General features: G+C 38.8%; 13 protein-coding genes, 2 long non-coding RNA genes and 1 pseudogene across 20 annotated transcripts in view; 11 read left to right on the top strand and 5 right to left on the bottom strand.

Moving 5' to 3' along the window:
- LOC122649850 (transcription initiation factor TFIID subunit 10-like) overlaps positions 1–9300 on the top strand; it is a 9504-nt gene extending 204 nt beyond the window's left edge. Inside the window, exons 2-6 of the mRNA XM_043843100.1 lie at positions 118–182; positions 8006–8068; positions 8382–8439; positions 8531–8581; positions 9027–9300. Of these exons, the coding sequence (XP_043699035.1) occupies positions 118–182; positions 8006–8068; positions 8382–8439; positions 8531–8581; positions 9027–9107 (318 nt within the window). The 3' untranslated portion in view covers positions 9108–9300. The remainder of the gene's footprint in view (positions 1–117; positions 183–8005; positions 8069–8381; positions 8440–8530; positions 8582–9026) is intronic.
- A 12497-nt stretch (positions 9301–21797) lies between these two features.
- Positions 21798–31897, top strand: LOC122652291 (protein FLX-like 2). Of its 2 annotated transcripts, none has more exons than XM_043845994.1 (5): positions 21798–21950; positions 23619–24198; positions 24288–24433; positions 24514–24614; positions 31224–31897. In XM_043845994.1, exons 2-5 carry the CDS (start codon positions 23639–23641, stop codon positions 31644–31646), a joined length of 1230 nt encoding a protein of 409 aa, XP_043701929.1. In that variant the 5' UTR covers positions 21798–21950; positions 23619–23638; the 3' UTR covers positions 31647–31897. The 2 variants fall into 2 exon arrangements, with proteins under 2 accessions (XP_043701929.1, XP_043701930.1); XM_043845995.1 differs by having other exon boundaries at positions 21807–21950; positions 23624–24198.
- A 3005-nt stretch (positions 31898–34902) lies between these two features.
- Positions 34903–42483, top strand: LOC122650166. The gene is made up of 8 exons (XM_043843488.1): positions 34903–34993; positions 35302–35426; positions 35519–35652; positions 36208–36397; positions 36927–37073; positions 39188–39862; positions 41373–41552; positions 42131–42483. The coding sequence occupies exons 1-8, from the start codon at positions 34939–34941 to the stop codon at positions 42302–42304; spliced, it is 1680 nt and encodes a 559-aa protein (XP_043699423.1). The 5' UTR covers positions 34903–34938; the 3' UTR covers positions 42305–42483.
- A 1055-nt stretch (positions 42484–43538) lies between these two features.
- LOC122650176 (small nuclear ribonucleoprotein E-like) lies at positions 43539–60588 on the top strand. 2 transcript variants are annotated; one of them, XM_043843500.1, is made up of 7 exons: positions 43539–43544; positions 55144–55223; positions 55355–55381; positions 55496–55558; positions 59976–60054; positions 60150–60195; positions 60281–60588. In XM_043843500.1, exons 2-7 carry the CDS (start codon positions 55182–55184, stop codon positions 60288–60290), a joined length of 267 nt encoding a protein of 88 aa, XP_043699435.1. In that variant the 5' UTR covers positions 43539–43544; positions 55144–55181; the 3' UTR covers positions 60291–60588. The 2 variants fall into 2 exon arrangements, with proteins under 2 accessions (XP_043699435.1, XP_043699434.1); XM_043843499.1 differs by lacking the exon at positions 43539–43544 and having other exon boundaries at positions 55064–55223.
- Positions 49363–49940, top strand: LOC122650173 (E3 ubiquitin-protein ligase RHA2B-like). The gene has a single exon (XM_043843498.1). The coding sequence runs from the start codon at positions 49396–49398 to the stop codon at positions 49936–49938; it is 543 nt and encodes a 180-aa protein (XP_043699433.1). The 5' UTR covers positions 49363–49395; the 3' UTR covers positions 49939–49940.
- A 2918-nt stretch (positions 60589–63506) lies between the features above and the next one.
- Positions 63507–63857, top strand: LOC122650177. The gene is made up of 2 exons (XR_006331392.1): positions 63507–63684; positions 63770–63857. It is a non-coding gene; the product is annotated as an uncharacterized LOC122650177 (long non-coding RNA).
- Positions 63858–65813: 1956 nt separating this feature from the next.
- LOC122650174 lies at positions 65814–66812 on the bottom strand (annotated as a pseudogene).
- LOC122650178 lies at positions 66210–79496 on the top strand. The gene is made up of 3 exons (XR_006331393.1): positions 66210–66351; positions 69637–69640; positions 79486–79496. It is a non-coding gene; the product is annotated as an uncharacterized LOC122650178 (long non-coding RNA).
- LOC122650171 (tetraspanin-8) lies at positions 70933–73096 on the top strand. The gene is made up of 2 exons (XM_043843494.1): positions 70933–71476; positions 72751–73096. Exons 1-2 carry the CDS (start codon positions 70970–70972, stop codon positions 73060–73062), a joined length of 819 nt encoding a protein of 272 aa, XP_043699429.1. The 5' UTR covers positions 70933–70969; the 3' UTR covers positions 73063–73096.
- Positions 75762–80530, bottom strand: LOC122650172 (protein CHAPERONE-LIKE PROTEIN OF POR1, chloroplastic). Of its 3 annotated transcripts, none has more exons than XM_043843495.1 (5): positions 80344–80530; positions 79509–79599; positions 77082–77468; positions 76258–76334; positions 75762–75960 (listed from the first exon to the last, which is right to left on the bottom strand). In XM_043843495.1, the coding sequence occupies exons 1-5, from the start codon at positions 80400–80402 to the stop codon at positions 75810–75812; spliced, it is 765 nt and encodes a 254-aa protein (XP_043699430.1). In that variant the 5' UTR covers positions 80403–80530; the 3' UTR covers positions 75762–75809. The 3 variants fall into 3 exon arrangements, with proteins under 3 accessions (XP_043699430.1, XP_043699431.1, XP_043699432.1); XM_043843496.1 differs by having other exon boundaries at positions 79509–79596; XM_043843497.1 differs by having other exon boundaries at positions 79509–79587.
- Positions 80531–93974: 13444 nt separating this feature from the next.
- On the top strand, positions 93975–97423 carry LOC122650167 (protein trichome birefringence-like 19). The gene is made up of 2 exons (XM_043843489.1): positions 93975–94514; positions 96615–97423. Exons 1-2 carry the CDS (start codon positions 94002–94004, stop codon positions 97389–97391), a joined length of 1290 nt encoding a protein of 429 aa, XP_043699424.1. The 5' UTR covers positions 93975–94001; the 3' UTR covers positions 97392–97423.
- A 5792-nt stretch (positions 97424–103215) lies between these two features.
- Positions 103216–114482, top strand: LOC122650169 (protein trichome birefringence-like 19). The gene is made up of 3 exons (XM_043843491.1): positions 103216–103545; positions 113493–114308; positions 114342–114482. The coding sequence occupies exons 1-2, from the start codon at positions 103258–103260 to the stop codon at positions 114273–114275; spliced, it is 1071 nt and encodes a 356-aa protein (XP_043699426.1). The 5' UTR covers positions 103216–103257; the 3' UTR covers positions 114276–114308; positions 114342–114482.
- A 2241-nt stretch (positions 114483–116723) lies between these two features.
- Positions 116724–117183, bottom strand: LOC122651054 (protein TAPETUM DETERMINANT 1-like). Its single transcript, XM_043844391.1, has 2 exons — positions 117161–117183; positions 116724–117042 (listed from the first exon to the last, which is right to left on the bottom strand). Exons 1-2 carry the CDS (start codon positions 117181–117183, stop codon positions 116724–116726), a joined length of 342 nt encoding a protein of 113 aa, XP_043700326.1.
- Positions 117184–117898: 715 nt separating this feature from the next.
- LOC122650168 (calcium sensing receptor, chloroplastic) lies at positions 117899–120858 on the bottom strand. Its single transcript, XM_043843490.1, has 6 exons — positions 120532–120858; positions 120189–120434; positions 119204–119396; positions 118914–119055; positions 118441–118572; positions 117899–118286 (listed from the first exon to the last, which is right to left on the bottom strand). The coding sequence occupies exons 1-6, from the start codon at positions 120772–120774 to the stop codon at positions 118031–118033; spliced, it is 1212 nt and encodes a 403-aa protein (XP_043699425.1). The 5' UTR covers positions 120775–120858; the 3' UTR covers positions 117899–118030.
- Positions 120859–123590: 2732 nt separating this feature from the next.
- Positions 123591–132215, bottom strand: LOC122650170 (centrosomal protein of 290 kDa). Of its 2 annotated transcripts, XM_043843492.1 has the most exons (6): positions 131826–132215; positions 129220–129342; positions 126687–126860; positions 126486–126567; positions 124088–124152; positions 123591–123984 (listed from the first exon to the last, which is right to left on the bottom strand). In XM_043843492.1, exons 1-6 carry the CDS (start codon positions 132114–132116, stop codon positions 123688–123690), a joined length of 1032 nt encoding a protein of 343 aa, XP_043699427.1. In that variant the 5' UTR covers positions 132117–132215; the 3' UTR covers positions 123591–123687. The 2 variants fall into 2 exon arrangements, with proteins under 2 accessions (XP_043699427.1, XP_043699428.1); XM_043843493.1 differs by lacking the exon at positions 126687–126860.
- A 3345-nt stretch (positions 132216–135560) lies between these two features.
- LOC122649515 (probable endo-1,3(4)-beta-glucanase ARB_01444) lies at positions 135561–137879 on the top strand. The gene has a single exon (XM_043842700.1). The coding sequence runs from the start codon at positions 135591–135593 to the stop codon at positions 137823–137825; it is 2235 nt and encodes a 744-aa protein (XP_043698635.1). The 5' UTR covers positions 135561–135590; the 3' UTR covers positions 137826–137879.
- Positions 137880–141370: the final 3491 nt, after the last annotated feature.

Below are 141370 nucleotides of genomic sequence, written 5' to 3'. Positions count from 1 at the left end.
TATTTACTGTTTCTGTTCTTGAAATTGTATTCTGGTTCACCAATTTCTTCAATTTGAATTCATTTGTTCATCCATCAGTCTGAGATGTTATCTTATTCTTATTCGCTATCTTTGCAGATCCCAGATGAACTAGTGGAGCATTACGTCGCCAAGAGTGGTTTCCAGTGCCCCGACGTACGACTGTAGGTACTTTGGCCCTTTTCAGCATGTTCTTTTTCGTTAACTATTTCCTTTTCCTTTTAAGGGATTATCCTTGTCATACATCGTGATTTTATCGTTTTTACTTTCCCTCGGTTTTTTTTTTTTTTTTTTTGGGATATAAGATTTTCGACGAGACAAGAAGGAGTCATTAGTCTTGAATTCCGGATTCCTGGCTTAGCTCGCAGATGTTATGTAGTTGCCAAGCCTAAAACCTCTTTTATTAAATGAACCAGCATACCCATGAGCCGTTCACCTCAAGAATACGGAGCTGTATGAATTTGGTTCCCAGCGTTCCCCTAATTGTTGCCGCTGCTATGACAAAAGGGGGGAATTGCCGAACAAATTTCCAATTTGGTTGGAATTTAATGAGAAGGAAATTTAGTTGATTACTTTATTCTATACCCTTTCCCAAATTTAACAAACAGAAGTGGCTTAAGAAAAATTCTAGTAGTATTGTAGTTCAATCAGGTGTATGCACTTGCGTGTTTCATGGAGTGACATGTCAATTCTAGGTTTTACAAGATGACTAGGGCACTGCACATCTGGTAGTTTTCACGGATATTGAAAGCAGAGACATGCTCCTGGAGTGCTATACTGCTGATGCATACCAATTGAGTCAACTGCAAATTTAACTAGATGAAAACAAGAACATTTGGCCTTCCTGTGGTGCTCTATTCACACATGCAAATGTGAAAACAATCTTGTGCCTGCTTCTGTATTGAAGACAAAGTCTCCTCAGTTTACTTGGTTGATCATGTGCAGAAAGTTCAGTGATGGTTTTGATTTGAAGGGAACCATTGGTGCAACATTAAGGTTGCTCCATTCTGACCAAGTGGTCGCAGGTTCGAGTCAGGAAACAGCCTCTCCGTGAAGTGAGGGTAAGGCTGCATACAATATGGCCCTCCCTAGACCCCATAGTGGCGGGAGCCTCGTGCATTGGGTAGTGGGTACGCCCTTTTTCTTTGTGGAAGATTATGGGAAGAGGAGGCAAAACCAAATTGGTTTTGGGTTTCAGGTTGATTTGGAGGCACATGCATTTGTATAAAATATAAACCAGTTAGAATTGGAGTTCAGGACATTTAGAACTGTTGACAACCCCAAATAATTAGGATGCAATTGATGATGAAGGTTAAATTACTTGAACCACACACCGATCTCTTGGTATGGGTTGTTCTTGTTTTAATTTACGGTACAGTGTTAAGGGAACTAGAGTTATTGTATAAACATGGCCACAGTTGTTTATGCCTCAGGAAGTTATTGAAACGAAGAACCAATAGTTTTATTGACTTTAAATTGGAAGTTGGAACATTTGAAAACTCCACACTCAAAAGTGTTGGGAAGCAAGATAAGTTTATTTTAAAACATATCTACCAAGAGTCTTGTTTCAGTAGTGTTGGTATAACAATCACATGTGAAATGTTTCATATAGACAGTTTTCCACTTGACGTAGGTTGTACAGGTATACATGTGCTGGGCCTGGGCCTTGCATTGGTTGACAAACACACGACTTGTAGGTTATACTAACCGCAACTAGCAATAAGTAACACAATTGCATAAATGCCATTCTAACAAAGAAAAATCAACATTGCACCATTTCAATATAATAATGGTCAAATCTACCCTGAAAAAAAAAAAAGAAGAGCATCCCAGTGAACGACGCTCCCGCAACCGCAGGATCTGGGAGAGGCAAATTTACCCAGTCTTACCCTCTGCATCGCAGGAGAGGTTGTTTCCAAGAATGGTCAAATCTACCCTCGTACCTTGAAATAAATAATACAATAAAGGGCCTATGTACAAGATCAGGATGAGGCTGTACACCTGATTCTAAGTGCCTTCTGTTAATGTTTATCTGGAACTGGCTGAATCAAAGAAATTGACTGCCATGTCAATCTCTTTAAGTTGAGAGCACTGTCTACCTTTAAAACCCTGTTTTTAAAAGCAGTAGGTGTTTTCATTGTTGTCAAGACAGTCAGGATCAACACACTCACACAGGTCCTGATGCTTGACACAGTCAGTGTGACAGATGGACTTACACTGTGGTAGACAGTAGTTCAGTGCCAGTATACTTGTGACAGTGCATATAGAGCAATGACAGTGGCAGCATAGATATGTACAGAGTTATGGCAGTGATGTACACTGAAGGTTTGGTGATGTACAGTCATAGTTAGTGTCTTGGCAGTACAGTCAGGTTGGCAGAGTTACTAAAACTTTTGCACATGTGTTGGGGCAGCTCAGACAAGGACAGACATGTGAGATTCAGTTTATACAGTGTTGGGCAGGTTGCAGAAGTTCTGGGCACATATTGGCACATATGACAATATATATTGATGACTTGGCAGAGCTGGAATGGTCAGAATGTGACATAGACAGTGATGTAGGATCATATGGCAGTTTGACAGACATTCTAAGGTATCCGGGCATGTGGGGCAGATTTTTCAGGCTTATTATAGACTTGCACTGAAGCAGCAGGTGAAGGCCCCGTGCACCAGAAGTTGTGAAATCATAGGTTCACACAGTGGATGCATGTTTGGAGCCAATTTTGGAAGGTCTAATGGCAGAACTGGGCATAATGATCTGCATGAAAAATGTAATTCATCGAGTCATGGTTCCAACGCAATTGGAAGTGTGTTGTTTTGATGTCGGACGAGAAAGTTATGGAGTTATTAGTATCGTCGTGCAAAAACGAAGAGAATTGAGAGAGGTTTGAATGAGTTTGGACGAATTTGGGGAGCATTCTGCCAATTTTTCCTGCATATATGAAAGGCTACAGTAGCTTACCTTGTTGACCATCCCTTATTCTTTCTCTTGGCATTGGAATTTGTGCAAAAATCAATAAAATAAAGTTTTTTATAGCCTAGATTCCATTTCTTGCATTCTAGTAGGCCAGGAGGTTCAGATTTCTGTGCTTTGACATACACCGAATCGAGGTTTCGGTGGCTAAGATGTAGCCACAGCACGGGATCTCAATTTGAAGGATCAGATTAGCGTGCGCTTAAGGCGTAGTTGTGGCAACGCAGAAAATGCTCTCACAAGCATCCTGGTTGGCTGGGCGCATCAGGCGTAGTACACTGCCACCCCACTGGATAATCCCCTGATTTGGTGGTTGCGCACGTGCAGACGGACGCAGAGAAGATTTTGATCGAACAATGGTTATTCAAGTCGCAAGTCAGACTGCTACAATGTATTGCGAGTGTACCAATCCACATGAAAGATTCCAAAATATTGGTTCTGGTCACTTCTGCAGAAATCTGACGTAACCATTACGATTGGACGATCCTAGTTACTGTCGCTGGTGCACCCGCCATAGTCCCTGATTCTGTGTGGCTCAGGAGTATCAAAATATGTTTTCACATTCCATATAATTGGATGACATTGATCCCGCTTTCTGTGTGATGGAAATTTCAGATCCAATGGTGCTGGTTCGACCCGCGTGTTTAAGGTTAAATCTAACATTCTATATCTCAGCCGCTGACCTCGTTACGTTCTGCAGTGCACGCTGCTGACCCTGTGAAATACTGAATGTCACGAGAATCATTGAAATTTACAAATTTGCTTCTTGTAGTTGCCTATTTGGACTGTCTATCTTCGGAAGACCATATCTTGGCCAATTTAACTTCGATTTGGACGCGGTTTTTTCATACGTGCTCAAAATTCAGAGAGCTTCGTCTCTGTGCAGAGAAAAACGTGAAAATCATCTTAGAGAGCTCAGTATTCAGAGAGAAAGCTTCATTGAAGACTTTCTCGATTTTTTCGTACGTGCTCAAAATTCAGAGGGCTTTGTCTTTGTGCAGAGAAAAACGTGAAAATCATCATAGAGAGCTTGGCATTCAGAGGGAAAGCTTCATTGAAGACTTTCTCGATCTGCATGCAATTGGAAGAGCGTCAATGTAATGATTGGTCTCCAATGACACACTAGAGTGTGGGAATATCGGGAGGAGGTATTCTACTGATCCAAAACCCTATTTCGCTGCTTTGATGGGTTTTGGTTGTTGAGACGGCATTGTTTAGTGTTTGAGCGTATTCAAGCCTACACATGCTCATAAACAGGAATACACCGGTAGAGGTATTCCGTATTGCAAATCCCTATTTTATTGTCTAGAGTTGTTTATTGGTGAAAAATACCTAGACCATGTATTGTAATGAGGGGATTTGATATATTTGATCTTTCATTGTTTACCTAGCAAGTGGGGACTTGTCTAGGGTTTGGGATTATAGTCTTTGCCTTTTTGTCTTCAGGGTTGAAGCAGGACGGCATTCATGAGTCATTGTTGTGATTGAAACACCACTTGGGGTTGTAACCCTTGCACTTGTGTAGGCAAGTGTTAAAGCAGAATAGGGTGTTTTTGAGCCGTTGTTGCGGTAAAAAATCAGTAGTGATTGAGTAAACGCTAAGGTCAGTTTGAGTATTACTCCGTGGATGTAGCTACACTGCCGAACTACATAAACCCTGTGTTGTTTTGGTTTATTTATCTTTATTTGGATATTGGAGTGCTATGGTGATGACAAGATGAGTGTGCACCTCCCAGGTGGCCTGACCAATTGTGGTTGCGAGGTAGGACACACGAAATTGTAGACTGGTAAAATTGGGGTGCCACAACCAGTTAGTGTTTGTGCCAATACATATCAGCATTTGTGTTTGTGAGACAACGACGTCAGTGTTTGTGCATTTACGTGTGTGTGTGTGTGCCGGAAGTGAGTTACCGTTATCAGTGTGATTGCATACAAGATTGTGTTATGTGTGTTGTGCCCTAATAGTTGATTGATCTAGTGCCATTGGTGTTGGGAATACCAAGGGTGTTTTGCAACGTGTGTTGGGCATATTTTTGGAGAAAATTTGTGAACTTGATTCACCCCCCCCTTCAGTGTCAACATGGGAATATTAGTTTCTCTAAAAAAAAAAATATTGAAAAGTCAAGTCTCTGATATTGTTCTTCCTTAATACAGTATCCTAATTATCCTACTGAACAATCTTGCATTCAGCATTGCTAGTATACCTCCCACTTTTCATTGACAATAGAGGACCTTCATGAACAAACCATCGTCCACTGTTTTAACTTTATTTGCTTCAAACTCTTCAATGTAAGCTGCTACAATAGGAACATCAAGCGCTGTCTTATCCATTTCATCACCAGCTGTTGGGATCTCTTCAACATTAATCTCGACTTAGTTTCGTTAGCTTTTAATGGAATTCTCTTCTCTTCATATGGAGGTGCTATAGATGATTTTGGGACGCCCAAACATTGGTGCATTCGAGCCATTCGCTTATCCAGTTGCATCAACTCCTTGAAAAGATAATTAAGAACCTTTTGGGTGTCGGCTATATCAAAAGGACTTTATTCAATGCTAGTCATGATTGGCTCTGATACCAAACTGATGTGAGGCTAGGTCACTGGTGTCCTAGTTTGCAGTCGAATCACAGGTTCCATTAACAGTAGGCTTAGACTGTAAGTCCAGCTATAAAGGAATAAGGAATACCCTAACAGTAGATCAGCCTATTCTCAGGTCTGAACAGAGGTTACTAGGGAGACACAATCACAGAAAACAGTAGCAGATTGAAACCCACTGTCGGTTGAACAGAAAGGTCTCTAAGACTCAGAACAGCACCATGTCACCAAAATAGTAAGTAACTGACTTGGATGGCTAGATCCTTCCAGTCGAAGGTAGGCAACCTTGGGTTGATGATTCCAAGCCAAAGTTAATGGCTAGATCAGGAAATAAATTAGAGACTCAAAATTAGAAAGTAAAAGTTCAGATTTAGTAACCGTGTACCTTAAGATAATTCAGTCCTTGAACAAGAAACCAAGATTGAATGGGGTCTAAAGCTAGGGGAGGATTATATCAAAACCTGGACTCGATCTGATGGTTGGATAAGAAGGTAATCTCCTTGGAAGCTTGCTGTCCAAAACCCAGAGTTAGAAGGTGCAGCAGGGTAATCTCCTTGGAAGCTTGCTGTCCAAAACCCAGAGTTAGAAGGTGCCACAGGGTGACTTGTAAAGCTTCAGTAAAAACCTTTGTCAATGGATCACAGATCTCTTACTCAAAGATCAACAACAGCAATAGGGGAAGACAAAGAAGCCACGAAATCTGCTGTGTATACTGGTTGCAGATGTTTTTTTTTTTGATAAAATACTGGTTGCAGATGTTGAGAATAGTAACTAACAGAGAGAAGTATGAAAGAGAAGAAAGGGAAGAAGAAGATGGAACATAGAAAGGAAAAGATATAGTTGAGCTTACCGCTCGAACCTAGGTTAGAATCCCACTAACCCATCCCACAAACCTGCATCTCATAGTGTAACAGCATAAAGCCATCCAAGCAATTGTTAAAATCCAAATCGTGGGGAGCTGTAACCATGGTTCAAGATCTCGGCGAGATCTCGCTTATATCTCGGTTTCGTAGCATCTCGAGACGAGATGACTTGCGATACACAAATAATACCAGATCTCGACCGAGATCTCGACCTTTTTCTCATTTCGGTTCGACTCGGTCTAACCAGACCCTTATTAAAGCCTCACAACTTGACGAGATCTCGATGCTCTCTCGCCTCTGTGAAGGGGAAAAACACTATTTGGTGATTTTTTTTCATTTCTTTTGGCAAATCACACCACCAACACATCATCAAAGCTTGATTCATTGAAGATTGAAGCTGCTAATCTCCTCCAAGCTGCATCTCAAGAACCTAATGTTACTATTCATCTCAAAAACTATATTTTTCATTCAAACATGATCTAAACTTGTTTGTTGACTATGATTGTTTTATATGTTATACATTGTCTACCAATCTATGGAATGATGGAGGCAAAAAAAAATTTCTGTTTTTAAATTATTTATTTATTTTTCTGTAAAATTAATGAGTCTAAATATTGTGTGGAACATAGTTGTCAAGGCGTCGCCTAGGCTTCCAGGCGCCTTGGATGCTTTGTTCGCCTAATTGGTGTCGCTTTGATTTTGGACCCTCTTCAACGCCTAGGGTAGACCTCACGCACGCCGTAGGCTACCAACTTATGGTCCGTAATCCAAGTACCATTTTGGGTTTGTATTTGTAAAAACTAATGGTTCCACTGTGTTTAGAAGGCCTAAAATAGGGGGAATATCAAGTTTCAGCCCCATATGGCCACCGAAACCTACCATCAAGTTCAGAAAATAAAATACATGATCTCGCCGAGATCTCGGTTTCGTGGCCTGGCAAAACCACTGGTGAAACCGAGACCTAAAACCTTGGCTGTAACAGCCCCTCTCTTTTATTAATAAAACTGCCTTGATTAGAAAATTAGAAACTACCCCTTGGCTATTGGAGAGAAATTACAAAGTAGCAACTAATTACTATCCAAAATTATAATTAAATATAGCTAACAATGCTAATGACTAAGCACACAAAATTAGACACTGAATAAACACGGCAATAGATGACAGATTCATATCTTCTAGAAGATCCTCCAATATCTTCAGCTTCATATCTTCTAGAAGACCCTTCTATATCTTCCACGCAAGTCACTAACCCCACAGAATAGTATTTCTATGAAACTGCAAAGAGATTTTTGGTTTTAATCTCAAATGATTATAAATGTACCAAGATTAGGGTTTCCATAAAATATTTTAGCCTGAGAGATTGAATTGTATTCTATTGGTATATGAGCCTTGAAACCAAATTTTGTTATTGGTATCTCTTGTTTCTTGTTACAGGGAAGCTAATGCATTTTTCTTTTTAATATTTCTTGAAGTAATTCTTTCTGCATGTAATGTTTACTTATCTATGAGCTTTCCAAATCATTGCTTATCCTGGTATACACATTTTTCTTTTGACAGAATAAGGCTGGTAGCTGTTGCTACACAAAAGTTTGTTTCAGAGGTTGCAACTGATGCTCTTCAGTATGTTTCTGTCTTTTTCTGCTTCTAACTTTTGTTTGCCTCAACAAAGATCTGTTTATGTTCTCACTTGCATGTATTTTGTACCGCTACTAAAAAAATTGTTACAGGGGTTAACAGACAGGCCATGTATTAGTTTGAATCTTTGCATACATTACTTGCACCTGAATTGTCTTCTTAAGTAATAAAAAAAAAGATTGTGCTCCTTGTTCCCAAATATTAACTAGAACTCTTTTATCTTTAATTTTTTTTCTTATCTTAGTAAATGTCCTTGGTTTTGCATCAGTTAATTTAGTCTCCATGTCTTCTGAGCTAGGCAGTGCAAAGCAAGACAGGCAGCAGCAGTCAAAGATAAGAGAGATAAGCAGCAGAAGGTGCACCGACTTACTTTTAAAAAGAAAAAAGTTCCTTTCTTTAAGTTTTTTTTTAGTATTCATTTAAACAGCTGACATTCTCTGGGAACAGGATAAACGCCTGATCTTGACAATGGAGGATTTATCCAAAGCACTTCGTGAGGTAAGCTAGTTGAGTTCCTTAAAGAGTCCCATGTAGTAAATTCAACTCTTTATATGATAAACTACTTCTGCACTTCCATTGTAGTTCATCATCTGAATGCTAGTGGCTACAATATCAATACTGAGAATGCATTTCTTTGTTTTTATGACCCCCTGGGTCTTCATTTTCCATTGTAAATTTATGATTATAGTTGTAATAGAACTGTTTTCCATCTCTTCGACCACAGACAATTTGATCCTAGACTTAACCCTACTTCGGAATAGAGGCTTGTGCCTTCACCAACCTCCTCTTTCCTTTTTCAAAGAAAAATTTCTTCTATTTTGTTTGTCTATTTGCTTGTTCTTTTTTATTTTTTGGTGAATCTATCAACGTAATTTAGTTTACTTCTCCTTTACCATCTCATTTTCACCTTATATTGTTGATTTTCTGCCCGACGTACAAACAGTATGGCGTGAATATGAAACATCAAGAATACTTTGCGGACAGCCCTTCAACTGGAATGGATCCTGCTTCAAGAGAAGAGTGAAGTGTATTTGTTTCTGAACTTACTACTTCAGGTCAAGTTCGGTTTCTGACTTTCTGTTTCTTTCGTATTTGTCCTTAAACTTTAACCGAGGTGGTTCTTCCATAGAGTAATGTGTTTGACATATACAGGGAAAGTTGTCTTTATTAGCAATTTGTACATTTTCTGTCATCTTGTCATGGAAGACAATTTGTTTAGTTTTTCTTCTATTTTTATGAGAGTATAATGTTGTTGATTCTGATAAATTTGATTGATGGTCGCTGATAAGCATGAAACATACTGATGCCATTTAATTTATAATTGTTGAAATTATAGCAGTGGTGGTGATGTATAGTAGCTGTGGTGACAGTTAATGACACTTGGTGATGTTTATAATATGTGGTGCTGTTTAATCTGTTAAGTAGTAAGTAGTGACTGTAGGGTTGTAATCCTGAGATTATAAATAAACTAGCCTTGTCTCATGATTGGGAACTAACACAAATCGTGAGCTAGGCTTCTTCTTGTCTCACACTTCTCTTCTTTCTTCCTTGTGTAGGGCTGGTTTTCTCCTGGTTCTAGTTCTGTCACATGGTATCAGATCAGGAGTGATCAGTCATTGCTCACCTGCCCGGACAGGGCCTCGGCCCGGTTTTTCAGCCCACAGTGCAGGCTTGGGTTTAATCCTTTTCTGGCTCTGGCAGAGCTGGGCCGGGGCTGGGTTGAGGCTAACATGCCCGGCCCAGCCCAGCCCAGCCTGTTGACACCCCTAGATCCATCCTTTCCACACTCTCTTCTGGAGCTGAAGCAATTAATTGAGATCTTGAGATTGAATGTGAAGCAAAAATGGAGCGCATTCATCATGATCAAGCCCAATGAGTTCCAAACTCCAAAGAGGCCTGGTTGGTGAGATTATCAGCAGTTTTGAGAAGAAGGGTTTCTCGTTGAAAGCATCCGCGCAAAAGTAAATGTCGACAAAGCACAAAGGAAATCACACGAGGCCTAACAAACGGGGAGCTGCTGGAACAGATTCTTTGCCATCAGAACTCGACTTTGAGGATCAACAACAACAACAAACTCAGCCTTATCCCAACTTAATGGGGTCGGCTACATGGATCCAAACAAAACAAATTAGGGAAAACTGCGGTCTAAGGGAATGAAGAGATGGGAAAAAAGGGATAGGGAATGAGATGAGAAATGAAAAATGGAAAATGACACATGAAAGGTAGAAAATAAATAGAAACATGAAAGATGAAAGTAAGAGGAAAGAGGCACAGCCCAACAAGTCAGGAGAATCTCAGCTAAATGAGGTCTGCTACATGGATCCTTGCCCTCCAATAGGCTCTATCCGAGGTCATCCTTGATGCAAGACCTAGACTATGCTTGTCTTTCCTCACAACTTCTCCTATGGTCATTTTAGGCCTACCCCTAGCTCTTTTAGCTCCTTCAATTGGAATCATATCCCTCTTCCTTTCTAGGGCATCCCTAGGCCTCTGTTGCATATGATCACACCACCTCAAACAACTCTCTCAGAGCTTATCATTGATCCGGGCAATTCCCAAGTCAGCTCTAATACATTCATTCCATACTTTATCCTTCCTAGTTTTTCCGCACATCCATCTTAACATTCTTATCTCTGCTACACATAGCTTAATGCAAAATCGACCTCAAACCAAGGAGAAACCAGTGAGAGATCGATTGCAGCCAGGATCAACACATAGGGAACAAATTAAATAACTAATTTTTTTTTAATTGCTGTTATTTATTACATATGAATGGAGAACATAAAGGATAAAGAAAGAAGAATAAAGGGATATAGAAGGGGGGATAGGATCAGCTCTCTCAGCCAGGCTCCCACGAGCCCATCATCCTCTCACCCAGCGTCTCTCACCCATGGTCTCTCACCAGACCATCACTGCATTGTCACAGCTTCAACCATAACACTTTTATCTTCTCTTCGTCCTCTTCGGCTCAGCCACTTACATGTATTTATAATAAAGCAACCAAATCCTAATCAGTAAGAAATTAAAGAGTCCTAAAAATAGAAATTCTCTATGTGTATTGGCCCTGGGAGCTACCCGAATCTGGAGAATATTTTCTATCCTTTGGCAGAATTTGATTCTGAAGATATCTCTTTATGCAAAGTGGCCATGGGGCCCACACAATCTTGATCATTATATCCTCCAGTGCTGATCGATAGCTGTCCTCCTAGGTTCTCCCGAAATCTGTTAATTCTCCTATAAACCAGAGCTGTCCGATGTCCACCAATTTTGGAAAATATCCTCCACTGAAAGGGCTGGCTGATAGCTAGAATTTCTCCTAAAAAAAGACTGATCGACTGGGTTAGAAGTTGAAACAAACTAGAATGGTTCGATGGATTTAATTAAACCCAGAAAATGGGCTGAAAACAATAACCGATTGGAGCTCCATCTCAAGTCGTGCCTGCATCATAGCTTCTCAATATGGCACTTCTTAACTGCCCAACATTCTGCCCCATACAGCCCGGACGTACAACAGTCCTATAGAACTTTCCTTTAAGTTTTAAAGGAATACGTCGGTCACACAGCACTTTGGACGCACCTCTCCACTTCATCCATCCCACTTTAATTCTTTGTGAAACTTCATCCTCTATGTCACCTTCTTTATTTATGATTGACCCCAGATATCTAAAATAGTTGCTTTGCAGCATGGAACTAAATCTCGCGAGATCTCTGTTTTTCCCAGGGTCGAGACAAGATGCCATTCGAGATTAAAAAAAAAAGAGTGCAATATCTCGTCGAGATCTCGGGTCAACCCAGCTCTCGACCCAACTCACCTTATAAAACTTCCAGATCTCGAGCTATCTCGACTTGTCTCGAGATATCTCGACCAAGAGGCTGTTCCACTTCTACTGAGACTACCATTTTGGTAAACAGACACCTATCTATGCAAACCTTGGTATACAGACACAGGACATACACTTATTTATGCCTAATATCATTTAAGTAAATGTTTTTTGTATTTGTATAACATTTACTTAAGATATTATTCATAAATAAGCAGGTACCCCTTATTTGAATCCAATAAAAATAGTTAAAAAATAAATTCCGAAAGGAAAAAAAGTCAACCCTCCAGTTCAAGAACAAAAACTGGATCTCAAAGCTTTCCAACAAGTCCAAGATTGCTTAAATCCGATTTATATTGAAGGAGTAATGTACCGGTCAAACTTAATTTAGTGTGCGTGAATGTTTTCAAAATCACTCTGAATGATAATATTTTTTTGGACATCAAAACAAATGAATATTTTACCGCACTTTTGGTTTTTAGCAATGTTTTACCATATTAAGATTTATGGAATTTTTCGATTTGAGAAAAACCTCAGCATTAGAAAGTTGAAAATTGCACGTACCGTCGAAAATCCAGTTTTTGTTCTTGAACTGGGGGGTTGACTTTTTTTCCTTTTGGAGTTTGATTTTTTAACTATTTTTATTGGATTCAAATAGGGGGTATTTGCTTATTTATGAATAATATCTTAAGTAAATGAAATACAAATACAAAAACATTTACTTCGAGTTGAAAAAATAATGCACCAACTCAACCGAGATTTCGAGTCAACTTGGTTTTCCCCAGGGTCGAAACCTGGTTGAGTTCCAAGTTTTAGTTTTGTGCTTTGCAGTATCTCTCTTTCCTCAATTCGCACCGTGTCAATATCCATCATAGTGCGACTAAAATTACACATCATATACTCTGTCTCCGTTCTACTAATCTAAAAGCCTCTTACTTCCAAGGTTGATCTCCACAGCTCTAACTTAGCGTTAATCCCTTCTTTTGTCTCATCCACCAAAACGATATCATTGACAAAGAGCATACACCACGGGACCTCATCTTGAATGCTTCTTGGTTAGGTCATCCACGATAAGTGCAAAACAATAAGGGCTTAAGGCGGGTCCCTGATGTAACCCAATCATAATTGGGAATTCCTTGCCCTTACCTCTCACGGATCTCACACTAGTCTCCATGCCCTTATACATATCTTTAATTACATCCACATATTTATTCGACATCCCTCTCTTCACTAGAACATGCCGGATTAGATCTTTAGGGACTCAGTCATAGGCTTTTTTAAGGTTAATAAAGACCATATGGAGGTCCTTCTTGCTATATCTATATCTTTCCATTAGCCTCCTCAATAAGTAGATAGCTTTTGTCATGATCTACCTGACATAAAGCCAAATTGGTTCACCGAGATATGAGTCTCTCTTCTCAAACGGGCTTCAATAACCTTCTTCCAAAGTTTCGTAGTGTGACTCATTAGCTTTATGCTTCTATAGTTATTAGAGCTTTGAATATCACCTTTATTTTCATAGATCGAGACTACAATGCTTCTCCTCCATTCATCTGAAATCTTCCTTGTGTCCAAAATCCTGTTAACATATTGGTTAACCAATACACCCCACTACTTTTTAGAATTTTCCACACTTCTACAGTGATCTCATCTGGGCCTAGTGTCTTGCCTGCTTTCATCTTTCACAAGGCTTCTTTAACTTCCGCCACACTAACCTTTATTACATATCTATGACGTGTGGTGTCTTGTTGAATAATGTAATCGGCCGGATCATTATTACCATGGTTCAAAATTTTGCGATATATCGCAGAAATTTCGGTATATTTTGGTAATTTCGACACTACCGAGACTAGATGGGCTTCCGAAATGAAAAATGTTCAGTTTTTCGAATATTTCGGTATATTTCGTTAAACAATGTGTATTTAATTATTTATACATCAGGGTCCGACCGTATACTGTCAATCAAGGGTGCAAACCCAAAACACCATTTTGAGTTCAGTTTTTTGCAATATGAAGGTTTAAATGTGTTTATTTAGTTTAAATAAGGGTGTACATGAAGTATCAGACCTTAATATAGCAAAAAAGCCATCGAGATGGAGTGCCGAAATATTGGAGAAAATACCATATTTTGGCGAAATTTCGGTATATTTCGGATATTTCGGAAATGTCAACCAGCCCAAAATGGCGAGACGATACGAGATTTTAAACCTTGATTATTACTCACCCGTTCTCCATTTAGTAGGTCACAAATATACTCATCCCATCTCTTCACAATGTCATCATCCCTTACCAACTTTTCCATCATCACCCTTAATACACCTCACTTAATCGAAGTCTCTACTCTTCTTTTTTCTCATCTTAGCTGTCTTATAAATGGCTATTTCCCCTTCTCTTGTGTTTAGGTTGATATATAGATCCTCATATTTCTTTGCCCTAGCCATCCCCATAATCTTCCAAGTTTCATTTTTGGCATCAATATACCTCTTTTTATCCTCTGTTTCATTAGTCCTTTGCCATGTCTTAAAACAATCTTTCTTGGTCTTAATGGTTTTTTGGACCTCCTCGTTCCACCACCAAGTCTCCTTAGGGGCCTGATGACTACCCTTCGCTTCCCCTATCACATCTTTGGCAACCCTCTTAGTACAAGTCATCATCTCATTCCACGTCGCATTGGTGTCTCCCTTAGAGTCCCACTTTCCTTGTTTGACCATATTATTAATAAATGTCCTTTGGGACTCCCCCTTTTAATCTCCACAACCTTATCTTAGGGTACATAAATTTCCCCCTCCTACGCTTTTGTGCCCTTAGGCACAAATTCAGGACCACTAGAGCTCGACTTTGAGGATCATGCCCCCACTAAATTACCACCACAAAAGCTGACGCATGTAGGACTTCCATCTACCAAAATCTCAGGCCAGCAATAACTCATAAGCTACCCTATTATACTTTTTTTTTGTTTTAATCTTTTAGCAACTTGGGGGAGTAAGGGTCGTCTTCAAACTTGGAAACAAGCATCCAAGGTTAATCGAAACCTTGGGAGCAAGCATATCGTCAACAATTGAGGACACCAAATATGCATCCATGAAAGAATGCGTAAGTTTTTTTCCTTTTATTTCAAAAAAGAGGAAAACAATCTTCCATGAACAGGAAGTTCTCCTTCGGTTGCAGCAGTGGTGTGGCTCTCGGGCTGTACTGCGCTTCTGCTACGGTTAATCGAACAGCAACAGAGGTGTGTTGAAACAGCAACATATGTGCTGATGTGCCGTGTGCAGTGGGAGCAGAGATGAGCTAAAACAGAGCTGTGATTGCAGTTAAGAAACCCTAGTTTAAAAGTATTTTTTCTTTATCAACTAGGGTTTCAGCAGGAACGTATGAAGTTTGTTCTGTTCCTCTCTGCGTCTCTGTGATGGGTAAATCCCCATGCAAAAGGGGCAACTTTCGTGTATTTTGTGATTAGATGCAACTTATAACGATAAAAGAATGCAGCAATGAAGAAGAAAAGGCATTAGCCTCTCTCAGAGGAAGTTTGTGTTCTTTATTCTGTTTGAGACTGGGATGTTAGCATCTAACCAGTTGATACGCCTATGGATCCACATCTGAAGTTTGGTGCTAAATTAGTAGGAGATAGGAGTTATAAGTCAGTTTAAATGGGCTAAGATTGTCGAATTTTCCGGCATCTTAAAGGTGATCCATGCAAGGATCTCATATGCAGATTTACTAGAAATGTTGATCTAGTTGGATATTCTGATGTTGATTGGGCTGGTATTGTAGATGATAAGAGATTTACCACTTGGCTAGTGTACTTTTGTTGTTGGAAATCTTGTTATTTGGAGAAGTAAGAAACAGACCACAGTAGTGAGATCTAATGCTGAAACTGAGTATAGAGCTATGATTTACACTATAGCTGAGTTGATGTGGTTCAAGTCTCTTCTTCAGGAGCTTGGATTTCTTATTATCAAGCCTATTAATATGTTTTGTGATAATCAGGCAGCTATTTAAATTGTTGGCAACCCTGTCTTCCATGAACCAACCAAACACATTGAGGTTGATTGTCACTTCGTGAAAAATGTTGTGATAAAACTGATCGCTACTCTATTTGTTAATTCTAGGAGTCAACTGGGTGATATGTTCACCAAGTCCTTGTTTCGACCTGCTTTTCTTTAAGGGTGTACCAAATTGGACATCGGTGATACTTATGCTCCAACTTGAGGGGGAGTGTTGAAATTATAGTAGTGGTGATGTTTAGTAGCTGTTGTGACAGTTAACTCACATGGTGATGTTTGTACTATGTAGTGCTGCTTAATCTGTTAATTAGCACTACCATAGGGTTGTAATCCTGAGATTATAAATAAACTGCCTCTTCTTGTGATTGGGAGCTAACACAAATCGTGAGCTAGGCTTCTTCTTGTCTCTTTCTTCTCTTTTTTTTTTTCTTCCTTGCATGGTGCTGGTTTTCTCCTGGTTCTAGTTCTGTCACAATAATGATGCGGCAAGCAGGCAAAATGTTTATTATCATTAATTTATTAAACCTATGTGCTTTTTCATGCCTTCCAAGGGCGTATGCAAAACATGAGCGGGCAAAGTGTTTATTATCCTTCTCCTTGTTCACACTTCATGTTTTGCTTTATTTCTGGTATACTTCATGGCTTGCTTGTAGAGTACGAAGTTGTATGACTTGTATCACTGTTTCAAGTATTACTAAATATTATAATCAGGAAATCATACAAATAGAAAAAGAGAAGTACTATATATTATTATTCAATTATTTTCTTTTTATTGAAGAAATAAAGCTTACAAATACTGTATTTTTTGCCTGCAAATGTTGTATTATAGTGAAAGACAAGTGTTCAGAGCCGGAGGTGCTATTGCACCCTCAGCTTCCGGACAGAAAACATTGTCTCTATAGTGAAATAGGGAGGTGATTTGTACAAAAATGTTTGTGATAAACTGAGCACTCTCCTCCATGTTACTGTTTGCTTGACATACTCTCAACTAAAAAAGCCAATGCTTTTAGAAAAAGAACGGCCTCAAAAATGGTTGGGGTTGCCATTCGAGGTCCTGGTGTCCTGCACACTGTCCTGAACTTTTCAGGGGTATTCGATTAAAAAATAGAGAGAGGGTTCGTTGAGCAAGCATGGTATACTACACCCTCTCACATTATTTTATTAACTTCTTGTTTCTCTCTCCTGAAAATAATTAATACAATATTTAATGTGAGGAGGCACTGAGATAATCATGACTGCTTATGATGGGAGGAGGGGATTTAACCCATAGAGTGATAGTGAGAGTGGTAATCTCTAACTAATAACTATTTAAAAATTTAAAGGCAGGAAAAGAAATGAGAATTCCTTCATTTTTTAAGGAAAGTAAAGTCTAAATACGTGATAATATCTTGTCATTTTCCCTGTTCTGTCTTAGAATTGTAGCAAAAATTGGGAAAATCAAGAACGGGGAAGGTTTTAGTTTCAGGTTAGGGCAAGAGATTATAGAGTTTCAGGTTCAGGTAAGTAGAGGAAGAAATGTTTCAGAATGAGGGAAAGTCAGGAACACCAACTCTAGTTTCAGGTTGGGTTGGCGGGGGGTTGGTGTTGTTTGATAACTTAAGAAGCTGGTGATTTGGTGGCTTTCTCCAGCAAGCACACCCTCGAACCTTTTTTGTTTCTCTCCCCATCATACAAGTGGGTTTGAGAAATCAGTAACGATAATTATGAAAAGCATCTTAACTTGTTATTGCCATATCAACCATCCTTTCGTGAAGTAGACTTCAAGTTACAATTGGCAATCCCATCATCTATTTGGTTTCGATTACATTTGTTCTCATGTGAAACGGTGGAAGCAGAGAGGAAACTTTAAGGTAGGTAAGAAAATTGAAAAGTAAGTCTTTTAATTCGCCTTTGCGGATTTTCTCTGGAAAAAATGGACCTTTCAATCTCTCTGTCATATTTTCATTCTTTTTCCTTGTTGGTGAGCCGTGGTGCGCTTCATGCCCATGCTGATTTGGTACCCCTGTAGATAAGTGTGTATATATATAAGCTCCCAATACCGAAAAAAACACTCACACATATTCTCTATCAAGAGTGAAGGTTCTTGAGCGTTTGGGCTCTTCTTTTGGTTCCCTACAAAACATGGTTTTAGTGCATGGTATCGGACCGGTTATCGGTAACATAGAAAATCGATACGATACTGATATGGTATCGACCTGGATCAGCTGTATCGGACAAAATTACCCCTTGATTTCTTTAAAAAATGAGTTTTTGAACAATTTTACCCCTTGTCCGTACTATGCTATCGATATGGTATCGGCACGATATCAGTATCAGTGACTAGCAAAACTGGTATGTATCGCCCGTATTGGGTGATACGATACCGATACTTAGAACCATGCTACAACATGGGATGTAGGAACCCTACAGCTAGTGAATCCCACGTTGCAAGACATTTTGGTTTGATAATAACTCTGTTAAGTGGTTCTAACCATTTTTATGATTGGGTTTCATCTAGGCTCCTTTTAATTCTAAGTTAAAACCATGTTAAAAGGAAAATTTCAACTAAAAACAGTATAAAAATAAGATTTACTTGAAATTTTCCTTGTGATAACCTAAAAACAAACTGAGTTATTAACTAAAAATACTTTTTAAATAAACTAGGACATGGATTTCCTAATAGGGTGTTTAGGAAACAATCTCTTTAATGAGTTACCTAGTTCTACCATGCGGTAGCCAAGATGGGGTTGATTTCTTGTGGATATGTAAACTCCTTGATCCCTTTATTATATGTGAAGTTTCAGCCTAGATGAAGTTGACCACATGGCAAAATAAACTATTGCAAAATCTAGATCTTTCAAGAGGGTGCTAAAGACCAAGTGCATGGACATATATGGAGAAATATGCCATTATGTGAGGATATATGATTAAATTTGAGTTTAAGATTTTTAATTTATGGTCAAGATAAAACACAAATATTTAACGCTTTAGTGTAAAATATATGGGGGAGCATTCTCTGTGGGAAGCGTGGCCAATGAGAGTCCAAGCAAAAGCATCACGGGAGTGGGATTTCTGTCTTTCATAGAGGGTGGGTCGGTCATTCCCCACCCTTCAATATGTGGGTGTGGGTGTGAGTGGTATGCTCTCATACAGAACTTTTCTCAAAAATATATACTTCCCTTGTCGTCTAGGTGTTGTAGCCATAAACCTAATGTTGACTACCCCCTTTTGTCTCGGTTAAAGTTTCGGGAGAATCTTTTTTGTATGGGATGTAGGGGCTACACCCACACACAACAGGGGCTGGAATGGTCACCATGCAACCCATGTATGGTGGCAATTCCACCCCCTTTTGTGCCACTGTGGCATTTAATCTATGGTTATACTAAAACCTTAATTTCGTACAAAAGTAAAACCCAGCCCCTAGCTCTACCACTGATGTAAACTTGTACAGAAATAGACTATTATCTCCAAGATTCAGATCCATATTGTGTTTAAAGAAACTGGAGTTGTTAAAAATATAAAACAATAAAGGACTGAGTTTCCCACTACCCACGGTGAATGAGACCTAGCTCTTGTCCAGCAGTGGCCGGAGCTGGACCGTCCAGCTCCTGCCACGGCTGGATAGAATCCTTTTCACGGTGAATGTTAATCCATTCGTCATGGGTGTGGTATAAGCAAGAGAATGCATCGGGAACATATTATGGAACATACTAAAATCCTAGGATGATTGGTGAACAGTCCTCTACGGGTGGAGGAAAACTTTGTCCATAAATAAATGCAGGGTCGGCATTCTCTGTTGAGGAGTGTGGGTCCTGTGCACGCATTGGCATCATGAGGGGTGGGATTTATGCCTTTCATGGGGATGGGGTGGTCATTCCCCCCCCCCCCTCTTTATGTCTTCACCTGGGCGGTGTAGTTCCTGATGGATAACTTTTCTCCATAAATATACATAAAAAAAAAGAGAGACTGGTTCAACCACTATCAATTTGTAAACCCATGTAATATTTTTCTTATCTAGTAGATGTAGAAAATCTTTACAAGTATATGATGAAATAATGGATGTGGAATTGCAATCCCGATACCGTTATTTGTTGTCTGCTTGTTTGCCTTCCTTTTTTTATCATTCATGAATTAGATAGTCGATGAATCTGAGCATAGCGATAAGTCGCTCCTTAACAAAGATTTAGGGAATTAAGGAAAACAAGAGCTATCTACAAGCAACAGCTGCCTAGTGCAGTTGGTGAGCCATGATGCGTTTCATGCCCATGCTCACCATGAGGCCTTGAGTTCGAGTCTCCTGGCTGGTACCTTACCCCCTCCCTATTCCCCCCTAAAAATATATATATATATATATATACATGAATTAAGGGAATAGAACTCAAGTTGATTATCACTGGGCTAACCGATTGGAATGGGATCAAGCCCAGCCCGCTTTGAGCCGGATAGGGTCAGGCCTGGGCTGAGATATCCCAGCCCAACCTTGGGCTGGGCCTGGGTGGAGCCTTGGAGACATTGGGTTGGGCTTGGTTTTTTAAAAATCGGTCCCAACCTACATTGTTGCATCTCTACCATGGATCAAGGTATCATATAGTATTTGTCCTATTCCGATACACATCGGTATCGGGTGCTAGCTATGCCGATATGTATTGGGACTATCAGCTAAAAAGGGATTGATTTTTTTTTTAAATCATCTGATTTAGGTCTGATACAATCAATACGATATTGATACGGTATACAACTACCGATATCGATACCAATAACCTTGATCTAGGGGTGCAAGTTTGGCCTTGTCAACCCAAATCCGCCCTTAGCCCGAATAGAGCCTGGGTTGATATATCTTGGCCTTGAATGTGGGTCAGTGTTGGAAATTCTAACCCTAAGTCAGAGTCAGGTTGGGCTAGGGTTGAGGCATCGGGCTGAGCCTGTCCCAGCTGGGGGCGACCCTGTTTTAAGTTATACTATAAAAATATATATATTGATATAATATATATTATAAACTTTAAATTTCACCCACATTTTGTTATATAATATATTATATATGAAGATAATTAGTAATATAAACATTTAATTGGGGCCTTTTTCTCGTATCGCAGTGCGCCGCCAGACATGGGGGTGGGCGCAATGACCACCCGCCTTCGAGTGGCGGACCCATGTGCCTGGGTGCGACTGCTGCTGCGCCACAGAGAACATTCTCCCCATTTTATTATCTGTTATTTTACCTAAAATTGATAATTTTCTCCCTGGCCTAGCCCAGCACATGCATCTCCCTTACCCCTCCCCATGATTAGGCCAATCAAGGTCAGCTCGGCCAGGCCCTGAGGACAAGTCAGGGTGATTTTTCAGGCTTTAAGTCAGGGTCGGGTGGGCTTGGGCCCAGCTAAGAGGACTTAGGGTTGGGCTAGGGTTTTATAAAGCCCGGCCCAACATGACCCTCTGCATTTCGATCGAAAGAAAAAAATCCTTGACCTCTATGGCTCCGTTTGGTTACAAGGGGAATTAAAAGGGAAGGGAATGGAAAATTTTCAAACTTAAAAAAAAAACTTTTGTAATTATTACCCCGTGTGATTGTATAAGCTACTTAAATTTCTTATCATATTTAGTAAATATACATTTTACATGTAATATTTATTTTACATTTTAAACCAAAGGGAAATGGATGCAAAGTTCATTAAAATTTAATAACCAAATATGAAATGATTTGGAGTTAGATATATTGTCACATGGTGTCACATGGAGTAATGATTAAAAAAATTCATTTTTTAAGTACGAAAATTTCACTTTCCTTCCCTTTAATTCCCTTTGCAACCAAACGGAGCCTACATGGATTGTTCTCGGGAAATGGAAAATAAAATGCAAGAAGGCCGCACAAGTGAAGACAACTCATTGGCGTGGTCGGGCCTTCCGGTTCAACCCGGTTGGGCCTCGCATTTTACGAGAGCGTAACATCGTATTCGTAGCATCGAATCCCTTCTTCTAAACATTTCTCATCTTCCTTTCGAATTTCAAAAGAGAGCGTTTTTCTGGTCGATGCTTGAAGTGTTGCCTGTGTTTTGAATCCCACAGGTTTTCTCTAAAGTCCAAACTACTCTCGTACGTCGCTAAGTCCTCCCATATTGCTTCTTTGCTTTCTTTCTTAACATCTCTTTGTTCGCCTCTGTGTAGCTTCAGACGCTTTTTCATCTTTTATTCTTTTAACAATTTTCGTTTTAGGGTTTTTTCTGGGGCTTTATATCCGTTCGCTTCTTTTCTTGTTTGATTCTGTTGTGCGTACAGAGATGTTCTGTTTTGATACGATTGGGCTTGAAATCATTTGACCTTTCTTTCGCATTTTCTTGTAGCTTTGTATGCAGATCAAATGACTCGAATATCATCTGTATTCTATTATTAGCCTCTTGGATTCAAGGAAAATTTCTCCTTGGGGTTCATTGACCCGCTTGTGTGTTTGATTGGCTTCGTTTCACATGACTGAGTTGTTTATTTATTTATTTTTTGATGAGTACACAAAGTAAGTGGAGTCGTTTATTTGTTAATCCATTATGTAAAAGTATATTTTTTGGGGTTTATAATTTGTCGGGTTCTCCTAGAAATTGATCCAATTTGGGTTTGCACTACGAATCCGGAACAGGTATAAGCGGAGTTGGTATGTTGAGGGAAAGACTTTCTCTTGGAGCCTAATCTTGTGTTGGATGAAGGGATGAAGAACTTGAAAGAGAACTTGGAAATATAACTCAGACTTAATCAACATACGCCTGAAATTCTCTGCACACAGACTCTGCAAATGAGAAAACTACTATGCGAACTGGAGTGAACACACAGTGTTTGTGTTTATTTTTCAGCTTGCTTCTATGTTTTAAGAGAAGACATAATCCTTGACAGAATGGAATAGCATCAAGAATTGGTGCAGACAGCCCCAATTAGTGACAAGAATGATTTTCTGTTGACTCACGTACACATTAACACACCGATGTTCTATGATTGTCTTGAGGGCTCTCATGGTCAGACTATGGATTAACTGCATGATTGGTCCCCTATTGTCATTTTATTTTTATCCCTCCATCAGCTGTGTAGTGATAAAACCTATTGTTGTGATAACTTTATTAATTTTTCAACTAGGGCTAATTTTGTGATATTAACAATGGGCTCGGATGTTGTAGCTTTTACAGTTTAGTTCCATAATGTGATTTTCTTATTCGTATAAATAAAACTCTGGAGTTCAAAAACTGAATTTATTATAAAATGCAAGACATCCAATATGAGAGACAAGGCACATTCACATGCATTTATATGCATACCCTGTTTCTCTTTAAGCTTCTATATAGCCTTGTCTTACATCTCATGTTCATCTGTATCATAACTGTTTTTTGGTTCTCAAAATGATGCTCATATAACATGGTTTGAAAGGATCAGCTGATACTGATATGGATGGTGTCTGTGGAAGAAGTCCAATTATTACCCACATTGAATTGCTTGATCTGGCTATATTGGACTTTTTCTCATTGGGTTGGCTGATCCTTTTTGTGGATCTGCAATTTTGAACTGAATCAGTCTGGTATCACCTGGGAACCATGTGGGTCCAATACTGCTTTTGAATTGTGCCATATAATTTTAGTGACTTTTGATAATTATGACATTGCATGATCAGTTCTTCATTTGATGCTTTGCAGGCCTAATGGTTGTGCCAGTGCTGCTTTAGTATCTTATATATATATTTTCTTATTTCTTAATATCCAGGCCAGACATTGTGATCTGAAATGGGAAGTAAAGGTCGTGCTCCACCTCCTCATCTAAGACGGCCCCTTCCTGGCCCTGGGATAATGCATCCAGACCCATTTGGCATGGGTATCCGCCCTCCACCAGGTGCATTTTCACCTTTTGATATGTTGCCTCCTCCAGAAATCATGGAACAGAAACTCGCAGCACAACATGTTGAGATGCAAACAATTGCAACAGAGAACCAAAGGCTTGCTGCTACCCATACAGCTCTAAGGCAAGAACTTGCTGCCGCGCAGCAGGAGTTGCAAAGATTGCAGGCTCAAATAGGTGCTATGAAGACAGAGAAAGAACAACAAATGAGGGGCATTATGGATAAGATTGCCAAGATGGAAGTCAACCTGCAAGGCACAGAGCCTGTTAAATTGGAACTGCAGCAGGCACGAGCTGATGCCCAGAGTTTGATTGCGCTGAGACAAGAGCTGATTTCTAAAGTGCAACAACTGACTCAGGATCTCCAGATGTCCCATGGAGACGGCCAGCAGATTCCTGCCCTGATGTCAGAACTTGAGGGTCTCAAACAGGAATATCAGCATTGCAGGTTTTGGTTGTTCTGTCATACACTTATTTCTTGTTTCTATACCTATGGTTTGTTGTGATGAAGTTGCAGTGGGATTGTTAATCTTGCAGGGCTACGTATGACTATGAAAAGAAACTATATCATGACCACCTTGAGTCACTTCAGGTGATGGAGAAGAACTATGTTTCTATGGCAAGAGAGGTGGAAAAGCTTCGGGCAGAATTGGCTAATACCACTAACCTTGAGAGAAGAACTGGTACTTGCTACCCTTGCAACCTTTGCTTTGTTACGTTTTTAATTTTTTCAGACGGCTCATATTTGACATTCATAACACAGGCGTGCCATATGGGGCCACTACTGGGTACAAGGAGAATGAAGCTGCTGAGCATCATCCTGTTGGACAAAATGCTTATGAGGATGGTTATGGTGTTCCTCAGGTGCAGTATCTCACCTATTCTGGGTTTAGATGAATTTAGTTGGTCCGCTTACACTAGTTGAAAGAACCAATTCCAACCTTTGTGACAAGTGCACTTTATTTTTCGAAAATTTGCCATGTCAGATACTCAAGTATAAGTCCCTGTTGGGCCTCAATACTTCTTTATACAATTCTAAAATGATTTTCACAGCAGTTGTTTTTTTTTTTTTTTTTGGGGGGGGGGGGGGGAGGGGTGGTTAAACCAGCAGGTGCCATGTTAGGCACCTACATTGCGAGTCCCTGTTGGGCCTCAACACTTTTCTATACATGTGACCTGGTAGTTGCAATCTTGTGTTTTACTAAAAAAAAAGTTACCGGGGGGGGGGGGGGGGAATGGGAAGACAAGTAAAAAACAAGAAAATGATGTTTTCCTAGCCTAATATGGAAGAACATGAGGTATGTTTGTAACTCTATTGTAAATTGCTTATTGTAAAAGATGCTAAAATGACCTAAAATGAAAGATATTTGTGATTTGTGTGAGGAGGAAATTTTATCTTCACATGTATGAAATGATGAATGTTTTGAAAGCTAGGTTAAGACGAGTCACGAGTTACGGGGAAAAGAACTGTAAAATTGTCAGTTTTTCAGTATACTGTCTCTCATGTGTTGCTTTTAGGTGCAGAAGGATAAATTCAAAATTTTCATCCTTCCTAGGTCGTATATCTAGTGCTTCTCATCTCCTTGGAATATTTGTTTCTCTTTTTAAATCCTGTACCCTTTCTTTTTTAACGAATACTTGGAATTTAGGGAAAGCAGGACAAGAAAGATACACGAGTATATAATACATCAACAACTAGAAAAAGGCTTGATGCAGTTACGCAAAGGGTTAAGTAGGGATTATTTTGTAATTCTTTTTTCATGCTAATAGAGTCATAGGAAGGTAAAGTCCAATTAGATTTGAATTTGTTTCCTGTTTAGATTACGATAGAGTTAGAGTTAGCTTGTGCTTTCAGTTTCAAGATAGGATTAGGATTCTTTGTTGATTCTATAAAACGGCTTGTAAACCAACGATTTGAATTGGATTTTGGAAATTGAATGAAAGTGTGGGTGAGCTGCCAAGAGCTGCGAGTGCGCAAGTTCTACAAATTCCTCCTCTGTTCTTCCTCCTTACTCTCTTTTCCATTTTTTAATCGTAGTGTCTAGTCTCTGATTTCTCTGATTACTTTGATTTGTTTATTGCTGTTGGGTTAGCCGACCTCATTAAGTTGGGATAAGGCTGAGTTTGTTGTTGTTGTTGTTGTTTTGCCATTACTATTGGGCCTGCAATGATACGATTGCAGAACCTTCAAATGAATTCCTTTGAGTCTAACCTTTTGGGTATAGATAGATTGTCTTTTCTTGCTGAGAGATTTTGACTTGACTGTAAATATGAATTTGAAGTTAACGCCTTCCCTGGTTTCAGAATTCTTTTATTGATTATTAGCTTGCTGAATCGAATGTTTGCTAGTTGGATCTTTAGAGGTCAGTGACTTGACTTCATAAGTCTGAAATTTCACAATATTTGATTTGGTATTCTGGTTGCTGGAATAATTTGAATAGAACCTGTTCGCCGGCTTCCTCTTCCTATTGAGAGAAAGAAGAAAGCTTCTTTTTTTAATTACTCCTAAGGGCCTTACCTCAGTAATTACATTGAAGCTCCTGTTTTTTAAGTTTGTTTCCATTTTATTGTACTGTCTTAAAATTCTAGATTTGCCCCTCTTCTTTAAAACCATATTACTCACATGTCCTAAACCCTCTTTCCTTTCCAAAAGAGCCTTGAATTGAATAGTGAATTTACAGAATTGCCACAGCTTCCTTATACTTTAATTTTAATTGTTTGAGTGGGCCCATAAGTGATCTGAGTCGGGTTTTGGAACCCCAGATCCGCATCAACTTGTAATTCTTATGCACTCAATGTAAGGTGATTTTCTGTTGCACCAAGGCCCACCCTCTTGTTGTGTGATCGGCGTATTTCTTTAAAGCCTAAAGGAAAATTTTATTGGACTGTCATACGACTGGATATGATGTATGTTGTGGAATGTTGGGCAGTTAAGAAGCATTAAATAGATAAACTAAGTTGAGAATCACCTTACATTGAGTGCATAAGAATTACAAGTATATAAATTACGAAAAACAAAATCCCAACCACATGCAGATTCATCTACACATTAATGAAGTTCTTTGAGGAGTGATTCCTTTGATTGCTCTTAACACGCTTTTGACCCAATGTTATAAGTTCTTGATCCAATTGTGTATAGATGAATTCGTCGGCTGCTTGGTCGAGGAGCTCTTGACTTAGATCAATTGTAATTGACACCAACAGGCTAGGATGGACTTACTGAAGTGTATAAACACTTAAAGCCAAAATGGAGTTACTGAAGTGTATAAACACTTCGAGCCACAAGGGTGGGTTTACACTTTACACAAGGGCTTACGGTAATAAAAAAGAATGCCACATGGTGGAAGGCCAAGCTCAACATAAAGACTTGACCAACCAAGGAATCAAAGCACACAAACTATCCTGCACACAATGAAACTCAAGAGAGAGGTTAGATAAAACATTAAGAATAATCTTTTTCACTTTCAAACACAAGTGAGGAACCACCAAAAACAATCATAGATATGCCTTGTCATAACAGTACCAAGGACACCATGTTTTTGGAAATTCGTTGTTTGCATTCACATCTTGGAGATATGTTGACAATTTTGTTTTGGGAACTTGATTTGTCAGCTCTGTCTTGAACTTGATTTTTGTCTTGTTTTCAACTATTTCTTATATACTATTTATACGATCTTTAATGGAAACCAGATTTTACATCTTTAAGAACTTTTCATAAAGTATTTGATTTTGAAAGTGATTTAGCAAGGAATTTAAACCAGAAGTGAAGCTTGAAAGCATTCCATATGTTTTTTAGATTGTCCATTCTTTATGTGGCAACATTAGGCTAGGTTCGTCCATGCTAGAAGACGAATGTAGAATCTTTTCTTTCATTTTAAAATGAGTATTTGAAATTTAATTACATGGAAATAGTCCAATTCCAATACATGGTTATGTGTGGAACTAGCATGGAAAGGGACAGGAACATGTGATCGACCTAGAACTTATGTTGTTGCCTTGGCATGGAATAGACAACTCGGAGCTCCGTGGGGCTAGGCAACACAGGCAGTTTGGTTTGGTGATGGGTGGCTATCTAGACTCATCTACTTTTTGCTACACAACTGTCCAGCCAATGAAATGTATGTATGTGCCCTTTTTTTTGGGGGGGGGGGGTGTTGGTGTATGAGTATCATGTTTGAAATTCAGTTTGAATTCTTTTTATCTGTGATGTGAGGGAATAAACAGTCAGGTGCTCTTTCATGAGTTTTTTATTTGTTTGGCAAACACATGTTGTTTACTTGTATTTCTCCAGATCATTTATAAATTTTTTTCAAAATCTAAAACAAATCTAAAGTCAAGAGTTTATGGGCTAAGATAGCGTAGTTGTCAACATAGTCCAGATGGGCAGGTGTGTGGGCACCTGCATGAATGTGCATGTGCATATGTGCACTTGTTAGGAAGGGGCCAAGAGCATGAGGCCCTGGCCTAGTTTACATGTTTGAGTTTTTTTTTTTTTTGGGGGGGGGGGGGTCGGGTGGAAGAGCAAGAAGACGAGCCACCGACAATGGAAGAACAAATGGCTCTAGTTATCATTGTAGAACCACCCATGGAGGAGCATATGATCAATGTGAGGAGCATCATAATTCTTCGCCCGTGCTTTCCCCACGATCGTCTTAGCTTCGTTTCTAGCAAGCTTGTATCTTGTTAGATCCTCTACCTCTTTAGACCTTTGCGCTTGGACTTCATCATCCCACCACTATGTCTCTCTAGGAGCATGCCATATACCTTTTGTTTCCTCTAGAACCTCTTTAGCAACCTTCTTTATGCAGGTTGTCATCTCGTCCCACATCGAATTGGGGTTTCCCTCAAGGTTCCACTTTCCTTGTTTGACTAGGTTATCCGTAAATGGGATCAAGGACTCTCTTTTAATCTCCACCATTTCATATTGGGGCAAATAAGCTCACCTATCCTATGTTTCTGAGAAGTAAGGCGCATGTCCAGGACCACCATTCTATATCGAGTGGTTAAGCTCTCCCCAGGTATAACCTTACAGTCGTTATAGAGCAGTCTGTTGAACTTTCTTGTTAGAATAAATTTTTTTTTGCTGGTATGGGGCCTTGCAAGTAGTTAGATGTTCCTCTCTCGTTTTGAAGAAAGTGTTCATAATGGAAAGATCATAGGCAACTGCGAAGTCTAAGACTGAAATTCCCTCTTCATTCCTTTCTCAAAACCCATAGCCTCCATGGACATCTTCATATCCTCTACGTTCTCTACCAACATGCTCAATCAGATCACTCCTTATAATAATCTTTTCTCCCTGCCCATAACCTTGCAATATTTTCTCCGTGTCTTCCCAGAATTGTAACTTACTACTTTCATCCAATCCTACTTGAGGTGCTTAGGCGCTAATTATATTGACATCCTCTTTCTTTAACACAATTTTGATGGATATAATCCTATCCCCAATTCTTTTAACATCCACCACATCATCCTTTAGAATACAGTTATCCTACAATTCAATTCAACAAGCTAAAACCATGGTTCGAGAACTCGCGAGATCTCGCCGAGTTTCTCGGTTTCGTGAGATCCCGAGACGAGATGCCATACGCATTCTAAAATTATACTTTCTCGGCGAGATCTCGAGATCTCGGTACACATTTTTTCCAGTTTTTTTTTTAGTTTTATAAGTTCAATATCTCGCCGATGCTGAGATCTCGGTATCGGGTTAGAACATGGTTTTTTACCCATTTTAATTGCCCATTTGACCCATGTGCCCATTTTTATTAAAAGAGGGCAATGGAAAGAACTCGGAAATGTCAATAGTTCTGTCCATAGCTCTCTAAACAAAGGGGAAAACACTCAAACAACTCTCTCCCTCAAATTTCTTCCTCTTTCTTTCAAATCTTGGGTGGATTGCATTGTTTGAAGTGAGATTCAAGTGCTAAAGTGAAGATTCAACTCCAATAGTCCAAGAATCATCACCTATTTGTAGCCTTGTAGGATTCCAAAGTGAAACTCATATTTGGACTTGTTTTTTGGCAAATTTGGGCATGCCATTGTGTTTAAATGGCCTGAAATAGGCTGGATACCAAGTTTCAGACCCAAAATATGTGTAAATCCCACCGAGTTGGGGGTCCGAGTCAAAAAAATAAAAATGCAGCAACTCGCCGAGATCTTGACTCGACTCGGTTTCTGGCTTGGCTGAGATGCCACCGAGACCCGAGTCTTAGAACCATGGCTAAAACTTTAAAGACTGACCTCCTGCTTGATGGCCTCGCCTATATGAACAGCTGCTTGAACAACCCAAACACAGCCTTCTTCCGGTGTCACCATCATCAGAGCCATGCTTTTATGCATAACAATAACAGCCATCTTTTCAGCCAGCAATAGAGTAATGTGAGGAGCATAAGCAGCCTTCTGCCTTTTCATCCCCTGCAACCCCTGTTCTTTAGCAATTGCCTTCTCACACATCACCCTCTCCAACTCCTTGTACTCTGCCGCAGCCCTCTACCACGCTTCACTCTCCTCAATCAGCTTTCTCCTAAGAGCATTATATCTTCTATTCTCCTTCCCATAAGAACATGAACATTGTATCTCACCCCCTTTAACTCTCCTCAAGACCCTTGAAATGGGTAGCCAGCAAAATGGAAGAAATCTATGGTAGTTCTTTGTAAAACATCCTCCCAACGGATTCTTCTGGCAGAAGTTGGTGAACTCCATTGGTGAATCTCTCCAAATTAATGGCATCTTCAAGGTTTCCTATGGAATTTTTGCCTATTGAATGATTGAATCTAACAAGTTGGGGAACTGGATAGAATGCAAGTGAGAAGACTTGGCAAAGAAGACCGGATGGAATATGGGCAATTCAAACCCAATTGGAAAAAGGGAAGAAGAGAAGGGTTCACCAAGTTTCAACCTGCAAAATGGAATGTCTGAGCTTGAATTGAGGAAAAACAATTTTGTCTGAGAATCTTCTCCATGTATTGGGGACTCGAACTCGGGTGCTAGGAGCGAAGAAGGTTGAGAGAGAGAGAGAAGCTCGGACTCGGTCTCCAGACCTGCTGTATTTTGTCCCAGCTTCCTTCACCAAAACCATGCCCCGGAGAGAGAGACCGCTCTGCACCTTCTTCCTTGACTGTGCTTTGTTCGAATGGGAAGTGTTTTCCCTTCTTTATCAACGTGTTAGGGTTACAATGGTACCCATGTTTTGAGCTATTGTCCATAATGTGCGCATTAAAGTGTATCGCGAAATAGAGGTGAAAGAATTTCAATTTCAAAATTGTAATAGCATCCTCAGCTATTTCAGAATTTCTGTTAAAATTGATTTCAATTTTACAGAAATAAGGTGTAAAAACCATACCAAACAACTTCTGAAATTGAAATCAACCCCTGAAATTATTTCAAGTCTCGAGTATTTAAACGGCTTCCTAGTAGAGCATTATTTAGGCTTTTAATATGTGAGGTCTGACAGGACTCTTGAATTTTGTAAAACAGGGACGCGGACCTGCTGCTGCTGCTGCTGCTCCTGCTCCTTATGGTGGAGGCCCACCCGGGCCTACTGCACGAGCTGGTTATGATGCATCCAGAGGACCTGGTTATGATGCACAAAGAGGAACTGGTTATGAAGCACAAAGAGGAACAAGTTATGATGCTCCCAGAGGTCCTGGTTATGATGCACAAAGAGGACCTAGTTATGATGCTCCCAGAGGTCCTGGTTATGATGCACAAAGAGGACCCAGTTATGATGCTCCCAGAGGTTCTGGGTATGATGCACCACCCAGAGGTGCTGGTGGTCCTCAAGGACAGAGCACACAGGGAAATACTGTACCTTATGGGTCTGCAACACCACCTGCACGAGCTGGAGGCGGTGGGGGTTATGAGGCCTCTCAACGAGGTGGAAACCCCAACCGACGTTGACCTTGATATGGTCATTTGAGATCTGTTCTCTTCGATTGTGCCTAGTGATGGGAGGAAAAATTATCAGCATCGTTATACTCTTTTGCAGACTTTCTGATGACAGGATGCCTTTCTATCTTTTCCATTTTGTAGTTTGCCTGTTGATTTACTCAAGCTCTGATATTAGTGATTGTAGTGCTCCTAAAAATATACTCATTCACAGAAAATTGTTAACAGATATGCATCCATGTTTTGAGCATGTGAGCTGGAAATGGTTGGGGGATAGCTTGAAAGGGTAGTCATGATGGTTAGTTGTCAATTTGCTTATCGTTGCTATTTTAAGTTCTTATATCATGCCCGCTTACATTGATGTGGTTTTTTGTCTGTGGACAAAATAACCTCTACAATATAGAAAATTACATAGCATATCCTTTACAATTCCATTGGTTGTCTTTTGACCTGAATTTGGTTGGAAATACCATAGTCGAAACTTTTTATTTTTGGGTCCCTTCTTCGTTGGATCTTTATCCCATCCAGTTCCCTGCCCGGCCTAGATCCTCAGTGCCCCTAACAAGGGGGTGTAATGATCACCCTACCCCTACCTAAACACTCTGTCCGGGTGGGTCCCCTTTATTAGAGGCACTGGGGAACTTGGTCAGGCAGGGAACTGGAGGAGATAATTTTCCCCGTTGTGACAACAATTATTCATAGAAACTATAATAAATTAAGAGTAACTTAGGAGCACCGAAGCCCATTCAACTGTACCCATGGAAGGCTCATAGCTACTGTCACAAATAAGAAGATGGTCATCCCCTTGTGATAATTGATGATATTCTTCACCAGACAACACAAAACTTGTTGTCGAACAGTCAGTAGCTCGATAGGGGAAAAAAGATTCATCTTGGGAGACCATTTGTAAAGTAATTGCACAAGATAGTTAGGGTTGTGTTTATCTATTTTTCTAATAAAAAGGGCGTACTCAGTGCATGAGGCTCTTGTTACTGCGGGGTCTAGAGAGGGTCATAATGTACACAACCTTAATCCTGTTTTCGCAGAGAGACTGTTTCTAGATTTGAACCCGTGATCGGTCACAATGGAGTGACCTTTGCCATTGCACCAAGGCCCGCCGTCAATAAAATCTCATTCCTAAGCAGCCAAATAAAGTAAGAACTAATCACGAAAACATAAAGGATGTATTGTTTTCTAGATTTTGAAAGAGAAGAAGGCAATTCAAGAAATCAACCAGGGCATAAATACAAGGAGTAGAGAGAGTTCCGTTCTTAAACCTAATGGCCCAATAGCAAAAAATTCTCTTCGTAAAATTGTATGAGGAACAAATGCCAATGGGTTTCTACATCCTTGAAACAAAGACAAAAAGTGTCTGTAGATAAAAATGACTGAACCTTATCTTTAGAACTAACACCATTAATAGGTTAATCACAATAGACTGGAATCCTAAACCCATGCAATGAGGGCTACCAAGGTTCGCTTTGGGTTCCTTTGTAGCGCAACAGGGAGTGTAGCACACATCCAACGGCCCATAGATATTGGGCATGCAACCCAACACCCTGTCTGTATTGGGTTGTGTGTCCAAGCACTGTGGGGCGTCGGATGATGCGCTACACTCCCTGTTGCGCTAGAAAGGACCCAAATCCACCAAGGTTCAGTCCATATATTAATATTCTTCCAGACCCCACTCGCCAACATACCATTTTCTTTAATAACGGTAAAACCTTATTTATATTGTTCCAAGTGAATGAACCACACTAGAAAGGGTGGAAGCATTGAAGAGATATTGCAAATGGAAATATTTCCCTCTAAACATTTGAACCCAAAGAATATTTGGATTAGTCAGTTCAAAAGGAGAGCTTTATTTATGATGCTCCAACTATGGGTAGAGAAGGGAGATAAAAATACCTCTTTTGACCAAAGATGCCTCGTGGACTGAGTTCTGCATATTTATGATTCTCCAACTATGGATTTCGGTGGTTTCTGGCTCTCAGTGGTATTTTGGATATTTTCCTACTTTTGGGTCTCTCTGGTTTTCAGAATTGTCTTTGGATTTTAGAGTTTCTTCAAAGTTATGGGATTTTGATATGAGGTTTTGAATTGTAAGTCCAAAATGTAAATTGTAAAATTTCAAAATGAACCCATAGGGGAAAGAGGGAGTGACAGTTTTAGTGATTTCCCAAAAGGTGGCACTACCATGGTCCATGGAGGCCTGGTTGGGAGGTAAAGGAAGAAGGCAAGAGTGACATCGACATCGAAGGCACGATTGCTGAATTTGTTCACAATGGCTGCAATAGAAGAATATATTTAGTAATAACTCTACATTTCTCATTTTATAATATATTGTGTTTAATTGTAACAAAATACTAATTATTTTATGGCCCATAAATTATGGGGGAGCATTCTCTGTGGGGGAGTGCAGGGGCCACGGACATTCACTGGCTTCTTGGGGGGGGGGTCATTTCGCGTCCCCACTGTCTTGGCGTGGCCTCCCCCCCCCCCCCCCCCCCCCAACAGATTGAGCTCCTCTCTAGGGAGCCCAGCATGCCCAGGGGGTATCCAACCGTTGGGTTGTGCCGCACACATCCCTTGGCATGCACCGAGATGTGTGCAACACAACCTAACCCTTGGATGCCCCCTGGGCACTGCCTAGAGAGGAGTTGGATCCCTCTCCCCCCAACAGATAACATTTCTCATAAATTATAAACACAAATAGAAATCATATCAAAGAGAGCCTTAATATTTTTCCTTTCAGAATAAATAATCATCAATCAACCTCCAAGCATAAGATTCTAATCAAATCCAGGGATTTATACTTTGGAGAAAAGTTCTCTATAGGAGTGTGTATTGCCCATGCCTAGATACAGAGAGATTCAACATCCTCGAGTGTCCACGGGGCATCAAGGGCTGGGCAAGTTATGCCGCACACATCCTAGCATGCACCTAGTCGCACCATCGGAATGTGTGCGGCACAACCCAATGGCTGGATGCCCCTTGGCACTCTCTGGGCACTCGACTCCTGGAGAGGAGCTCAATCCGACACAAAGGGGACGAAAATACTGCCCTGACCCCATAAAAGGTGGAAATCCTACCCCATGATGCTAACGAGTGCGCTCTTATTGGCCCCATGCGAACAGGGGCCACGCTCTCCCACATAGAACGCCGACCCATATTTTATATATGGGGCCTACTACACTATTATGTGCAATGGCGGTGCGTTTACCTAATCACTTCCCTTTTGAATATCAAAGCTCCCCCACAGGAAAATTTTCAAATTGCATTCTTCCCGGCAAAACCTGTCCAGATGGAAGAAGAATCGATTGTAGACGGATTTAGCTTTCGAAGCAGCGAGTCTGATGGTATACTCTTCAAATCTCTCAAATTTCTTTTCAATATCTCTGATTAATGAATATAAACCTGCAAATCCTCGCATTTTATACCTTCATAGGGAATGAGTGGATTTATAGGGTTTCCCCTTTATTGTTTCTAGAGTGAAGATTTCACTTTTCCGTTTTGATTATAGCTTATTTCTGGTTTAGTTTGGTCACAGTTTTTTATTTTAATAGATTTGAAGCGATTCATGGTGTTCATTCAGTCGCTAAGCGTTATTTCTAATGGAAATGTAACGTACTGATCTTTTACTCATGTGGAGATTCTGCTGTTGTAGGCATGGAATCTGTTGTTGCTTCAGTTAGTGGTTACCACGGCATGGAGCGGTTTAAACTCATCAAGCTTATTACCCAAACAGGTGCGAACTATGTGGGAACAATGACGAGATCAACAACGCATTTGGTGAGTTATGGTTGGATCTCATTTCTCATTTTATTTTCTAGGATGACAGGTTACTAACTGCCTTTGGATTGTTTGTCTTTCTGAGTGTTAAGGTATGTCGGAAATTTGAAGGAAGGAAATATGAACTGGCTAAGAATCTTGGAACCACAGTAGTTAGCCATCGTTGGTTTGAGGATTGTGCTAAGGAAGGGAAACGCCTTCCAGAGCATCATTATATCATGCAGAGGTACTAATTCTATATTGGGTGCTTAGATAAATAAATGGGCTTGCGTTCTTTTATTTTATTTTTCCCCTCGAACCAACTTATTTGGCATCTATATTGTTCTTTATATAGTTCTCAATAATTCTAGAAAGGATTTAGTGCACATTGATATGTAAAGTTATGTTGTAATTAAATAGAAGTTTCTGGGCAGAAGAAAAGTATGGCGTAGCCCAAAGATGAATCATGTAAACACAAACTGAGGCTCAGTTTCAGAAAGCCTGCCATGTGACTGACATTGAGTACTGACTTAGATATTTAGTAAGAAAAATACATGTTATTTGCAAAGTCTGCTTTACACATTACATTTCATATCTGTTTTGAGTTAATCAACAAAAATTCATTGCTGTTATCCATTGTGTATGCCTTGACTGTACTTGATTCAATGCAATATTTAATATGCAGTAAATAGCAGAGGTTCACTTATGAACATTTCATCTACATTCTACTCTTTCATACTTGTTAAGTTATTATGGCTGCTAAATCTGTGCTGCTCATATTTATAGTGTTTTCACTTTGCAGCGGGGAAGAAGTGGGGCCCCTATTATGGGATGTGCCTCTTGGAAAGAAAAACAGTTTCTCAAAGGGAAAGAATGGTAAAGCTCTGTATGATCAGTCCAATATACACAAAGATACTGTGCAACGAGTGACTGATGTGGGTTGTACAGATGATGTGGAAGTTGCCTGGACTGGTTCTCATTTGTCAAAGGAGGTAATGGTAAATCTGGTTCGATACCTAATTAATATACCAAATGGTTGTACAAAAGGAACTTCAGGTGCTTGTGTGGCCATTGGTGTGATAAGGACAGAGTTGGTGGCATTTTTATTGGGTGTCTGGATTTGATGCTTAGGTTCCAGCTTAGCTTGAGGTGCCAGCATTCTTAACAGGCAGCTGACTGTGCTGAAGTGCTCCTTCTATTTATTAATGTTCTATTTACTTATTTCTAGATTAATAATGAACAGTTGAATTTTATAATTGATAATATGCACATAATCAGGGTTGTCTGAAACTTCTAAACATAATTTAAAGCCTACAATTATGTTGTTTCTTATTATCTGATCTTAAAGGTGATGCTCACTAACTGGGCTAATGGTTGACGAAGTGTAATAATGGACTATGATGGTCTGACCTAATAGGATATCTAAATAGTTCAGCTTGACTAATTTGGTGATGTTACATTTTGGGGAATTGTGTAATTTAGTCATCCAATGTATTGATGATATTTCTCTTCTTATTGCAGAATTTATTTCCACATTGTGGGATGGGAAATAAGGGTTCCCATAAAATCAAGAGAAGGACAACACATAAAACTTTGAAGCAGGAATGCAGGTTGAGAGCCACCAAGTGTTCTCTCGATCTACTTGTTTCTGGAGCAGTGAGAATTCAGGTTCTGTACTCAATTTGCACCCTTTTTTTCTTCTCTTATGATACCATATGATTCGATGTTGAAGCTATCGATAATTTTTCCCCTTTCCATTTAAATGCAAATTCTGTAAGCCTGTGGCTCGTGAAATATCATGTTCCTAATAATACATGTACAATTTGATTCCGAAGGTTCATCCATGAGAAAGTAAAGTATTAGACAATGAATCATTGCTCAAGTTCTGAGTTTCCTAGCGTTAAATTAATATTGATATTACCATATAAATTTTTTAAGTTTGGTTTGTATTGACACTGAACATGAATACTTGATGTTAATGATAGTGCTAATTGTTAAATACATCAGTATGTTAATGATAATGTACGTGGGCCATGGTTCATTTTCTGATGTGTTGATTTGTAAGCAAGGAAATGACAAGTAGTAGCTCCATGCCTCAGAGTTGATCGCAGTATTGACAACAGAAAAAGGGCGTATTCAGTGCATGAGGCTTCCTCCACTGCAGGGTCCGGGGAGGGTCATAATGTACGCAGCCTTGCAAAGAGGCTGTTTCCAGAGGCTCGAACCGATGACCACTTGGTCACTGTGGAGCAACCTAACCGTTGCACCAAGGTCCACCCTCTAGTATTGACAACAGAAGAAACACCAATATTTTCCGGATCTAAGTGATGAAATGCCAGAATGAAAAGTTTGTGTAAGTGATATAGAGATATATTGAATACTATTGAAAAAGAAAATGACAATCGATTTCCTGTTGGCAAGCAGTACAGCATATGGACAATTTCCCTTATTGATAGTATGTTCCACAATGTCCATAGTTTTTGTTTTCTTCGTCTTATTAGTACTAGAATAATGTTTATTGTGTCTCATATACTAGAATAATTTCTTAAGTTGCAATGAGGATGTGTCTTCTATTTTCTGCTATATCTGATCAAGGTTCGAGGTTTCGGAGAAATGTTTCAACCAAAACCAAAATTTCGGTTGAAACATGTACTCTTTTTTTCCCCCTCAACTTTCAATGGTTGGTCTTGGGTGGTCAAATGGCCAAATTGGGTCCTGAAACTTCTAGGACACCCTATTTTAGATCTTCTAAACCTAGTGGAACTCTTAGAGTTTAAAAAATCACACCTAAAATGGTAGTTTTGTGTACGCTGTATACATTCTCTAATATAGCCAATTCCACACATTGTTTAGTTACTTTAGTACTAGAACACATATAATCCAAGTACAACAACTTAAATATGTATTAGGAATGATTCAACAACAAATTATAAACCATTTCATAAATCATGGATCATACATGGTTTTTTTACAAAAAGTCAAATGTATCAGAGTCAACAATAGTATAATACAAGTAGTGAGTTATAATGTTGCTACTAGTGTTGAATCAAGTTATCATTTGACTGTATCCCAAATGCTGACCATCATAGTATGGCGGAAGAAACACTCAAATTCCTCCAACCCATTTCGTGCGAAATTTGGTTTTTATATAAAGGGTTTGGAACAGTTTTGACCGAAATATCGGCGAAACTGTTCATAGGATCGAAATTTCGGTCAAAACTTTGATTCTCCAGAGTGTTACATTACTGTTGTTCGGACCCTTTGCGGAACTGAAATGTTTCTGAAATTTTGCGAAACCTTGTACCATGTATCTGATGTTTACCGTGGCCAATTTCTTGAAAGGTTTCAGTAACTACACTCTTTAGTGATGCACTGGATTGATCTAGTTCCAAATGAATTAAACTTCTAAAACCGGCAGTAAAGCATCAAAGATTTGTTTTAATACCTGATTTAGTCAACATTTTACCATTGTAATTTGTAATGGGGTCCATATCTTTTGTATTCATAGAGACTCAAATCTCTTATTTCTTAACTTTCGTCTCATTTCACTCTCTTTTTCATGGTTCCTTTTCCCATCCAAAATTTTACAAGGCTTAGTACTTTTCTCTTTTTTATTCCTTTTCCTTTTTGTTAATCAGGTTGATGTTTTTCGCCCTCTTTAGCTTAATACTCTTTTTCCTGTTTTTCACCTTTTTTTGTTTGCTATTCACTGTTTCTTCTTTCTCATTTTACTTGATGCAAAGTTTGGAGATTTCCACTGAAGAATCTTATTTTATAAACAGAATGAAGAATCTGCTTCCCCTTCCACTATGCCTTATGGGAATCAGAAAAGAAATATTCACAGTGCTGTTGGAAGCACTAGTACTGCTGATCCCACTAGGAAGGGTAGACGGCTTGTGAAAAAGGATGCCTTGGGAGGCATATTGGACTCTTCTGTATTTAAGTGTGAGCAAGAGTTTTCTCCTACTGAAGCCGGTAATCAACTGATCAATACTAATGCAGCATCTGATGATATAAATACTATGAGGAATGAGATTGACCAAGTGGCAATTAATGTTGCATCTGATGATTCGAGTGATTTGAGGAATGAGAATGACCAAGCGGCAATTCAAGAAAGTGGTTTTGCTGACTCTAGAGAAAATAGTGATGAAGGGTTGGAAGAAATTGGAGACATGTTACTGTTGAATTGCCGGGGTCCTTCTGATAATTTAGATAGATTGGATGAAGGTGCACTTCCTACCCATGAAAGGACTTTGGAGAATGATTTTTTTGAGATTAAGGAGCATGTGGATGGAGCATTGGGGCACCCTGGTGAGTTGAGAGAATTAGCTGACTTGCCTACTTCAACAGAACTATCGTGTGTTATATGTTGGACAGATTTTAGTTCAACAAGAGGTGTTTTACCATGTGGACATCGGTTCTGTTATTCATGCATTCAGGGCTGGGCTGATCATATGGTATGTGTTCTTGGCGTTTCATTTCTTTTTCCTCTGTTAAACTTGCTATCATCCTTCAATTTCATATAGAGAAAAAATAATGCAATGACTTTTAATCATTCTTTGTTCTTTATCGTTAGACTCAAAATCAGCAGAAGACACTTGTACCTGGAGATGGTTACTTACCTCAGCATCTAATGTTTAACTTCCCTATAGCATCACTATTCCAGAAAATATGAACACGTGTTGGCTTTTTTAACACAACCATCACCAAGCAGTGGAGAAATTTGCAACTTGAACTTGATTCTTCGTGAATGACTATCATGATTTTCTTCTTGCAAAATATCCAGATTTAAGAAAGAGTAGCAAAACTGAACACTTGATTTGAACACTATGTTAGGAATATCAAAATTTATTAGTTTCTTAATTTTACTATCTATCAAGTTTTTGCAGGAAAAGTACACGTAGTCAATGTTTATGAAGATGTTACTGGTGGTAAAGTCTTTGTTTTGTACAACTTTCTTGCATGCCTGCCTTCATTTCCCCTTAGGTCGTTGCTCAATCGACAAGCTTAGCTCAATGAAAGGGATAAGTTCAAAAAATATATTTTCAATAGCAGTAATCAATATTAATGGATAATTTTCTGCACATACGAACATACATATGGGAAAATTTTATATACGTGAGAATGTTTATTCAATTGAACAACCTTTCATATTCTTGGCCTTTTTGTGCAAAACAAGGAACTTTTACCCAAATGAATGAGTCATAGTCTAAGCAACTTCCTCTAACTTAAAATTAATTGTGTAAAATTTAATTTTAAGAGATTGTATTAACATCTTTTATATTTCTCTATTCGTAAGTGTTAGAGGTTATTTGTTACGCACTAGCCAGCCGACCTCATTTAATTGGGATAAGGCTATGTTGTTTTTTGTTACGCACTAGCCGAACTGGTTCCTCAAAATTTTTTAAATATTAGATACTTTAACTTTATTGTGTATTCGTTATTAGAGAGGTGACTAGTGCAATAGCACTAGCCTCCACTGTCTTGTTTCTAGAGCTTCTGCACTAGGTTCTTTGATGGTTTACATTGTTCATCAATTGCCAATTAACAAAACAGGGATGTGTGGAATAGTGTTCCAATCCTTTTTGAGACACTGTTTCTTGTTTGTCTTGGTCATGTTTTTGAAAGCACAATTTGATTACAGTTTTTGTCTTTTTGCAACAAGCACATCTTAATTTTCTTTAGAAATACAAAAAGTTAGCTTTAGACCATGGTTAAAATTCTCTTGGACCCTTAAGGTTGATACTGTTGCCCTACACTATAGTAACTGGTGAAGCACACTTTGTTACATTTCTCCTTGTGTGCTACTTGGGTTGTCATCAACTTCTGAAACACTGTTGGTAGAGATAGTAAAGTTGATCGCTGGTGATTTTCTTCTGTGGATCTTTGCTAGTTTAATTATGGAATTTTTTTTCATTTTCGACTAAGTTTGGAGAGGCTCTCATAAATTATGGCTGATCCATGCAGGCTTCAAGTAGAAAGGTTGCAACTTGTCCTTTGTGCAAGGGTAGATTTATGAGCATTATGAAGGTGGACTGTGCTGCTTCTTCTGACCAAAAAATATATTCACAGAGCATTCCATTTTCTTCACTGTCAACTGATATTTTCATGCTTCCTGATCGAGAAAATTCCAGTTTCGGAGGCCAGGTAATGCCTTTTTCAACTGTTATACAAGCAAATTATAAATTTGTATGACATCTTATTGTCAAAATGTCAGGTCTTTGTATTAAATGCCTGCCTTTTGAGAATCCCCTTATATTATCTGTAAGCTTCAGATCTCTGAGAAGTTCCTTTTGGTTATCAGTCATCACTTAGAAAGCTGGTCCTGTAAATATTGCTGCGGTGTTCCAGTGATCATATTACTGGCCATTTAATGCATGCAATAGCAAATAGGTTAAGTCAATCCCAGCCAATTGTTGATGGCTTTTTGGTACCTCTGAAATTTGTGTGCCACAAAATTCGCATTTTCAGATATTTCTATGTGACTTGTATGGATACTATTGCCCCATAGTTCTCTGACTTCTACCCCACACCCCATTTTACTGTGGTCTTTTCATGGTGTGTACCTTAGGATCCTGAACTGTGTTACTGTGTGGGCAGATTCTCTGACATTCTTATTATAGTGTATAACATTAATGTCTTTGTAGTGCACTCTATATATTTGTAATTTTCTTGAGTATATTATTAGTCATTGCTAAATTTTCTTTGGTTGCTATGGTTTTCAGTCTTCGGGAATGGTTTGTTCAGAGTGTCGTTGTCGAGAGCCTGAGGATCTTCTCATTAGCTGTCATCTATGCCAGAGTAAATGGGTCCATTCCTACTGCCTGGACCCTCCTTTGGATCCATGGGCATGCCTTCACTGCAGGGATCTCCGAACACTGTATTATCACATGCGCTAGTTCATCAAACCTTTATGTTGATCTATTAAATCTCAATTGTATGAACTTGGTTAATGTTGCATTAGTTCTCACTAATTAGATTTAGTTTAATCTCTCGCCTCATCATGTTGGCAATCAATATTTCTCATTGATTTTATATGTCCATGGACTTTAAATGCTGGCCATGATATTTCTATTTAGAAGTGTCTCTGCAATAATCAGATGTGAGATTGTTTAGTCTGTCCTTGATTCAAAATGTTGGATAATGACTTTGAGGTGGTGATAGCCATACCTATTGCTAGAGCTAGTGAAGTGACGAGTGCGTGCAAGGTGCCAAGGCCTCCTAATACTTTGAGGTGCAAGGCACAAGGAAGGACACATAAGAAGATTAAGAAACAATGTATTACCCATAAATCATCTGTTTAATAATTTTGAAATAGTATAGTGTACAATAATGTCACAACTTGAACTCACAACTGATGTAAAGAGCATGCAAGACAGCAAAGCCTAAGTTCTTTAGCATATAATTAATCTGCAAATTGCAATATTATGAATGTTGAGATATTTAAGCTGACCAAAATGGGAAAACCATAGAGCAAGCTTTATTTGCTCAACCAGAGGAAGCCACTAGGGCTGAAATTGTTGAACTAATATAGCTGATGCTTTAGTTGTTTCAATATCATTGCCCAACCACAGGCCCAGTAAAAGGCATCAAAAGCTTCTGCCTAAGCTCAGTTTGGATCCTGAAAGTCCAAGCAACCAGGAATTAGCATTCTTCATGTAAGTTATTGTAAGCTGGAGGCTGTGATTGGTACGGTTGACATATTTGATTACTATCATGGAAGATGGAACCAACTTTCACCACTCAGTGGAAATCAAACTCCACAATAGAAGGTAGAGGTCTAAATTCCTAATGGTCTTAGCTTCATTGGACTGTGAATTCAAGCATGAGATCAGAGGTGGCACTCCCTTCATACTCAAGTTTCTCCACCAGATTCAATGCAAAGTGGAGCAATTCCTTTCTGTTTGGACTTCTGCAATTCAAACTGAATCTTGATGTGGTGCCAAGTACATATTGGTGAGACATGATCATGGTATCTCACTTAAGCTGTCCTATATAGTATTGCACAGTATTGTTTCATTATGTACCAAATAATTACTTTGTGATATGATATTGTGGAATCATAAAATTCCTTTGTACTGGTTGGTATATTGATTGTATCCTTCTGTCATACTTATTATCCACTCTAAACTTATTTTTGTTTATTAATTATTTACCTTTTAAGGTCTTGGTTCATTGAAGGGAATTTGTGGATGATGGGTGAGTTTCAGTGGTAATTGATTCTAAATGCAGTTTCACAAGACTGGTGTATGATTTTTTTTTGTTTGGGGGGGGGGGGGGTGGTTGGGAGTTATAAAGTACATTCATTAAATAAGGAAAAACATAAACTGAGAGCAAATGTCAATAAACCAAAGAGGGGGGGGGGGGGGTTGGTATGCATCCAAAAAAGGAAGCCCCCAGACCAGAAGCATGCAAAGCTATATGGTGTCTAGGACACTGAAAAATAGAAACAAAAGAGGCCAGATTTGGTATGCTTTCCATTTCAATTGTAGATTGATTTTATGAAATAGTTAACAAATAGATTTTTAGTCAAGAAATTGAAATTGTTTTGGTTGCATCAATCTGATATATTTCAAAAATAAAAAATCCATTTGGTAGTAAGAAAAACAGAATTCTAAGGAAAAGAGAGAGAGGGGAGGAAGAGATGAGAGATGAAAATCGAAAAAGACAAATGAATGATGGAAAATAAATAGAAAAATGAACAATGAAACATGAAGGATAGTAAGAGAAAAGAGGCATATCCCACCCTGTCAAGAGAATCTCAGATAAATGGGGTAAATAGGTCTTTTCCATACCAATTTGGTTTTTATTCTACTACTTAAAATCTATTGACTAGTTCTTGTAACTTGTCATCCTGACTATTCCATGCCTAACAATATTATAGGTCAATTTATTGGTTGGACCCTTAGACACCATTACTAATGCTAGTATAGTGTTTGTTAATTTGCTTCAATGATATTTCCTCCTCTTGAGAAGAAACAGCCAAATTCATTAACGTGCTACATGCAAGTCGTACTGGTATTGTTGTGTTTCACGTCAGACAATAGATAAAATGTGTATTTGTGACCACATATATAATATCCATGTTTAGGTCCATTGAATACTCACGAGAATCACAGGTTTCAGGTTTGGGTACTTTTTTTTTGTGATGCACAGATTTGGGTACTTTGATTTGAAAGGATTGTGACTTGGGAATTGGAATAACAAAACCCCTAAAAACTGTCGAAGAAGGGGTGGACGTATCTGCCGCCCAATGGTCACATTTGCTGGTTGTCCTTGTAGTCTCGATTGGACAATTTTTACATGGATTGGTCCATACATTTCTGAAAACGATCGACCTGGGGCCTTGGATTGATGATTTTGGGACTGTACGAAGATGGTTAACGGTCCAAAAATGTTATTAGAAAATGGTTGTGGACATGGTGTCCTACATATAACCGTGTGGGTCTAGATGAAGTGTAACATCTAAAGAATTTTTTTACGGTCCATGAAATTTCCAGTAGGTGAGTCTTTTCAAAATATAATTTTTTTTAATTCTTAAAAGTGTGCAGTGCTAGGTGGAGATGTCGACACTTGACAATTTGGACATCCAACGGTCTGAACTCATTGATATCCACCGTTGGATGTTCGACCTGTGGGTCTAGATGAAGTGTTACATATAAAGATTTTTTTATGGTCAATAAAATTTCTGGTAGGTGAGGTCTTTTCGATTCCTAAAAACGTGCAATGCAACAGTGCTAGGTGGAGATGTTGATACGTAGCAACTCAGATATCCAACGATCTGAACTCATTGACATCCATTGTTGGATGTCTAACCTGTCAGGTGTCGACATTTCCATCTAGCACTGCCGCACTGCACGCTTTTAGGAAGAGGATTAAAATCTGGACTTTTCCCCTTTTGAACTTGAAGTCATACTAAGAAGGGCTCTAGAATTTCATTTCAAAGACTCAAAATTTTTTGATAGAAATAATAAAGGTCTGTGCTGAAAATTCTTGTCAAATATTGGGGGTGTTTAGTATTTTAGTTTAGAGTCTAGACAACACTAGCTGCACGATCACCCTTTAAACGGATATGATACCGGCACGGAGTAGCACAGATCAGACAAGTTTGCCCCTGTTTTTCTTAAAAAATTGGGTTTTTTTATACTATTTTACCCCTCATACATATCATTTCACTGATGCGGTATTGACACGATATTGGCATCAATGACTAACAATGCCGATACGAATCGCTTGTATTGACCGATCTGATACCAATACATCACAAACAGCTAGGTTAGCTGTTTGTGATGCATACCATTGACCTAGCTGTTTGTGATGCATACCATTGATCAAAAGTACTTGTAATCTTAAATTCCATTTTACTTTGCATCCAATTCCCTTTGGTTTAAAATGTAAAATAATAATTAGGTGTAAAGTGTATCATTACTAAATATGGTAAGAAATTGAAGTAGTTTATACAATCACATTGGATAATTATTACAAAATTTATTTTTTTAGATTTGAAAATTTTCTCTTCCTTCCTTTCCCTTTAATTTCCCTTGCAATCAAACTTAGCCTAAGTTCCTGCCTTATAAACGGCCAAAAAAGAACGTATGCCAATATACACGAGGATATTTTATTTTCCACGATAGCATGACAGTCATTTCTCTCACTCCTATGTTTGGGCGTAGAGGCAGTGCACTTTACACGCTTAGTTAGTGTTCTCTTTCCCTTTATTGAATTAAGTCCTAAAATTTAACGGCTAAGACAAAATTAGACATATCTATCCAACGATCAGAATTTGGATACATCAACCTGTCACATAACTCAAATAGTGGACTGTTCAAATAAGTTTATGTGGCTGTGCATGAGAGTTTGATTAGTTTGTGATCTATAAATGGATGTGATCTGCTTGATCGGTGATTCCAATGTCTAATTCTTAGATCCTGGGGCAGATGTGATCTATATTTTCTTAATAGAAAACATCTTTTTTGTTTTCGATTAAAAAAAATATACATGATAATGACACATTTTTATAATGTCTATGCTTCCCTCCACCAATAGAGGACGGTTCACCCATCATTCTAGGGTTCATAAACTATCCAGAGTGTTTTTGTATATTTCAAAATACCCTTCTGATAACCTTCTCTCGCATGCTACATCATCGGCAAGATTAATTACACTTGATATTTTAAAAATTGGATTGGAATCGATAGAACAGATTGATTCTGATTAATCCCAATTCGTTGCTTACTGAGTCCCATCAAGTTTAATCGAACAAATTCTGAAACGATTTGAAACAGAATTGATGGAGACCAATCCTATACCCAATTTTAGTTCTTAAACCTTCACCACATATTTTTTATAGAAAATAAATTGAAAAGAAAAAAGTGGATGAAAGAAGTTTCCAATCTTGCGAGAGGTACTGATTTAGACTTTGAAATATAGGAAGAACAAAGCAAGTAGTTTCAAAAGTCTTGGACACATTTTTCTCACTTCTCCACTTAATTGAAATTTCTTTGTCATCAATTGTTATGGTGACAAGTCCCATACTTGACTCTTTAAGTTTTTAAACCTTGACAACACATCTATCATGGAAAAACAAACAGAAGAGGTTGAAACGAAGATAGAAAAAAAAGATGAAACAAGCCTATAAGTCTATAACCGTGCAATCTTGGAAGATATCATGGGAAAAAAAATCCTCTCAGTCCCTTAATCTGGCGGTGCACTGTAGTGCGGGCTTGTGAACTCGACATGTGGAAGTTGTGACATCCAACGATGCCGAACTCAAGAAGAAAGAAACAAAAAAGAAAACAAAAAAAACAAAAAATTGCCTTGCATCGAGCTTGCACCGTTGGATGAAACTTCTTCCACATGTCGAGCTCTTAGGCCCGCACTGCAGTGCACCACCAGATGCCCGCGATATAGAGGATTTTAATCCAAAGGTCATCATGTAGAATTTGAAGTCTAAGGAAGAACTTAGCAAGTAGTTTCAAAAGTCGGAAACACTATTCAAGTTTTTTTCCACTAGACTAAAGTAGCAGGGAGTATCCAAAAAGAAAAGGCAAGAGCATGGTTTGAGGTATCAATCTTGTATCGGCTGATTTAGATCGATATTGGTACAGGCCAATTTGGATACCTAGCTGATCCTGTATCGATGGAATGGTATGGATCGAGGGTAAAAAACACTAATTTTTAAGGATAATCAAGGACAAAACCATCCAATCCATTCAGATTTGGCCGATTCGTATCAATTTCTAGGGTGACTGATCCTTGATCTGATACCATGCACTTAAACGATGGGTAGGAGAGAACTAATGAAGAAGGTTGTAGTTGTGTTGTACCGTTACTATATGGCATCAAAAGAGACCCGGTGTGGAGTCTCTCACACTATCAATTATTTCGATCACTAATAATTAATAGGGCAGAGGATCGTCACCAAGTCGAGTGGCCCCTGCATCTAGACATAGGAGGGTGAAATGACCATCCCACCCCATGAGCCCACCCCTCTTGGATGCCTGTGCATGCACTCTCATTGGCTCCGCACTATCCAAGGGCCATGCAACCTAACAACCTTCTTTTCCCTAATTAATAAATAGACATCTATAATCGTATGGTAGTAGTACATGGGAAAAAGAACGCTACTAGTCGCGTGCAGCATGCACCCAAACACTGTCCCTCCTGAAAATGACCACCCTAACCCCCTATAAAATAGAAAATCCCCCTTCCAATGCCCTACACGTTACCACTAAGGATTCGGCTACTCTTTAGCGCAACCCCGAGCTGGAGATCGTCCGACAGAATTTAGCTCATCTCCAGGGAGCCTAGCAAGCCCAGGGTGTTGCTAGCCGTTGGGCTGTGCCGCACACATCCCTAGGCGTGTATTGAGATGTGTGTGGCACAGCTCAATCGCTAGATGCCACTTGGCAGCACCCTGGCCGTTGGGCTCCCTGGAGAAGATCCTGATCCCGTCCGACATGGTAAGTAGATGTTAACACGCAGACTTTTTCTTCTTTTTTTTTGGTAATAAACACGCAGAATTAGGTGTAATTGAATGACACCCCCAAGCTGGAAATGAGGCATCGCATGTGCACCATGCTCAGATGTGCTTCAACCGTCCTCACTGGTTGAACGGCACCCTGACCATGTGTCGACATCTGCTGCCGTGCCAAACAATGTTCAACTCGGAGGTGTGTTGGAGAGGAGCCGGATCCTCTCACTGACGCACACGGATCTTCCATGGCGCACTGCCCTATCTTGCCTGTGTTGCGCAGACACAGGGCCATGTGCAATGACCGCCTTACTCCGGCTCGGACAAGGCGCTCAGACAAGGATAAGACAGTCAATGCACGCCGCCTTGTGTCTGCGCAGCACTGCAGGACGGGCAGCCCGCACCCTAGACGATCTGGACAAGGGCCAGGTGATCAGTCAACATTATTGTTCGCTAATAGTATACAACTATACATGGGTGTTTCAGTGTAATTTAAGAACCCTTTACGTAACAATGATTTGTCTTTCTCTGCTTCTCTTTCATGTCTGTTTCAGAGAATTTTGCGAGAAACAACCACCACCACAAGTCCACAGCACATACTTTAGATCTTTTCTAAGGTTTTTTTCACTCTTTTCATCTGTGACGAAAGTTACAGTGTGCACTGCCCCCACCCCTTCACTGTATCTCCATTGAAGATTCGAAGTGACTTCTGACCTTTTTTGGGGATTTTTGCTTCGTGGAAAATGAAAAAGATGCAATTGATGGTGATGGATATGTGTTTGTAAAACATGTGTTCCGTCACTTTCTTGTGTAAGTCGTCATCTTTCAGAGAAGAGAATGGCCCAAAGCCCCATAAACACTTCCCCATTTCCGGAAGACTTCGAGGTTCACTTGACCAGTGAAAACATCAATGAAGGAGCCCTTTGTTCCCCATCTCTGTCTCTTCTCTGCGACTTCATGTATATAAACAAGATACAAGCATTACCCACTTCACCGAATTACATAATTCAGAGACTTATGGGTATCTTTAATCCTTCCTTTCTAATCTTTATATCACCTCTTCTTTTCAGTATTTTTCTCTGTTTTTCCACTCTTATCTTTCCCATGTTCATCCATCAATCAATTGTTTTGATTATGCGTCTTCTGCAGAAAACCTATTCCAAATTGGGTTTTGGTCTGGATTTGTTAGTCAATGGAAGCAACCTTGATTCTGTTGTTCCTGATAATCTGAAATACTTGGAAGATCTTGGAATTACCCACTTCAAGTGCTCTCAGTCAGATTCCAAGGACAAGGAAGACGTCGAATGTGCAGTGTGTTTATGCAAGATTGAAGAAGGGGAAGAGATAAGGGAGTTGAGATGTGAGCATCTGTTCCATAGGGTTTGCTTAGATAGATGGGTTGGATTTCAACGCAGTACATGTCCACTTTGTAGGGGTTCTCTTGCACCCAGGAGAGTTGTTGCTGGTATTGGAGAGGAACAAGGTTTTGCAGAAGAGGTGATCTTGAAATTCACATTTTTCTCTGGTTATGTTGGTCGATGTAGATGGTGGTTGAGGTGAATTATGGATTTTTGTGGTTCTCATGTAGATTGTAGATCATACCAAACAAAAATTGTAGAGTGTAGATGGTCCTTTTTAACAATCCTTAAAACTGTTATAGGAACATCACACATGTTTGCTTTTTTTCCTCAGTGAGAAATATTATCCCATGTTTGTGCTTGGGTTGCTGAGTTCTGGGATCTTCTTTCCCCTTCTTGTGCTTAATGATAATAATAATTAGACTAAAACGGAAGAACTGTAGTCTAAATGGGAAGAAACAAACAAAATTGGAAATAATATTAACAATATTCGAGGTATTCTAACACCAAGGGGGAGCGCAGTTGGCAAGGGAGGAGGCCTAAGGAAGCTGAAGATCCTGAGTTCGACTTTGCCTCCTTCCTTGGGGCCATCCGCCTGAGAAGAAATTCCCTGGTGAAAATGAGGGCCCTAATATCTCCTGGTTCGTGTGTGTTGCGGGGTTGTGCACGAGCCGTGGGGGAACTAGTTGGCCACCTCCAATTCCAAAAATAATAATAATAATAATATTTGAGGTATACGGGAAGGATGTTGTTTTCTGTGTTTTTTTTTGGGCATGAGAGGGTCTTTATAAGTCAAGGGAGCTCATAATGCAAAAATCCTTTTGGAATATTAGAAGAGAATAAAGAGGCTAATATGGGGCAATGCTTCAAGAAAAATAAAGAGATTTGAAGAGAATCTTTGAGACCATTCCCAATGTATCATTGCTAAATTGGGTGTATTAGAATATACACCCAATCATGACTCATGACTCGAATCTGATAAAAAAATATGAAAAAGGGAACGTCATCTCTGAGCCAAACACAAGGGCATGCAAAATGACTAGTGCACCCTCTTGAAAAGGCAAAAATCACCAAGGGTGTGCCTTTCATTTCACATGCTTCTGTTTTTTTGGTGCAGGACACGCCACAATGGGCGATAGGGTGGCGTTCTTTTTTCCAAAAAAGTAAAATAAAAGACTTGAGACTAGACATAAAATAAAAGACTCAAGACTAGACTATAGACTCTATGGTCAATGTTGTTTTGGACGACTATTGCAGAGCCTCAGGGCAAAAACTTAATCTCAATAAATCTACAGTGCAGTTAAGCCCAAATGTTAGTTTAAACATGAAAAGACAGCTCAGAGAATTTTTTCAAATTATTCCCACCTCTGCACTGGATAAGTATTTGGGTATTCCATTTATCAGTGGAAAGATCTCCAAGCATCATTGCTCTAGCCTTGTTGATCGCGTCTCTCTCAAATTGCAGCATTGGAAATCTCTATATCTCAGCCCGCCCAGGAAGATGGTGTTGATTCAATCCTCTCTCTCAGTGATGCCTCTCTACACCATGCCGTGCTTTAAGCTTCCCGCTTCAATTCACAAGTCTCTTGATACTGTTAGCCGCAATTTCTTCTGGTCCAATGGCAGTAGGTCTTCTGTTCCCATAGTCTCATGGACCACAATTTGCCAACCCAAACGACAGGGGGGTCTTAATATCAAGCTTTCCGCTCCGATGAATGTGGCTCTGTTGGCCAAGAAAGGGTGGGAACTCCTATTTCCCCCTTCCTCACTGTGGGCTAGGCTTATGAAGGAGAGATATTTTCCGAACACTACCTTTCTACATGCAAGATGTCCAGAGAATGCATCTTGGGGTTGGAAATCGGTGTGCTCTTCTCGAGAGATTCTCCGACTAGGCATCTTCCATCAGGTCGGTAATGGGCGAAACATCAACCCCTGGCTTGACTTTTGGATCCCGTTCTTTCCACCCTCTTCCGCCCCTTTTCCGCTACTTCCGCAAGCGCCCTCCTCTGTTGATTGGTTTATTGATTCAATTTCTTGTTCCTGGAATCAGGAAAGGGTATTTCATTGGTGGCCCCCCAATGTGGCGTGTCGGATCCTCTCTATTCCGCTTCCTCTACAACTCGGACCTGATCGTTTAGTGTGGCTGGGCACATCTACTGGCAAGTTCTCCGTTTCTTCAGCATACAATTTGGCCATCAGAGGAGATTTACAGATAGGTGACAGATCTTGGCTGCGTATTTGGCATCTTCCTACTGCTCCGAAGGTTCCGTACCTTATATGGAAGACCCTCCATAAAAAACTGCCATTGCTTGATCTCTTGAATTTGAGAGGTTTTAACCAAAACCCAATCTGCCATATCTGTAAGCAACATCAGTAAACTTCCTCCCATCTATTTATTAATTATGAGCACGTTACGAGCATTTGGAACCAAGTGGGATTGGCAAATTATTTTATGACACCAGACATCAAAAGTGGCATTCTTCAAGTCCTAAAAATGTCACCCAAGCTTCATCGGGAGTCCTGGCTCAAAATTTCACTGTTCTGTAGTATTACTTGGCACATATGGACAGCATATTGGGATCTCATCTTCAGAGGAATCCCTTTTAATTCTTCTGTAATTATTCTCAGAGCCATTGCGTCTACTCAAGATCAAGAACAGAAATTTTCAGAGTTGCCAGTGAGGAAGACCAGATTGGTAAAGTGGATCCCTCCTATCGCCCCATTTTTTAAGTTTAATATTGATGACGCTAGTCTTGGGAACCCAGGTTTTGCTGGAGTAGGGGGTGCTTGCAGATCCCCGAACGCGTCCTTCGTTTGCGGATTCTCACAAGGTATAGGATGGAACTTTGAGTTGGTGGCGGAAGCACTTGCAGTTCGGATTGCTCTTCAAATGGCCATTAATCTAGGCATTTCACATCTTATTGTTGAAAGTGATAATCTTCTAGTGGTCAATAGTCTATTAGAGCGCACATAGGAAATCCCATTGAGAGTATCCTCTATCCTGCAGGATTGCAGAACATTAGCTTTAAATTTCAGCCACATATCCTTTGTTCATACTCTTCGTGAAGCAAATTCGGTGGCAGATCGATTGGCATCATTAGGAGCATCCTCTCAACCAAATTTATTTTGGCACACCCCACCCCCGCCGGATTGTATTCGCCTTTAGTTGTACTCTGACCTTTCTGGAACATTGTTCCAGCTTTAATAAAGCTTCTTTATAAAAAAAAACTCTATAGCCAATTTCACAATATTTTTTTTGTTTGTTTTTTATTATTTGGTTTGTGGTTGCATATGAAGATTTTTTTTTTAATATTGTAGGACGGGGTAGTTGATAATCTACTGTAAATTCAAAAATAGCTAATGAGAAAGTTAGCTAAAATTAGTTGAATCATGCTTTTTAAAACTCCAAGCCTAATTTTACCAAAAAAAATTTTGAGTCCCCTAATCCTAGGGCTGCAATAGGGTTAGGTAGGTTGAGTCGGGCTTTTTAAAACCCTAAGCCTAATTTTAAGTCCCCTAACCTTGGTTGGCCTTAATTCAAGTCCTAAAAAATTCAACCTTGACCCATCCTCAGGGTGGGGGCTAGACTGATCTTGATAGACCTTGGCCATGGGAAGGGGGAAAGGAGATGCAGGGCTTGGCCAAGCCAAAGAAAAGAAGAAAAAGAAGATAGGGATGGGCTAGGCTAGGCTGGGCTCAGCCCAAAAATCCAACCCTAACTTCGCTCGGCCCTGATTTAGGGTCAGAAATTCCTAACCTAAGCCTAACCCACCCTTAGGGCCAATGTATCCTAGGCTCTCAGCCCAAGCCTTGTTCAAGCTTAGGATCGGGAATTTCTGATTCAAATAGATTGGAATTGATGAGGGTTGGCCAAAAATAAAGTAAAATCGGAGAACCGACCAGATTCGAAGTAGAATCGATTGAAATCGATCAAAATCGACTGGTACCAACTCAATTTGTTGTCATTAGATCATTTTTTTTTGATAGAATTGTGTAGACCTACATTGTGCCTATATAAAGAGTGGGGAAGGGTGTTTGCTTTTGAATCATGATAGTCCACCATGGCCTATGGGGCATGCTACACTTTTTTCACGTCATTAAAACATCACTCTCTCCCTCCCATTGGAAAGAAAAAAGGGAATTTAAAAGGGCATCATATCAAGTAATTCACTGTGATACGCGAAGATTATAATCTACTTATCAAATTTATTTAAGGAAAAATGTTGTCTGGACTGGGGGCGTAGGATGCGCCCAGACATAATGTGACTAAAGTAGCATATCATATACTCCATCTTTGATTTGCTAATCTTAAAGTCTATTGTTTCCAAAGTTGATCTCCGCATCTCTAACTTAGCGTTAATTCCTATATTTGTCTCATCTGCCAAAATGATATCATCAACGAAGAGCATACACCACAGTACCTCGTTTTAGATGTCCTTGGTTAATTCATATATGATAAAGGTAAACAAATAAGGGCATATCTAACCGTAATTGGGAATTCCTTGCACTGACCCCCCACAAATCTTACACTAATCACCACACCTTCATACATATCTTTAATTACATCTATATATCTACTCGACACCCATTTCTTCACAAGAATATGCTAGATTAAAGCTCTGTCATATATTTTTTCCAGGTCAATAAAGACCATATGTAGAACCTTCTTACTATCTCTACATCTTTCCATGAACATGCTCAGTAGATAGATATATAACTTCTGTCATGGATTTACTTGACGTAAAACTAAATTGATTCTTTAAAATGTGAGTCTCTCTTCTCAAGTAGGCTTCAATACCTTTCTTTCAAAGTTCGACTCATTAGTTTTTATGCTTCTATAGTTGTTATGGCTCTAGACATCACTCTTATTTTTTATATATCGGAACTACAATACGTCTCCTTCATTCATCTGACATTTTTATTGTGTATATATGCTCGTATTTTATTTTATTTTTTTTGAACAGGAGGTATCTGGTGTTTGGCTGACTAAATCCCCCAGGGTTCATGTATGACATCGCAACACACACGAACCGGGACATACTAGTCCCCCATGTTCACCAGGGAGTTTCCTCTCAAGCGGGTGACCCCAAGGAGGGGAGGCGGAGTCGAACTCAGGACCTTCAGCTTCCTTAGGCTTCGTCTCTTGCCAATTGCGCTGCCCCTTGGAGTTATATATGCTCGTATTTTTGTTTTTGGATTTTTGCATACCAATCGTATTAAGATACGGCTTAAACACATACTATATCATTAGTGTACGTTTAATTGCCGTACGTATCCGTACTGTATTATTACCGTTTCCGAATTTATTAACTATGCTCACACCTGCTTCCTTGTTCGTAACCCTAAACCCTACCATTCACAGAAGAGATCAAACGCGCGCTCAAACTAGGTTTTCACAAATCGTCAGCGTTTCGTTGGGAGGGAAAGACTCCGAAGCTCACAGCCATGGCGACCACCAGAGTTCAGAGGATCATGACCCAGCCTATCGTAAGTTCTACGATGCCCTCTGTGTGTGTGCTTTTCTTCTGTTTAAGCTTTTATCCATTCTCCTCTATGTAACTTACTTTCTTTATTTTCCTTTACTGTGTGGGTTGATGGGGGCGCGAACTTGTCGCTAGAATCTCATCTTCAGATTTCTTCAGAGCGTAAGTCCTACTTATGTCCCTTTCCTTTGATGGATTCATAATGTCAGTCCTCGAAATTGGACCAACTCTTTATTTCTAGATTTTATTGTCTGCTGTTGTGTTGATTTCATGCAGAAAGCTCGCATTCAGATTTGGCTTTTTGAGCAGAAGGATTTGCGGATTGAAGGGCGTATCATTGTAAGTTACTATTTTCCCCCCTCACTTTCCTCTTCAATTTTCTGGTTATGATTGCAGTTCGGCAAGTCCAAATCACTTAAGTTTTGGATAATTTTATTGGGTTTACATACGGCTTAAACCTCATGGGTTTCTCTTGCTGCTAATGATAGTTTCAGAAATGCTTCCATGATTTTCTTAGGAGTAAGGTCCTAGGATTTGACACCGAGAACTGGCTTTGCAAACCTATGAATGGATTTGCCCTGCTTGGCTGCCATTTTGATACGCACTGCAGTTTTCATTTGTATAACTACACTGAATAAACTGTAACCTTCATTTAAAAAAAAAAGGAGCGTGATGTGCATTTGTATTTTAGCTGCAAACTACACAAAGGATTAGGATTTGGATTAATCAACTAATAAGTTTCCTGGTATTAATGCATTGTAGTTTACCCTACATGAGAATTACTGTTAATGTTCTGATTACAAATAATAATCAAACAAGCACTCAAGTGGAGGCTTGGAGCTACTTAGAGTAGACAGTTAAAACTTGTTTTTCAAGGAGAGCAAATGGATCAATAACTAATGTCCTTTTGTATTTTTAAATTATTCCTGTAATTTCACATCTATAGTTATGTGTTTTTCTATAAATAATTGACCACACCTCTCGCTCTCAATGAAGTGAGAAGGTTTTCTTGAACTGCTGTCTTTGAGTGGGCTCATGGACAATTAACTTCAGGAATAAAATAGCAGTATAGAATGTCTAATTCTGCATAGCTGACCTAAAAACTTGCCTTAGTTATTTGACTTGAGTTGCGGATTTGATTCTGGATTCGGTGCCACGTCTTCTACTCTTTTTTTCTTCTAAAGAAGATGCTACTGTTGGTAATTCTTCCTTGTAGGTAGCTGTGTGCGTGCATGCGGTTGCAATAGCTTACCGTAAATTTACAATTGGATTGCATCAAAGATCAGCTTTATGCCTATATTTGTTTCGCTAATCATAGATGAGCTTACTAGAGACTATTGTTATACCCAATGTGTCACTGAGAGTGGGGAGGGGTAAATCAGTGACGTCTAAAATCGATCCTCACAAGTTGCCTCACATGTACACTCATCAGTCAGTACCTGAAAGCAATTCAAACTACAACACAAGACAATACGTGCTTCAGCAATGTGCCTACATCCACGGTGCAAATGACTGTTTGAGCTACGACTCAAATCCGGCCTTAGTATAATGCACAATACAGTAATTCGACTGCACCCACAGTCAGGAGCACCAACCCCCAATTTATATCACACCCACGACATTGGAACACCCACCCCTAGATTTGTGTAGCACCCACTACACGTGAGCACCGACCCCCTTACAAAATTCAACACAGCACCCACTGTATTTGGAGCTACAGCCCCAAGTACAGTTGTCACACACCCACGCAATAATGTTTACAATCAATAGTAGGTTTACAATGGAAACCTAATTACATCAAGTCTACTCTTACCCCCTAGAGTAAACTTACAACAACAACAAACTCAGCCTTATCCCAACTTAATGGGATCAGCTACGTGGATCCAAACAGAACAAAGTAGGAAAACTGAGTTCTAACAAAGAAAAAGGGAAAAGAGGAATGGGGAAAGAGATGAGAAGTGAAAAATGAAAAAAGACAAATGAAAGATGGGGAATAAAAAAAAAGGGAAATATGAAAGATGAAAGATAGTAAAAGGGAGGAGGCACAGCCCAGCACGTCAGGAGAATCTCAGCGAAATCAGAAATAAAAATAAACAGTGTAGTACCCTTTCTGATTTTAATGTCTTCAGACATTGAACACCACAAACACCTTATCAGACAAGGTGTAGCAATTTTAAATAGTATGGCAGCAACAATAACTTAATGACAAGATATAGATGATGATAGACTCAATTAACAGCAACTCGTATGATCAAAGTATATGGCAGTACCTCCAATCGCAGCACCTCAGTCAACCAAATCAGCACCTTTGAAACTCTCCTTCCTCTTCAAATCTGGGCAGCAATGTAGTAGTTTCATGCGGCAGCAACATGCTAGACATATCAGCATCATAGTCTCTTCTTTCTTCCATGGTTCTGTTGTTGATTCTCTATAGTCAATCTTTCTTTCTCTGCTGTCTTCTAGATTTTCAATAGCAGCCCTTCACAGATAACCATTATAGCAACGGCACTGGATCTTTTCAAGCCATAACGACCGCATCATGCACTCGACCTGAACTCTTGTTTATAAACTTGAGTTGTCAATTTTCTCTTACTCAACATGAATCTCAGATCTGCAACTCAAATCACCCTTCTCTCTCTTTCTCTATTTCATTTCTCTGCTGCAATATTACCGAGAGAGAGCCCTCTCTTCAATTCTGCAAATATATCAGAGAGCGTTACCTCAATCTGTTCATCACAACCCCTTTTATATATTGAATGCATAAGAAGGTTGGCAACAAGTTAGTTGTCCAAAGGAAAATCCCGCCTAATAGCTTACTTCTTTGATGCGATCTCTATTTTCCATTTTGGTTCAAACTTGGGCCTCAAGGTTGTGATCTAATTTAGGAAACCTTGATATAATAGGAATCAACTCTGCATCCCCTTTAAGAGTTCTTAATGAACTCAATCATCTTGCTGTACTTGGTTTCCAGGAAAAACAAAACTCTTGAATTTTCTATCCTCAAACCATATTGCTTGTTAAGATAGATTACCATGATTTCAGACTTGGAAAATATCTTGTTCTCACGCACAAGGATCTCCTTCACTCTTGCTGTCCACACACTAAAGAGATAAGAAACTTTATCTTGCATATATAACTCCCCATTCAGATCAACCACTTCATTCTTGGACTTTCTTGCTTTCTATCTCCAACTCTGTCTTGGGCTGTACCTCTTGATTATAAAATCCTTGCTGTCAAAGTAATCCACGCATGAATGAAAGAAGCTGTCCATTTAGACATAGGAATCCATACACCCTTGTTGAACCATGACTAGCTTAATTGGTCTCTTTCTTAAATTCCTTCTTTATCCACAGCTTGTTGTCCTGATACAAATGAGAGTGACAGTGAGAGAGATACTTATTCACAACTGTCCAGCTACCTTTCTCTTGCTATTTTAAATGCAAACTCCTTGCCGCAATAGAGAGTGCCCAGCTGTCTTTCATGCATCCATCTGGAGGTTTAATTCTGAAATTTGGTAGCAAGATGTCTTTCTGTTACTTGTATCCTACACTCAACCAGAAGTTCAGGGAGATTTGATTCTCCGATTGAGAGTCACTAGGTTTCAACCACGTATGTCCCATTTTATGTCTTGCTATCCTACCTGTTGGGAAGAATCTGAAACGTATTTCTAGGTCAAACCAGATTCTATTACTTGGTGTGTGCTGTCTGCTGATGATATTGTTTTGGTGGATGAAACAAAAGCAGGGACACATGCGAAGTTGGAATTTTGGAGATCAACCTTGGAATCAACAAAAACAGAGTATATGGTCATTATGGTGTGTAACTTGGCTACAATAAGATTGGAAGTGAGGTGGTACAAATTGATAATAGAGGGGATTTTAGATACTTAGGTTCAATCATAAATAAAGGAGAAGTAGAGGATGATGTTACACAATGAATTAGAATAGGGGGGAAGAAATGGAGGGGTGTGTCTGAAGTGTTCTGTGATTGACGTAATTCCTTTAAAACTCTTAAGGTATTTTATAGGGCAAGGTATTTTATAGGGCAGATATATGACAGGCAGTGATGTATGAAACTGAATGTTGGGTAGTAAAGAAACAATATATAAACAAACTTAGTGTAGCTGAAATGAGGATGTTGAGATGGATGAGTGGTAAACTAGAAAAGATTAAGGAATGAACCAATTAGAGCTAATTTAAGAGTAGCTCTGATACATGATAAGTTGTGAGAAAGTCGCTTGAGGTGGCATGGACATGTGCTGGAGGCCTTTGAATGCTCCAGTGCGGAGGTGTGATTTGATTCAGGTTGAAGGAGCTAAAAGAGTCAGGTTTGGCCTAAAAGGACTCTAGGAGAAGTGATGAGGAAGGACATGCATAACTTAGGACTAGTAACAAGTATGGCTTTGAATAGAGATGCTTGGAGAGAGAGGATCGATGTAGCTGACCCTATTTAGTTGGGATACGGCTGAGTTGAGTTTAGCAATTACGTGTTGGTTTCTCTCATGTTATCCTGATTGTTTCTTGACTGGGGAAAAAGCCAAGGTTGAACGGTGAATGATCAGTCAATAATCACATTCAATTGATTGGTATCATTGAGAGATGAATGGTGGTGGATCAGTCGCATGGAGACCTATAAAAGCTCGCAAACAAATTACCTTTCAGTGATTTTAAACTAGTTTTCATTCACTCTTGGATAATAAGCATTTTGAACTTATCTATTTTAATAAGAATTTTTTATATTCTTCGGGATTTTGTAGGGGTTTGATGAGTACATGAATTTGGTTTTGGATGATGCTGAAGAAGTCCACATCAAGAAAAACATCAGAAAGCCATTGGGTACTTAACATTCTTATGAAGATAATAATTTTTTTATGTTTTTTTTTCCTTCTACGCCACATTTGTATACTAAATAATTGCTTACCTTTGTACAGGAAGGATTCTTCTTAAAGGAGACAACATCACTCTGATGATGAACACGTAAGTGGAACCAAAGTTATTTCTGCATTTTTTTATCTCCTCTCTATGTCCATCTTCTTACCCCAGCTGTTTTTTCAATATCCAGGGGAAAATGATGTTCTGGAGAAATTGCCTGAACAAATATAGTTTCTGTGCACCTCATCCCGTTCTGTTTCTGCTCATTCGATTGCTTTCTTTTCGTTCAACTTGAATAAATTTCTCATGTAATATTGAAGTCCTCTAGTGGCAGAGTTCATGTACCACCTGTTATAATCAAGCATATGGAGTACTTGGTTCTGCCCTTTTTGTTGAAGGGGGGAGGGGGTAACTTGCTCTTCACGACATAGTAGCTATATATTGGTTGTGTAAAATTCTCTCTCGTCTGAGGTTGCTAATTAAGTAGTCCAGAGTTGTAACTTGTAAACAACTCAATTGATTGAACTAATTATTTAGGGATCACATTACAATGTTCTGTTGTTTTTACATTGCTGGTATGATCAAAGATAGGAATAGAAAAGTAGTAAATGGATTAAACCACCCCCCCCCCCTCCCCCTCCCCCCTCAAAAAAAAAAAACCCTACCTGTTGCTCTCGTCTTTCCCTTATAAAATTCCTTGTGGTAAGTTTCATCAAGGAGCCAACAAAGAAAAGAATGAAGTTGGAGCTATCAAGTTTCAGATGAGATAGACGCCATAGGTTGAGAGTGGAGAAAGATCAGGGGTGATTGCTGAGCACAGACAGCGATGAAATGAAGGCTTTTGATGAGAGTCTTTGGATGAGAGTCATCATTTGTGATTTGCAGATCAGAAGAAAAAGATCAGGGATCGAGAAGATCAGTTAGAATTATTAAGGTCAATTATCTGTTTGGTCTTGAGGTGCAGAGTCCATTCAAGTCTTACGGGTTATACCTGGTGAGCATCCAGGATGGTGTTGTCCAAAGGCAAGTGTGTTTATTATTCAGATGAGTGGCGTTGATTCCCTGAATCTTCCAGTGCATGTTTCACTTGATTTTTCTCCAAGTAGTTTGTTTTCTTTCAAGTGCGTACATAACTTATCTCTAGTAAATTCAATAAAAAGAAAAATGGTATGTTACATGTTTCACAAGCCCCACTTTCTGCAAAACTTAGGCCCTGTTTGGTTGCAAGGGAATTAAAGGGAAGGGAAGGGAAATTTTCATACTTAAAAAAGGAATTTTTGTAATCATTATTCCATGTGACATCATGTAACAAAATCAATAACTCCAAATCATTCCATATTTGGTTATTAAATTTCACTTTACTTTGCATCCAATTCCCTTTGGGCGTGTTTGGTTGCAAGGGAAATAGGAAAGGGAAGTGAAATGAGGGGAAGGGAAGGGAATTTTTTTCCCCTTTTAAGTCGTTTGGTTGCAAAGGAAGTAAAGTGAAATTAATTTTACTAAGTTGTTTGGTTGTTTGTAAAATTGATGTAAAATCAATGTAAAATTTTTTAAAATTTATAATCCAACCCATTGTACTAACTTTCACTTATCAAGGTTCTTTCTTAATAATTTACGAAAAAAAGGAATGCTAACCGATGCTGTAGTGCGGTGTACATGCGCTCAGACACAATCGCGCAAAATGACTGGCACACCCCCTGGAAAGGCGAAAAGGACCAAGGAGTGTACCAGTCATTTGAAACTTTTGTTATATATAATTGAATTTTGATGAATTTGAAATAATGTTTGAAAACACATCATAGCTACCCCGTTGAGACCCACACACACTGACACACAAATGTGCATAGTCAATTATAGAGCGTGTTTGAATTCTAACAATTTGGATGGTTGGGAGAGGGTATCGCACATCAATGGGGGGATATTAATAGGTGGGTAGACATTTTATAGTCATTAATGACCGTTGAAGCAAAATCAAGCTGTAAATTCGGGCCTAATGATTCAAAATGCAAATATTCAACATACCTCTTCTGCATTTCTCCAACCTTGTATGGAATAGAAAAATAAATCGATTTCCAATGCCAAGCTGGACAAAGGAAATTCTATCTACAACCGGTTGGATTTTTCTGGGCTCTAAAATGGTGTTTGGTAAACTTGTTCCAGAAACGTTTAAAGAACAGAAAATCAACACAAATCCGTTTGGTAAAATCTATTCTGAAACACCTTTTACCAAATTAATGAATTATTACAAAAATACCATTACTTAACTAAACTTACTTAAAATTAAAATGAAAACATCCACTATAATCATGCATGACTATCCAAAAAGAATCTTGGTGGATTCGAACCACCATCTTCTTAGAACATGCTTGAGACATGCTCGTGTTCCAAGTGCTCTACCAATTTGAGCTAAAGATCCAACAAGTAGAGTTTGAAGTTTACAAGTAACCCAATTCTTGTTATTCATTGCATTCAATTTACTTCTACAATTACATCATAAGTAAAGTTTGAAGTTTATAAGTAACCCAAATCTTGTTATTCATTGTTATTCATTGCATTCAATTTACTTCTACAACTACAACCCCCACTCCCTTGCTGCCCCTACACACACTCACACTCACCCCCACCCCTTGCTGCCTCTACACACACTCACCCACTCACAGTCACCCACCCCTTGCTGAATCAAACATTTCACATACTCTGCAAATTAGAGAGCTACGCCATTTTTTTCATGCTCACTTCCTTCCTCCCTTTCTCTTTCCATTTCCAACCTCTACTACAACTTTATATATACCTATACATGGTCGAGGATCTATCAAAGTTAAGAAAAAGAAGCTAAAGCCCATTCCACTCATCAGAGCTCTAGTTAATAGTAGAGAAATGGGCAGTGACAATAACTCATCTTCAGGTTCTGGGAAGAACAAACTGAAAGCAGTAGTAACAGATATGGCATTCAAAGGGGTGGGAAACCTTATCCAGCTTCACCCAACTGACAAAATTAATATAGGTTCAGATAAGTATACAGAGACATGTATTTTGGCTTTATTAGGTGTAACACTATTGGGTTCAAAGTATGAATTTATGGTCAACTGGATCAGCTGATGACACAACATCCTTCCAATACCCCACATTATTGATTCTAAAAAAAAAAGCAAAAAAGCATCTATGGATGTTGTTGGGTGCAATTCCACAGTTCATATCCGACAAACATGAAAATGCTCACTCTTTAAAACCAATTAAGCAATTAGCATCCCCTTTGAGGTTGGTTCTCTCTCCCCCCCCCACTCCAACCTCAAAAGTCTTTTTTTTCTTTATAATAAGGGTGGGTGAAGCCTTCTTCCTCTGCAAGACCACCTCTCTCTCTCTCATGGCTTTGATGGTGGATAATCTAAAGCAGGTAATGGAGGGTGGGGAACTTTTCTTCACCCTACTGGGCTTAGCAATTGGTGCTTTGGAGTACTTCTATGCCCCCTACTGGCGTGTGAGAAAGGTACCTGGTCCTCCCACCACTCCACTCGTAGGTCACCTACCCTTGCTTGCAAAGCATGGTCCTGATGTCTTCAGTCTCCTTGCCAAACGCTATGGGCCCATCTTTAGGTACATCTTCTTCTTCTAGAGTTGGGGGAAGAGCTAGCTAGCTAGCTAACTATGCATCTTATAATATGATGTGATGATGGAGCAGATTTCAAATGGGTAGGCAGCCGTTGGTGATAATAGCAGACCCAGAACTGTGTAGAGAGGCTGGGATAAAGAAATTCAAGGATTTGAGCTACCGAAGCATGCCTTCTCCCATCTCAGGCTCCCCTCTTCATCAAAAGGGACTTTTCTTCTCCAGGCTTTTATTTCTGGTAACCTCCACCTTCTTTTATTTGCTTTAATTTCTTTCTCATAATTACAGGCCTGTTTTACTCGATCTCAGACTGCTGCACAAATTGTCCAGCAAAGACCTCAAGCAAACAAAGCCAATGTGAAGAAATTTTGCAAACTCACTATTGAGACAGGAAGTTGCGAGAATGTAGTCTCTCAAGAGGCTGTCCAGAAACTGAATTTAAAGGTGGAACCACACTCAAAGTCCTACAAGCTAGCATGGTTGAATCAGATCCAGTGAACTAAATCGCAAGTCCTACACACATCCATCAATAAAATCGAACTTTCTAACAGATCCAGTCACATCACCTAAGCATTAAACTTGACTTATAATCACAAATAAAAATCCATCAATAAAATCGAACTTTCTAACAGATCCAAGTCCTACTAATTCAAATCACAAAAAAAAATCAGTTCGATTAAAAATCAGATAAGCTTCTCATCTCATCCGTACCTGAAAAACAACTCGTCTACAGAGTACCGAAGCGGCTGTTTTTCTTCTCCGTAATCAAGAGGACTCCAGTGAACTAAATCGCAAGAAAAAACAGCTGAAAAAATAGGAAGAAGAAGATCAGCTCTCTCTTTCTCTTAGACCTAAATCGCAAGAAAAAAATAGGATTTAAAGAAGAAGATGAGCAGACGAAGAAGAAGAACAGAAGAACAGAAGAGCAGAGGAAGAAAAAGAAGAAGATGAGTAGAGGAAGAAGAAGAAGAGAAGAGCACTTTTAACCTGTTGGAGAAGAACCTCGCAAGGGCAGCTCGTCGTTGGAGAAGAGGTTGTCTTCAAAAATATCGGGCACAAGTTTAGGGATTTCAAAAGTGAAAAAACAAGGGTTTCCTTGTTTCGACATTACTGAACTTATCTTGCTCAGAGCAGCTTTCGAGCTTCGTAGAGGGAGAAAAACAGCGCCTGCTCTTCCTTGGAGAGCTTTAAGCTTGAGAGTGAGAGAGAATCAGCGCCTCAAAGCTTCTCAAAGAAAGAATAAAGCTGCGTGGAGTCGAGAGACACGATTCGAGCTCGGGTTTTAATTTTACTTCCAATTTTGATCGTTAAATAAAAAATGCAATTTCTATTTGCAAGGGGAATTTATTCTCCATGTAAAATAGATTTCACTGACAACCAAACACTAAAAAAAATCCCCTTGTAAAATAAATTTCACTTTACCTCAAAAATTTGCATTCTCCTGACAACCAAACAAACCCTTTGGTTTAAAATGTAAAGTAAATATTATATGTAAAATGTATTTTTATTATATATGGTAGGACATGTAAGTAGTTTATACAATCACATGGGATAATGATTACAAAAGTTTCATTTTTAGGTTTGAAAATTTTTCCTTCTTTTCCCTTTAATTCCCTTACAATTAAACGGAGCCTTAGTTCAGAGAATAACAAAAGGAAAAAAAAAAAGTAAAATTTACACATACCACCCCTGAGGTTTGACGAAATGATATTTTCACCTCAGTTTTGAAAAATTCTGCGTACCCCCCTGAGGTTTGTAAACGGTAACAAATAAGTCAATTCCGTCAATTCATGACTAACACTGTTAAAAATTAGAGTTGAAACCAAAAAAAAAAAAAAAAACAAAAGCTGCAACTCATCTTCTCCAAAATCGATTGAGGAAGATGAGTTGCAACCATCTTAGCGCCCCATCGATTCGTTAAAATGTTTGCCACTAATCATCACCATCTTCACCATCACTCTCTGCTGCACCCTAACCCTAAACTCCATTCAGGAATGTTACCGAATAGAAAGTTCCCCAATAAGATCAGCGTCTCAAGCTGATTTTCAGAACAGAGATCCGGAGGGAGTATCCCGGCCAGCTTGTTCGACGACAAATCGAGGAGCTGAAGCTTGCATCTTAACACAGTATTCAAATAAGCTACCATCGAAGCAGCGCCTCACAGCTTCTTTGGATAAGAAACCATCTTTATCTCTTGCAAGCACATACAAAACTGCTCATTCCAGCTTATTTGCAATCCTGCCAAAACCCAGCAAAATTAATTAGAGATTTTATTCAATCTGATATGAATTTAGGGGAAGGTAACATATATCGAAATTGGGAACGAACCAGCCAAAGAAATCAAAGACAACCCTGTTGCCCTCAGTCATGTTCCATATCTCCCAAAATGTTAATTTACCAGGAACTGTTCGCGCATACTTGCTGAAAATGTTTTCCAGATTCACTAGAACAAACCTTCCTTCAGTATCATAAGTTCCTGAATCACTTCCATGCTTAGATTTGTGTATGTTTCGAATGTAAATGGGAAAGAAAAGAGATGGAATCCACCCTGGCAAAGTTGGGTAACTCAAGCAACATTGATTACGATTGCCATCACCAATGATGCGATCATATTGAACCCAATTGCACGCAGTCCTGAAATTAATTTCAGATCAGTGAGCCATTTCTTGCATAATTTTTATCACTCAATTGATTTTTAATGGAGGAAATTACTTAATTCTGTACCTGAATAGGTTTCCCCAGGGTAGATGATGCCGTTCTCGTCTGTATCAAAGAAAGCTACATGTTGTTGAAGGACGCTCATGTCGTTATGGTTGTGACCCCAATGTTCCATTCTCATGCTCTGTATCAGGCGCAGCCAAAACCTTCGCCATGTCTATGTTTACAATTACAAAAAAAAAAAACCATTTGTTTGGGAAGCAAAGAAGAAGAGAAAAACTATTACATGAACAAGAAAGGGAAAGGGGAAAAAAGAAAAAAGCCAACTTACAGGGCTTGGGGAGACTCTGATCCAAATCGCTTCGGACCCTTCGTTCAGCCGTTACAGGCGCTCGCCGTGCCACTGTCTCCATTGAGTCGATCGATGATGGTTCTGTTGCCATTTTCCAATCTCTCTGTGTGTCTTTGTTGTTTGATCTCAGAAGCACTAAAACAACAGATCGACCTCCATGGCTATTTAAAGGAACTCCAGTCCATGTGCAATGGCTTGTGGAGACATTCCAGTTCTGGAGTGAAGCTCCTGGGTCGTCTGTAATGGCGGATTTCAGGGAGAGCAGAACTCGGTATTCCGGGATATGAGATTGTTTCCCGGCAACAAATGGGTTGTTGAGCAGGTAGAGCAGAAGTAGAATTAGAAATCGCATTTTTTCTTCTTGATTTATACAAATCAGAGTTGCAGCTTTTGTTTTTTGTTTTTTGTTTTTTTGGTTTCTTCTTAGAAAGGCAATTCCCTCAGTTCAAGTCTAATTTTTAATAGTGTTAGTCATGAACTGACCGAATGGGCAAATCTCAGGGGGTACACAGAATTTTTCAAAATTGGGGGTGAAAATATCCTTTCGTCAACCTCGGGTAGTATGTGTAAATTTCCCAAAAAAGAATTGCCATCTTTTTCTATTTCAACTGTAGTTTGGATCTGATAGAGATTCAGTCATTGCTTGCTAAATCCTTCCTGAATTTTGGTGGGTTGCAAGAATGAAGAAGCCCTAATAAGATCCTAACATCTACTTCCAAGTATACATCCAAGTCTGGTTTTATGATTTGAGCCTTTCAAAAAACGATGATGTGATATCAGATTGGAAGGATAGTTCTAAAGAATGAGCAAACAATGGAAAAAAAAAGAAGAGAGCGAAGGATGGGAGATCCAAAGCTTCTAAGTTCCAAAGTGAATTATCTATTTATCTGCATAATTGTTTGGGATATTGTAGGATATTGAAAAGAAATGCTGGGCTTCAAAAGAAACCTGAAAACTAAAAGGTGAAACATGCTAAAAAAAACTCTGAAACCCAAATGATTTTGGATTAGGTACACACCTGGCGTTGGAGGGAGGGGCGGGAAGGGGGATGAGGGTGACTAGGGTTTCTGGAGGTTGTGATCCAGTTGTGGATGGTGATTGTGATGCTAATTTTGTGGATTCCTATGGAGGCAGTGAGTCCTCCCATGGATGTAGAGGGATCTTTTATCCATTCTTGGAGGCTGATGAAGTCCTTCAAGCCGCGGGGAGTGGAGGATTCTTGTTTCTGATCTTTGATCCATTCTTGTTTTTGATCTGTGATTCATGCTAATTGTTTTAGAGCCAGGAGGAGAGAGTTGTGGATGGAGTTAGCTTCCTTGCTGGTACTATCTACTCTCTAGATTGTCCTAGGGGATTTTAATGCTACATTGTCGTCTCATGAGAAGAGAGGTTCTGGTAGATTCAGTTTGGGTTTAGCCACGGAGTTTGGTGCTATGGTGGATGCTTGTTTATTGCTAGCAGTTCCTTTTCATGGGAGGAAATTCACTTGGTCAAATAATTGGCGAAAGAGGAATGTCAATGTTGTCATTAACAAAAGTTTTTGTAATAATGTTTGGATGGATTTCTTTTCATGATTTCTCCCAAAAATAGTTCTTCAATGAGTTTCTTCGAATCATTGCCCCATTTTGGTAGTCACAGAGTACATCCCAAAGCCTTAAAATTGTCTATTCCAATTTCATAAAATTTGGATGGATCATGATGAGTTCTTGAATGTAGTGAAAGATTCACGGAAAGGTGTTATTGTGGGGTGCCCTATTTTTATTTTGTCTCATAAATTGAAGAGGCTAAAATCTATTCTGAAGACATGGTCTTGAAGTGCCTTTCCCAATATTGATATTGCCCTCTAAGACAGGGAATGAATGAGTATCTCTTTCAATATGGTTTAAACCCGAAAATAAATCGATCTAAATCGATATTAACACGATACTAAAAAGTCAAAATAAACTGGATCCTATTGAAAACCAAAGTTTCTTAACAACTTGATTTTAGTCTTACTCATTCCCAAATCGAAACTGATTCAATCTAATCGAAACTTGACTAAACCATAGGGATGTAAACGGATCGGATTCGGCTCGGATAGTGCTATATCCGCATCTGCATCCGATTAGCTTTCGGACATATTCAGATAGTGTTAAACTGATACAGACATAGATTCGGATCGGATATTTTATCCGTTTACATGTAAATATAACTTTTCAGATAGCTATAGCATATCTGTATCCGCATCCGTTTAGCTTTCAGACTGATTTGGATAGTGCTAAACGGATACGAACACAGATATAAAAACAGATTTTGACTATTCATTTACACCCCTACTAAACCATCCGTTTGATATTCCTAACCTTTATAATGCCTAAGACAAGATTGAATTATCTTTCTTAGAATTGATTCTCCAAAAATTTGATTTTAACAACACTTGGGTGAACTGAATCATGCAATGTGCAACTAGTGCTGAGTACCACTTTATAGTCAATGGCTCTGGATATTCAAATAATTATCGCCTCTAATTCGCAGGCACCTCCAATTCCTCTAATAGGAGGGAGTGGACCCCACCTTGGGCAGTGTTTTTGAATAGGGGATAAGGTGGTTATTTCCACCCCATGAGGAATTGGAAGGGGCAACGAATTAGAGGGGATAAGGATTCAGATATTGTTGTATTATTATTTTAGAGGGGATAAGGATTCAGATATTGTTGTATTATTATTTTATAGAAGCATCTTTTGGGTCAAAGCACTTGTTTCAAAAAACACTTTTTCAAGTGTGTGTCAAAGTTTCAAAATTGTGTTTTGTTTCATTCCCTCCTTTTTTGTTTCCCTCCTCTATTTTGTTTGAAATTGGTTGTACTCTCTTGTGTGCAAGAGGCTAGAATTGAGCTCAAGAATAGTCCCACATTGGTTGTGGGAGAGTTACTTGAGGGGTATATATATAGGATTGTTTCCTTAAGGTGTGGGCCCTTTGGAGAGAAAGTCACCCTACTCTCTAGTGTGTGGGGGGGTCCTTGGGGTACTTTTGAATCGCGCGCGCCGAGCCGAGCTGGGCCGTGGCCGAGGTCGGGGTCGGGGTGTGGGTGTGGGTGTGGGTGTGGGCAAAACCTTATAGGAGTTTCTATCTATTCGTACATATATATATGAATAGTTACACCCCCTCCCTGTACGTGGAGATATACATACGGTCACACCTCCCTTGTAAGAGATACACCCTTGTACGTATATCACCTATATTCATACGGATGTATCCCTTCATGAAAGGGTACTCCAGCATTATATATACACCATGTCATGCCTACATTTCATATACACAACAGAAACGTAATATCTCTGCAACAGTCCGTTCCAGAGACAGATACTTACTGTATTTTTGTTTAAGTAATAAGAGGGTTGTATAGCCCTCCTATACGTTTAGGAGTTGTATTTATCTTGGAGGGTAAGGTGCAAGGTCAACCCCGTTGCAGAAGAGGAGGCATCTAAATCCTTAAGGAAAGTATCTTTTAGATACGACTCAACTCGGTCGTCCGTGCTTCTTCTTTTCTGGTTCATTTCACTCTACAATTGTTGTGCGATAACAGGCATCTAAATCCTTAAGGAAAGTATCTTTTAGATACGACTCAACTCGGTCGTCCGTGCTTCTTCTTTTCTGGTTCGTTTCACTCTACAATTGTTGTGCGATAACAGGTATCTCTCTATTTCTGTATATCTGATTTGTCTTACAGTATATGCCTAATATAACAGATATTCATAGTGTAACTACCTTTGGACCATCTCTGCAATGTTTGATGGCTTATCTGTAATTTGTTTCATTCATGAGGGGCAAACATAATAGTTTAAAATTGGGGAGTAACGTAAACAAGAGCAGTTGGATTTGCAGTGGGAGACGTTCTTGCGATGAAACGACCACCGCATTTTACTCCATTTGTTGGATTCTGTTTCTGCCTCTTCTTCTGGATTTCAAATCTCTATCCAAGAAATCCGAGTGAACCACCCATCGTAACTCGTAACAGAAAAAGAAACTCGTATCAATCAATCGAATTTTTCGAATTAATAATAAGAAAATTCGTCATTCGATTGGAATCCCTTTACAAGAAACCGCCTCGGTGGTTACGCCATTACAGAGATATCGAGATTATAAGAACAACGAATCCCTAACTTCTTGCAGAGAAAGGGCTTTCAAGGAATCTCATTGACCAGAAAAAAAAAATACAGGGTAGCAAGGAGAAAGAGAGAGTGAGAGAAACAGTCTTGTTGTCTCATAATTCTTTGCTTACAATGTTTCGGGTGAGCAACAATTTGATCGGACTCCTGAATTTGTTGAGTCTAATCTTATCAATTCCAATACTTGGCGTATCGTTGTGGCTCCGAGAGCATGGGAGTTCCGAATGCGAGAGATTCCTCGAATTCCCATTATTGGTTTTGGGAGTATTTCTGTTTTTGGTGTCATTGTTGGGATTGATTGGTTCATGTTGTCGAGTTTCATTGCTTTTATGGATTTACTTATTTGTTACGTTCGTGCTTATATTGGGGCTGTTCGTTTTCACGGTTTTCTCCATTGCTGTGACCAACAAGGGCGTCGGGAAAGTGATATCAGGGAGAGGGTATAAAGATTATCGGCTTGGGGATTACTCGAATTGGTTGCAGAAACATGTCGTTAATGGCAGTAAGTGGGTTAAGATCAAGAGTTGCTTGGTTGAAAGTCAGGTTTGCACGAGTCTCGGCAATGATGTTGAGAATCTGCAGGCTGATCACTTCTACCAGATGAACTTGTCTCCTCTCCAGGTTTCTCCATTCAGACCCTCCTCTCTCTTTCTCTCTCTCTCTCTCTAGGGTTTTGCAACTTTTCAAGCTTTGATTTTGAATGTCTACTAATAGTCACTAAAGTTATGGAGATTATAAAATTCTGATTAAGATTTTTCTATGAATCCTTATTTTTTATGGTCAGCAGCAACTTGAAGCAAAATACTATTATAGTATTCTTAGTTTAAATTTTGGAAATTTGTGAAGTTTGTCCCTATACGTAAGATGACTTCAACAAACAGTTAGAGAATGAATCCTATTGAGAAGTGGTTTTGGAGATTCCTTTGAGAGTCCCTAAATCTTTTTATACATAATATGAAAGATCCTTCATCATGTCTCATTATCATGAACTTGGGAGAGTGGAGGATCCTGTGCACTACTAGCTCCCTTCAGTTTATCAAATTATAAGTTTTTGTGATTTGGTGGATTGGAAATTGGCTGCAAGAAACTTTGCTGGTCATGATTTCCACCATTACTCAACAAATACTTTGTTCAAATGAGTGACTATTTATCTAACTTTTCAGATAAGTAGATTGTGTTGTTCATATTAATGTAATGACACCTCTGTTTTGGATTGACAAAATCTCTTTGTTCATACAAAACCAGATAAAGAAGAGACATAAATATAATAGGCAAAGAGTTGTAAAATCATTATTCATGATCTTTCCCTACAATCTCAAGTTATAAGATCTTCTAATCATTATCAGTTGCTACTCAAAAATCCAGATGACTAATCAGCAGGACAGATAAGATTTTTGGAGATCTGAATATTATTTTGCTGTTGTGATTGGCTTTTGTTGAATGGTCCTCATGAGATAAGCCAAGCAATATGTTTCAGCATTCAAAACAGTGAGACCAGGATCCCAGTTTACTTGGTTCACTTGCATCTTATTATTTGGTCTGCACATAACACCAAAACAGATAAGATCATTGTTTCTGTTGTATAGGGATATCTCTGTTAAACATCAGAAATATTTGTTGAATTTTGAACCACTTGCTGCTGTTAGATGTGTTAGAGACTTGGGTAGAACTCATCCTTAAAAGCTAGGCATTAACGAGAGGGTGCCCAAGTGCTTATAAGTCTTCACATCGTACTACTCACATCTGATGTGGGATTATTACTTCTGCCTTCCCTATGGAACCCAACAAGAATGATTAAATCCCTTTTTTCCTTAGTTCCTCTTCCATTTAAACAACCCAGAGAGAATTTATTTTTTATTTGATTATGAACTTACTGGTCTACGTCTATATTTCAGTCTGGTTGCTGCAAGCCCCCTACTGACTGTGGTTTCATATACAAGAATGCAACCTTCTGGGTGGCACCGAAATCAGGCCCAGCTGTAACAGATACTGACTGCACAACATGGAGCAACAACCAGGAAACACTGTGCTATGAGTGTAAGTCATGCAAAGCAGGGGTTTTGGCTAATTTGAAGAAAGACTGGAGAAAGTTAGCCATCCTCAACGTCTCTGTCACTATATTTCTTCTGATTATATACTCTGTTGGCTGCTGCGCTCTCAGGAACAATCGAGCGGATAACTGCAAGAGATACAGACCATACCGCTAAACTAGCAACAATGGTCATCCTGAGATGGATGATCTGTAGAAAGAACCCAAAACTGATTCTTTGTTGGTAGCAACTCTTTTGATTAACTTGTTTAATTTATGCTGTCAAGGCAACTGACCCTTCTAGTTTCTTTCTTATTTTTGGTGGGTTTCTTATTAGAAAGTTAACAAGCTGATGATCATCTTAGTTCCTGAATCTGGATTGTATTGCCAATGAACTAACTTGTATTGAGTACTCCAATTAAGTTCCTCTCCTCCCACAGAGAGGAGAAGTAAGAAGATGCGAAGTGCTCAGCTGGTGGTCAGTGGTCACAATCAGGACCAGATTGCAAGGTTGATTCCTACTTTATGTTAAGGTGTAAGTAACTCTTGTCTCGTGCTTTGGAGGATCAGGCCCCACCTAGATTGGTTATACCAAAAATAAATAAATAAACTTAAACTTTACCAATATAAATCTGTGGATAAAATATGGGAGAGGGATAGACACATTGCTCGCATGCGGAACCAATGGGGTGTAGGACAGGGCACATAGAAGAGAACAAGGGGTCATTTCAAAGGGGGAAGGCGGGTGGTGGGGAATCGTTATCCCCTTCAATTTGCTGCCCCTTTCAATTCCTCACATAGGAGCAGAAATGACCATCCTACCCTCTCCTTGAAAAAACATTGCCCAAGGTGGGATCTATTTAGAGTTGTAAATGAATAGCCGAAATCCGTTTCCATATCCGTTTAGCACTATCCGAATCCGTCCGAAAGCTAAGCGGATGCGGATACGGATAGGCTATAGCTATCTGAAAAGCTATATTTACATATAAACGGATAAAATATCCGATCCGTATCCGTGTCCATATCCGTTTAGCACTATCCGAATCCGTCCGATAACTAATCGGATGCGGACGCGGATATAGCACTATCCGAACCGAATCCGATCCATTTACAGCCCTAGATCTACTCCCCCTATTAGAGGAATTGGAGGAATTGGAGGTGCCCTCAAATTGGGGGTGATAATTATTTAGGTGGTGAGATATAACGATTAAGTTTTACTTTACTTTTCAATCCTATCTTTGAAAATTTTGAAAAATACTGTTAATATACAAATGAAAAGAAATAATTACCAAATTACACACATTAATTTTTTGTCAAAACGTTAACTAAGTGGCAAAGCTCTAGAGCTTTGAAGTTTGAACATAGGCATGTATGGGCATACATGGGAACACATACTAATACAAGCAATATATAATTAAATTGGTTTTTAAAATTTGACATGTGACTAATTTAGATCATATCCAATAATCAAAATGTTCCATCATCAAAATCAAATTGTTCCGTCATCAATGGCCATGTGATTGAAGTAATTTTCTTATAAGTGGATCAGAATGGAATCTCTTTAGGTTGGAGTAGGGGTGTTAATCATTCGGTTCGGGCCGATTTCGGTTTAGGTTGAGTTGGTTTCTATGGGTATGATGAATTTGAAACCAAATCAATATGCAATGTTCCGTTTCGGATTGTATCGATTTGTTATCGGAGTTGACTTTGGTTCGACCTCATTTGGGTTTGGTTTAACATACATATTTATACAAAAGTATGGAAAAATCTAATTTTTTTAATGAATTTTAAGTTGTTATCGACTTCTTATCGGGGTAGATCGGTTTAATTTTGGTTTCGATTCAGGTTTTGTGCCAATATCGGGTTCTTTCAGTTCCAGGTCGTAATACCCAAAGCCAAAACCTATCCAATAAAACATTGATTCAGTTTGGGTCAATTTACCCGGTTCGGTCCCATTTTTGACACCCCTAATCCATTATAATCCACCGACTAAACTGTACTCTTATTGTTTGAAGTTTCCAAAATGCCCTCAAGTCATATCCAATTGTCATTATTACTTTAATTTTTTTAATAAGAATTATTACCTTAATTTTACAATCTCTCGACTGGAGAACCTCTTCCTTTGTCTTCCCTTCTTTTCATATTACTTCAGCTCAGAACTAAAAAATTTATGTGCAAAACATTCCTCCACAATGGTGGAGACAGTCTTCTCTCCATGATCACTCGTCTAGTTGTTTTGCATGTAACATAATCAAATGTGTCTCAAAGATTGTGGGCAGATAGATAGGAAAATTATCTCCTCCAATTCCCTGTCCAACCCAGTTCCCAATTCTTTTAATAAGGGGTGGTGGACCCCATCCGGATAGAATGTTTGGACAGGGGTAAGGTGATCATTTCAGCCCCCATATTGGGGGAACTGAGGAACTCAGCCGGACAGGTAACTGGAGGAGATAAAGATCCCTTTTCATATGCCAAATTTCAACCCAAACAAAATTTGTCAAGGAGCATAATAAAGCTCTCAAAAATCCAAGAAATGTGAGCAAACAGTACTAGTTAGTCTAGTTAGAGTAAAGTACACATGCACGAACCTAAAGAAAAGGGATATATCCGTAAAATTGAAATTTAAAATTTGAAATGTGACCTATCCAGTTTGACCCTTGTCCATCCAAAGATTGAGAATTACAACATCAGAATTGGGGCCCCTCGGAAAGAATCCTCTACACTGTACTATGTAAAGGCAAAATGGCCAAATTTTTATTTAACCTTAGTCACTTCCAACCAAAGGGAGCCTAAATGTCCATTCAACCATGCCGATTTAGGGCATAGGCAATCAAAACAGAGACATCTTCCTCAAGGATGGTCAATTTGACCTACTAATTAATTCTTGATGTCATTCATTAAGTTCATAACACTGGCAACAGTTGTTCACTTGAGAAAAGTACATGCAAGAAACAGGAAGATATAGGCAACAAGAGACGTGAGCAGTTCAAGCGTCCAAGTTGGCCGTAGAAGAACAGAGGGCACCATAGGAACTACGAAAGAACCGCATATCCAACCAACAACAAGAGCTCCAAACCTGTAATCAAGTTCATATATAAGCAGCAAGTAAACAAATAGGTTGAGGATCTGCTCGCATGTAATGGCATCTCCCAGGGCAAACCAATGGGAGAACAGGAGGAGGTGCCACACGGAGTGTATTTTGGGCGAAAAAATTGTTAGGTAGTAGAGAGAGGGAGAACAAAACACTTTTCACTAAACAAATTGTTGATAAAATAAGTGAAGATTTTCACTAAACAAATTGTTGATCAAATAAGTGAAGAGCTGCAATTTTCAACAACAGTTTTATTACATAATCCTGTTGTTAAGAACTCACCCGAGAATGAAAGCCCTGGCTAAGCTCTTTGTCTTTTCATTGAGGAAGTAAATGCAAGCTGCCAATGAGAGAGCCACCTACATAAAGACCACCGAATTAAGAGCAAAATTCTTACAAAAATTAAATTAATTGAGAAAAGAAATATGGGGTCAAATATTGAAAATGTTTTTTTTTTTTTCAATTGAAACTATGTCTAGTTGCAAGGAAAAGGATATAAAAGGGAGTACAATTGATTTAAAACGGAAATGGAAAATTTTCTTATCTTACTAAATATGGTAATTAACTTTTCAAATAGATTTCTTAGCCCTATTGTACTGTTTTATTCAAATTCAAAAGGATTAAGTTGAAAAAATGAAGTAAAGTTAATTATAATATTTAGTACACAATCATTGTTGGTACGACTTATAAGTTTCCATTTCCCTTCCTGTCACTTACTTCCAACCAGGTGGAGGTATAAATGGAACAAAATAAAAGGCATCCCTTTCCTCTTACATCCCACCAGACTACAGAAAATGAAGAGAGAAATATTAGAACCAAATTCCACACTTAAAATAACATCACCAGTGCCAGTTGTCTTCAATCGAATTCCTGGGAAGAGTAGGCAAAGCCATGTTGACAAGGATAATAATCCTTGCATCAGGGTCACAGGAATTTCCTCGAGGCACTATGGATTAGATGCTTCAGATTGACAAATAATACATGAAAATGAGAACAGAACTTTTAGTTTAAAGTACTAGTGGAAAGCTTCCTTCAATCCCTTGTGTAGCAAGTTTTTGAATATACCTAAAATGCAAATGGATGCATAAGAAGAGAGATGAATAAACCTGAAATGCTGGACCGCCCTCAGCAGAATTCATTATACTCCAGCCTCCCATGAAAGCAAAGAGGAACAGTCTTCTAAGAATCACTTCTTTAGGAGGGGCTTCTACAATACTGAGCAAATTCTTTATCCAAGATGGGGACTCCTCCACTCTCTTTTTTAACCTGGTTTTCAGGTTAAATTTTGTTTTCTTCCTTTGATCAAAGCTAGTCATCAGTATTTTCTCGAATGCTGCTTCTATAGATTCTTCACTTCTCTCATGTCCAGCATATTGTTGCAAAAGAAAATTGCGTGAACTCCATATTTCTTCTTCTGAAGCATCAGTGGTAATACCAAGGCGCTTATAAGGGTTCCAAACATTCACTCGAGGAAATTTTGAAACATTTCCTACAAAAAACAAAAAGACTCCTTTGAGTTCTCTTAAAATAGATGTTTATGAACACAGGAACTGGGGCAGTTAGAAACCAAAACAACTTGCAAATTTTCAAATTAAACTAGAGTAGGAATTAAGATGGCCCCAACCAAAAAAGGCACCTATCAGAATTATCCTCGGAAAAAAAGACCATATGAATGCTAGATATGCGCCTTCTGTTTAGATAAACTAGGGAATAACGTGGTCCTGAAACTCTAACAAGGGTGCATGTCTCTGCGAACTTTGTTGGGCAGGGCCTTGATCAGTTCAAGCTCAGACCAGTTTACATGGGGCCAAGACTGGAGAAATATTGAAATAGGACACATGAATATTCATTAGGTAACTTTGTGGTATCACCACCCTCCCCCAGAAAAAAATAATAAATAAATAAAATAAAATAAGAAAAGGACGAGTACTAGCATTGTAAATGGTGGTAAAAGGAAAACTCCATACACTCGCACCATCAAATTTACATCCATAGAGATGAAGTTAAATGAATGAGGTAGCTCAAAGGTGCATGTGTAATTAAGTTATGGGAAAAAGGCAGGCACACGACCGTGGTGTACATGCCCCCTCACAGATTCTCTCTCCTCATTTAATGATGTAGGCTCCCTTGTATATGAATCGATACCCATCAAAACTCATCTCCCCCTCTAAGCGTGTATGATGCCAATATAAAAGGGGCAGCATATCGATCCCTCTCCTCTAAGTTATATCGTTAAAGGCCAGCTCAGACAATGCAAAAGATCTGAGCACATTTCACTGTCCCCAATCCAATATCTTCTTACTCATTCCATATTTTACTTGTTTCACCAGTGACATTAGCCTGCCACCCATCCACCCACCCCCACCCAAAAGAAATGAGGTTATTGTCAAATCCTACCACAAGCTTCTGAGACCTAACCTAAAAAACTATCACCTCTTATCCTTCATGTCTCTGACTCTACCATTGCAGGGGCAGCTGCTCCAGAATTCCACCAATTTGCACCACTCCTCCCAAAAAAAAAAGAGAAAAAAAAATCCATCCCTTCCCATACACTGTTCCAAGCAGTCTGATTTTACTTTCAATTGCATTTTAAAAGCTTTTGGAACTTTTTATGGTCTTACCTTCAACCAACCATCGATTCCATCCAAGTGTTAAAATTGGATCAGAAGTACTGAATTTATTACTCGTATAAAGTATAAACTCTACATGAACTATGCTAATCAAATAGAATTCGACTCCATTGCAGTTTTCAATCTGTAGAAGATCTCTGTCATAAGTATCCAGTGGTTGAAAACAAGGTCCCAAATTATGCTAAAGAAAAGTAAACACAGCTAAATCTTATGGTCCTCAAAATACAAGAGCATGTGGTTTGAAACAGGGCCCCAAATTATGCAAAAGAATAGTAAACACGGCTAAATCTTATGGTCCTCAAAATACAAGAGCAACAAAACAGGGCCTGAAGTACAAGTGAACAACATAAACTACCATTGGGATGCAATTGTGATCTGATTTTCTTTTGCGTCAGGTACCAGGGAAAAAAAAAGACACCCAACTATTTACAACATGAACTGAAATCACAAATGAATCAAATCAGCATTTAAGAGTTGAAGTGGCAAAAAATTCTCTTTATAGCCACTTAAAATACTTCCATTTCCATTGGTAGTCACAGCCCTTCATCACGGTTATTTGATCATTGCCTCTAACAACACAGTCCTATGGATTTTGGCATAGCTGTTAGGTTATTAACAACTGGGAAAAATCCACCCTACCACTTGGGTCATCCCACTGAACTTGTGATGCATTGTGGCTCTGCTACCAAATTTTAAGAACCTAAAGTGCGTGCCAGTAAGTTCCTGACTAATGGGAATATGTCAAGTTCCGAACTTAAACACTAGGGGTTGTAAACAAACTCAGAAACTAATAACATAGCTCAGGTGGAAATTACACAGAACAAAACAAGCAAAATATCAAAATTTGTACAATTTTATGTTCCACCTTTAAATTAAAAAGTAATCAATTCAGATTTTATCTACGTTACCCCCAAAAGTCGCATCCATTGTACACGTAGGGCTTCTAAAAACTGCACCATTTCTCTGACTCTTTGAATTTGTGCTGCATGAAATGGTAAAAGCAAAAATTACAAGATGATAATCCAAAACTCCACTATTTAAAAAAAAAAAAAAAGAAGAGGAATTATGTGAATTAATGCATGAACATGGAGATTAGATTACAATTAGTTGAATGAGTAAAAAACTAAGCTCAATTCAGACGTCAGCTATTTAAGAAGCACGAACATGGCAGCAATATTGTGGTTTTTACAGTCATGGAGGCACCTTTATGTTGACACATTAAGGGAATCAGGTCGTACTACAGCGTGACTAACCATTGCCTGATAAATACTATCATATCTGGATTTAAGTCTGAGTTAAGCTTCCTTACTCTATGAATGCTATTGGGGCTCTCTCAGCTCTCTCTCCCCATCCCTGATTTCCCCGGCGCAACTAGGGCTCGACTAGAGCTCTCCCCATTGCAACTAGGGCCTGCCAGCGTTGCGGCGAAGATCGACGTTGCAGGTAATCCAAACCTTGGTCTTTCTCTTTCCATCTCCCCATCTCCATCCCACCCCCGAATCTCTGTCTTCCTATATCCTCTCCCCCACGATTTTCCTTCAACCCACTCCCAATTTCCCCTCTAATCGTTTCTTTTTTATTCAATATTAAAAAGAAAATCAAATTCAGCTTAGACAAATTCGCCGCAAGAAACTATACATATTTGGAAAGAGCTAATATAAGGTTGAATCAATTCCAACAGAACTCACTGCAAATCTTATCTATAGATGAGGGAGATGCAGAGATATAGATAACTTACCGCAGTTTCCCAAAGTTAGGTAAAGTGAAATTAGGGGTTCCCAGAAGAAGGGCTTTCATCGTTTCAGGAGATGTTCACCGGAAAACCTAATTCTCCTCTTTCTTCGACGCCATTACTATAGAAAACGAAGCTGCGAATCAGCTCCCGAGTCCCGGGTAACAACGTTAAAGAAGATTAGGGGATGGAAATGGAATAATGGAAGAAGGAAAATCGCGGCGGTGTTTCTTAAGACCGGGGGACGCGCATTACGCCCGCTCGTGTTATAATATGTTTTGTTTGTATTATGTGTCCAATACCATTGGATTAGAATCTATTACTATAAAAACAAATGGATAAATTACACATCACCCCCTGGCTTTCAAATGAAACTTAGATCACCTCCTGGTTTCTGAAAAAACTCAAATCACTCTTCTACGGTAACGGTGTTAGTCTGCTGTTAGTTATTGGTGTGAAAGGATTATTTTACCTTTGTACTAAACATTAAAATTAAATTTACAATACTACCCTTCCTTCATCTTCAATATTGATGAAGGGTAGTTTAAGAATTTAAATTTATTTAACTGGCTGATATCATCACTTAACAGCATAAAACTAATGGTAGGGACTAATTTGTCATATTAGGGTATTAGGGTCTAAATCAAAGGGTGATTTGAGTTTTTTTTTTTTTAAACCAGAGGGTGATCTGAGATTCGTTTGAAAACCAGGAGATGAAGTATAATTTACCCAAAACAAATTTATTGGATAACTTGTTTAGTGCTTACTATTAGTACTAGTTCATTCTGGTTAAATGAAAAAGTATTACCATCATAATGAAAAATAGATGCATTATAAACTCTTAATTAACCGCGTACTAAGAAAATGCGGAGGTGTGTTAATTGTGGTGTGCACTATGGATTGACATAAGTGGTTGTAGAAGGTGAAGTCACCTACTGATGAAAGTTTCAAGGGAGAAATTTCTGAACATTTATGAATCTGAGACAGGGACAAGGCCAATTAAAAAATGGTCATTTGTAAAATAGATGACGTAAGGGTCAACTGGTAGGATATGGTTGGTAGACTAGTCTGCTACATCCATGATGAAAGGTTCAAGAAATCTAAATTCATCTATACTCTATTGCATAGTTTGTCAAACTTGGTATAGTGTAGATTCAAGTTCAAAAGACACTTGCAACGAAGTGTCGTACTAGGTCTTATATGCTCAACTTTTTTGTTTGTGTTTAATTGGTATTTTGAAACTTAAGGGGGAAATTATTGTATTTGTATTTTACAATTAAGTTTCAAAATATGTATGTAAATTTTCCCTTCTTTTTTGTTGCTTTGGTTTGTTGTTGTCTTATCTTGTCCTTGACCACCCATTACTTACTTTACTAAACAAATGGTAGGAACGACTTTTAGTCCTACATTGCTCATGGATGAGTGAAAAGTTCAACTCATATATATTTATGGGAACTATCAGGGATAAGGGTTCTAAAAGGGTATCCCTTCTTGGGATGTTCGGGGTTCTTTTCACACACATGAGCCGAGCCGGGACGGGTCGTGCATTATGGTGTGATGTGTATAAGTGGGTTTGATGGGTCTTGGTCCATTAAACTATATTTTTGGATATTAGACTTAAGGTGCATTTGGGCCTATTTATGACTTATACTTTTAAGTTATGGGCTTGATGTTCTGGGCCTGGTTTGAGCCTAATACAAAATTCATTGTCTTTAGGACATATACCCCTTCATACGTAGGAGAGACCCAGATGCCTGGATTCGAAATCTCCAAGAGAGATTGAATCGTGATTTTTCCCCCTCTTGTAGAGACACTTTAAAGGGGCACTTTCATATTTCTAAAGAGAGGGAGGATGGATTACCATTTCAATTCATTCAAAACACTTTCTCCTTCGCTGTAAAGGGACACCCCTTTCGTAGAGACCCCTTTAAGGGGTACTTTCACATCTATAAAGAAAGGGAGGATGGGCTACCATTTCAGTTCATTCAAAACACTTTCTCCTTCTTTGTAAAAGGACACCCCCCTTGTAGAGGCCCCTTGGGGCTCTTTCACATCTATAAAGAAAGGGAGGATGGGCTACCATTTCAATTCATTCAAAACACTTTCTCCTTCTCTCTTCCCTCTTTGTTTTGGGATTGTTGAGCTTAGTTTTCCTCATTTTTGAGGAAACCAGAGAGTGATTGCAACATTTCTCTTTTTGGGTTAAAATGCAAGGTATCCGAAATTCACACCAGGGGGTGTTTACTACCTTAAAGAGAGTGTCATCTAAGACATGACTCATCCCTATCTATAGCAGAATCATTAATTCCAAGTACTTGAATTGAAGATTGGTTCATTCACTTTCATTAAGTGGATACAAAAATTAGTCTTAATTATATTCTCATTTTACTGTTCAAGCATACTATTTACAAACACTTTGTAAACAGAAACATTTCAACTCAATTCATGGAGTACCCATTTCATGTAAAAGCTTTAAATTCATAAATCTAATATGGATAGCCAGTTAACGTAAACCAGTAAGATCTAGATATGGCCATAACATGTTCAGATTTTAAGAGATTTTGGGGAGAGAGTATGTAAGAACAAAAACAGAAAGATCTTTATATCAAATTCCTTAAAAAGGAAGAAAAAGAAGAAAAAAAAAAACAATGGGGATTCAAACATTAGAAAAACAGAAAAAGAAGTCTCAGAAGGTATAGGTTTTTCTACTTGGTGAGTCTGCAATCTTTAGAGTCTCTGCTATGAGCTTCTGGGCTTTCCTGCTTTTCAGTTCTACTCTCATGCTTTCACTCTTATCTATCTTATCATATGGCTTCTTTGCCTTCAGTGATCTCAGTTTGGACTTGAGAGTCACCACCAGCCTCTCCAGACCCATCATCACCATGGTTGAACCTTGAAGAATTTGCAAGAAACTTTAAATCAGTAACTTATAAATAACTAAAAAAAGAGAGAGGAAGAAATTTGGAATAAGTAATCAAAGCATTTGGAAGAAATTATAGAACTCTGTATATGAGAGAGAGAGAGATGAAGAACAAGTGAAGAAGCAAACCAGAATGAGTGATGTTAGGACGAAGTCACAGTAAATGCATTTAAGACATAGAATGGAGGCAGGCAGACCACGCAAAATGTTGTAGCTGGGCCTTCTAAGAGAAAATTTTTATAGAAAAACAAAAGTCAGATTCCAAAATTGCCCTTGTTATGCCTAATTTACTTACCTAAACTAACCCCAGATCTTATTTTCTTCTAGGGAGAGGATTCTCTACTTCTCTGATAAGTGGCATACGGAGGGCACCAATGAGGAGTGAAGAAGCGGTTTCATATATAGAGGGTAGAGAGGTCATTTCATATGAAGGAGAGAGAGAGAGAAGGTGCTAGTGTAGCATCCTGCTCCCTCTCAGACACTCTTTCTTCTCTGCACTTTGCCTTCCATACGAACAGTATGCATTTGATCCAACATCTCCCGTGCTCCCATTGACTGGGTGTGGGGATTCCATCTCATCCTGCTAACATGACAATCTCCTACTCTATAGGAAACATGTTGAAAACCAATCCTAAAACGATGCATAAAAGAATGGAAATCACAAACAACAATCCCACAAACGAACACAAGATTTACGTGGTTTGAAAAGATTGCCTATGTTCACAGTGATATGAGATCTGCTTCACTATCAATGGAGAATAGAATTACAGCCACTCGTCCTCACACCTCTCTCAGATTGTCAGATTACATTATAAGGAAAGAACCCTCACTAAATATTTATTGCAAAACCTCTTACATAAATTTTACCAAAATACCCATATAATCATCAAAATACAAGGTATCATACCCCAACAAAACATTGGTGGTTAGACACTTTTCTCAATTAATAATTAACATGGTCTAAAAGCAGAATAGTGGAACATGCAAAAATTATTATTTTAATTTTTTCTAAATTATTAGAGACAAAAAATGAGAAAAAAGAAAAAAGAAGGATAAGGAGTCTATTTTGGGAAATGTAGACGAGTAGAAAGGTAAAAGGCAATAGTAGTGGTGGTCCAAGCGGCTCAATTGGTCCAATAATAGAAAGCTGGTCGGCTCTTCTTAAAAAAACAAGATATCTAATGATCATGGACAGACTTTACTTTGAAAAGGATATGGTAATAGGGATGCAACAAATATTGCTTTGGCATTTCACCTTTGGAAACGGCCAGCCATCATATTCTCTTTTGAAGGGACCTTTATCGCCCCCAGTACTAGTGGGGTGCTGTGCGTATCGTGTGGTGCAGCATCGTCCATGTGTGCACGGTGGGACCCACTATGCATACATGGGCGGTGCTACACCGCACGATGCACACAGCACCCCCAGTAGTATTGGGGGCGATAATTTTCCCTCTCGAAGGGATCAAGAGATGTTATTGAGAGATCTTGTCATTCCTGAGAGTATGGATTTTTCATCTTCCTATGTATTAAATGGTCAGAAAAGCCTGGACATGCCTGCATGACCATCATTGTCCAACGTAAAATATCTTCTCTCTCTATAAATATATATTTATGTGGTGACTGATGTTTATAAATGTGAGCTGGAAAACACAACACGTCTCCAAGGATCCCTCATCATCATCTCCATTTCTTATTCTCCACAATTAAATAAAAGAGAAAAAAAGGCTAACCGGTGTTGTGTGTTAGCATGTAAGATCGATGCACCGCTGGTCCTATTCGTCTTTTTAAGGGGTGCATTAATCTTTTCACGTTGGGATGTGTTTGGGCATAGAAACACGTTGCACCCAACGACTGATTAGCATTTCTTTTCTATAAATAAAGTCAATAAAGTTTAAGACAGAGAAACGTAAACTCTTTTTTTACCTCCTTGAAAATGAGAATGAAAATGAGAATTGAATTAAAATTAAATGCACAATGGACCATATGTTTCTTGAGTGTGACTAAAGAAGAATGATATCTCCTTGCTTTCCTAATGAGAAATTGACTGAAGTAATGAACCATGATGGTCCATGAGGTTTGTTAAACGTAAACTCTTTTTCCCTTCTTGAAAATTGAAATTGCATTAATCCACAATGGACCATATGTTTCTTGTCTCGACCTCTTTCTAATTTCTTAGAAGATGCAGTTGTCTCTCACATTAATGGTACTATCAACTCTCCCTCAGTTTTCTTTTTCTTTTTGGCAAAAGCTTTTATGCACGATCGTGCAAGTGCACAAACATGTTGATGGGCATTGGCTGGAGACAAATAGGGGGTCGAAATAACTAAAAAGCTCCCTTATTTGATCCATCGTCGTTTGTTCCCATCCCAAAAAACTCTCTGTGCCTGAAAGTTGTACCCTTTTTTTTATTTGGGGGAGTAGGGGTGTCAACGGTCCAGGTTAGACCGGGCTTGCTCTAAACCCTAGCCCAACCCTAGCGGTAATAAATTCGGCCCTGCTAGGGTTTATCCTGGCCCAACCAGGTTGGCCTTGATTGACCCTAGATTTTAATTTTAAATCATTGCTTTGCTTGTCTTGCTCGAAGTTATATTGCGAAAGTTTTTTAGAAAGAAGTCGACCTGTGAGTTTCGTGAGTCTAGAGAGAGAGAGAGAGAGATTTTAACCCAAAAAGAACAAAATCTCTTAGAAGTTCAAGAATTCAACATAATCTAATCTTAAATCTCAAATATCAAAGAAAGCTCTCAATTTCATAAATATATACTTATATTTTAGAATAGTGGAAAATATTGTATAAGATTAAATCAATAAAATGAGCCAACGGTACATGAATGAGATAATTAGGGGGTTCAATTAAGCATATGAAAATTCTACCCAAAAAAAAAACATATGAAAGGAATATATTGAAATTTAAGAAATTGGGGATTTATATGCGCATGAAAGAGAAGGTATACATTGAAACAAACTAGGGTGCCATCTAGAATAAGTTTGGAAACCAGAACAATCATTTTGAGCAAGTCAAGGTTAGAGAAAGATACCTCGTAATCTGAATCTAGTTTTCTAACGAAATCGCCACCACTCTTAGATAAAAATGATTCTTGCCTGAACGAGAGAGATGCTTTGTAGCTGGCTCACTGCTGGCCACCGGTGTCTGCAAAGTGCAAGGAGTGAATAGCAATTTTGCAAAAGAAAATAGAGAGAAAGAGAAATCAAGCACACAAGACAACGATTTACGTGGTTCACCCCAAGAAGGAAGGCTAAATTCACGACCGAGCGATAGTCCGAATCTACTATTTCTGTGAAGAAAATACAAACCCTCTCTCACACCCTTCCATCTCTCAAAGTGATAACCACTATATATAAATACAATATAGAGAAAACCCTAACCCACGAAAGTACAAAACTATCCCCAAACGCCCACCCGGTTTGGTTCGGGTTCCAAACCAAAATAGGGCGAATTATATATCAAATCGAAGGTCTCGACAAGCTCTTCAGGAATTAGCACCTATTATCCACTTATTGGCCATTTATTCGCGTTTCGAAGGAGAAACAACTCGTCAAAGAAACATGACAATACTTACTGGATTAAAAACTTAGATCAGGCTTCACCAAAAATCGTTGTTGCCTGGCGGTGTCTATAAAGTGTAGAGAGTGAAAATGGGGTTTCGCAATCGAGGGTTGGGGAAGAAGTGTAGATATCAATGCGGTTTAGCGTATTTGAGATGTGGAGTATAGAAACATATACATTATAGGATCGGGCTGGGCAAGGTCGTGCTTAACCCTAGGCATCAACCTAGGCCTGCCCTTGCCAGAGCTAGGAAACTATTAAGCCCAAACCCGCGTTGCGGGCTGAAAGAACCAGGCTCAGGCCTTGCTTGGGCTCAAGGCAGGTTAGGATGGGCTCGGGTTGGCCAGGCTTTTTTGACACCCCTAGGAGGGAGTGGGGGAGTAAGCGAGTGGGGCAGGGGTTTCTTATGCTAAAAATGGTGAGTTTATTCATGGGATGGGAGGGGAGGGGAGGGGAGGGCAAGGGGTGTCTTGAGGCATAAGGTGAAGATAGGAAAATAGAACCTGTAACCTCTTATAGCATGCACTCTACTGTCAAGGCATCAACCAACTAAGCAAACAGTTTGTCTTTGGAAGTACAAGAAAATTATAAAAATAGCAAGAAAGACAAAGGAAATAAGATGTAAAATACATGGGAAGAAATAAACAAAATGATCTCAACTAATTCTCCACAAATCTCTACCATATGTAATCTCTATTATTGAGAAATAATTATAATGCTCTAGCCACTTTAGTCTATCCATTTTGGATTTTTTGTGGATCCAACTCCTAGATCTCCCCTATCTCTATACAGGTAACTCGGGAAAAAGAATGCCGTCTGGTCGCATAGATCCTACACCCAAACACAGGAGCGTGTAAAATAACTATTCCATCCATGTTGATGTTCCTGCATGTGCTCTCATTGACCAGCTCAAGGGCCACGCTCCAGGCAGCGACCTCTTGCCCTTAATGTTATTAGGTAAATTAAAAGATCTCTGGCATGCTGGGTGGTACCTGCGCCCAGAGACAAAGAGGGCAAAATGACGGCCTCACCTTCGGTGAAATGCGAAAATCTCACCCAGTTTATGCCCCCATGCATGTTTTGAATGGCCCCAGCGCTGGTGAGGGGCTACACAATCTGGTAGTGAACCCTAACCCTTATTAATGTTGTTATTATTGTTTTTGTGTTATCGAATACTAAACTGTCAATTGGAACATTGCGTGTGTCATTTGGATCCATGCACGGGAGACATTTCTTCATTTCTATGATTCCTTGCCTCCTATTTTATACTCTTGATCTCCATATCCAAGGTGGGGGTATACTCTTCTCCTCCATATCCAATGTAAGGTATGAGACGGGTTGAGCAGACTGGGTGATATAGCCCAAGACCAACAAAAGGTCAAAAAATGCAAGCCCAAACTCAAGGCCCAAGGCCCAACATGAGCAATACATTTCAAGTATGAGGTTTCTATGGATTAGGTTGTAGGATGGGCTTGGATGAGTTGTTGCTCCGTTATCATGGTCTCATTGGAGGATTTTTCTCTTCTCCATTTCTCGATCTGTAAGTTCTTGTCAGTTCTTCCTGTCTACGTGACACCTGTCCATCTATAATTCAATGATAAAAAATAAAGATAAAAAGTCTTTATTTTTTGTCACGCAGGAAGGAGGAACTTACAATAACTTAAAAATCGAGAAATGGAGAGGAGAAAAATCCCTCATTGGAACCTTGGGGGATTAAAAAGTCTTCTCCACGACCTGTACAGGTAGCTTAATTCTCTCCACAGACCTCAATTTCGGCGACATTGGAGAGGGATTGCACTCTATTTTAGATCCTAATGAACACTTGGCTTAGATGATTTACAAATGACTCATTTCATTATTTAATAACGGGAGAGCGTTCTCTATGGGGGAGTGCAGGGCCACACACTCATGGCAGCCAATGAAATCACAAGTTGACATCTCGGGGGCAGAAGTTCCACCTTTCATTGGGAGGCAAGGTGGTTATTTCACCCGTCCAGTATGACTCCCCCATCCCCACCCCCCACATCAGGCTCCTCTGCAGTGCAAGATTGCGTTGGAAGATATTCAACGCAACCCCATGACTTGATACGTGATCGAGATGCTGCTCAGAGGATGAGGATGAATGCACACTACCGAGCTGGATGCATATGCGGTGCAGAGAAAACCCTTGCTTTCGTTGGAACCCTGGACTAGTCAAATAAATTTTGGAAGGTAACTCGCCTTCTCTCTCTCCTCCACTCTGGGCCTGACAGAGCAAGGAAACGCCAAAAGAGGAATGGGAGAACTGAATCCATATCACGTGACAAAGAAGGAAACTCCATAAAAGAGAGACAGCAAGATAAGAAAAAATAAATACCCTTTACACAAAGTGAATGGTAGCCCTATTGTAAAATTCTGTTATGGGACCCTCTCCAATCGCCAGAATTAGTATTCTCTGGTGAAAGAGAAAACTACTGGAACAAGCAAATGTGAAGATCAAGAGCAAAGATTTTACTTTAATGTGCAATCTAGATCACAAATTGCTCATTCGGGATAAAATCAGAGACCAGACGCTTCTCATCAATTTAATTTAAGTTGCAGGAATCGGATTATTCTGATCTGGTTTGAATCGGGATGGATCTGTACATTAAATGAACCTGTTAGAATTGGGATTAAACTTGTCAATAGAAAATCAGAGAATGTTACCTGGTCGCGTGACTTTTGTGCTTAGACAGAAGAGTGCACGAAAGTTCTGCCCTACTTCCTATAAAATCACATCTATGTTGATCAAGGTTTTAAAATGCAGAATTGGAGACGGAATCGAACAGTGACAATTTCGATCTTCAAGAATTCTAGAATTGGTCAATAAATCCAAAAAACAGGGAAATTTTTAGGGTTTTGAGTGTGAATCGACCGTGTTGGATCAGTCACGGTTGATTCTGACTCCTATTCTCATGATTTTAGTGCACGGTATCGGAATGGGTATCGATCAACCCGGAAATCGATATGATATTGGATCGATATCGACAATATCAGACAAATTTATCACTGATTCTCCTTGAAAAATTGATTTTTGACAAGTTTACCTCTTATCCATACTGTGTCATCAATACAATATCCGCATGATATTGGGATCGACAAGGTGCAAAACCGATATTGGGCGATCCGATACCAATACTTAGTACCATGCCCATTCCCGATTTTAAAAATCCTGATGTTGAAGCTACTGGGTGGGCTCTTAATTTATTGGACTGACTACTATTAGAGAGATTTTCAAGTGATGCTTTTTAACTCATCAACTTGTAAGCTCAATGTCTCATTGGACAATTGATAGAATCATTTTCAGAGCTCAAGGAGGAGGTTCACATTTTTTTTTCAAACTCCTTTACCTAAATTATCATAGGTATTTGACATTTCCTCACAGAAATGGCTATCACCTACCCATGGTTCTAAGTATCGATACCGTATCGCCCATATCGGGTGATACGTACCGGTTTTGTTAGTCATCAATATCAATACCGTGCCGATATTATATCGGTAGCATGATACGGACAATGGGTAAAATGGTTCGAAAACTCATTTTTTTAAGGAAATCATGGGATAATTTTGTCCGATACAACCGATCCAGACCGATACCATATTGATATCATATCGGTTTTCCGTATTACCGATAACCATTTCGATACCGTGCACTAAAACCTTGCACCTACCTCATCCTCTTCATCACTAGAACCATTAAGAAATAGCAAGCAAAGATTACTATCTTCATTAGGTGAGTCTTCTTCTTTGGATTTCACTCTCATGATCATATTCATTTCAAGAGGCCTTAAATTAGTCCTTAGTGGGACTTCTTGGTGGGGCATTCATTAGCCATAAGTCTATATTTATTACATTTAAAGTATGTGACATCTTTGGTCTTGGGTGACATTCCTCCAAGCTTCCTTTTATTGAAATTTTTTTAAATCTTCTAGCAACAAAGACAACATCTTCATTATTGTCAAAAGATTCCCCTTCATGTGATGAGGCCTTAAGAATAATGCCCTTTTTTCTTTTGGGCTTCATCTTCCCCAAAGATCATCTCATGGATTATAAGAGATCCCATAAGCTCCTCAAGAGAGGGAGCTTCCTTGGGTCTTTTACCTTTTGAATGGCTGCCGCTTTGGATAGCCAACTCTTGGTGAGGGGTGGGGTGGGGGGGGGGGGGATTAATTAAATTTATCGTGGGGTTTATATTCCTAAGAGAATTTAAACCACTGATTCTATCGATAAACCTAATACATATATATTTCAGAAATAAACTCACAATCTTTCATTTTAAGAGAGAGAGAGAGAGAGAGGATAGGCAATTCTTGGTAGGGGACCTGAGAATTTTGTTAACTAACCATTGACTCTATGCATAAACTCATAATCTTTCATTTTGAGAGAGAGAGAGAGAGAGAGAGAAGTGGTTGGTTAATGCAATGGGAATGAGTGAAATCAATTTGTTACTTTGAGGGTGTAAGTGAAGCGGACTTTCATTTCATTGACTTGAAGATTCATCGGTCATTGGATTCCCCAAAGTTTTAGTATTACCCTGATAACTACTTGTTACTTATGTTGAGAAATGATAAAAAATAAATTAAGATAAGAGTTGGTTCTACATTAAGCGAACCGCCTCACAACTCTTAAGGAACTTCAAGATCATATCAATTTACACTAAATCACTTGTATAATCAATATAAGACCATCCCTCATTTGACTGATATACCATCGTAACATACCTCCATCTTTGTCCCACGTCTCTCTTTAACTAATCGTTATCCCCTCCAATTCGTTGTCCTCTTCAATTCTTTCAATTCCTCACATGGAGGCAAAAATGACCACCCTAACCCTTATCTGAAAACACTGCCCAAGGTGACGTCCACCCTCTCTATTAAAGAAAGTGGAAGATTTGAAAATTCCCACGAATTGAAGGTGATAATTAATCCTTGTAATGCAAGTGCTCGTACATGAGGCAGGCAATGAGACTTATGGACCCAAGGGTGTTTTTTACTTTATAGTTGTTGTCGTGTAGCTTTGGTGAAAGGATTAGGTAAATTAGTGAGAGAGCATCTATACCTAAACCCATGAAGTCATCTATCCATGCATATACATTGAAAGAGTCATTTTCACTCCCCCACCGTACGTTAGGTCCCCCACCTCCCTCACTACAATGAATTGGATTCTTAAATATTGTGGGTCACCCCCACACCTTCTTAGGTTTTTTCTTCTCATCCAAATTTTGATCTCTACTTAGCCTTTATTTAAAAATCCATACAAAATAGGTCAAATATTCTCTATGCTAAGGATGTATCTAGACACATGGAGATGGGCGAAATAACCACCTCACCTCCTAAATGATCGTTTCATGTGTCTGAGCATAGCCTATGCGTTGCCGGGCAACAATCGCCCTTAATAAATCGAACCAAACATAGTGGGAGGATTCTCATAGCATTTCACTTATACATTCTTTCACAGTGACAAGCATCTCTCTCTCTCTGAGAGTGTGGTCCCCTCCCATTGTCGGAAATGCTGAAAGGTTAAACCGAAAAAAGGTTAAAACAGATCTAAACCTGACAATCCCATAGGCTTTTCAGATTGCATTAATCAGTAACTTTTAATAAATTAGTATGAAAATATTTATGGTGGAAGTGGAACTACTATTCAGTATTCATTCACTCACTCAACGGGGCATTTGCATGTCGTAGTTATTCACACATGCATTGCTGCTGCTGCTGCCCATCTTCATCCTCTATTAACTAACCTAACCCCAAACAATAGTGGGACCCATCATTAGTCTTTAATACAATCAAAAGCAGTTGTTGAGTCCACTAAAAGACTGAGAAGGACTTAAATAAGGAAACAACATGAAAATAAATAAATATAAAAAAAAAAAAACGAATAAGTTGGTTGCCAACTCACCTGTCCTAGAAGACAAAAAAAAATTTGTTAGTAGCCGACTCACTGAGTGACTCATTATATTAAAAAAGAGAGGGATAGGTATGCCGCCTACAATAAACTAGCGAGCAACATCAATGGGGGAACAAAATATTAACATGACTTTATTTAGAGAAACAAGGACTCATTGGGGATCAGTTTATGATATACCGATAGTGTGCTTAGTTTTTTTCCATACAAAAATAGAAAAAAGACTCTCTCAGCTTAAGTTGTTTTTTATGCCAAGATACATAAGAATTGTTTAATAATATTTGTTTTTCTTAAAATAAATTATGAGAGAAGGATAAGCACACCACCCATCTGCGATAAACTAGCTGATGGCATCAATGGGGGTGCAAATAGTATATCATACAAGAGGGGCAAGATGATTATTTCAAAGGGGAATAGAAAAATAGACACAATGGACGCTAACTTACGATAGGTACACCATCGGTATGCCTAGCCTTATCTCATAAATTAAATGTGACAATGTGACTTCATATAGGGTTCTTGGTAGGCTAAGATAACTCTTGTCCATAAAAAAGAAAAACAGGAAAAAAAATTGCTACATTCCACTATAGATTCTTTTTTATACTTTTTTCAATTCATATAATAAATATAAGAATCCACATTAACATCTGCCATGTGGGTCCCATTAAATCTATATGGATGATACCATTTTTCAACTCTCTCATTGGTTATAATATACAAATTCATTCTTCCAATGCCATATAGGAAACCCTCTTCCCCCAAAAAAATCAAAACCAGACCCAATTGACCATTTGGCACCTACTTAAATCTTAATCTAATAACATCTCCCACCTGTCCAATGTACTGGATTTTCTCTTAGCCTAGGTTGATACCCCGAGATGATAAGTCTTGTGAAGTTAGGAGATGATATATTGAAACTATAAGAATGCCTCGCTATTCTAAAACAATGACTCCCAAGTCCCAAAGCTGCCTCTGAGCCTCTGCACCCCCCTTGGACCCCATTTTCAGACAATGGATCGGATCCAAAACCTAATGTGAGGCTTCTTTCAGTTGTTTCAGGTGAGTCTGAAAAAATTAGTCTTTAAGGCATAGCCCCCCTCCCCCACCCCACCCGTCCCTCTCCCCTTGCCATTGAACCTTCTTTCTTTCTAGGTTTTTACAGAAACTTTATACTCTGCAACCACTACCTTGACCTTCTCATCCCTTAAATGCCTCTGCCCTTCTTTTCTTTAAAAACCCAGATCCCATTCTTCAATGAAGTTTCATGGTATTGAGCTTCCAATGTGGAAGACAAAATCTATTAAAAATGGCCCAAAATTTGCAGCCTTAGCAACCATAACCCTGATCATCCTAACCCTCATCCCAATCTATTACCCATTACGAGGGTATGCTTCAATTCCATGGAACAGTAGTTCTTCACAGAAGTCATCATCTGCAACTCCTCTTTCTACGGCTGATAATGGCGTTTCAGAGGAAATCACATCAAGCAAAGAATGTGATATTTTTAGTGGGGAATGGGTTCCGAATCCTGAGGCGCCGTATTACACGAATTTGACTTGTTGGGCGATTCATGAGCACCAGAATTGCATGAAATATGGGAGACCAGATTCAGATTTCATGAAATGGAGGTGGAAACCAGATGAGTGTGATCTACCCATCTTCAACCCGTATCAGTTCTTGGAGATTGTAAGAGGGAAATCCATGGCTTTTGTTGGAGATTCTGTGGCTAGAAACCAAATGCAGTCATTGATTTGCCTCTTATCCCGGGTACATTCTTTATAATCTTCTTGTCTTTCCTTTCTTCTTCTAATTTTGGATGCATTTCATGAAATTTGATACTTAAACAAGTATGATAGAACAAATTGAACTGAAAGTAGTACATTTTATTTTCTTGCTTCTGCTTAGTGCTGAGAGTTGGGTTTTTTTTCTTCCCCTGAACTGAAATATTGTTTTGCCCTTCATATCACTTCCATTAAACTTGTTTAACCCAACTATGGACTTGTGATTTTCTTGCAATGAATCATTTAATCCTTGGTATTAGTAATTAAAGTATTTGTAACTGTTTGTTAAAGGGGAAAAAACAGAGGAAAGAAAGACAAAAAAAAAAGAAGAACAATGCACTAGTTTGATGATGGGAGTGTCTGAATGACACATCCATAGGTGTAGTTAGAACTTAGAAACCTTTTTATTGCACATTGTCATATTCTCAAAAGTATTTCATGACAAAAGAAAATAAATAAAAAAAAATAAAAATAATATGAAAGTGACATATTAATATATCATTATGTGAAATGACATTATTATCCTCGCAAGAAAAAATTCTATTTCAATCTAACAAGTCCAAAAATTAAAATTATAAATTATTTGACACATGAACAGTATGTATAAGAAAACCCCTTTGATGATTCATAGCAATATTAGATACAAAAATCTAAACCTGCTATGTGTTGAGTATGGAATGAGTGCATGACAATACCCTCCTTACAGAATTCCATGGCTTGACCCATGTAAAAATTTTCCATGTGAAATGGCACAACCCTGGAGGTGCTACATGGCATGACCACTCCTAAATGATGTGAGGTTAGTGCTTGATGTTGTGGTGTCACCTCTCAACTTTTAACTAGTGACAGTATAATAGTGCCTTAGGCAACATGATTTTTGACCTTTTAACAACATTGATCATATAGCTTACAACCAAAGAAATGTGAGAGATATTTTCTTTCTTTGATGACAATCATAATGGGGCCAGTTCATATTTGCCATTTTCCATTTGGTGGCAAAATTAGCCACTTGACATAAAACAACTTGGTCCCTCCACTCACAAGGAGTTGATGAATTCTTGAAAAGGCCTTTTGTCCAAGGTCTGACCCAATATATATTTAAGGGTTTTCTTCCCATCAATAATATGCCTAGTTAAGTATAATGTTTCACTATTTGTCACATGACAATACATGGGCTAGTCCATGTGATAGAGGAGGTCGCGAGGCAAGCATCTCGATCTCATGGGTACAATTTCAGCCCAAAATTAATGAATAGAGAAAGTAGCTAAAATTACAAAATGTCATTTTGTATTTTATATTCATCTATATTTGATGACATTTTGGTAGCTTATTAAAACTTTGAATTGGAGTTTGAACAACTTTCCTTGCTTACTTTTGACTAAAATTTGCTCATTGAGATGTATGTGGGGTCCTCTTATCACATGGACTAACTCATGTACTGTCAAGTGGCAAATAGTGAAGCTTTATACTTCACTATGCATAGTGGCACCTACCCTATTAAATAATAAAACATTTTTTGTTTTTGGTATGAATTTAAATAGTAAAAGATCGATATGCTATTTGTGTGGGATGGAATTTTCACACCAAGTCAATGGAAGCATAATAGGAGGACCAAGTCAATGGAAGCACAGGAGGAAGGATTGCATGGTTCATATACAAGAAGGCCACATGTCAAGAAGGAGAGAGAATGATATTGGCAGCATGGCCATCATTTTCTCATATTGAATTTTGAGAGGGGGAGAGATACCGGCAGCATGGCCATCATTTTCCCATATTTAATTTTGAGAGCCTTATTTTCTCATGGGTCTCCATATCTAATTTTGAGAGAGAGAGATGCTTGATACCAGCAGCATGGCCATCATCCCATGTTTGGGTCATTTCACAGGCGGGCCCATCTTATGAAATGACTATAACCCCCCTGTTTTTGTTGAACCAGGTCCTAATTTTGAGAGCCATATTTTCTCATGGGGCAGATCTTGCTTTTCAAATTTTAGTCTTACTTTTTTATGTAATTGTCAAGTCATCAAAGCTTGCTTTGAACCTTTCATCTCTTAACAAACTCTTTGGTCTATTCTGCAATTTTCAGGTGATGTACCCTGTGGACGCATCATATACAAAGGATGAAGGTTTCAAACGCTGGCACTACACCACCTACAACTACACCCTCGCCACATTCTTGACTCCTTACCTTGTTAAGGCAAAGCAAACAGACGAAAACGGCCCAACCGGCACTGGCCTCTTCAATCTCTACCTCGACGAATTCAATGAGGATTGGAGAACCCAGATCGAACAATTCGATTATGTGATCATATCCGCCGGCCATTGGTTCCAACGCCCAATGATGTTCTACGAAAAGGGCGAGCTTGTGGGCTGCCATTTCTGTCTCAAAGAGAATGTCACAGATCTCAACATGTTTTATGGTTACAGGAAGGCTTTCAAGACAGCTTTCAAAGCCATACGAAGCTTACCAAACTATAAGGGCATAACATTTCTCAGAACTATTGCTCCTTCACACTTTGAAAAGGGTATATGGAATCAGGGAGGGAATTGTGTGAGGACAAAACCCTTTAAGAGCAATGAAAGCAGTTTGGAAGGAAGGGAGTTAGAGTACTATAGAATTCAATTGGAGGAGTTCAGGATTGCAGAGAAGGAAGGGAGGAAGATAGGGCAGAGGTATAGGTTACTTGATACCACTCAAGCCACCTTCTTGAGACCAGATGGGCACCCTAGCCGTTATGGGCATTGGCCTAATGAGAATGTGACCTTGTATAATGACTGTGTTCACTGGTGTCTGCCTGGGCCCATTGATACCTGGAATGATTTCTTTCTTGATATGCTGAAGACGGAGTGGAGGAGATCATAGGCTTCACAGAAGTGATAGGAGCAGGAAGAGGATCAGATGTCTGTTTCCCTCTTCTTCTGTTTTTAATGTATATTTAATAATATACGATTATCCCTATTCGTATTTATTTTTAATTGTTTGAACCGGTTGCATACCCTGTGTCTACATACAGTGGATGCGAAATGATCACCCTACCCTCATGAAAAAAATGGAAATTTGCCCCGTCTAAGGCTTTTTTCCCCTCTTATGCCAGCCGAACACATGGGTTCATCCACTGTCTCCGACGTGGCAAATTGTGATAGAAGAAGTGCCTTTTTAATGTAAGGACAATTTCTTAGATCTACAAGATAAGAAAAATAATTTAATGTTGCCTTTATATCGTAATTATGGGAAGGGGAGAATTAAAGATCTTCTTCAAGGGCCATGGTTATGGCTTTCGTCTATGATGGGCCATCTTTATCAAAAAAAAGAGAGTCTATGAGTCTATGATGGGCCACTTGGAGCTATTGATTTTGCCATTCTGAAAATTAGTACTTAGATTCTGACCTAGATTGATCACTTGTTAATTCTCTAAATTAATTTCTACCAATAAAAAGGAAAAAAGCAATTCTCTAAGTTAATCATTGGGTAATAATTGGAAGAGCTGATTAACAATTCTCTCCACCCTTGTAATTCTAATGAAAATTGTTCTAAAAACTGCCATTAGAGAAGGTGAGGGTTTCCCTCATTGCTAGCGTGGGAAGGAATCTACACGCTACCACCATTTAGTGGTCTGAAAATGGTATCAATCTATGTAGAACCTATATTTTCAAAGGGGAAGAGTCCTATGTGGGGGGAACGTGGCCCTACGTGTACGCGGGAGCTAAAGGGAGCATGTGCAGAAGAATCATCAAGAGGGTGATCATTACTGCCATTCATGGGGGCAGAATGATCATTTCGCCCCATTTGTGTCTAAGCACAAGGCATATAGACAAAAACATGTATGAGGATTTGTTGCAATGGAAGAACCTTGACCACTGGACCAAGGCTCACTTTCAAAATAATATTTATTATATATAAAATATATAATACAGGATCAGGTTGGCCCTGTCAAGGTCGAGGCCTCAACCCAGGCCTGGCCTGGCTCTTCCAAGGCTAGGGAAACACTAAACCCAGCCCGACCCTATACTACACACAAGCCTGGCCTGTCTAGATTTAGGTGGGTTAGGGCGGGTTCGGGCAGGCCGGGTTTTTTTGACACCCCTACTTTGAATGTGTAGGAAAGAATCCACACACGTGATCTTTTCCCCTTAAAAAAACTGCTTTCCTAATTATGGACTTTTTTGGGTTTTTTTTTCCCAAAGCATTATTTTTTTAATGCGGCAATAATGTGTGTCTGGATGTAAAACTTGTCACATGGTCGGAGGCTTACAACTTTGCAAGGACAATAGGTCCACCAAGTTCTGATGCCCAGTTGAGCTTCCCTGAGGCAAACATGCAAGGCCTACTCAAAAAGACTACATATGGAGAAATCATTCATTGGGGTCTATTACACAATTCTTTGTGCCACAAGGCAACCTCCCCTCCCCCTAGTGGTTAGAAATCTCTTGTAGTCCTTTACCAAAAGAAAAAAAAAAATCTCTTGTAGTTGGTAGTTAATTAAAGTTTCTTTGGGCACTTAGATAGAATAGACAAAAAAAAAGTAAAAATTATGCCACATGAAAGGGAGATATGGCACTTATAATTGTTAAATGATTTGGATTAGTCAATTAATTATTATTCAATCATAAAACCTCCTATGTATAGGCATGCATCCATCTAGTATCTATATATAATTTTTGTAGTTTTAGAATTTTTAGTACTTTGTTTTGCTACTTGACTAATGTCCTTTTGCATTGAAACATGATCGTAATTACATTGTTACTGGCATCCAATGGTTAGTGCGAACTTTTCTTTCAAATCAACGTGTAATCTTATTCGATTCAAAGACTTTGAGGTGGATTGAAGTTGTATTATATATATGGTCTTCTTCTACCATTCCAAGACATTCTTTTTCACTTATGGAGAGTATGTACCAAGTCTCTCCCTACTCATTCATTCGGATCTGGCTCCTCTCCAGGGAGCTCAGTGCCCAGGGGGCATCCAAGGGTTGGGTTGGGTTGTGTTGTACAAATCTCGATGCATGTCTAGGAATGTGTGCGGTACAGCCTAACGGCTGGATGCTCCCTGAGTGTGCTGGACTCCCTAGAGAGGAGCTCAATCCCATTCATTCTTGATAGATACAATCATAGAGGCATCATTTTCTCATCATCTTAATTGCATGATCTGTTGGGCTTCTGCTAAAATTTTTGGACCATCTTCATTTTGAATGTCCATTTTTCAAGAGAATCTAAGATATTTGTCTTAACCCATATTTGTCCTTTTGTTAAAAGAATTAGGTGATGACCTGGGGAGCTTGATTGGGTTAAAAATAATTCAAAGAGCAATACATTACTATTCAAGTGGGTAGGAACAATTCAGCTCTCCTCCAGTCGTGGCGAAAGTTAGAGGATCTAGTCCAACCAAAAGAGGGGTGTTTGGTCATTTCACAAGCGCCCCCCTCCTTTTATCTTCATCAACCATATTAGGTGTTACTGGAATCTTGGTATAATACTTATCTAGGAAGGTTCTTTGTTTTGGGTTGTCTTTCTAGATATAAAGCTTGTTCTTCTGTATGAACTTTATTCCTTTCTTTATCTTGGGGTTTTCTTTTTCCATAAAAAGATGATGGGCAACTAACTTGAAAGAGAACAAAGGGAAACCAAAGAACTTGATTGGGAGGTGACCAAGGGCAAAATCAGATATATATATTTTTTTATTCGTCAAAGACTGCATCGTTTTTTTTACCACCACTAAATCCATTAACGACGGTTTTTGGACCATTTAAATACGGATTATTGACTGCCCCTGAAAACCAAAGTTTCTTGTAGTTAAACAAGGCTTCATTTATATGTTGGCGTCTATGATGTTACTGGAAGGAGAATTATCTGTTCCATTTCTTGCCCACTCCATTTCCTCAAGTGCCACTAATAGAGGGGGGGATGGACCCCACCCGAGCAAGGGTAGGGACCGTAGGGTGGTCATTTCCACCTCCTATTTGAGAAACTTGGGGTAATGAAGCAGATAATGAACCGTTCCTAGAATGCTCTATATTGTGATCTTATCAGCACATCGTGCATGCTCTGATTTTCTCTTGGCTACCATGCCTCCTCCAAGGTCGATGGCTACTCCACTGCCTCAATCAACCTCCATGGTCTCAACTTGGACGGCCCCTCCTTTTGGTAATTTCAAGCCCTACTCTGATGCCTCAGGTAGCTGTATCAATCTCTTCTATGTTCAACAACATTTTGGTTGGAGAGGCAATGGCTATTAGGGATGGATTACTTGAAGCTCTTTCATAAAGATCCCATATGCTAGTGGTGGAGAGTGACAACCAAGAGATCTTCTCTTATCTGCGTGATTATATGAAGATTTCGGCTCTTTCAATTAGGCTGATTGTTACTGATGTTAAACATTTGGTTACTTATTTTGACCAGGTTTCATTGTAGTATATTTCAAGGGAAGCCAATGTTGTGTCTGATTCCCTTACCATGAGGGTTCCATCTGGCGGATAGGATTGTTTGGCCCAATTTCGATCCCTGTGTTTCTGTTGATTCAACTTCAGATCTCAGGACTATTATCTGTGTTCTTCAATAGTATTTCTATTTACCTTAAAAAAAAAAGTTTATCTTTTTAAGCATTCAAATAAAAAATTAAACACAATGAATTAATAAAGGATGCATCTTATTAGTACCAAATAGGTGAATTAAGAAATTGTAACTATTTTTTTACACCTTCTCTTATTATCAAAAATATAAAGGCAATGGTAAAAAGTGGTTGGAATACAAGTTGAAACTGACATTTGTCATTACGAGCTGTCATTGTCATAGATAGCGACAGATTTTACCTTAATAGAAAAAAATAGTTATATTATAATATAAAAATAAAAAAATAAAATTACAATATTGTTGTGACCAACCTTGATGACAACAAGATTTTCCTATTAATAAAGGAGCACAACGTCTACCCTGAATTGAAATCATATGTGCAAGGTATCCACACCTACAACATCCAACCAAACCACTCCTCTTATAATCTTTTCCTGGGCTTATTATAAAATCTAATCCATCTACCTTCCCTTGCTTCCTCAGATTATTTAATATTTTAAAATAGCCAAACCTGTTGAAACTAAAATGTGATTCAATTGTATTCTTGCTTGCTCAATATAATAATGGATGCTTGATGGGTTCAGGTCTCTATCAAATGTGTATTCATACACAATCAGGAAACCCCATTCTCTGCATGAAATGCTTGACTCTCTTACCTTCTCATGCATGTATATACACCAATGACCCTAAAGAAATAAACACACTAACTACCATATCCATTGGTTTTGGTCAAATGATTCCCTCCCTCTTTGCTTCCAAAAATAGTGGCTGGGCTGGAAGTTGGAATGCTAGTGTCTAATGTGTAATAATAATCTCTTGAAAACTATATTCTACCCATCAATCATCACCTAAAACCTTATTCTTCTCATATACAGTTAGGTGATGACATGTATCCTATTTGTTATCATTAAGAATACAATAAGGCTACGTAAAATGTACATGTATGAGTAAGTTATCCAAACTCAAAATTGAAAAATGACTAAAATGTCTCCATTTCATACACATAATTAGGGGTGTCAATGGGTCGGTTTGGGCCGATTTTGATTCGATTTGAATCGATTTCAGTGTGAGAATGGTGAAATTGAAACCAAACCAATAAGGAAAGTTTGTTTTCGATTTTACATTGGTTTCTTGTATTAGTTTGTTGTCGGGTCAGTTTCGGTTTCAATCCACTTTGAGTTCGATTTACCATATACATTTATATAAAACTATAGTAAAAATAATATGATTTTTTAATGGATTTTAGGTTTTTATCGATTTCTTATCAGGGTAGATCGATTTGGTTTCAGTTTCGATCCAGGTTTTGAGCCGGTTTCGATTTGGGTCAGATTCTTTCGGTTTTAGGGTCATAATCCCCCAAACCGAAACCAACCCCATAAGACTTCAGCTTGATTCGGACCGGTTTACCCGGTTGGATAACTTTGACACTCCTACACATAATCATCACGAATCAAGTGCCATTCTTGTAATTTCACAATGCAGCCGCCTTTTCCTTTCCTTTTCCATGACAGATGATTACATAGATTTAATTAAGCTTATTCCATTGCATGGGATATACATAAAATTTAATTAATTAAAATAGCATGTAGAAGATAGAAATTAATAAAAAGTTAAAGGGACTGCTCAAGTGTCACTTTTCCTTAATAATTCAAAATATTAAAGTTCAAACCAAAGTTTTAATGCACATATATCACTCTCTTTTATAACCTAAATGCATCTCTCTCTTCCTCCATATAGCAATCCTTAGTTTGATCTTTAATTGCCTAGCTACCATGAAAGCTCAAGTCATTGAGCTCTCTCATAGCAAGATATTCCCATATAACACCCCAAAAATAGTTCTTCTAGTAATTCTAACCCTAACCATTCTAACCATCACCCCCCTCTATCAATCAGATTATTATCCCCCTTTGCTTCCATATCTATCAAAAAAAAATTCATGTTTGAGACCATTTTTGTCAAGCAACCTCTCTCTACTATCATACCCTACCAAAGGCTCCAACAAAGATGATTCCGGCGAGTTAATAGCGACGATGGTAACGGCGAAGAAGTCTAATGACAGTGGTGAATCAAAAGTCATTCCATCACCCAAGCCCAACCAAACCCAACCAATATTTGCTAGCTCTACCAGTGATGATCATTTGAATTGGTTGATAGAGACTAGGATGATCAAGAACTGTGACATTTTCAAAGGAGAATGGGTTCCACAACAAGAAGGAAGACCTTTATACACAAACAAGACATGCCAAGAAATCCATGATCATCAAAATTGTTTCAAGAATGGGAGGCCTGACACTGACTTCTTGAAATGGAGATGGAAACCATATGGGTGTGAGTTACCTCTATTTAACCCACTTCATTTCTTGAATATTGTTAGAGGGAAGTCCATGGCCTTTGTTGGAGATTCTGTGGCAAGAAACCAAATGCAGTCACTCATGTGCCTCTTATCTAATGTAAGTGTTCCATGACTCTTTTTAAACTTCGAGGAGAGTTTACATTCACCTGAATATACATGTTAGGCATCAACACCTGTCCCATTTTTTGCTATTTAAAGGTTGAATAAGGGTATTAAATGGTCCAGTTCGATGCGATTTAGCATGTTTAGGTTTAGCAATTGAAACTAAACGGATTCAAAAAGCGAAACTTTAAGTTTTTTTTTTTAATTTTTATTCGAACGGCTACTTTCATTCAAAAATTTTTTTTTTTTTTTTTATTGAAATGGATGTGAATTTAAAATTGAATTGGATTTTTTTTATTGTAATATGTTTTCTTTTACTAATTTTAAGGTTATAAATGTTTATATGTTTTTTAATAATTGTAAGGTTATAGTTATTTATTTATTTTAATCTAACAATGAATGACTTAATTTACTATGTATATATCAATCGGTTTCAAACGATTTGGTTTAATTTAAACCATTTAACTAAACAGTCTCAATTTTGAAACAAAAATCAAACCATTTATTAACGGTTTCACAATTTCGATTTAAACAACTCAGTTCGGTTTTGACACGCTTAGCATATATGAAAACAAAAGAGACACATGTTGGCACTTGATACCTATGTGCAAATATTCTTCCATGAATTAATTTTAGGCACCAAAGGACAAAATCTCCATCCTCCCAAGGGTTGTACCTTTTTTATTTTTGTAAAAAAAATTTCCTACAATGGATTTAAATTCTCTCCAATTCCCTGAAGATGTAGTGTATTGTAGTTTGAGACTGAGAGCTCGACACCTGGTAGCCATGACATACATCCAACGGTCCGAGCTCGATGTATCGAGCCAGTTTTTTTTTTTCTTTATTCTCGAGCTCAACACCGATGGATGTTGCACCTGCTAGGAGTCGAGCTCTCAACCCCGAACTGCATTGCACTGCATCTTTATAGTGAATTAGAGAAGAATTTTTTTTATTTCCACAGCCAAGTCAACTCTTCTGTTATATTACCAAAAGAGGCTAATTGTGTAGCTTCCACACATTACCAGGTGATGAACCCTGTGGACGTTTCTTACTCACAATTTGATGGAAGATTCAAGCGCTGGCTCTACACGGACTACAACTTCACCATCTCATCTTTCTGGTCTGCACACCTCATTAGGACAAGTGAAGCTAAACCCAAAGGTCCACTTCTCCCTCCCACCACAAACCTTTACCTGGACGAGTTTGACGAATCCTGGACAGCCCAGATCAGCAATTTTGATTACGTCATCCTCTCTGCGGGACAATGGTTCTGGACCCCAGCCATCTTTTATGAAAAGGGTCAAGTGGTAGGTTGCAATGCCTGCAATGACAAAAACATCACTGACCTCAGCTTCCTCTATGGTTACAAGAAAGCCTTTGATACTGCCTTTAAAGCCCTTAGTAGGGAAACCTTTAAGGGTATGACTTTTCTAAGGACTTATTCTCCTGCCCACTTTGATAATGGAGTGTGGAGTAATGGGGGTACATGTACCATGACAAGACCCTTTACCACCCAGGAGAAAATGCTGGACGGGTTGGAGTTGAAGTTTCATATGACCCAAGTTGAAGAACTTAGGGTTGCAGAGATTGAAGGGAGGAAGAGAGGTTTAAAGTTTAGGGTTTTGGATACTTCTCATGCAATGGTGCTTAGACCAGATGGGCACCCTGGGCGTTATAGCCCTTCTTATAAGAATAATGTGTCTGATTGTGTGCATTGGTGCTTGCCTGGCCCTATTGATGTATGGAATGAGATGTTGTTACATATGTTGAAGGTGGACAGGTTAGATGGGGTTCTTGATGGGAAAAATTAGAGATTGTGAGGGACAAGAACCACTTCCCCCCTCCCTCCTTAAAAAAAATAGTTGTTTTTATCATTTGAGAATGTAAAATCGACTTAAAATACATACCAAACACAGCCTTACAAATCAATGAATTAAAAAATTCGTGCAAAATCTCATTCAATGTTTTTGGTTTGACTTATAAGGAGTCCGTTTGACAAGTAAGAATGTCGAATACTAACAGTCTCTCATTGGTGACTTGGGCAATTTCAATGTCAACATACCTATGGATGCCAAATGTCACACTTTTGTCACTTTAACGAGTTCACTTTTGAAGGAAGCTAGTCCCAATTACAACTGGGCTGGGCCAGGCCCATCCAAGGTTTGTTTCGGAGCGTATGGATACTCATATCTTAAGCTCTGCATGTCTGAATCGGATGATTCAAAAATCATTTCTCTTCATATATCACATATTTTAACTTGATATGAAAGTACGGGCTAGTGCTGGACAATAGGGACTGCCTCCTCCAATGTAGGTCTCACTCAATTGAAATGAAATCTTCTCTCAATGAAAAGGCAAATGATGGTCTGAGTTCATTTTCATATTAAATTTGAATATGACAAATAATACGTCATTCAGACATATCGGATTTTTTTTTTCCCTTTGAAGGTATTTTTGTCATTTTACATGGATGGTGTGTGAACATGTCAAGGAGTATGAGTAGTTTTCCAAATCCATAGATACAAGGTCTCCACACCTCGAGGGATACTCATTATCTGTCTAACAGTTAAATTAGGTGGTCTTCGAAACCACTAAGGAGATATCCAAATTATCTTCAAAAGAGAGAAAATTGATGGTAAACGCCAGCCGATGATGCAGCCAAATAAGATGGGAAGAACGTTGATCAATCGTTGAATGTTGTGCTTTTAATTTAGAAAAGGGAGAAAATTCATAATTTCTTTAAAAATCTCCTACAAGCACTGACGATACGTAGACGAAAACACCAATTCATGGAATTAAAATTCCCAATCGTCCAGCAACGCAGAGGCCAGAAACTGATTCTCAATTTGATAATAACCATTTTCGGCCCACAACATGGGATGGGCGTTCCCCAAAATGGCGATTGCAAGGTTTGGGAATTTAAGAGGTGAGGGATTTTGTTTTGTTTTTCTTTAGCATTTAAACGGATTTGGCTCCTGTCCAGCAGCCAGCAAAAACAGGGCTAGGGTGATCATTTCACATGTGGGGCTTTTTGACATTTAAACATGATGTCAGGGAGGAAGGAGAGGATAAGGGTTCGTGGGATCCATTTGAAATTTTTTTTTTTAAAACCTAGATGATTTGAGGAAGAGGAAAGTAATTTGGTCAACTATGGATTTGTAGGTTTGGGGAAGATGAGTTGCAGATTTTGGGGAAACGATTTGAAAAAGATGAATTTCAAACCTTAAACGTGGGTTTCTTAATAACAAATAGTTAAAAAAGGGTAAAAATGTCTTTTCAAATTGCTAGGATGATTAGAAGCAAAAATAGTTTGACCAATAAATAAAATTTTAACGTCTAACACCTAGTATTAACGTTTTAAGAGCAGAGATAAAGGTGGAATTTTTGAATGACATGCGTACTTAACCCATAACAATAAAAAAAGAAGAAGTGAAGATAACACATGCTTAACACCCTCGCACGTCCCTTTTTTTAATTTTTATTTTTCATGTAAGGATCCACCGTAAGTTTGAAACCTTCCTCAGTCGTTTTAATTCCCTTCCCCTTTACTCGATCTTGAGAAATGGAGTGTGACATCATATTCCTCTCAGTTAATGTTAGTTTATTAGCATTTGCAGGAAAAAAGTTTGGAGTCTTACATCAGCACGTGCAGATCGAGACATCTTTTTTGTGAGAAAGACCGCTCTCAATTATAAAGGAAGGGAAGTCGGTAGTCGGTAGGGTAGTAGTTAGCGAGAGACATGTTTTGTGAGGATTATATTATTATAGATAGATAGATAGATAGATGTCCAAATTCGTCTCTGTCTCAATAATGTTTGATTAATACACATACATATACGCACGACTGATCATGACTTGTTACAATAATATCCAGATTTCGATAACCATTTTTTTTATATTTTTGGGTGCAATTCAAAGGCTGGTTGGCCATCAAAACCCCACAAGGACGTAAGGAGAGAAGACCACAAGGGATCAACTATGGTACTCAAAGGGGGACCAGGATCTTCTGCAGTACTGACTGGGTGGCAGTGCACATCCAACGGTATAGCTGAGGCTATGTGTGCCATGTGTACCACTTGGCCTCTACTATACTGCTGCTCTGCCAATACTACAGAGGATTTCAATACCTCATAGGGCTCCACTTCTTGGAGAATAAGTAGATGTGGACTTGATGTTGCTAAGGAGACCATTGTTCAAGCTGTTGACGATTGATGCGATTCTCCTAAAGGAGTAGTGGACCACCGGGGCAAGCCATGGATCGGCAATTTCAATAATCATCAAGTACTACCTATGTGATAACTCCCCAAATATTAGTTTAAACAAGCTACCAAACTTTAAATAAAGTCTTTTAGATTCAAAAGAAATGTATGGCTCCAGTCCACACATACTTACCAACCTAAGGATTCTTTCCCGGCCAACTCTAACGGACAAAAAAAGAAGGTGAAGAAGGAATAGACAGATTACCAACAAAAGCAGAAGAAGGCGGCGGCTCTTGAGTTGAGTTGAGCTCAGCTCCCCTGAATAATGTTAAAATGTGGCCGGCCGGCCTACTACAGGTTCATTTTCTAGGACTTCACCCACCTGATTATGACAATTTAAGGCAAAGAGTCACCACCACTGCCCAGTTGGCTGTACCTGAGAAAGAGAAAGATAAATGGAGAATATGTATTGCCTTGGGGAAATAGGGATTTAGGAATCGGTATCAGTTAGGGCATTGGTCTCTGTTTTGAGATCAATCTGGATCGGTCCATATTGGTCTAGATTGGACAATTTTATCTCTGATTTTTAATAAAAAAAAAAAACTTTTTTTTTAATAAAACTCAATTTTTAATCTTTTTACACTTTATTCGTACAGTTGATCGGTGCTGGATCAACCAACAATTGATATCGGTCTCTACCAACATCGATAGGAATTGGCCAATCTAACAACGATTCCTACAACCATGATGGAAAAGGGAAAAGGGAAAAGTGTAGCAAAGAGAGTGTTTGACTGTACATGTGTAGAAGCATGCTAGACTTCTCCCAAGTCGGGGTATGATATCTTATATTATATTCATTGCATTACTAGATTAATTCCGAAGGACCATTAAGAAGTTGTAGAGCCCTGAAGGGTTTGATGTTTCGTGAAAAAAATTTAAGTTTATATAGGTATTTCAGTAATTAAACTATTTATATAGAGTTTCACTATATATTTGTAGGTAATGTTCTTTTTAGATGTAATAATCTTGTCGAATTACGTAAATCCTTGTGTGCATTGTGTATTTGTTGTTTATGATTTTCATTCGTTTTTTACATCATTTTATAATCTCATTTATCAACATCTACATCTCTCCCATCTCCATTCCGGGCTAGATCAAAAGATTTTTTGTCCCACACAAGTCGTGAACAGGGGGTTCAGTAATCTGATATGGATCTGGATCAGTCTGTATCGGTCTAGATCATGAATCGATATTAGTCTCTATCGATACCGATATGAAAAGATTGATATGGTCGATCCGTTACCAATTCCTTAAACCATGATCGTGAAAGGAATTGAGAAGCACACGTATTAGTTTGACCTTATAACCACCAATCGGTTGACCGTATCTTGTATCTGTCAATGCGAACACCACGATGTTTTAGTTTTAGACACGAAAAAACTTCACTGTTAGGATCCGACTCCTCTACTTCCGCCTGTCTGATACTGTATGTGCCCTCACACACAAGTGCAATAGAAAGCACAGTCTTACCCCTGCTCGAGCAAGACGCACGGACAAAGGTAACGCGGTACTTGTGTATGGGACGCACTATAGCAGTGGGGACAGGCGGAAGTAGAGGCGTCGGTTTGGGTGCCGAGAATCTCTCACGCTACATGAAGACGACGGTGCACCGACAACGTGAGAAAATTTCTCATAAATTAACTAAACCAAATATCTCCAAAATTATTACTTTCCCATAAAATAATCAAAACCAATTATTTTCAAAATTATTGGGAAGCATGTGATGATTCTCTTTTCTTCTAATTATTATTTTTTTATTTTTGGGGGGTTAAGATTCTTCTAATTCATCAAATGCCCAATAATGCGAGTCCACCTTTACTTTTAATTATAATTATAATATCTCAAAAGGACAAAAACAATCATATCATTGTAGAAAGCTATCATGGGCTTTTAGTAATTTTAACAATATCCTCTTTTCCTTAGCCGCATTGGAATTACAGTAAAGCCTATTCTGTTGCTCATCCACAGAAATATAACAAGAGGAAAATTAGGAATCTGAGACAGTTAGAGAGAGAGAGAGAGAGAGAGAGAGAGAAAAAGAGGAGACTTGAAAGAGAAATACAGCTCAAGCAAGGGTCCTCTTCCTATTTTCAACTCCAGCTCTTTTTCCTTCCATGATAAGACAGATCAAGTCCAACCCAGATCGATCTTCCAATAATTTTCTAGAATTCCCCAATTTCTATATAACCCTAAACCAAAAACCCTCATGAATCTGTTTTTCTTCGCCTTCCATTCTTCATCTTTCTTACTGATTTGTTGTTAGTTCCAATGAAGAAGCCTCATCTGAATGAGCTTCCGCATTGGAAGATAGCCCTTCACAGCACCCCTAAACTGATTCTCTTAGTCACATTTACCCTAATTATTCTCACCCTCACCCCTATCTATCTCTTTGATAATCCTTCCTTACTTCCCTACATTACAAACAAGAATCCCTCCTCCTCCTCATTTCCATCCTCTTCTGTTACAGAGAATCCGAATGATGCGAGAACAGGGACGCCGCCGGCGACGGCAACGACAACGGTGACGAAGAAGAAGAAGTTCGATTGGGACGAAATTACTGAATCCAATGGTTCTGTGACCGAGAATTCGAATCAAGCGTCGACGGAAACGAAGAAGAAGAAGTCCGATTGGGACGAAATTACTGAATCCAATGGTTCTGTGACCGAGAATTCGAATCAGGCGTCGACGGAAACGAAGAAGAAGTCCGATGATTTGTTAGAGACATCATTAACCTCTTCTGTTACCGAGACGGCGATTTTGACGAAGAAGAAGAATTCCGGTGACGAGGAGGACGACAATGAATCCAGTGATTTGTTAGAAACAACAACAATAGGGAAGAACTGCAACTTATTTAAAGGAGAATGGGTTCCTTTTCCTGAAGGACCTTATTATACAAACGAGACATGCGGAGAAATCTATGATCATCAGAATTGTCTCAAATTTGGGAAACCAGATACAGGTTTCTTGAAATGGAGATGGAAGCCTTATGACTGTGAGTTAACTCGTTTCAACCCAATTCAATTCTTGAAGATTGTTAGAGGGAAATACATGGCTTTCATTGGAGATTCTCTGGCAAGAAACCAAATGCAATCACTGTTGTGTCTCTTATCTAAGGTAAGTTGTTCTTCACCTTCCATGCTCCAAAAGCTTTAAGCCATTACTTTTGAGTTTTTATTATTTTTTTTCATGAAAGGCGTTACTTTGAGTTCTGTTTGGTAGACACATTCACGCAAAGAACCAAACCCGTTTTATCTTTTGTCAGAGGTGGTAATAAAAACCCACTTAATGGCATGACATGTTAGGTGTATATCCATAAATATATGGGGATGCAAACAGGGCCCAAGTCCACTCCTGTAGAATACGTTTAGCCAAGAGCGAGCTCAGCCCACATGAACATTGAAATTCAGGCCCAGGTAGGCCCAGCCCCTTGGCTAAAATTACTTTTTTACCCTGATGGTAGGTCTAGAAACCCATCAAAAGGCCTGGGATTGAACAGATCGTGGGGCGCCATGTGGATTTCATGCTAATCCGATGGTTGGTAAACAAGCTCAATTCAAAATTCAAAATTTTCGTTAAAAATTCAAAAATGCCAGGCTGCCAAGGAACTCATCCACCAACCATTGGATTGGCATGGAATTCATGTGGCATCCTGTGAGTTGAACGCAACACGATGGCTGCAGACGAGCTCGATCCATCAGCATGGATCGGCCAGTATTAGACAAGTTTGACCTTTGGTTTTTCTAAAACTTTGGATTTTTTTTTACTATTTTACCCCTAGTCATACTATTTCGGTACCAGAATCAGTGGCTAGTGATATTGATACGAATCACCCGATATAATACTGATACCACAAACCATGTCCTCAATACACCCTTTGGAACAGTGATAAGACTCATAAAGTGTACAATCAAAGCCCATAAGTTACTGCCACCAATGAATGATTAAAATCAATGTAGCTGAACTATATGGTTTAGGGTATTTTGGTCATTACACTTGGAATTCAAAAAGTGTAGGACCATCAGTGTAATAGTTTTTTCAAACTCCTTAAATGGCCACATCTCTCCCAGTCCAACAAGACCCACATGTATCATCCTTTTGTCGGTAGGAAAAAACCATTCAATTAGGTACACCTAAACCACATAAAGATCACATGCATGGTACCATTTTTGCTCTCTTCTACTTTCTCTTATTTGTAGATCCATTAATTGCACAGCTCATGGTTTAGGTGACCTAAACAAGTTTCCACCGACACTGATAGTTACTGTATTTCACTTAAAATTCAAAACCCATTACTCCCAGTTTCATATGATTTCTATTGTTCATATTAGTGTAGCATTTGTTGTAACTTGGTTTTCCAGAGCATTTGAAGAAAATCCAAAATAAATTCCTTTATTTTTTTCCTGATAGATCCATAGTGGCTGTGTTAGATCCACCTGAAATGAAAATTATATTCATTTGGGTTATTTTCTTAGACATGATAATAAAGTAAGAACCAAAGAATTTAAGTCTTCTATAGAAGTTTTCCATGTGCGAGGCCATGTGGTCCTATTTTGCATTTTTCAAATTAATGCCTTTTTCCTATTCCACATCTCATGGCACAGATCAAGAGATAGCATGTGCAACATAAACTCCTAATGTCATGTCATATCATTCATATGGATCACGGGGTAACCTTATATAAGTACTACCAGGTTTATTAAATTTAAAGGGTGCATGTTGTTGTAACCAAAATGGTGAACTAAGAAATTGTAACTTTGTTTTGATTATTCCTTATTCTATTCCTGAATTTTAAGTCAAACATACAATTAAAAACGTTTTAATTTTTTTTTTTTTTTTTTTTTAATGATAGGTGTTTTCATATTTTGAAAGTGATTTATTATTATATCAATCTCAAGAGCTTTCATTGTTTTAAACGTTTTTTGAGTACATGTATGAAATAACAAGATTTTATTGTCATTGTAAGAATAAATATGTCATAATAAAAGGATAAAAGGCAACTTTGATTACAACAAGATTTTCCCTTAAATATAATGACAATATTTTCTAAAAAATGCATTTTTAAATTCCTATCATTTATAAAGCTTTGTAAAAAAAAGGGGAGGGTACTCAGTGCTCGAGGCTCCTACCACTACACAGGATCTGGGAAGGATCATAATGTACGGAACCCACAACCACTAGGTCGCAATGGAGCAACCTTACCATTGCACCGAGGTTCATGCTCTATTTATAAAGCTTTGTATTATCTATTTATCTAGTTAGGACTGTGTGGAATGACAAACAGACAAATCAGGTTTATTAGGCCAAGCTCTGTCTGTGTATGTCCTTGGACAACTGAATCCTCTCCATTTTACAATAGAAAGAAATCCTCCAATGGCTATCTTTTAAAGATGAGATATACTGAAGTCCCAACAAGTGGTATCAAGCCAAGATTGTGACACGGTCAAGCGTAGGGTAGATTATTATTTCTTTGGAAGCGGAGAGGATCTAGGTTGCCTAGTGCCTACCCTTCTGCCTTGCACCAACCAAAGGAAAACACCTCTCAGATCTTCATTTAGGTGACATAATCATCTAGGAGACGATTAATAATGCTTTTAACATAGCTTTGCAAAAATCTCCAACATTAAGAAATGAACTCCCCTTCTGTGAAACAAGAAAGTTAACTATACATTCTCTGTATTTTCAGGTGCCAGTAGATGTTTCTTACCTGCCGGATGGAAAAACCAAACAGTGGCAGTTCACCCACTACAACTTCACCATTATATTCTTCTGGTCACCACTCCTAGTTAAAACCACAGAAAGCATACCCAAAGGTCCACTACGCTGGCCTATCGTGAACCTTTTTGTGGATGAGTTTGATGAGACTTGGACAAACGAGATCCACAAGTTTGATTATGTGATTGTTTCAGCTGCACAGTGGTTCTGGAGGCCATCTATGTTTTATGAAAATGGTAAGATGGTTGGGTGCTTTGACTGTAAAGACAAAAAAGTTAAAGATCTTACCCTGTTCTATGGCTACAACAGGGCCTTTCGGACTGCCTTAAGAGCCATGTATGGTGACCAGAACTTCAAAGGAATCACATTTCTGAGGACTTATTCTCCTGGCCACTTTGATAATGGTGCATGGAATGAAGGTGGTACCTGTACAAAGACAAAACCTTTCATGAGCAATGAGAAGAAATTAGAGGGATTTGAACAAAAGTTCTATTTGGCCCAATTGGAGGAATTTAGAATTGCAGAGAGTGAAGGGAAGAAGAGAGGTTTGAAGTTTAGATTATTAGATACTACTCAAGCTATGTTGCTGAGGCCAGATGGGCATCCTGGGCTTTATGGCCACCCTCCAGAAGAGAACAGAAATGTCTCTGATTGTGTCCACTGGTGCTTGCCAGGCCCCACTGATACATGGAATGAATTTTTGTTACATATATTGAAGATGGATAGTAAGAGGTCTTCTGAGGGAAACCATTAGATAAGTGATAGATGAGAAAAGGGTAAGGTTTTGATTTTTCATTATGTCAATCTCTCTTTAAATAACAAAATTTAGTGTAGAATTACATTTATATGTCTCTTGGTAGATCTGATCAGACCAGCTTTCTCAAATAATGCAAGAGCAGCTGGTCAGGGGTGAATTATGTGAGATTTTTTTGTGTAAATAAAATGAAAGAACTGGTAGATGTGTGTGTTTTAATTCTGGAAAACCATTAAACTTGCAGTTTGAAGGAAAGAAAGCTCTGTGAACTCTTCCCTTTGTCAAAGCTATAGGTATGTTCAGTTATCACCATTAAAATAAAACACAACAGATCTGGATGCTCTCTGTAACACTTAGAAGATCAACAGAAATAAATTGTCTGCAAAAGTTAAGAATAAATTGTCTGCAAAAGTTAAGAAAGCTCTGTGAACTCTTCCCTTTGCCAAAGCTATAGGTATGTTCAGTTATCACCATTAAAATAAAACACAACAGATCTGGATGCTCTCTGTAACACTTAGCAGATCAACAGAAATAAATTGTCTGCAAAAGTTAAGAATAAATTGTATACCCCCACCCAAATTTTTTATGCATCAGTCACCACCTTCTGTTTCAAGGACTTCATTTGGTAAAGATGGTAAAATCATGAAAATACTTTTCTCCTGAACAGTCCTTGCAAAATGTAGAAAAGAGGAATTTTCCAAGGCGTCCAAGGCGGTCGCCTTTCTTGCATCAAACACCGTTTGCTGTTATGTTGGACCTACGTAGACATTTGAAAACTTAGGCGATGCCTTGACAACTATGAAATGGACATCCTAAATGCACTTTAAACTGGACACTGCAGAACCCTTCAGTTTTTAGTGCAGAATGAGACACCAGTCCCTGTATTCGGTCTCCAATGACATAGCTTAAGGGTGAGAACCCCAACCCTGTCCTGCTAGGCAGGTTTAAAGGGAATTCAAACAGAGGGGCAGGTAATTACATTATCAGGTGGGTCTTTGGCAGGGGTCAGTTTTCAAGCATCTAGACTGCAGGTCATTATGCTCCTTATTTTGAGAGAGGGATAGGATTTCAGATGGATCCATATGTAAGCCAAATAAACCAGTCCCATCTATGTAGGTCACATGGAAAGCCGATCTTCAGTCTTACTTGTTGGATTGGTTACCTTTGGATCAGCCATTTGACAAGTTCCATGTTTATCTCAATCATATGATCCACTATGCATTGGATTTTTGATCTTGGATGTCAGCCACTAAACCAATTTGTCTAAAATTGACTTTTCAAACAATTGACAATGTGTTTCAGCAAATGTACCCAGTGCACGAGGCTCTCGCCACTGCAGGGTCTGGGGAGAGTCGTAACGTACGCAGTCTTACCCCTGGCTTCGCAGAGAAACTGTTTCTAGAGAATCGAACCCGTGACCACTTGGTCACAATGAATCACAATGGATAGATTCAAATGCACTCAAGAATTTAGTTCAAGCATATCATCAAGGAAGTAAAACATGTGGACATATCCACGTACCTACCACATATAAGCCAAGAAATATGGCCATGAGATGGAGGTAGAGATGAAGTGTTAAAAAGGGGTGGCATTAAATAGTACAGATAAGTCTGAAACTTGTTTCATTAGGTCATAAAATTTCTTAAATGATTAAATCTACCATCTGATTAACAATAAATAACCTTAAATATCCGCAGGTTCCTTAATCTTATTTTTTCAAGAAAAAAACTGAAGTCAACAATTTGCTTCATGAATGCTTTAGAAATAGAAAGCTGCTATCCATAAGGTCAGCACTGGCAGCTGTAGTTTGGCTCAGCAAACAAATACACCATAAGACCTTCTTAGATACACGAGTACTCAATTCATTCATATAGAAAAGATAGATCTCAAGTTATCAGCTTACACTCCCCCCACCCTCCACATGGAGCAACTGAGATACACTAGATTGTCACGTTCTGGCTCTGATACCACTTGTTAGGGATTTGGATAGAATCATTCTCAAAAGCTAACCATTAAGGAGAGGATGTTCAAGTACCTATAAGTCTCCACATCGGGCTACTCATATCTGATGTAGGATTATTACTTCTGCCTTCCGTGTGAAACCCCAACAAAAGCTTGACTACAAAAAACTTTATACTGCTACCCAGGTTGTAGGAAGGTAAACTAGGTAGGTATATGGATCACCAAGGAAAGGGATCAAGGAGTGAAGTACTGAAATCCATTTTTCCTCAAAGCCTTCAATTGTCTCTTCTACAAAATTCCGAAAACATCAAATTAAATTATTTATTTTTGGAGAAAGAGAGATAACAGTGATAACAGTATCAATAAAGATTGCAACAACCAGGTTTTAGTATTTATTCATTTTTTGGATCCAAGGAAACACCACTAAACTTAAGATGACCCTTCACAGTTCAGAAGCTGCCTTGCCCTTAAGCCTTTAATTCTTTTCTAGCAAGCCTTTTCAGCATATACCACAGAGAAGGGGAACTGTGTATCCCATGCATATACGAAGTCAATTGATTCATGAATACCAATGGGCAAGCCATTGAGGAGAACACATTTCTTCCTGTCACATTCATCATTTTTAAACAGTAAAGGATTGATCACTTCAGTTGTCTGGAATCCACTGCAGTTGACTTTAATATTTCCTTGTTTGCAACTGCACTCATTGAGTACAGACACAGCAAACTCGGATTTCCCTTGAACCACCTTCCCTGTTGGAATTTGAATCAACTTAAGGCTTTGAATGGAGCACTTGCAGAAACCTCTACAAAAGAAAAGAAAATTGAGAATGAGGAACAAAATCATATATGGAAAGTTGATATTTGAAAGCATGAACAGGAAACTCACACTTTCCAAGAAGACTGAAAATGAGAATTGCATACATGGATTTGAGAACCGATTCCATTGTTGGAAAATCTGTTTCGGGTTGTATTCTTTGTTCTTTGTAGTAGAGAGTCCACAAGAGTAATGGCACTACTTTCATCTATATCTTAACATGAATAGGTGTAAGCATATAAAAGAGGCTCTGTTCTGTATGTCTTTTATTCAACCACAGCTGGCCACTTAAAACTCTTAAGACCCACTTCCACGCAAGGTTTGGGTATGCAATTAAGTTGTGAAATACCTTGAAAATATATTTAAACATGTTAAAAAGTCCCTGTAAGTTCTTTGAAATGTACAGGTTATGAAGTCCAGGAGAAAGTTCCAATGAGGGGTCTAGATCCCTCCCAGCTTCTCTATAAAAAAAGTTGCCTATAAACATTAGAAATCAGAATTTTTTTTAAGGAAATTTGATATTTATACCAGTCTTCTGTGAGAAAAAGAGTTGCAATGAGATGGTGGGGTGGTTAGTGAGATACTAGTTTGGGTTTGGGGTGAGACTCTAAGTCATATCCTTCTTCTATCTTATTTCCTCTATTCTGTCTCTGTGATTTTAAGACATAACAGAAGTTGAGTTAATACTGAATTACTGCTTCAAAACAGACATGTGATCTTGTTATTTTGACTGATTCTGAAACTTATTTGAAGATTAGACCAGACTCCAGTTCCAAGCAGTGCTCCATAAAAATGCATTGTTTACTGTGTAGGAGGGAGGAATCCACCAAAGAGCATTCTTTACAATGACAAGGTTGATTGATTTCAATCCTCATATGAATTACAAAAGATGATTCACAAATCACTTATCTTGTTCCAAATATACAAATTTCACATCATTTTGACTCCTAAACAAATTCAAAAAAAAAAAATTTTGATTATTGCTGGCTCCCAGGAAGAAACTTTTGACTCGATTGAAGTGCTGTTGAGCTGGTAGTACCAAATCGTCTCACTGCTGCAGGGATAACTCGAGATGGTGACAGAACCTCTGCAAAAGAGAGATTGTAAGAGTCTGTCCCTAACTGACTATATAACCAGCCTTTGTTCCCAGAGAATCCATCAGCCATGATCCAGCAGTTCTTGAATCCAAAACTTGTTAGTGCCGCTGCAACTATTTTGGCTGTGTCAGAGTACCTGAATATTTCACAGTAATACAGAATTTCCCAAGCTTCATTAACATAAAATGATAAAAGGAGAACTGCATTGAGTTGAATGAAGAAAATCAGAAAGATTAACTAGTTTTGGCAGTTATATTGAACATTGTGGAACAAGGGAGGAAAGAACCTACGAGCCCATGATCACAATGTTGGACCCTTTATTAATCCTCTTGAGATATGAAATCTTCAGAGCGGCAATTTCAGCTTCCACTTTCTTAGCATTTCTAACCAGGCCTTTTAACTTTTTCGGGAGTTCCTCCAAACTGAAACATGATAGAATATGGTAACAGTGGTAATGTATCTGTTCATGAAGAACAAAATAACTTTCCCATATTTTTTTTTAACATTTTCATGCCTTCAGCCTTATAAAGAAGTCCCATGCCCTACATCCCATAACATAACCCAAGCTTTGCATCAACGAGGAATCCCAGAATACACACTGTATTACATTGTAACCTTTAAGTGAGTGCATTATTATAAATGTAGGACAATGTTTTGTTTCCTTCAAGAGCACGATAGTCAGCTCTGTCTTTATAATTGTTTTTAAAGAACATTTATGAAAGATAATGGAATTATATCCAATTCAAGAACAAGAATTACTTACGGGACTGAGATCATCTTGTTTTTAGCACTAGGTGGAAGGCGGGGAATACCAGCTTTGTTCTTGTCCCCTTCTGATCTGATATCTATCATGAAATGATTTTGTGTACACAGCAGATCAAGGGTTTGTGCAGGAGTGAGCTCACCTAGTTGATAACAGAACCACAGCATATTAGCCTAAACTATACAACTTTAGCTTCTAACCCAGCATGTCATTCAAATAGGAACAGGATTAAAAGTGACCCACATAAAAACCAGAATGATGCACGGAGTACTGTACAACAGCAAAAGTACCTTGGTAACCACGAAGGCTAAAAGAGATTGCTGACCAGATAGATGGAAGAAGAAGGTATGCAAGGAACAACGCTCCAGCAGTAGTAGCCAACGCCACAGGTTCGGTTGACAATATTGTATTCACTGTGGAGGAAGCAATGGGTGTGGCCTCTTCAATCACTTTTGTGGTCTGCTGAGCTACACCAGCCAGAGTCTGTCATGAGGAAAGCAATATGAGCCTATCACATATAAATGTCTATTACATTGCAACTAACCAAGGTGTATAACCACATCCACTAGCCATTGAATTGTTCAAGTAGGATTTAATTACAATTCATGAAATTTTTCGAATGGCAAAACATGATCCATTGGGTGTTAATTACAATTCATGCAATTTTTCTATAGGCAAAACATGATCCATGTAGCCAACACCCTCCTCTCCCACCCCCCCCCCCCCACCCCCTTTTTTTCTCTTGGGTAAATCCGGAAAGGCTTAGTTGAGTTCAAGCATAAACTACTACTTGTTGGTCAAATTTAAACAAACAATTAGAAGGTGATGCCAAGGTGGGCTTCTCAATATACAGCTTCCCAATCATAATAATATCTACCCTGAAGCACATGTTGTGGATGTCTAAACCAATTCAAACTGTAATGAAGTCATCCAACCAGAGTCACTAATAGGCTCAATCATCTCAAACCAGATTGGCCCATTTCAATCACAAGGTCATTTCTCTCAATTGGGTACGTTAGAAAACCTAAATTATAAAAACCTAGCAACTTCACAAGCACTGAAACAGACTGACTTTGCGGCACTGATTAATGCTCACCCTTTCTTGTCCCTGATTTCACCCAAACCCAGAATTTTGATACCCACAGGATCAGCAGCATTAAGGCAATACACTTTGTTCCCCTAAACTAAGTATGAAGTCAGAATGCTCATGTAATAGACAATCATAAGCTACATATCCCGCATAATTATGTTGATGAAAAATTGGATAGAGAGAACCTTAGCAGCACCAACAACTTGTTCAGTATCAAAGCCTGAGCTCTGAATGGCTTCCTGGGCCTTCTTGGAAGCCTCAGAAATTGCCGGTGACGCAACTTTCAATGCCTGATCCCCAGCTTTCTGAAGAATCGGCAATGCCACATCAACACTGGGCTTGACAGCTTCGATCACCACCTGAAAAACACGCTGCGAGAAGTCGAAAACTCCCGAACCCAATTCCTGTACCTTGTCAACTGTATTCTCCACCTAAGGAACCAGAAGGGAAACAGGAAGAATCGAATAAGCGTACGAGGACATGAAGAAAAAACAAAGGTCTTATTAATTTTAAAGGGTAGTAACTTACTTGGGTTAGAGAAGATATTATCTGTTCTTTGGAGAAGCTGAAAGCCATGGCTTCATTTGGGACTGTAAAGAAAGCAAAAAGAGAGATTGTTGTTGAGGTTGGTAGTGATAAGGAACTGGGTCTAAATTGAGCTTGGGGAGCATGTTTAAAGAAAGAAGAAGAAGAAGCTCTGGGTGCGCAAGGGAGAGTAGAAGGAGGGAGTGGTGGCCTTGCCGTGGCCGCTGCTCGGAAGGCCATCACCATCGCTACCTCAGTGAGGCAGAGATTGATGAGTGATTATGAAGATTTTGGGAGATCGAAATGTGAGGTCAAATAAATTTCTGGGTTTTTCAAGTCGAATTGGTTGTCCACTAGAAGAACTATATAGAAATTAGAAATTGAACCCAATCCTACCGTGTCATCTGAAGCTTCTTCTCGCCCACTAAAAACACGAGTGGGGTATATGCGCCAATTTGATCCTACATGAGCAGTAGAATTTTGGAACTTTGACTGGTAACCCACTAGCCATTGAAGTGTTTTTTACCTGCAACTTTGGCCGAGTTGACTCAGGCCTAACCGTTTGCAACCCAATTTTTGCCTGGCTCGGCTGAGATTTCCAACCGGTGGCTTGTAGACTCGGTTTGGATTGGGGGAATGCCAGCCCGAGTTCAGATTTCCTGGGTTTGGGTTCTGCTACAAGGTTTTAAAACTAGGAATTGGGAATGGAATCGGTAAGAGAAGATTTCGCTCGAATCTAGAATCTAAGCTACTTTATGGTGAAAATCGAATCAGGTTAAGAATTAGGAATCGGCTCATGAATCGATCCAATTCAAGATGATTTATAAAGAACATAACTAAGAATCAACCGATCCAGTTCCCAATTCTTAAAACCACGTTCTGTTGGCGTAGGTTAAACCTGCCTTTACATGCATAGCTGCAGCTTATAAGAATTTGATGTGTGAAAAATTAGTTTATCTTGCCTTGAAAAAATATGATAGCTTCATGTACGTTAGAGTTGAGTGCAACTTACACAGACCGGTTGGGGCTTTGAAATCTCAACTCCCATTTTTTTTTTTTTGTAAGAATCTCAACTCAAATTATTGCAAGAGAAAGGAAGGGAAGGGAAATGTAAAGGTATCAAAATGGAACCAGAAGCAACATGTACGATCGATCTGATCCGCACTTCAAAACACTGATTCGATTTTGATTTGTTCTCTTCCTGGTTTTTCTTTTTTTTTAAATGATTGGCCAATGGCCGGTAGAACACACTCTCATAAACTCTGGCACTTTACCAATATACACGGGTAGTGTATTGATCCCTCCCTTTAACTCTTACTATATTACTGCAACCAAATTCCTTAGATTTGAAAAAGAAAATAAAATTTTCATTTTGAAAATTTTAATTACCATGTTTGTTAAAAGAGTTTAAGGTAATCACATAATCAATATTACAAAAAAAAAAAAAAAAAAAAAAAAACCATTTTTAATTTAAAACTAATTTCACTTCGCTTTTCTCCTCCTTATTTGTCACACAAGCATTGTTTAGGCAAGTTGGAATATTAAATGGATTTAATTTGGGCTTGGATCCAATTAACTCAAGCCCAATTAAACAAGGGCTTTACCTCATTTTGTCACCTCAGATGCACTCATAAGTCATAATGACGAATAGATGTTTGAGAACCATAAGAAGGTTTAATTTTGTGGTTTGAAAGGTTCCTCGTGATATTGAGGCTGCATAGTGTACACTACTGCCTCCCTGTGTCATCTCTCTTCCCCCTTCGCCTTGAACCCGCAACCTAATGGTTGCAATAGCATCACATAACCGTTGTGCCAAGGCTCATCCACTAGTTAAAAATCGTAGGGAATTAACTTCATGTTCAAACGTTCTGTGTATGTCAATGTTCCATCCATGATTTTATGATTCAGAGTAACTGCGAGTGGGAAACATTGAAACAATTCCCACACCGCTGCAGTGGGTAAACCTTCTCTTATTTTTAATTGAGAAAACAAAATGCTACCTGATCGAGTTCCCCTGTGCCACTCACAAGGGGGTGCAAAATGACCACAGCACCCGTCCTATTTGATGACCCCTGATTGGCCTTGTGCTAGTGTAGGAGCCACACAATCAGGCATCAAACCCTTCCCCTTTTTATTTGTAGAATATGTTTGAGAAGTAAATGAATGGACGACCGGATGTACACATAAACAATAGGAACACTACTCTATCCCAAACACTGTAACAGTATCGTTTGGGAAGTTAGATGCCTCCCCTCTTTTTTCCCTTTTTCTTTCCCTTCCTTGGGTGCCTCCCTTACTTGATTTCACTCCGTGCATTCTATACACAAGTAGAGAAGAGGAAAGAGGAAGGCATCCATGAGCTGAGACAACGGCATCCAAAAGCTGATTGCAGGGCATCCTTGAAATTCAAAAATTGTTCTCCCAAGGCTGCCCGGTCACCTGGCCTTGCAATAAGGGGATGCACAGGAGCATCGACCAAGGGGTTTTTCATTTTGTAGGAGGGCAGAGTGGTCATTTCAGGAAGGACTATGCCTGAGCACAGGCTGCACCGACCAGGCAGCATTTTTTTTCCCTTTTCCTTTTTATGCCACTCCGTTCAGGGGGCAGGGAAAAGAGGACAAGTCAATCAAGCTCGATGAATGGAAGAAGCAAAACAAAAACCAGGATTTGGCCAAAAAAGAAGCAACGGTATAGATACCATGAGGAAGTAATCCAGATTCACCGAAAGTCAGTAGCGCAGCACACTTTTCATAGGCCACGGCACATGACCATGATATTCTGGTGGATTGAGCTTAGAGGCAAAGACCTGGACTACTTTCAGTACTTTGGGTCCAGAACTGGCCGGTGCCCGGTCTGAAGAGCTGTAGGCTGGGATGGGTCTAACTCAGCTTTTACCTGCTCAAGTCCCTAACGAGGATGAGTATCATGGTACAAACTCCCAGATAATTCACAAGTTCAGTTAACTGCAGAGATTATCGTACATGGTAATCATTGGCTATAAAAAGTATATTTTGCATGTGGATCAGGTTTCAATTAATCTCATGACTAAACTATGCAATTTAAATAATGGCATGAAACCAGCAAAATAGTTTGTATTATACATGAGATTTTTCATATTAACAAGAGGAGAACAAGGAAAATGTTGTCTCCAAGGTGTGCTTAGAATGATATCTTGATGAAAACTAGCACATGAAGGAACAAAATGTAGAGTACAAAAGCGGACCTGAGTAGCATGAGCCTCTGCTGGCTTTCTGTTCGACCTCCTACATGTGAAGGCCTAGACGGAGAGTCAATAATGTAATCGGAAGATCCCCTCCCCAAGCTGCTTCCGACAAACCGGTTTCTTGCAGTATTCAGCTCTGTGTTCCCACTCTCAAGCCGCTTCCACAACCCATTTAATTTCTCGAACTCTAGTTTCTTGAGATGGATTTCACTGACCAAGCCTTCTGCCTGTGCCTACAAAGGGGCAACAAAACATACACAACATATTATATTCCAGAACCCAACAGAATCATTAAATGCTCCCAATACGTGCCAGGTTGTACGAGATGCAACTAACTTGCTTAGCTGCTAGTTGTTCAATCGAACTGTGAAGCTGTTTGTCCAAAATTTTCTCCCTTTGTGCTGCATGACAGAAACTGATTTAAGCATTTTACCCTTGTTGATTGGTATATAAAAATATGGGCTTTGACAACAAATGATTTGCCAACTACTATGTTTATGGATTTGGTGGATAGAAAAGGGCTTGTTTGTCAACAAATTTACAGGAAAGATGCTCTTCCTTATGCAAATGATGACAAATTGATGCAATAAACCAGGTCATAATATGGGATGGTACAAAACAAACAATTATAGAACTTGATGTGGATTATATGAAAACGACACAAAACACAAGCAAATTTTCGACAGAAAGAACCGATGCAAAGAGAAACTAAAGTCAAGAAAGAAATAAGTAGATAGAAATTATCTACGGTAGGAATCCCTTTTATGATCATGGGAAAAAAGAATTTTATTAATCTGAAGAGTATAGGACTCAGTTTGGATTGTATAAGTCCACAAACAGCCGGGAATTTGTATGTTTTTTGCATTGAATTTGGTGATGGTTATTAGTCCAGCCGATAGATTAGATTCCCATTAAGACAACTGATTGCCACATTCCAACAGAAATCAAACTCCACATTTGTAGGTGGAGGTCTCAATTCCTATTCGTCATGGGAATCGAAGCATGAAGATAATGATACAATTCCCATGAAGGTCAGGTATCTCCATATAATCTAATGCATATTGGAGCAAAATCCTGGTTATTCGGGCTCATGCAATCCAAACTGAGTCGAATTTTTAGCCCCCCCCCCCCCGGGCGGGTTTCAGTTGTATAATCAGCAAGGATTAAAAACCAATCTCCAAATGAGTATTAGTACAGTGATTTAGAGAGATGCAGTGAGAATACGCATTGATATGCTGGAAAATTTAGAAAACAAATGGATGCACATTCAAACCTAAGACATATACATGATGATTTTTATTAAGCATAACAGGCTATGAATAAGTACTACCTATATAAAACATGCCACTTTAAGATATAAAAGATTGCAATGTAGAACTGCCTGTACACTTAGACAGTCCAAAATCCCTAAAGATTTCATATTCAGGTACAAAGTATTGCGTCAACCTTTGGAAGGACATGGGAAGATAGTTAGGCGAACTTAATGTATCAAAAAAGATGATAAATAACCCATATTCAAAATGAAAGATTAAAAAATTAAATTAAAAACTGGGCTAGAGTACCAAAAGGATATGAGCTAACTATAGACTGAAAAAGTTGTTCATGATCACATTTAAGCCAATGACATTTTCATCTTCTCGGACTTTTGTATTCATGCATCTAAGCCAATGACATTTGCATCTTCTCAGACTTGCATTAATGTGTCTATACATAGATGGAAAAGTAGGAGAGCGAATATATATAAAGTTTTGAAAAACATGGGATTTGTTTGGGGAATTATTAAATTTTAAGTAAAAACTATTTATTTTCCTTCATATTTGTTTGAGAAGGGGGGAAAAGGAAGAGGAGAGTTTTGCAGACAAGACATTTAATTTTCCTCCTATAACTAAAAACACTTGGGGATTTCCTTATGATATTATATGTTAGAAAGTAAATGAATTATTAGCTATAAACCATGGAGCCAATTTGGTTCCTCAAAATATTATTAGATATAAAAAGATTATTTGTTGGTAGCATACTAAGCATAGGAGTTCTACTGTAACTATATTATGCAAGTAACAACAGGAATCCAAAAGAAAAGGGTCATCTTTACAGTTGGCTGAATGATGAAGAAAGAGTAGAGGTATATCAAAACACAATGGTAAGGAAACATAAGTCTTTCTTTATCTTGCTTTGAAGAGATGGGCAGGTTTGGAAACAAGGAAAGAACAGCTTTTTGAAGAACGATTCAGAAATAAACTGGATGAAGAATTCAAATGAAAAAGCAAGAGAATAAACCGATGAATGCCAAAGGCGGGTAGAGCAATTAGTGTCACTACTACAATTACATATTCTCAGTCCTTTTTTTTTTTCTCCTGATAAAATTTTTTTAAAAAAAATATCATATTAAAGGGGAGAGACTCCCAATTTGTTGATCACTATTCACTATAAAGCTGGAAAATGTTCCAATTAGTTCTAGTCTGAAGCTAAGAAGCTTTCATAGTCTCTAACCAGCCCACAAAATTTAAGTTCTTTCACCTATAAAACAGTCCTTCAAGGGAAGCTAAGCTCCATTGGTTAGGTGGTGGAACAGTAACCAAATTTGATGGTAAAGATATTGCATATCAGTCGGGAGCACATAATAAGGCATGCATGCAGCAGAGTGGGAATCAAGAAACAAAGTCAAAGAGCTGAACTTGTGGCCTACCAATCAAACTGAAAGGCCTAAAAATACTATTCATATAGAATGAGATACCTGGGGAGAGTTTCCTCAGTGAATCATGCTGAACCTGAGTCCATTTTTCCTCCAGTCCTTTAATTTTCTCTTCCATGGAATTCTGAAAGCTTAAAACAATTGCTTTGTTTGAGCACTCCCAAAAAAAAAAAGGCAATCCGAATAAGAACACTGTTATAGTAACAAAGATGAAAAGATGATTAAGTGTTCACTGTTCACAACCAGCTCTTTCTTTTTGTTGTCTAACTTCTCCAATGTAGCAGCCTTTAAAGCTTCTGCATCATTTCGATCTTCTTGCTTAGTATTGGGATGAACTGAAGATTCACTAGATTGGTTGAGCTCCATTTGCATTGTTTCCAACTCAGCTCTTAAACGCTTCTCGGTCATGTCAATTTCCTATAAGTAATAGTCGATATTGAAACAACCAAAGCAAACACCAAAATTTTCAAGGACTACATACCATTTGAGTACATTTTTCAGTTGTTTAGAAGCTGGATCAGGTTAGGAAGCTGAGTCCAATCTGATGAATAACTCAAAAATAATAAGGGGAATAATTTATCAGCACTGAGGTCAACCAGCCCACATTGATGTATATTAAGATCCAGGCCATGGAAAGTTCACTCCTGAACTGTGGGATTGTGGTTTGAGTGAAAACTGCACCATTGATGGATGGGTCTAGAGACTAAGGGGCACACAAACATGCATGCACAAAAATATGTAATACTTACCTCAACAAGAGCTGACAAGCTTTAATGAATTTCTTAGGCTTCAGGTAAGGGGCTAATGACCCCAGAATCTTCTCACTCACAGAGCATCACCCTTACTCATGAGTCTAGTAACTCGAGAAAACTGATGGTTTCCCTCTTAAATGAGTCAATTTCTGGTTTCTTCTACCTCGATTAGAGAAATATTGAAGTCCAATTTACTTTAGTAGATTGTTACTGGGCAGAAAACACAACTCTAGTCTCCAATACACCTGTAAGCTTTGGAATTTATACTATTTTCCCATGTTCATTATCAATGAATTATACAATTTTATTTAGCAAGTTGTGATTTAGTACTTTAAGTAAAATTACTTACTACTGTTAGCAAGCTCAAAAACTACTATTAAGTTTTTAGTAGATATAGGATTTCCTTTTATGTGAGGTCCAGTCCCTATAGAGTTAGTTGGGAGCATAAGTAGGGAAATGTCCTCTGTTAGCATAGAAGCTTGTAACAAAAAGATGTTTAGGGTAGATTTGAAATTTCAATAGAGTTCTCTTTAGGTGAAACTGGGTCAATTTCTTCTACTATAATTGGAGCTGTAATGATTTAGTCCTTGGTAAGTGCCAAGATTTAGACTTCTGCTGGTTGTTTCCATGGATATGTGTTTTCTATTGTGCTTATTGATGGCCATTATTTTTTGTTCACTTTATATTATATATTTTTAAGGTTCAAGATAGAGATTAGATTGCTTCCAAGGGGGGCTTCACAAACCAAAAATAAGTTATGAGAGATATGCTTCTGATCTCTACTGGTGTTTATAGAGAAAAAAAAAAAATGAACAGTACAAATGGTAGGGCTGGCTAAACCAGAAGGTCATCAAGTCATAAACAAAATAAAACAGAACCTCAGGTATCATCACATAGGATCATCATCAACTATAACATACGAGTTCTAGGTCTGACAGCTCCTTGTTCAGCTAATACATCTGCCAAATCATTTAAGGACCAGGTAAATCATTGGTAGACAATCCTCAAGGAAGAAGAGATAAAGCTCATCCTCTGAATAACAAAGAATGAATCTCCACAGGCCTTCAACCCACTCCTCTCCCCCATATGACATTGGATGAGTCCCTCCAACAATGAGTGTGCCAAATCCCTTCTCAATGAAGAAGGATAAGTAATAAGTTGTAGTAGAGGCCTAGACGGACATAAGCTGTCTCTCATGGTGACCTTCCCTTATTAGACCAAGCAGGAGAGAACACTCTCAATATCCCATACTCTCATAGACCTGTAACCTGTCTATCCTGGATGGCTCAGGTTGCCAAGTGAGCAACCACTAAAATTCAGCTCTACTGTATCTGGAGGAAAATTCTGCTGCCTATGTTAAATGGGATTGGGTATGAGGATGAGTACTTGTTTGAGTTGAGGGCTTGGTCGACCAGCCCCCAAAATTTAAGATACAAGTATACATGCCCAGAAATGGGTATGGAACTCAGCTAAAAGGGATTAAATGTGTAAGCAAGGTGTCGCCGCCTCCTTCTTCATGTTCACTGTCCAACTTTTTGGGTGAGTGTCGGACAAATATTTCATAGCCATATCATGCTGTGTCAACAACAGTGGTACGTGAAGGGTCTGACATTGATTACAGAAACTATTCCCTGTGAATCATGTCCCCTGGGATGCCCTTGGAAAGAACCTTTGGTGTTGTTTATTATTGTCAATCTCTCCATATTTTACTTTATTTCAAAAAAATTGAAATAGGCTGATTTTATCAGGTTCTGAAATCATAAAACTAGGTTACTATAGATTCCTCTAAAATATTGTCGAGTTTTGAGTTGATTTAATTTTTTTATTTTTATTTTTTGGCTTGTATAACAGGGTTCCATCTATTGGTTTTTGAATTGATTCTCATGTAGCTTTCAATCAGCCTGGTAGTTGATCATACAACACAAATAATTAGGAACAGTGCCAGCAAAATATACGGAAAAATAACACAAAAGAAACAGGCTCTGAAATCATAAAACAGTGTCCTAGAATTTTGTCAACCCGACCTGTAGCTTACTCTGAAGCATATCTGCTTCCTGCAACTTTTCCTGTATTCTCTTTTCACAATTTGTTATAGCCTTTTCATAAGCAGCATTTTCTTCTTGCAGTGCAGCTTCCCTCAATTGTGCCTGGCCATGAAGTGCAAAATCAATAATTAGACATGCCAAAGAACAGTAAAAACCTGAAATTAACTTTTACCAAGTTATAGACCAAATCTTCTCCAATATAAAAACTCTGTAGGTTCCAGCAATTCTTTTATAACACAAGTAGGAATCCAACATTGAATATTCACTACAACAACAACAACAACAACAAACTCAGCCTTATCCCAACTTAATAGGGTCGGCTACATGGATCCAAACAAAACAAAGTAGGAAAAAGAATGAAGAGATGGGGAAAGAGGTAAGAGAAGAAAAATGAAAAGTGAAAAAGGGGAAATAAAGGAAAAGATGAAAGGACAGTCAAACAATGAATATTCACTGCATCTCAAAAAAGAAATATTTGTCATTCCGTTAACTAATAATCATAACATGTTATAGGACAGTACAACGAGCACGATATGATTAATGTTACGCTACTTTAGCAGGGGCATTTCATCATTGTGACATTTAGATATTCCAGTTAATTCCAGACCTTTTCTTTTTCTTGATAAGCAGCAAAAATGTTATACTAGTTTTTCTTTTCCTTAAAGCGAGACATATATTGCTGTTTTGAGAAAATGACAAAAGCTCTTAATTTATATAGTTATATTATTTTAATATAGTTAAGTAGGTGATCCTACATAAAATCCACACCACTCCTTGATGCAGCTGGCCAACACTAGATCACAAATAATAGATCAAGGATTTGATTGGTGCAGCACAAGCCCATGTTAAAGGAGGTTTTCAATTGAATAAAGGGCTGAAAAAAATGTGCTGTATTTCTGATATCAGCAGGCTGCGATGTGGAGAAAGTAGGGGAGGAGAGAGAGAACAGGTTGCTCTCAAAAAACAGAAGAAAGAGTGACAGCTGTAGGGATGTGAGAGAGAGAGAGAGAGAGAGAGAGAGAAGAGAATGAGAGGGGAGAGTGAACTTTTCACACACTTTTTCAAATAAAAAATAACTTATGCAAAACATAACAATCGATGGAGGATTTCTTCTATAAAACAAGAAAAATTAGAATTCTAGTTGATTTAAAACTCCTAAACCAATATAACTCAAAATAGAAACTAGATATAATAAAGATATCAACAATAATAAAACCTCTACACTAATTACTGACCCCCAAGACTACCCAAGACATATCTAGAAAAGGGCCCCACAATCTAGAATACTAAATTAAAAGACATTCGTATTAGATAGGTTATATAAAGATTGTAAGGTTATACCAAGGGAGAGCTTAACCATGCAACATAGATTAATAGTCATAGATATGTGTTTTAAAACGCCAATTCGTATGAAATGTGAGATTATTTGCCCTAGTATAAGATGGTGGGACTTAAAAGGAGAAAACTTGAATACATTTACTTGTAAACTAGTAACATAGGGAAGGTGGGACTTTGATGGGGACACTAGTATGATGTGGAACGAGATGACTACTTATATTAAGAATGAAGCTAAAGAAGTTATAGGCAAATCTAAAGGAAAGCAGCGACATTCATCTAGGGAAACTTGGTGGTGGGATGATGAAGTTCAAGCAGCCACTAAGGCTAAGAAATCTAAGTTTAAAACTTGGCAAATGACTAAGGATGAAGAAGATTTAAAAAGGTAAAAATTTGCCAAACTCAGTGGGCAACCCCAGATACCGCTCATGATTTTAGACTATCTTCATGTCCAAAACAGAAGCAATTCTGTCCTTGAAAGTATGATCAACATAACTGCTAAAACAAATCCCCCACTTACCCATATTGACTTCTGGCATGAGGCCTGGCAATATTTTCCAACAATGGCCATTAAATTTCTCCTTCATGCTCCCCGCCTTCAAAAACAGCAGACAATCGTCTGAAAATAACAGATGTGAAGAAAAAAAGATAGGGGCTGAGGGGATCCCCCTGCCTCAACCCCTTGTAGGCTGGACTCTAGCAACTGGTTTTCCATTTTGCCTAATTTGATATTCCACAGTTGCCCTGTTTAAGGAGAACTCTCTCAAGAAAAGGAAACTCAATCCTGTCGTAGGCCTTACATGTATTTAATTTTCTAGTCATCGCTTTAGAGGAGCCCTTTGGATGCCTCACGTAATAGAAAAGCTCATGGGCAACTAAGATGTTATCCACTATGCTTCGAGACTGAAGAAATTCACTCTAAGAGGGACTGTCAAAATTACTCACCATAGGCTTCAATCTATTCATTATTCATTTGGCAACGATTTTATATAGCACTGTACACAAACTAATGGAGAGAAATTATGTTATCACCTCAGGATGTGGGATTTTCTGATTCAACACAATCGCAATAGAGTTGATCTCCTCAACAAACATCTATTGGGACAATAACTGAAAAATTCAAACACCCATCATCAAGTGAATACTATATTAATGTTCGTCTCTAAACAATCTTTACGCCCTAATAAACGAATACACTAATCCGGGGGGGAGCCGAAGAACCCCAAAAGAAAAGATCAAAATGAAATTACCTCTTCCCGGGTGGCGGAGTGGGCATTCAATTGCAGGGCTAGAGCAGCATTTGAAGCCAGAGAATGGGCGTGGAGGTGTGGAAGGCGTTGAGAGATGTCAGGAGGAGGGAGTCTCAGACGCAGATCTTGGATCGAACGGCTGAGTGAGGCAGCTTTCACCTCTAAATCTCGGGCGTATATCTGCTGCTCAGGAGTGAACTTAACGACGGGGAATCGGTTACTCTCATCTTCATCGTTGCTTTGCCCGCCACCTCCGACAACGTCTGCAGCCCAAGCAAGTAAACCCGCCATTTTTCTCCTCCCTTTCCAATACTCTTTCACTCCAACAGTCGATCGTCGATAGCCCGGAAAGAAATAAAAACTGCTCAAGGACGAGAATCGTTCCCTGCTTGCTACGTATGTGGTTGTCCGGTGAAGTGATAAAGATGTGTCTACCAGGGAAAAAATTAAAAAAAAAAAGGTTATTTACACATACCTCCCTAAGATTTGCTTTAATTACACTTTCACTTGTGGGGTTTGGACGCCCGAGCAAGATAAGGCAGTCTTTACCTTAGTTAGTAAGTTCGGGAACGGCAATTGAACGGGAATGGATACGTACAGCAATTAAACGGACTAGACGGTAATAATACTTTTCAAAAATCCGGCTTCATAAAACGCATACGGTAATAATATGGTACATGTTTAATACGAGTATAATACGGCATAGACGGCAATAATATTTTTTTAAAAACGGACATATATTCATTATATAACATGCATTCACCACCTAATAAACAAAATAATACCATGATTTTATGAACTAAAATAAACACAATAATATAATATGCTATATAACATCTCTAAGATTGTCATTTAACAAACCAAAATATCAGTAATCTACAAGAAATGAATGTAGATTGTCTGAAAATGAGATGAGCATGTTGATTACCTTATCATTAAATCATTCTTCCAACATTACATTTCTTTCTATCTACAATGAGATAACCATATATTTTTAACCAGATGTGTTCTTGTGAAGGGGGATGAGTTCCCACTAATTAACCAACACAAGACAAGAGGGAGAGTTCCAGATATGGATCTCCACTGTACACATTAGCTACAAGAGACAAAAAAACAAGAATAAAATAGAATAGAGATTGAGCCGTTCTCGCCAATATCACACCAGATTCATTTGCTTCACGACCACCATCAAAGTTCAAAGACCAGAGAAACAAGAGGAGAGTACAAGACTTAAGTGCCGCTTTGTTGAACAGAGATGGGGAGGATGATTGGAGATGGAGGGCGGCTACTGTTGCCTGCTATGGTTGGATGTTCAACTCAAATCGAAAGGGACGAAAGGGAAAGTGAATTCGTTTCCCTAAATTCTAATCTTTTGGGTATATATATATATATATATATATATATATATATTTTAAAACATATAATACGCATATTATACGAGTATAATACTCGATCAATTAAAAAATGCATTTTTTATAAAAATATGGGAAAATACAGGGACGGGAGTATTATACGTTTAAAATTTTGGGTATGTGTATTATACGCGTATTTACTAACTAAGGTCTTTACCGCCTTGCTGTGTATACGGTATGCGGCAGTATCAAGTAGGTGGAAGTAGAGGATCTCAATTCAGGAAAATAATCCCTGAGGTTTGCATTAACCGGTGCTATCTGTTGTCCCTTCCTATTAGGTGCCATGTTTTTCGATTTGCTTTACATGTATGTCACAAAATGGATTCCGGTAGCTCTAAATTTTTTGCGTATCCCTTTTAGATGACCTTGCTTCTACTAGGAGTAGTAATTGATTTCTCTTCTACCCAAAAAAAAAATTTTGATTTCTTAGGCTGTGTTTGGTATGCATTCTAGGTCGCTTTTGTATTCTCAAATGATAAAAACAACTATTTTTATCATTCAAAAATGTGAAATAAACTTAGAATGCAAACCAAACACTGCCTTAGTTTTCTTTCATAACTTTATATTTCTTATGGGATCATCGGAATCATGTGGCTTTTGGTAACTCTTTCCCTAATCCTTATATAGTACTTAATAATATATCTCAATGGCTTGTGAATCTCAATTTATTTCACTATAACTCATCTCAAGTGTTGTCTACGTCTGACTTGAATCTTTTTTGTTCCTTCTTGATAGCATCATTTTACCATATGAGAATCATGTTGTGTTAATGCTAGATAGTCTTTGATCAGCTCTCTTGTGTGGCTGTTAGGGCCTCTTTTATTTTATGCCATGATCGACTGGTTTTTTTGGCTTTGGACCATGGTGGTAAGGGAGACAAGGTGGAGGCAAAGGCTAGGGGATTGATCCAAGGACAAAAGCTTTTGGGGTGCAAATCAATCGAGAAGATCTCCCATGGCCAGTGATAGGAATCCTGTATCACTCATGCCACTAAAGCCTCACAATCAGTTCAAATGTCGATGTTGCCGACTTTCAAGGATCGAGCTTTGAACAGTCCCTAGAGCAGTCCTCTTGCTTCCGCCTCTTGTGCAAGCAACTAATAAAAGTAATGTTGCATATAAGTACAGAGTACCACCATGCCTCACAAGAGAATTACCTATAGAGTTTTAGTATGTTTCCCAAAATACCTTTCTGATACTTCCTGCAAACATTTGAAGCTCCACGGTCAGATGGAGTTAGGAAAACTCGGACCATATTAGATTATTAGTTCCAATATTGGACTAGATATTGCAATAGAATTTAGTTAGCTAAAACTATTACTGTATTAGTAAAGTTGGGCTAAAGAGATCAACCAGCATAGGGAAGAGAATAAAACTACAGAATCTATGGTACTTTCTTCCCATGCTGAAGCCTCATAAAAAATGATCATGGTTCAATGACTCGGATTGAAATTAGTAGAATCGACTGATTCGATTCAGAATTGATCAACTCTATTTCCAGTTATGCCCGGTTTTCAAAACTCATTTTGAAACCGGCTATGAATGCACTTGAATCTTCATTTTCAGTAGTTTTCTGCCCTTCTTTTAGTCGAAAAAATAGTAGAAAATCATTAAAACTTGCCTCTTGTAGTCAGATCTAGTGTGAATTCATCGCGACATCGGTGGAGGCGGATCCCATGCCCAATTCCGGGTTTCTTATCCTTGAGGCAATGCCATCAATCCTTTTTCTTTTTTAGCAAACACTATCTAAATCTAAATCTAAATCTAAATGTTTTGGCCACTTAAAAGCTTTAGTACTTCAAGCTATCCTTAAATCTCAAATTGAGATACTCCTTGTTTAAGACTTAGGTAGGATATGTGCTTCATCCAACCAAATTTAAAGCTGAATTAAATCCCTTAAATCAAAACAAACCCAAAAATCTAAAACCAGAAAAGAATGAACATGGTATCAATTCCTTACACGCCAAACAATCCAAAACCCTACGTTCCCACTTCCTATATTCCTTTCCCTTACCTCACTCATAACTCTGTAAATCCAATATATCTTGCAAGTTGAGTTGCAAGTTGCAACCTATTCCTATTTAGAAATTGCATTCCTAACTGAATACTCAATTCCCAAATCTCTGTCATCTTCTTCTTCCCTTGCAATCTAATTCTCACCAATCCATGACCCCAAATTGCCTTCTCTTTGAATGCCGAACACAACACCCAAGGCCCAAAACAACTCTCAAAGTCTAGTTCAACTTTCTCTTTCACTCTTGTATTTGAATATTTAAAACCAACGTTCAACATTTTCATCTGTTCTTCGCCTAACGGTCCCCAAATCAACTGCTTCCACCTCCTAAAAAATCCAAATGAAAATATTGAAATTGGGACGAAGAGTCAGAACCCTGGTCATCAAACCATTTAGAAAACGTCGCAAGCCCTCTGTACTCATTCCTCCTCCTCCTCCTTCCCCATCACCTCCTCCTCCTCCTTCCCCTTCACCTCCTCCTGAAACCACAACACCCACTATGCCACCACCACCACCACCAAAGAAACCCTCTTTTCCTTTCCTCTTCCCTGAGGCCCAATCAACTGTTCTTCCTGACCCATCTCGTTTCTTCTCTCCAAACCTCCTCTCCTCACCTCTTCCCACAAATTCATTCTTCCAGAACTTCGTTCTCAAAAATGGAGATCAGCCTGAATATATACACCCTTATCTCATCAAATCATCTTCCTCTGCCCTTTCCCTCTGCTACCCATCTCGCTTCGTCAATTCAGCTTATATCTATCAAATATTCAATCAAGATCTCATCATATCAGCTACCCAGAACACCGCTGAAGATGCCCATAACAAACACATCATCTCCTCTTTCAGTGATCTTAGTGTCACCTTAGACCTCCCTGGTAATCTTCGATTCTTCCTTGTCCGTGGAAGCCCATTCCTGACCTGCACCATCAACAGCGCCACCCCTCTATTTATCTCAACGATCCAAACTATTCTCTCTCTCACACCCAACAGTTCCCTCACAAAGTACACCATTAATCTCAACAACAATCAGACATGGCTCTGCTACACTTCGTCGCCTATCAAGTTGACTCAAAGCAGCACATCTCTCCTTACTTCTGATAAATTCAGTGGAATAATCAGGTTTGCTACCCTGCCTAATTCTGACTCACAATATGAAATGATCCTTGATCGGTTCAGTGCTTCTTATCCAACATCGGGAGAAGTTGTGTTCACTCAGCCCTTCCGTTTGGATTACAAATGGGAAAAGAAGGGATGGGGAGACCTGCTCATGCTTGCCCATCCTCTCCATCTAAAGCTTTTGTCGGTTGATGATGGAAATGTTGCTGTTTTGAAGGAATTCAAATACAGAAGCATGGATGGTGAGCTTGTTGGTGTTGTGGGGAACTCTTGGGTCTTGAAATCTGACCCTGTTGCAGTAACTTGGCATTCAGTTAATGGGATCAATGAAGAAACCTTTCCCGAAATTGTTTCTGCCCTCGGCAAAGATGTTGAAGGTCTGTATTCGTCTCCAATAACGACTAATTCGTCTTACTTCTATGGAAAGGCAATTGCACGAGCAGCTAGATTGGCATTGATTGCAGAGGAGGTGTACTCTGACGAGGTGATTCCAAAGATTCGGAAGTTCTTGGGGGACTCGATCGAGCCATGGTTAGATGAAACTTTCAATGGGAATGGGTTCTTGTACGATCGCCAATGGGGAGGAATTATTACTAAACAGGGATCAACGGATTCTGCAGCAGATTTTGGATTTGGGATATACAATGATCACCATTACCATCTGGGTTACTTTCTCTACGCGATTGCAGTGCTTGCAAAGATTGACCCAGCATGGGGAAGGAAGTATAAGTCTCAAGCGTATTCACTGATGGCTGATTTTATGACCCTGAGCAGGCGGTCAATTTCAAAATACACTCGTTTGAGGAATTTCGATCTCTGGAAATTGCATTCTTGGGCTGGAGGACTCACTGAATTTGCAGATGGAAGGAACCAGGAGAGCACAAGCGAGGCAGTGAATGCTTACTATTCAGCGGCACTGATGGGACTGAGCTATGGAGACACACATCTGGTGGCAATTGGCTCAACACTTGCAGCTATGGAGATTCAATCGGCACAGACATGGTGGCACATAAGGGAAGAGGAAACCATGTATGAAGCAGAGTTCAGTAAGCAGAACAGAGTGATGGGTGTGTTGTGGGCTAACAAGAGGGATAGTGGCCTCTGGTTTGCTCCACCTGATTGGAAGGAATGTAGGCTTGGAATTCAAGTGCTTCCATTACTGCCCATCACTGAGGTTTTGTTCTCTAATGTTGGATTTGTGAAAGAGTTAGTAAAATGGACTTTGCCGGCCTTAGGGAGGGATGGGGTTACAGAAGGGTGGAAGGGTTTCGTGTATGCATTGGAAGGGATATATGACAAGTCTGAAGCTTTAGAGAAGATAAGAAGCTTGAATGGGTTTGATGATGGCAACTCGTTGTCCAATTTGCTGTGGTGGATACACAGCAGAGGTGATTTGGAAGAGGAGGGATTCCTGAAAGGAGGGGGGAAGTACTGCTGGTTTGGACACTTCTGTCACTGAAGATACCTCTTTGCTGCCTCTTTGTTTTTTTTTTTCTACTGTACATTTTGAATAAATATTGCTCATAAATATCTGAATCAATAAACTGATAACTGGTTCGCACTTTTTCGTCCGGCTGAATCGGTTTTTAGTCTGAGAATGAGTGAGACCAAAACCAGACCGTTAAAGAACTGTATTTTTTGGTCTGACACAGCTTTGGTTTATTTCGATTTTTCAGTATCAAGTTAATACCGGTTTACATTCATAACAAATAGTGAAAAAAAACAGATACGATAAAAACACTTAAATCATCTTCCCCAACTCAAACAAATAAATAAATAGAAACAAGGAAATTGATTTGATGTGTTCATGTTGTAATTGAAACAAAGAGCCAAAAAGGTATAAATTGTAAAAGGAAAATAACTAATATCAAAATCGACGGATGATCAATTCTTCTATTCATAACCTCATACTCAATGATTTTTTTTATCGATTTTTATTTAGTTTGGTTTTCGGTCTGATATCGGTCAGTTCGATATAATTTGGTTTTCAGCCTAGTTTACCAAAAAAAAAGGTTTTATCCTATCATACCCCAATCCAAAACCAATCCAGTAAGGATCAATTCGATGCGATCCGTTTTTCTATTGATTGTGTCATACCCCAGTCCAAAACCAAGTCAATAAGGAACGATTCAATTTGGTCCGATTGTACTGGTTGGAGCTAGGTTTTCACAACCTTGGTATGCCTTTTTGTTGTGAGCTTTATGTACTTATTATCATTATTTTCTTCTTTTTCATCTTTTGCTTTTTTGACTAATAGCATGTTGACCTCACAACGATGAATAATACGGGTTCCAGAAATGAGCATCAATCTGAATTCCTTTGTGGATACCAAACGAGACTCTGGAAATCAAAGAAGGAAAATGTTATGATTCTAAAATCTGGGATGGGATTCAAGAACCATAGCAGGGAGGATTTTCTCACTATATCGAGTAAGTGAGGACTCGATATAGTGAGGGACTCCTAAGAAAGGTGGACCAGGGAGGAGAGACTAGGCTATTTTATTTCTTTTTTCATACTCAATGAATACAAGAAAATCCCTTTTATCCCGTGATACAACCAACCCTTTGTAACAACAATCTAACTAATTAACAAACAATCTAATTAATCCAATCATATCCCCTAATTCCACATTCATAACAGAAAATGCCCGAAAATATCATGGATTTAAGCCTTCAAAAAATGGAAATTGCAGACTTGAAGTTGTGTGAGGTGTATAAACAAATAATAAACAGTTTCAAGACGTCCCGCCCAAGCCAACTACACAACCACATAGTCTACTACCATGTCTAGGATGATGTTGTAATTCTGGTAGTTTGGCATGTTAGGGGTCATTGCTTCGAGCAATGGTCAAAGGTTCGGGCTATCAGGGCAAATGCCTAAGTTCGAGTAGTGAGAGCAGCCACTTTGTGCAAAAAAAGGTTACGACAGCTCCAAACTCATCCCTTCCAAGTCCTAGACAGGTGACTTGGACCGAGTTAAGACATGGATAGGGACCTTAGGTTCTATTTGTCCACAAAATTTGAATCCCATTGACATGCCATGTGCCAGAAATTTTGGGCCATTAAGGGAGCATAGGCCTTTATTGTTCTAAATTGTTCCTAGGTTAGGCCCAATCCAAGCCGATAAGAAAAGCATGGGATGAAATTGACCTTCAGTTAGTTATATTATAGATTGGGCCTTTTATTTTTTTGGGTTTCAATGTGTAATGAGCCTAATTTATAAGCCCATAATGTGGGGATAAGGTTAGTACACGTAATTAGATTTTAAGTGTTTAAGTTAAATTAGAATACTTAATAGTTAGAGTTATGTTTTGAGTTTATTTACTTTATTGAGTGTGTGAGCGTGATTGTGAGTTATTTTATGAACCATATTGGGAATTTTACAAAGTATTTATATATGTAATACATCCTCATCAATTAATGATACTGTAAGTAAAGAATATGAGTTTTCTTAAGAGTTTTTGTGCACTCAAGCAGTGCATATGAGATTTTATCTCAAGCCTGATTTTTTCTCCTCTCTTCTTCCTCTTAAGCAGATCAATCTCATCCATTTTTCTTCCCCTTCCATCGATCTGATTTCTTTCTTTAACAACGAAGTTACTCACTTTATCACAAATTTAATCAATGGATTTGTTTGCATTTGAGATCCATAATTTGGATTACAGTTTCGAAGGGCTTTTAGGTTCATTTAAACCCCCTTCGAGCTCTAGCCAAACAGAGCTGAGTCGTAGAAATCCTAGGATGATAGGCTGAGAATGCTCAAAAGCACTGCCCTTTTGGGCTTGGGCTTTCAAGCTCTCCTAGTTCTAAAGTTGGGCTTGGACTCCCCCACACCTAAACAGGGCTTCATAAAATTGGGGTATTGACATTCAGGATTCTAGGCCTTTAAATTAATGGATCAATTTGTCAATATGGGTAAAGGTAAAAATCTGAAGGGGCTGTTCTCTGTGCCGCAGCGTAGCCTGCGCCTAGGCACATGGGGTGGGCGCAATGACCACCCTGCCCCCCTACACAAGTTGTCCATGTGCCTGGGCGCAGGCTGCGTTGCGGCACAGAGAACATTCTCCCAAATCGGAAACATCAAAATCCGAGTAGATATATGAGCATAACATTTGTGAAGAAAGCTGTATAGCCTGTTCTCTTTTTTTTTTGGTACACAAATTGAATTCCTTATAGGTAAGATGGTAAACGAAGAGTTAAAGCAGGATATGTAGTTGGAGGTGATTTGAGTTTTTCAACTCTCACAAGTCCTTCTCTTCCCCGTTTTTCCTTCGTTTTCGCCGTTGTGCGTAGCACCTTGTCCGCCGCCGTGCGTGTATTCTGTCCGCCTTTGTGCATGTTATTCTGTCCGTCTCGTGCGTGTTATTTCCTGTTCTCCCTTCTTCCCCTCATCTCTTTCACCATGATCATCGGAACTCCCACCGAAGATGACTTCGATGACGATGACGATGCCGACGAGTGGTGCAACTCCGATGGCAATGAGACAATATGCTCCTTCTTCGCCTGGATTGAAGCAGAGCCCAAACGCATAGGCACCTTCGGCAGCGATACTTCTTGGTCTCTCTGGATCTTCGAGCGCAAGGCAGTGGACTCAAAGCTCACTGCCATCGAGAAGGATGTTGGCGTTGTCGTCTTCGTCTTTGCCATTGGTTCCGGTGGGGATTTAGGCCTGTGCATTAAGGCGGAGATGGTATACGTTTGGTGGATCTTTGCCCACAGAGGTACTCTCTTAGAGGACCCTACTTGGACCGTGCGGTTGGCGCATGAGCAGTTAAGCCCTCCACCAGCTGCTACAACAGTATCGGCGACCCTCGATGGTTACCCAAACACCAATCCACCTCGCACGAACGGCCTCGACGGTACTATGGTCGTAAACAAACCACCGAGACTCCCCCAATGGAAACTTCGGATTTTACTCCCTCGATGGACTTTTGTTTCGTCCTACTACACTTGCCGGAATGTAGCTCCCGGTATTTGGTGTCTTGGTCTCTTCTTCGCTCACTTC

Source organism: Telopea speciosissima, chromosome 2 (genome assembly GCF_018873765.1).
Source record: "Telopea speciosissima isolate NSW1024214 ecotype Mountain lineage chromosome 2, Tspe_v1, whole genome shotgun sequence".
Lineage (NCBI taxonomy): Eukaryota > Viridiplantae > Streptophyta > Magnoliopsida > Proteales > Proteaceae > Telopea > Telopea speciosissima.
Note: the sequence above shows the minus strand (reverse complement) of the source record. Positions and strands in the feature narration are given on the sequence as shown.

Excerpts from the sequence above, each read along its gene's own strand:
- LOC122652291 (XM_043845994.1), top strand. The coding sequence starts at position 23,639 with ATGGGAAGTAAAGGTCGTGCTCCACCTCCTCATCTAAGACGGCCCCTT. Across the intron at positions 24,199-24,287 it reads CAGGAATATCAGCATTGCAG|GGCTACGTATGACTATGAAA; the intron begins GTTTTGGTTGTT and ends TTAATCTTGCAG. Across the intron at positions 24,434-24,513 it reads TAACCTTGAGAGAAGAACTG|GCGTGCCATATGGGGCCACT; the intron begins GTACTTGCTACC and ends TTCATAACACAG.
- LOC122650166 (XM_043843488.1), top strand. The coding sequence starts at position 34,939 with ATGGAAGAAGAATCGATTGTAGACGGATTTAGCTTTCGAAGCAGCGAG. Across the intron at positions 34,994-35,301 it reads TCGAAGCAGCGAGTCTGATG|GCATGGAATCTGTTGTTGCT; the intron begins GTATACTCTTCA and ends CTGCTGTTGTAG. Across the intron at positions 39,863-41,372 it reads AGGGCTGGGCTGATCATATG|GCTTCAAGTAGAAAGGTTGC; the intron begins GTATGTGTTCTT and ends TGATCCATGCAG.
- LOC122650173 (XM_043843498.1), top strand. The coding sequence starts at position 49,396 with ATGGGTATCTTTAATCCTTCCTTTCTAATCTTTATATCACCTCTTCTT.
- LOC122650176 (XM_043843500.1), top strand. The coding sequence starts at position 55,182 with ATGGCGACCACCAGAGTTCAGAGGATCATGACCCAGCCTATC. Across the intron at positions 55,559-59,975 it reads GGATTGAAGGGCGTATCATT|GGGTTTGATGAGTACATGAA; the intron begins GTAAGTTACTAT and ends GGGATTTTGTAG. Across the intron at positions 60,055-60,149 it reads AAACATCAGAAAGCCATTGG|GAAGGATTCTTCTTAAAGGA; the intron begins GTACTTAACATT and ends ACCTTTGTACAG.
- LOC122650171 (XM_043843494.1), top strand. The coding sequence starts at position 70,970 with ATGTTTCGGGTGAGCAACAATTTGATCGGACTCCTGAATTTGTTGAGT. Across the intron at positions 71,477-72,750 it reads TGAACTTGTCTCCTCTCCAG|TCTGGTTGCTGCAAGCCCCC; the intron begins GTTTCTCCATTC and ends TCTATATTTCAG.
- LOC122650172 (XM_043843495.1), bottom strand. The coding sequence starts at position 80,402 with ATGAAAGCCCTTCTTCTGGGAACCCCTAATTTCACTTTACCTAACTTT. Across the intron at positions 77,469-79,508 it reads ATGCGACTTTTGGGGGTAAC|GTAGGAAATGTTTCAAAATT; the intron begins GTAGATAAAATC and ends TTTTTGTTTTTT. Across the intron at positions 75,961-76,257 it reads GCCAGGGCTTTCATTCTCGG|GTTTGGAGCTCTTGTTGTTG; the intron begins GTGAGTTCTTAA and ends ACTTGATTACAG.
- LOC122650167 (XM_043843489.1), top strand. The coding sequence starts at position 94,002 with ATGAAGTTTCATGGTATTGAGCTTCCAATGTGGAAGACAAAATCTATT. Across the intron at positions 94,515-96,614 it reads TGATTTGCCTCTTATCCCGG|GTGATGTACCCTGTGGACGC; the intron begins GTACATTCTTTA and ends TGCAATTTTCAG.
- LOC122650169 (XM_043843491.1), top strand. The coding sequence starts at position 103,258 with ATGATCAAGAACTGTGACATTTTCAAAGGAGAATGGGTTCCACAACAA. Across the intron at positions 103,546-113,492 it reads TCATGTGCCTCTTATCTAAT|GTGCCAGTAGATGTTTCTTA; the intron begins GTAAGTGTTCCA and ends CTGTATTTTCAG.
- LOC122651054 (XM_043844391.1), bottom strand. The coding sequence starts at position 117,183 with ATGGAATCGGTTCTCAAATCCAT. Across the intron at positions 117,043-117,160 it reads GAATCGGTTCTCAAATCCAT|AGGTTTCTGCAAGTGCTCCA; the intron begins GTATGCAATTCT and ends TTTCTTTTGTAG.
- LOC122650168 (XM_043843490.1), bottom strand. The coding sequence starts at position 120,774 with ATGGTGATGGCCTTCCGAGCAGCGGCCACGGCAAGGCCACCACTCCCT. Across the intron at positions 119,397-120,188 it reads AAGTTGTTGGTGCTGCTAAG|ACTCTGGCTGGTGTAGCTCA; the intron begins GTTCTCTCTATC and ends TCCTCATGACAG. Across the intron at positions 119,056-119,203 it reads TAGCCTTCGTGGTTACCAAG|GTGAGCTCACTCCTGCACAA; the intron begins GTACTTTTGCTG and ends GTTATCAACTAG.
- LOC122650170 (XM_043843492.1), bottom strand. The coding sequence starts at position 132,116 with ATGGCGGGTTTACTTGCTTGGGCTGCAGACGTTGTCGGAGGTGGCGGG. Across the intron at positions 129,343-131,825 it reads ACTCCGCCACCCGGGAAGAG|GCACAATTGAGGGAAGCTGC; the intron begins GTAATTTCATTT and ends CTTCATGGCCAG. Across the intron at positions 123,985-124,087 it reads AACAACTAGCAGCTAAGCAA|GCACAGGCAGAAGGCTTGGT; the intron begins GTTAGTTGCATC and ends GCCCCTTTGTAG.
- LOC122649515 (XM_043842700.1), top strand. The coding sequence starts at position 135,591 with ATGAAAATATTGAAATTGGGACGAAGAGTCAGAACCCTGGTCATCAAA.